We start from the raw sequence: 131,552 nt of genomic DNA on the forward strand, positions 1-131,552 counted from the left end.
TGCGAAAGAAGTGTCAATATGAATACGTACAGCAGCAATCATTCGCTCCGCTCCTCCGGGTGCAATTATTTGGCTTGTTTACCACCTCAATGTCGGTCACACACAGATCTACAGATTCACACTGAAGCCCAGACTCACACAGATACCCTTTAGACCCATACAGACGCACAAACTCACACAGACATCAATCGCCATACTCTGACCCGTAGGCTCACACGGAGATCCAGATTTTACACTAATACCCATAGACTCACAGATTCCCTTAAGGCTCACACAGACACCTCGTCAGATGGACGCCCGTAGACTCACATGGAGAGGCACAGATTCACACAGAGATCTATAGACTCAGATACCGACCCATAGACTCGCACAGAGACCCGTAGGCTCAGATGGAGAGCGATACGAAGGAGGAATCGTGACAGCGCGAGATTCACCACCTCGCCACTCCGGACGCAATCATCCGGCTCATCCACAACCTCGGTGTGAAATCCGGACTGTTGTGCTGCATCAAGATCAGAACGTGTGACGACGACGACGACGAAGGAGACCACGTCGCGTGTCGCAGCGTTGTGTGCCATTGTCACGTGCTGTGCACTTTGCAACGCATTCGCTCGGTGGGGCGATTCGTTCGCACATTTCTTCACGCAGCGCTTCTTCGTCCTCAACTCGAAGCAGGCGGATCGGTGCTCCACAGCAGGATGGCGAGGGCTGCGGCGGTGGCTGGGGGAGGGCCATTTATCCAGCAGTGGATTGAACATAGCAGTCCATGATGACGGCGACCATGATGGTGATGATGCTTCCTCTGAATTAAATTGAATTCCTCATTCTGTGCATTTGGTTACTGGGCATCTGTGCACTGATCGAGACAAAGAAAGCAACTCGACACAATCCCTGTCGACGACACCGTGTGGCTTACAAGAGTGAACAATAGGCGACGTTTCGGGTAACGGCCCTTCTTCGTGGCACAGAGAGAGAGCGAGAGAGAGAGGTCAGAGAGTGAGAGAGCACGCGCCAGCAGCGCCCTTCATCAAAATAAACTCAGCAAGCACCCAGGGACCACGTGTCCAGTCATGACACACTCGTACTAGTGACACGAGGATGTTTGTGTTACTTCAGCTTTTATTGTAGGAAATAAATGTAAGTAACGACTTCGGTAAAACATTGTACGGTAATGATTGTACAGAAATGCTTTAATCATTGTAATGTTTTTTTTTAATTAACATCGTCAAAACCATATAGAATTGTTCATAACCGTAATCAGATTACTGAAGCTCAATTTAGTGCCTTTCTATATAATTCCAGGTTTAGTTGGTAATCATAGCACACAACTCAGCATGTTCCAATTGGGTTGTTTATCCGAGTGATTCATCAAAAGTGTTTAATTCCAAACCATCGATGATGTTGATGTTGTGTGCGTGTGGAACGTCTTTAAGCACCGTCGTACTTAGCCAGACGTGCTAAGTGGAGGTACGCGCGGGGAAGGACAACAAACTAAACACAAAAAGCAGCTGTACAGACACGAGTTTTCAATCTAGATGATCATTGAAAAGTGCATAACTCCAGTGGCTTCATAACATCGGAAGGAAGAGCGTTCCAGACGGCCGCCAGAAGCGCACCTGAAAGCTCCGCGTGATGCGGCGGCCACCGCCTTTGTTCGATGGCAGCAGCCAAGAGCTGCATCGCAGTATTAACCAGGGCGGTCCGATGTATTCAGCCAAGAGCAGCTGCTGCTGCTGTTGCTGCGAGCATGACGGCCGGAGGAGTCCGCGTGACGATGATAATAGTCACGATTTACGTTTGATACACAGTACTCATTATGCCGGGGCATGTCAGGGCGCTTATATGAGCGACAAGCCACTTGCATCTCACGGGGGGCATTCCCAGTGGCAGCTGTCCCTGTGCGGCACGAGTGGTACTGATTACCCGGCCTGCGAGCGGGCATCAGTCTGCCAGCAGGGGAGGTGGCTGTGTGTGCTCCCGATCTGAGTAATTGCGTGATTCAAGGGCAAAGCGACGTATATTTCAACGATCAAAACACATCCTGCGCTTACGTGAAGACATCAGCAGTGGCCAACCATCAATCTGTCCGTGAGATGGAGTAGTGGAGTAGTGGCTCTCACACTGGACTATAAACGCGGTCACCTGAGTTCAATTCCTGGCCACAGTTCTCATGACCGGTGTGCGATGTTCAAACCCGTCCTGGGGCCATCTTCACCAATAGGCGCTGACCAGCGCGGTGAAGGATAGTAAAATAATTAAAAAAAGCATCCCCAACTTACGGAATGGTAAGACCTTCATCCAGCAGTGGATTCAAAGAAGGCTGCAATTCATCGTGTAATAATATGGTATGTGAATGGATCATGGGGTAAGTAATCAGATCGTTATTATTAAACGTGGTATTCGCACCGTTCTGATGACGTAAGGCTACCATGAAGAAAGGCGCCACGTTTCACAGACGGGCACGGCCTGCGGTGGGCGGTGTTGCAATGTGTAACCCCGATCGAGTAGGTTGCGGGTAACAAGTTTCAAATTTGGACCGCGACGCAGACACAATTGGTAACTCCTCTTGTCGAGTGACGTCATGGAAACTTTAATGTCCACCGGGTAACCCTTTCCTGTTCCGATGACGTACACGTACGTCATCGCATTTTCTTCCGATCCCGTTCCGCATCGAAACGGAATCGGAAAAAATAACTTTATCGGTACCTAGGCTCACACGAGGCCACGCGGGAGGGCGTGGCACAGGTTGGCGCCAGCTATCATACAGGGTGGTCTTGTCGCTACAGTCCTGTGCGGTGAGTACAACGTCTTTAATAAACAGCGGTGCTACTACGCCTCTGATTAAAATTAACGTTGAGCCGCTTGCGTGTTCCGAGATTCAGTGGTGAACGGGGGACACCCTCCCTGCGACTTACAGATGTCTCGGACACCCTCCCTGTCACTTACAGACGTCTCGGAATGGGAAAGGATTAAGATGCACCGCAGTATTAACCAAGGTGGGCCGATGGATTCAAACCGCGAACATCTGCATGTCACCCCACTACCACATGGGGATTACACATTACCTGTGAAACCTCAAGTAATCAGATGTGATTAGTAGTTTCTGAATGTCACCCTCTCAACAACACTGCCTCAAGATGTAAACACAGATCACCTTGAACAGTGAAACCAATACAACTCTGTCAATTAATATAAACACTCAAAAGCATTTGAACTGTACAGATACCAAACGTAATCAAGATATTCGACTGCCAACTGCAGGATGTGAAATTAAAGCTCAAAAAACTACATGTTGTGCGTTGATTACCGTTCACAAGAGTTCATTCAAAACTTTGTCAAAATATCGACGTGACTTTCGCGCTTTACCAGCTGAGGACTCCAACATAGAAACGATGGAGAGTACGGCGAAATCATTTTTGAAGCAGCGTTAACTAACGATATTTAAACTCGAGAGACATCTTCTGAACGTACGGTCCGGATGTTCTTCACGTGAAACGTTCGTCAATATTTCACTCGGCGAAACGTGAAATTTGCGGCGACCTCCGATGCGCCGCGCACGCTTCCACGGCCGGTTGACTTCCTCCGCCGCGTAGCGGACGGAGATATCCGAAGTTCGATGCGACATCTAAAATAATAAGTAGATGACCGTTGGAGAAAAAACAAAGTTTGAGGTTTGACACGGACAAACTTACGTGTTTGTTTTAATCGTTCGAGGCGAGCGGAAAATTGTCTCGGGTTTGCTGTTGCTTGTCGAGGCGTCTCTTACGAGTTGGCACATCCGAAAATAAAAAAAAGAACCTCAGACGGACGAACGACCGCTCGACTCGTCCAGCTTGATGCTCTGCCACACCAGGCGAGCGGTACAGTTGGGGCTCGTTTGAGAGAGGAAAGTTTCTTGTTTTGTTTGTCAAAGTATTTACAAGATACCGGCGGCGGTTCTCATTGCGGTGTCTCGAAAACGTGCCTCCTCTGAAGGTCGTAGAATTCCTCTCTCGTGGGGCTTCCTTTCCGCTCACCCTCACGTTAATCAGCCTTTCTTGTCCTGGATCACAAGTAAACAAACACAAGCAATGCACAACAACAAAAAACACGCGACATGTTTTGTGTACGTAATCTCCGCATGCATGTATTTGGCGATATTTGAAAGGTGATGCGCTGCTACGATTTCCAGAGTTTTGAGGTGACGGTTACAAATCTCTGATTATACTCATCATCATCATCCTCATCACATTTAACACGAAGGCATCCATGATCAATTTTTTTTACGTGACTGAAATATCAATAATGAATCATTATATAACACAGGACAGTGATATTTTTAAATGTACCTATTGTCAATGAGAAAATGTGTGCATTTGTGTCATTCCTTCACGTAAAGTCCTGGTCACAAAAGCAAAGTTTGTGGAGAAAAATAGCCATTTTCTATACTTTTGAGGCATAAGCAATTATAAAATAACACTTACTACCCAGGAACATAGTGAATTATCATCATTGTGACTCTGTGGTAGACAAATGGAATCTGACTGATCTGGCCCAGCTCTTGCTCCTCTCAGTTAGGGGGGGCCAGTGAAGCTGTCGTGTGAGGGGCCACCACAGCAGTGGTTCACCACTAAGGAGGAGAGTGGACTTGGGCACCAGGCCAGACCCCAGCACCCCCTAGCACCAGGCCAGACCCCAGTACCCCCTAGCACCAGGCCAGACCCCAGCACCCCCTAGCACCAGGCCAGACCCCAGCACCCCCTAGCACCAGGCCAGACTCCAGCACCCCCTAGCACCAGGCCAGACCCCAGCACCCCCTAGCACCACGCCAGACCCCAGCACCCCCTAGCACCAGGCCAGACCCCAGCACCCTCTAGCACCAGGCCAGACCCCAGCACCCTCTAGCACCAGGCCAGACCCCAGTACCCCCTAGCACCAGGCCAGACCCCAGTACCCCCTAGCACCAGGCCAGACCCCAGCACCCCCTAGCACCAGGCCAGACCCCAGCACCCCCTAGCACCAGGCCAGACTCCAGCATCCCCTAGCACCAGGCCAGACACCAGTACCCCCTAGCACCACGCCAGACCCCAGCACCCCCTAGCACCAGGCCAGACCCTAGCACCCTCTAGAACCAGGCCAGACCCCAGCATCCCCTAGCATCAGGCCAGACACCAGTACCCCCTAGCACCAGGCCAGACCCCAGCACCCTCTAGCACCAGGCCAGACCCCAGCATCCCCTAGCACCAGGCCAGACACCAGCACCCCCTAGCACCAGGCCAGACCCCAGCACCCCCTAGCACCAGGCCAGACCCCAGCACCCCCATAGCACCAGGCCAGACTCCAGTACCCCCTAGCACCAGGCCAGACTCCAGTACCCCCTAGCACCAGGCCAGACTCCAGTACCCCCTAGCACCAGGCCAGACCCCAGCACCCTCTAGCACCAGGCCAGACTCCAGTACCCCCTAGCACCAGGCCAGACCCCAGCACCCTCTAGCACCAGGCCAGACTCCAGTACCCCCTAGCACCAGGCCAGACCCCAGCACCCCCCAGCACCAGGCCAGACCCCAGCACCCCCTAGCACCAGGCCAGACCCCAGCACCCCCTTAGCACCAGGCCAGACTCCAGCACCCCCTAGCACCAGGCCAGATCCCAGCACCCCCTAGCACCAGGCCAGACCCCAGCACCCCCTTAGTACCAGGCCAGACACCAGCACCCCCTAGCACCAGGCCAGACCCCAGTACCCTCTAGCACCAGGCTCAGACCCCAGCACCCTCTAGCACCAGGCCAGACTCCAGTACCCCCTAGCACCAGGCCAGACCCCAGCACTCTCTAGCACCAGGCCAGACTCCAGTACCCCCTAGCACCAGGCCAGACCCCAGCACCCCCTAGCACCAGGCCAGACTCCAGTACCCTCTAGCACCAGGCCAGACCCCAGCACCCCCTAGCACCAGGCCAGACCCCAGCACCCCCTAGCACCAGGCCAGACCCCAGCACCCACTTAGCACCAGGCCAGACTCCAGCACCCCCTAGCACCAGGTCAGACTCCAGTACCCTCTAGCACCAGGCCAGACCCCAGCACCCCCTAGCACCAGGCCAGACTCCAGTACGCTCTAGCACCAGGCCAGACCCCAGTACCCCCTTAGCACCAGGCCAGACCCCAGTACCCTCTAGCACCAGGCCAGACCCCAGCACCCTCTTGCACCAGGCCAGACTCCAGTACCCCCTTAGCACCAGGCCAGACTCCAGTACCCCCTAGCACCAGGCCAGACCCCAGTACCCCCTAGCACCAGGCCAGACCCCAGCACCCTCTAGCACCAGGCCAGACCCCAGCACCCTCTAGCACCAGGCCAGACCCCAGCACCCCCTAGCACCAGGCCAGACTCCAGTTCCCCCTAGCACCAGGCCAGACCCCAGTACCCCCTAGCACCAGGCCAGACCCCAGCACCCCCTAGCACCAGGCCAGACCCCAGCATTCCCTAGCACCAGGCCAGACCCCAGCACCCCCTAGCACCAGGCCAGATCCCAGTACCCCCTAGCACCAGGCCAGACCCCAGTACCCCCTAGCACCAGGCCAGACCCCAGCACCCTCTAGCACCAGGCCAGACCCCAGCACCCTCTAGCACCAGGCCAGATCCCAGCACCCCCTAGCACCAGGCCAGACCCCAGCACCCCCTAGCACCAGGCCAGACCCCAGCACCCCCTAGCATCAGGCCAGACCCCAGCACCCCCTAGCATCAGGCCAGACCCCAGTACCCTCTAGCACCAGGCCAGATCCCAGCACCCCCTAGCACCAGGCCAGACCCCAGTACCCTCTAGCACCAGGCCAGACCCCAGCATCCCCTAGCACCAGGCCAGACCCCAGTACCCCCTAGCACCAGGCCAGACCCCAGCACCCTCTAGCACCAGGCCAGACCCCAGCACCCTCTAGCACCAGGCCAGATCCCAGCACCCCCTAGCACCAGGCCAGACCCCAGCACCCCCTAGCATCAGGCCAGACCCCAGCACCCCCTAGCACCAGGCCAGACCCCAGCACCCCCTAGCATCAGGCCAGACCCCAGCACCCCCTAGCATCAGGCCAGACCCCAGTACCCTCTAGCACCAGGCCAGACCCCAGCACCCTCTAGCACCAGGCCAGATCCCAGCACCCCCTAGCACCAGGCCAGACCCCAGTACCCTCTAGCACCAGGCCAGACCCCAGTACCCCCTAGCACCAGGCCAGACCCCAGCACCCCTCTTGTGTTATTGATGCCACAACACTCAGGGCAGAGGAGAGATAAGTTTTTTTTGCCGTTTTGTTTAAGGTAGGAGGTAAGCCATCACAAACATGTGGAATTGCCACTTAGTGTGTAACTAGCAGCTGTGGTTATTGTTTGTGTCATGGCTACATCTGTTCGGCTTAAATGGATTAGAGTAATTATGCTGTTGGCAATTCCTTAGTGAAACGTTACATAAACGTGGAAATTAAATGCAAAAATATTAATTATTGCAAGAAAAAAACCGTACGGCAGGTGTCTTGTTGAAAATTATGACAGGATTTTTTGTGTGTTTCGTTTAAATATCTGTGAATTGGAGAGCTATGCGGAGTATGCCCCGATAAGCGGCGTTTTATACCATCACAAAGCTCTACAGCGTTCTAACAAATTGCCAATTCGTGGTGAAGGCTTTCACCTCTTTGTTAATGTATTCAGTTAATGTCGCAGGCACAACTCGTCTCTGCAATAGTGGTGCAACGCCTTGCCAGAGAGCTCAGCCAACGTCGTCGGCCTTTAACGTTTCAAGCGCAAGTTCTGCAACAGAAATTTTAATCTTGATTTAAAGCTTTCGTGACTGCAGGAATACATTCTTTGGGTCTTTCGGTAAAGGCACGTAGATAGAAAAAAAAGAATTGTATTATTTGAAAAAAAATTCTATTTACGTGCCTTTACCAAAAGACCCAAAGAACAGAAAATGTATAAACTTATCCTCACGCAAAATGTTATTTGTGTCTCGCTTGTAAGAATAAGTCAGCTGCGGTTGCAATGATAATAATAATTCAGCACCAAATTTAAAAATAATTGCGACGACCCTTTCATGAATATCATTCCACAGGCGTTGTTGTGATGTTTTGTGACGAAACTTACATTTGATGATTTCGCCTTTTTTTCGATTCAGAAAATCAGCAAATCAGTCGTGCTGATTAAGCGTTTGCCATCGTATCTGTTAACGACGTCCGAGTTCGCCGAGATGAACGGAATTCCTCTCATTTCATTATTGTATGTTTACCAGGTAAGACCCACTGAGCTATGTAGCTCATTTATAGAGGCGACCTGCCTATCACGGACGATTAGCTCAACTAGAAGTGGCTTATCATTGACAGCAGCCAAACACTCTAAACGCGGCGTGAAGTTGATTATAAACGTGGAGGGGAAAACCGGAGGCCCCGTATAAGAATCCACGCGGCCACGGGGAGAGAGACACGCAGACTCCAAATATACAGCAGCAGCAGGCGTCTGATTCGGGATCGAACCCACGCTCTTTTGTATACCAGGTGAAGGAGTTAACATCTCCTAGCCACCGCGGCAACCCTCTTACCAATGTACTCCTCTCCATTCAAATTAAGCCGTTCCACGCGCCTGATGATTGTTAAACGCATCCCACGTGACACGCTAAGCAATTAACACTGTCAGCGTCACGTGGACAAAGATCCCCCGCATAGCCTTAACAGCCTGTTGTTGCAAGTGCTGTTAGCGAGCACCTACGGAACACGAGGGGGTGGGTGGCCAGCACCACTCCCGGCCGCCTTTGTCTCCCCAGTGACGATGTTTACACACCGCACCAGGTATACAGTTGAGGCTGAGTCAACGTAGGGGAGGCCCAGAATCGATTCAGATAATCGTCACTGGTGTTGGTCGTGAGCGGGAATAGAACTTGGGTCGCCGGGTTCGTAGCGCAGCGCGCTAACCGTTGCACTACCGCTCCCCGCTGAACACGTGTACACACACAACACGTGTACACACGCACGCAAGACACGTGTACACACACAACACGTGTACACACACAACACGTGTACACACGCACGCAAGACACGTGTACACACACAACACGTGTACACACACACACTCAACAACAACCGCCATTCGCCACTAAGTGGCGGTGACGTCACCACGACGCTCGTGCCAGGCCATGTGCACGTTGTGGCCACGTGAAGTGTCGAACGCCCGCTGGCAGGAGGTCACGGGGCAGACCCAGGTGGTGCCACGGGTCGACTGACTAAGATGAGTGGCTGATGCACCACATGTGCCCCCTACTGTGCCAACCTGCTGTGCTTTAGCCACCTGGCGCTCCGCTCGTTGTTGTGAGACTGCGCGAGTTGGCTTAAGCGCGTCACGTGGGACGCGTTGAACAATCATCGGGCGCGTGCAGCGTGGAGCGAGTTAATTTGTTATTCGAATAGGGTGGAAGTAAACTGGGAAAACGGAGAGACGCAGTGTCGTGGTGGTGGTAGTGGTGGTAGTGATCGTGGTGGTCGTGATGGAGGTAGTGGTCGTGGTGGTATTGGTGGTGGTGTTGGTGGTGGTAGTGGTGGTAGTGATCTTGGTGGTCGTGGTCGTGATGGAGGTAGTGGTCGTGATGGAGGTAGTGGTCGTGATGGAGGTAGTGGTGGTGGTGATGGTGTTGGTGGTGGTGATGGTGGTGGTGGTGTTGGTGGTGGTAGTGGTGGTAGTGATCGTGGTGGTCGTGGTCGTGATGGAGGTAGTGGTCGTGATGGAGGTAGTGGTCGTGGTGGTGTTAGCGGTGGTGATGGTGATGGTGGTGTTGGTGGTGGTGATGGGTGGGCCGTGGGGACTGTAGCCTCGACAAAGCCCCCTCGCACTTTCACTCTTCCTTCTCGCGTCGCCGCCAACGCCGTCCTCCGCTTTTACCCAACCCCGACCGCGTTTCATCCGCGCTCGCATCGCGCTCGGTCGCCTGCAGACATTGGCGCTGAGCAACAACAAAGAGGACGATGGCGAGACGAGGAATGCGGCGGGCTCTGACCTGCGGCTTGCCGGTCAGCACCGCTTTCCTGCTCTGCTCCACCTGACGGAAGCTGCTTTCGAGGCCCTTCATCTTCGTCTCCACGTGACGCACGTACACCAGGCCGCTCTGCGCCTTCTCGCTCAGCGCCTCCAGCGTCTGCGACATGTTGTGGACCTGCGTGCCCAGGAGGTCGGGGGGAGGTCGTTGGTGGCGGTGCCCTGGGGGGGCCTCGGGGGGGGGGGTTGGGGGTGCCCTGGGGGGGCCCTCGGGGGGGGGGAGGGGCCTCCGTCTCCGGCAAAATAGGCTAAACTAAAACCACCGAAACTATTCAACTCACAACATTTACAATTTCAGAACGACGTTTCGCAGGTAATTACCACCACCTTCATCAGGCCATCAATAATAGAGGTTTTTTTTTATTGGGTCAGATCGTGTGAATATAAATACAAACCGCCACTTCTTTCAAATGTTTCTTGCCGTTGGGTTTTCACACCTGATGATGACCGTTTGTGTTATGGTCGAAACGTCGTGAGAATTTTATTATATATATATTATTATTTAATTGTTTCCCTTCAACGTGACTTTACCGAAAGAGCTAAGAATATGAAATATAATATATATGTGTCGTTGAACCCGACACCACCCGACACGGCCAATTAGTAAAGTTTGTCACGTTAACAAAACGTGACAATTCGTTACGAGTACAGCAGCACAGCGGTTGTGTGTTGGAGAGTAAACCCACAACAACATTTACCATTCTAGTACCGTGACGTCTCGCCAGTAATTACAACAACCAGCATCAGCAGGCGACAGCCACAGTTGTCATTTTGCCAGACTTGAAAATGTCGTTGTGGTTTTACTCTCCAAAACACTACCGGTGTGTGCTGAACTAGTTACTAATTTTGTTTACGTGACAAACCTTTCCTAATTGGCTGTGTCGGGCGGTGGCGGGTTAACAACACATTTATATTTACACGATCGAAGCCAAAAGAACCTTCATTATGAATATTCTTGGTCGTGAAAGTCTACGTGTTAAAACGGCTTTGTAGTGTTCGTGATAACATAACAACCTGCACGGACACACACGGATATATGTTCAGTTGCATGTGTACATGCCTGGTTTCATGGTGCACACTTGTGTTAAAATACTCACACATTACTTCACCGGGAAAGACAAAAAAAACCCCACACACCAACATCGACCCCCAGTGGCAGGCGAATGACTACGTTCAGGCAGGTTCCACTTGGGGGGGGGGAGGTGTTCCCCTTGAATTGTTAGATTCCAGGAGAGCATTTAAATGGTTGCGATGGGACGTGATGGACGGGCACTCTCCGTTGGCCAGGCGTTTAGACAAGCACACGTGGGGCAGCCTGGAACCCAGCACCTTGGAGGCAGCGGTGGGGGTTGGTGGATCACACAGAGATGTCACGGAACTGCCTTCCCGTGGGCGCCGAGCAAGGAGCCCCTGCCCTGCATCGCCACAGAAGGCGGTAGAGCAAAAATGTGGACTCCCATCTGTTCCGTCTGTATGAGATCGAGTGTTTCCCCCTCGCATGCCTGGGGTTTTTCCCGGGTGCTCCGGTTTCCTGACACTTGTATGAACGGCTAACATTTGTGGCCAGGTCGCTTCTGAAAAATAAGCAAATATCTCAGTGGGTACCTGATAAGATAAAAACAAATGTTTTCGTTTTATTTGTGTATATTATTTGTGTATTTTATTTGTGTATATTGTTAAACAATTTGATCACCTTTCCAATACTTTGCACCACTGTCGTGTTTTTGTATCGGTTGTTGTTGTAACGTTCTAACCCACCCCTACTGGATATCTGTGAAAAAGAGCTTCATAGCTCTTCGGATTCCTCCAGTATCAATAAATATCACTGATTCTGACTCATTCATTCATTGGCCAATACCACCTTTATATATAGAGGACCGCAGAGCTTCGGGCCGCCTGGGCTGCCTTTCCGGTTTTCCCTGTGGGTTCCTCTCGTGCCTCTGAGATCGCTCTCCGCCTCTTGTCGAGAGTGAGCGGATTCGCTGCGCAGCGCATTGCGGGCTGAAATTACTACCGCGGCTGCTATTATTATTATTGTTAATCCTGCGTCAGAATTCATCAAATGTATAGAGATATTTAATTTAAACAGGAGAGAGTGCAAATGTGTGTTGAAGGTGAGAGAACAAAGATAAAGATCCCCCGTGTAGCCTTGACGGACTGTTGGGGCAAGTACTGTTAGCGAGCGGCACCTATGAAGGGCTAGGACGGTACACGAGGGGGTGGGTGGCCACCGTCGCGCCCGGCCGCCTTTGTCTCCCCAGTAGCGATGTTTACACACCGCACCAAGTACTCATTTGAGGCTGAGTCGACCAAGGGGAGGCCCAGAAACGGTTCAAATAATCGTCACTGGTGTTGACCATGAGCGGGAATCTAACTCGGGTAGCCAGGTTCGTAGCACGGCGTAGCGCTCACCGCTACACTACGGCTCTGCAGTGAGAGGTCACACACAGGAGAGAGAGTGAATGTGAGTTGAAGGTGAGAGGTCACACACAGGAGAGAGAGTGAATGTGAGTTGAAGGTGAGAGGTCACATACAGGAGAGAGTGTGAATGTGATTTGACGGTGAGAGGTCACACACAGGAGAGAGTGAATGTGAGCTGAAGGTGAGAGGTCACACAGGAGAGAGTGTGAATGTGAGTTGAAGGTGAGAGGTCACACACAGGAGAGAGAGTGAATGTGAGTTGTAGGTGAGAGGTCACACACAGGAGAGAGTGAATGTGAGTTGAAGGTGAGAGGTCACACACAGGAGAGAGAGTGAATGTGAGTTGAAGATGAGAGGTCACACACAGGAGAGAGAGTGAATGTGAGTTGTAGGTGAGAGGTCACACACAGGAGAGTGAATGTGAGTTGAAGGTGAGAGGTCACACACAGGAGAGAGTGAATGTGAGTTGAAGGTGAGAGGTCACATACAGGAGAGAGAGTGAATGTGAGTTGAAGGCGAGAGGTCACACACAGGAGAGAGTGAATGTGAGTTGAAGGTGAGAGGTCACACACAGGAGAGAGAGTGAATGTGAGTTGAAGGTGAGAGGTCACACACAGGAGAGAGAGTGAATGTGAGTTGAAGGTGAGAGGTCACACACAGGACAGAGAGTGAATGTGAGTTGAAGGTGAGAGGTCACACACAGGAGAGAGTGAATGTGAGTTGAAGGTGAGAGGTCACACACAGGAGAGAGAGTGAATGTGAGTTGAAGGTGAGAGGTCACACACAGGAGAGAGTGAATGTGAGTTGAAGGTGAGAGGTCACACACAGGAGAGAGAGTGAATGTGAGTTGAAGGTGAGAGGTCACACACAGGAGAGAGAGTGAATGTGAGTTGAAGGTGAGAGGTCACACACAGGAGAGTGAATGTGAGTTGAAGGTGAGAGGTCACACACAGGAGAGAGTGGATGTGAGTTGAAGGTGAGAGGTCACACACAGGAGAGAGTGTGAATGTGAGTTGAAGGTGAGAGGACACGCACACAATGATTTTAAAGCAAAGCCTCTTCTGATTCAGTTCAGGAAGCTGCGTCTGCGTTTCATTGCTCTCCGATGAGCAACAAAATCCATCCACAAAATGGGTATCTGTGCAGCGTGTGGAGGATCTGCCAGCCCGGAGCACTGCAAGGGGATTCATCAGGCGATCCAGAGCCGCGTAACGAGCTGGCGAGGTCACTGGAAATACCCCGCGATTTATTAACTCATTCACCTCCATTACAGAGGTGAGCTGCCTGCCCGTGCCACTGCAGCTGTCCACGCCTCCGCTGCTGCTGGGGCTAATGAGAAGCGTTGCTTCCTTCTGCTGCTGATGTGATGACGTTTAATCCAATGATGATTTGCTGCTTCGACGGCTGCTGATACCGCTGCTGATACCGCTGCTGCTACGGCGGATGGTAATGATGTTTACGCTGCTGCAGATGCTGATGTAGCTGCTGCTCATGCTGCCAATGATGCTGATGTATAGCTGCTGTAGTTGCTGCTCATGCTGGCAATGATGCTGATGTAGCTGCTGCTTCTGCAGCTGCTGCTGCAACTGTTGCTGCAGCTGCAGAAGCAGCTGCTGTAGCTGCTTCTGCCGCAGCTGCGGCTCATGTCCCTGCCGCCGCCGCCGCCGCCGCCGATTCACCTTGTCGAGGAGCTGTCTCAGCTGCCGCATGCGCGCGTCTCGCGAACACATCCGCAGCTGCGGCGCCACCACGGTGCAGATGCAGCGGCCCTCGGCGTCCTGGGCCGAGCTGTAGACCTGCCAGCCCTCGTCAGGGCCCGCGGCCACTGCCGGCACCTGCACCACGAAGACAAAGACGACCCCCCGCCCACCCACCCCACACACCGTCAAAAACCCCGCACGTCCGCGTAGCCTTAACAGACTGTTGGGGCGAGTGCTGTCGGCGAGTGCCACAGGTAGTAGCCGCCGCAGCCCGGTCGCCTTTGTCTCGCCAGTGGCGATGTTTACTCGACCTGTATCCGGTGCTCATTTTACAACTTAACCAGAACAAACGGCCAGGTGAGGCCCACGGAGCCTTGCGGCTCTTATTCAGAAGCCACCTGGCCACAAATGATAGCCCCGACGAAGTGGCTTGTCACGTGGACATTTATATCAAGCACATACTCTAAACGCGTGTTTTATAAATGTGAAAACACCGTAGAACCCGGAGAAAAATCCACGCAGCCACGGGGAGAGAGAGAGAGAGACATGCAAAACTCCAAATATACAGCAGACGTTAGGCTCGGGATCGAACCCACGACCTCCTGTAGAGCAGGCGAGGTAGTTAACATCTCCTAGCCACCGCGGCGCCTCTGAGTCGACACAAGGGAGACCCAGGACCGGATCAGATATTCGTCACTGATGTTGTCTGTGAATGAGAATCGAACTTGGTCTCGCTGGGTTCGTAGCGCAGTGCGCTAACCACCACACCACCGCTCACCACACACACACACAAAGGGTGTTCCACTCTTAAACGCCCCTTCTCAACAGCAGGCAGCTGCTACGTAGACACAATTCCTTGGCACAAATAAATGCATCACGTTACTCACTCACCTCTCAATGCAATCGTCAATAACACTGCCCTTAAATATAAAAAAACGCAATATATAATCGCCACATATACGTGCTATGAGGAATAGCCATTGTACAAAATGTCGCCTATTATACAGGGTGCTTCAAAGCATTTTTAACACTTTTGAGAATTTGCAACAATACCACGTGACATGTGCTGCTGCCTCCGGGCTCTGTAGACCACCTGGAGAAGATTCCAGGCACGCGTTGACAACGATGGCGAACAAGTGGAGACCCTTTAAACTTTGTTAAGCTATTAATATACATTTGTTATCATGTTACAGTGTATTGTCCATTCCTCTCCCATTAAAAACGCTAGTCTCATGTAAGTGTTAACATTTATTTGAAGCACCCTGTATATTGTTTTATTTTAAGGCCATATGCACTCTTAAATCTATATTGTAAACTATATTTTTTGAACTGCTATTTGTGTTTAGTTTGTTGTCCCCCCCCCCCAATTAGAGTGGTTGGCTACGTACGGTGCGAAAGAAGTTCAACACACGTACATACATACACACATACACGCGGTGGTATTGACGAAAATGTTGAGTTTTGTTTTGCTATTTGTGCTTGTTGCACCGCGGCCAATGCAGCAGCAGCAGCCAAAGCAGCCAAAGCAGCAGCAGCAGCAGCGGCAGCTCCATCACCAAGCCATATGTTGTTGTGATTCTTCTCAAATGCAATGCGTTTGTGTAAATACCGAGACACGCCATCTCGGCAGGAGAACGCTGCAGGCTGGACAACAAAGAGCCTCGTGACGTCTTGACGTGACGTCTCAACGTGACGTCTCTACGTGACGTCTCGACGTGACGTCTCGACGTCACGAGGTCGGGACGCCGCTCAGCCACATCGGGGACGGCGACTCCCGTGCACATCGCCCGCACGCCACGTGACCACCGCCGCGTTGTAGAACGCAACAGCGTGCACAGGGCTGGGAAGCATTGACTGGGGCCAGTCATACTTCACCCCCCACCTCGCACCCCACTAGATCTGAAGAGGAGGGGGGAGAGGAGCTTAGCTCCGTGTCTGTGGGTCTCTGCACGTGTCTGTGGGTCTCTGCACGTGTCTGTGGGTCTCTGAAAGTGTCTGGGTGTCTGTCCGTGTCCGTGGGTCTCTGTGCGTGTCTGTGGGTCTCTCTGTTCATCTAGGGGTCTATCTCTGAGTCAAATAAATATAAAATGAGTCATTGATTCCTTCTGGAACGCACTCACAGGGTTCAAAATGTTTACTCCCACCACGGCGTCCCGGGGCGTTCCGGCCAATTTCCACCAATGGGTGTACATGTATCCCTCGATTTACGAGAGGGATACGTTCTGTAACAAAGAAAAAACAACCCACGCGTAAAACGAAATGTCGTAAATCGGAACGGCTTTTCACATTAATTGAATGCAAACAAACCCCATTGTAGGAATGTGTTTCGGGCAGTCATTCGCACACAAATGATACTTCAAACGGTTGAGTGCTAATTAATTCAGAACAAATACATTTGACCCTTTTCGGGGGAATTCACCAAAAGATCGTGCTGCGTGTTGGGATGCCCCGGGGGGGGGGGTGGGGGGGTGACGTGGAGGCGTCGCTGCTGCCACTGCAGGTGACACCATGACGATGACACCGATTGATGACACTGTGACGATGAGACCGTGACGATGAGACCGTGACGATGACACCGTGACGATGACACCGTGACGATGCCACCGTGACGATGAGACCGTGACGATGAGACCGTGACGATGACACCGTGACGATGACACCGTGACGATGCCACCGTGACGATGACACCGTGACGATGACACCGTGACGATGACACCGTGACGATGAGACCGATTGATGACGCGGCCTCCTGGGCGGCTTCTCTGTCCGATGATCTCGCGGCGCGTGCCCTCGTGAAATTTCGTCCACATCGTTTGGGTCCAACTGCGTTCGTGAATCGAGGGGACACCTGCACAGCACAACCCTCTCCGCCGCATCCTCTTGACATGAGCCACAATTTCTCCAGCTCTTTGAGTCGCTTGGCCCCAAACAGCACACACTCTTGAGTTGGTGGTCGAGACAAGGCTGAGAGCTTCGAAGATACACGCCGGACCGTGGTGGCGGCGGGGGTTGGTGGATCGCTCACGGAATGTTGTGAAACTCCCCGTGAGGGGTCCAGGAGGTGGCATACCTTGGCGGATCAGGAGAAGGCGGTACAGAAAAACGCTCAATGTCATAATCCAAAACCCTCCGTGTGGGATCAGTGTTGCTGCTTCCTTGCACTCGTGGACTTTCCGCGGGATCCCCGGGTTCCTCCCACATGTATAAACGTTCATTGATTGACTGACAACATATTTATATACAGGGGACTGTAGAGCTTGGACAGTTGTTGGTAGCACCGGCTCACCGCCTGGCTGCTTTTCAGCTTCTCAGTGGTTGCTCAACGATTGTGAGATGCAATCGGCATGCCCAGCTACACATCATGAGAATGTGGTCACATGCCATGCAAAGGCATATGGGTGAGGAGTCGGTGCCCTCTTGCTGTGGGAGCAGCACGAAGACTGTCAGCTCTTCTCACCCGTCATGGATAGACACCGCCTCAAAACATGGGCCAGCGAATCATCACCTCTCTTACGCGGCTGGGACAGGTCCGCTGCAAGGCAACGACGCTAACCAGGGTCACAACCAGGGTCAAATTACAAAGATCCCCCGTGTAGCCTTGACAGACTGTTGGGGCAAGTGCTGTTAGCGAGCAGCACCTATGAAGGCCGGAATGGCACACGAGGAGGTGGGTGGCCAGCACCACGCACGGCCACCTTTGTCTCCCTAGTGGCGATGTTTTTACGCACCGCACCAGATACTCATCCGAGGTTGAGTAGACCTTGGGGAGGCCCAGGACCGGTTTAGATAAACGTCACTGGTGTTGACCGTGAGCGGGAATCGAACTCGGGTCGCCAGTTTCGCAGCACAAGGCGCTAACCGCTACACTACCGCTTCCTCAAATATACACACGCACGCACGCACACGGAGTGTTAACAACAATCAAAGGGCCCTGCAAATACAGACTAGATAATAATTTTTATTTTAATGATTACAGCTTCTTCATGTAAATCACACATCAAAACGTATCCCCTGCTTAGATCTCACAGGACGCGCGGGATTTGCGTGTTCCACCTCTCTGTGTGGCCTTACACTGACGAGTTCAAGGGTCACGTGGTCACAGCGATTGGACCTGGGATTTGGTGTGCGGGGCTCTCGTTTGTCGTGCCCCTCTCCTTTAACCCCTCAAAGACACCGGCCGCCCGCTCCGAATAAAGAACACAATAATAATAATAATTCACAACTCTAATAATAACTCAGAACCCTGAGTCGATCCACTGCCGGTTGAAGGCTACGCTCCACCGTGTTGATTTGCCGGGGGTTGCTTGACCATACTTCACCACGCTGGTCAGTCCGCATCGGTGAACAGGGGCCCGCCCAGGAGCGGGCCCCTGTTCACCGATGCCGGCCGGCTTCTCAGCGGCAGAGCGAGCGGCCCGCGCGCGGAAGGTTGCGAATTCACATTCCTGGTTGCGGGGTTGACTCACCTCATCACCTCTCCGGAGGTCGATAACATAGCTACCGCTTTGTGGGAAAGTCAAGATTATTTGTCCTGTGAGTAGACTCGCCCCCGCCAGAGGAATGCAGAATGTCCACCACTCGCTCAGCGGCTGTAAACGGGAGACAATGATCGGAGCAGGCGAAGCACTTTGACTTGTTGTTGACTCGCGCTAACCGCGAACAGCCATCGGACCTGGGCCACGAGCTTTCTCGGCGCAATGCACTCTCCGCTGGCGCCACTAAGCCTCCCATCGCGAGCCGTCCCCGCTCTGAGTGCAAGCGAACGGTGGCACGGACGAGGGGGCATCGATCGGTGCGAGGAGGACCGGCGGAGGAAGACGAAGCGCCCGTTACGCTAACGCGGCGTGACCGGCAGATTCGCCGTCCTCCGTGGTCGCAGTAAACATTGACCATGGGGCACACGGTGGACACGCTTTGCCGAGAGAGATAGAGGAGAGATAAACATTCGGCTCATCTCGCATCTCACCGTGGGTGCCAGAGGCACCTCTCCCGGCCTGCGCATCAGCTTATATTCCTCGGCCTCCAACCGAGCCGGGACTATTGCTTGATTCCCACTTTTACTCTCTTTGCTACTATTTTGTATTTCACCAAGTAAGGCCCCACTTTTTCAGAAGCGACCTGGCTATCATAAATTATAGCTCAACGAAGTGGCTTATCACGTGTTTTTTTCTTAGCAACCAAATACTCTAAACTCATGTAAATTATAAATGTGGAGGGAAAAACCGGAGGACAGAGAGAAAAATCCACACGACCACGGAAAGAGACATGAAAACTCCAAATATACAGCAGGTGTCAGGGTCGGGATAGAACCCACGACCTCCTGCATACCAGGCGAGGGAGTTAACATCTCGCGACCAGTACGGCAAGTAAATCAGAATATTACGCCGATTAATCGACAAGAAAATTATCAACTTATTTCTTTTCACCCACCATATATCCACCAGATTTGGCACCAGATTACTTTTTTTACTGTTCCATAGATTGAAACGCACCCAAAAAAAGGAAATAGATTTCAGGATGTGCCCAACCATCATCCAAAATGCTATTCGGGACCTGAAAGCCATCCCCGCAAGAACAGTACCAGAGACGCCTCGACAAATGGCAGGACCGCTTGGAATCGCTGCGGTCGATCAGGAGGAGACTACTTTGGAGGAGACACATTTGATTCGGTACGTCGTCCTTTGGTTTCGTCTCGATAAAAGTAGTCCAGGTACTTTTTGATCAACCCTCGTATGTTGGCGGCCGCTACACCCCGCCAACCGAAGGTGGGAAACCCCATACAAGCCACGCCCTGCCAACCGAAGGCGGGAAACCCCATACAAGCCACGCCCTACCAACCGAAGGTGGAAAACCCCATACAAGACACGCCCTGCCAACCGAAGGTGGGAAACCACATACAAGCCTCGCCCTGCCAACCGAAGGCGGGAAACCCCATACAAGCCACGCCCTACCAACCGAAGGTGGGAAACCACATACAAGCCACGCCCTGCCAACCGAAGGCGGGAAACCCCATACAAGCCACGCCCTGCCAACCGAAGGCGGGAAACCCCATACAAGCCACGCCCTGCCAACCGAAGGCGGGAAACCCCATACAAGCCACGCCCGGCGTGATGCCGGTGATGATGATAAGATAAAAACTAAGCTGAAAACTATTTTTTTATTTTACCAGGTACAGTTAGTCCCACTGAGCTACGTGGCTCGTTTTCAGATGCGACCTGCCCACAAATGATTGGTCAACGAAGTAGCTTATCACGTGGACATTCATATCAGCAAAATATTCTCAACGCGCATTGATTCTAAATCTGGAGCAAAAAACCGGAGGACCCGGAGAAAAATCCACACGACCACGGGGGGAGAGAGAGAGAGATATGCCAACTCCAAATAAACAACAAGTTCTCGACCAGATATGTTTCCTGTACACAGACACGGGCTTTATGCGTGCGTTGTCTGCGTCGGGAGTGGTGGCGCAGTGGTAACAGGTCATGGGTTCGATCCCTACCCTGACGCCTGCTATATTTTTGGAGTTTGCGTGTCTCTGTTCCGGTCATCGCGTGGATTTTCTCCGGGTCCTCTGTTTTTCCCCTCCACATCATGAATCAACATCACGCGCTTAGAGTACGTATGTGGCTGCTGTACATTTCCACGTGATGGGCCACTTCGTTGAGCTATCATTTGTGGCCGGGTCACTTCTGCAAAAGAGCCACATAGCTCAGCTGGCCTTCCCTGCATAACCATAAAATAAACGTGGTAAAAAATATATAGTGTATCCATAAGACGACCTTCGGTAAACTCCCCCGGGATGCGCTAGTCATTTTATCAACCCCCGGAGGGATGATGGGCCCAGTCAACCTCAAAGCGAGGACTTTACAACCTCGCGATCGCGTACCACTCACTCTGCCATTGAGCCACCGGACCCGCTTTGCCATGCGCGGTGTACAGGGAGGTCGGGCGGTGTATGAGACAATAATTATGCTCCGAGCACGCTCTCACCGAGATGGATGAATCTGCCAGATCTGGTCACTGCTGTTTAACCCCCATTGTGAGTGGAGCAGATGGTCACCCCAATCTGCTTAACTCCTGGAGCTGTCGCGCAGCGTGAAGTTAACCGCGTCCGGCACGCTGTCCATCACCGCGCAACGGCCTGCCACGCTCGCTTACCGGGCACGCGGAGGCGCGTTCAACGTCTTTACACGCGCGCGCACAAAGGCAAAGATCCCCCGTGTAGCCTACACAGGCTGCTGGGGCAGGTGCTGTTAGCGAGGGGCTGGTGTGGCCAGCACCATGCCCGGCCAACATTTGTTTGCCCCAATTCCGATGTCTGCACACTCATTTGGGGCTGCGTAGACCTAGGGGAGGGAGGCCCAGCATTGCTTCGGACGTTCCGTCACTGTTGGCCGCGAGCGGGAATCGAACTCATGTTGCCGAGTGCATAGTGCAGTGCGCTAACCGCTGCGCCACCACTCACCACGCAGACAAAAGCACGCATAAAGCACGTGTCTGCGTACAGGAGACAGATCCGGTAGGGCGGGTCTGCGGTCAGTGCAATGGAGAAGCTGTCCAGTCACCATCAGTGTCATCGTGAGGTCTCATTGTTCATCATTGGGGTGATGCGGTGGTGAGATGTTACCTCCCTCGCCTGAGATGTAGGAGGTCGTGGGGTTTATCCCGACCTTGACGACTTCATATTTGGAGTTGCCATGTCTCTCTTCGTGGTCGCGTGGATGTTATGTGCTACCCTAAACATTTAAAATCAACGTGCACTTAGAGCATTTGGCAACGATATAGTTCCACGTGATAAGCCCAATTCGCTGAGCGATCATTTGTGGCCAGGTCGCTTTTGAAAAAGAGCCGTATAGCTCAGTGGGCCTTACCTGGTAAAATACAAATAAAAATTAGTCTAGTTTTTGTTTATCATTGATACCCTAAGCCGCTCACAAGGTACATCTAGAACAGTGAGAGCAACGTCACAGGGTACATCTAGAACAGTCAGAGCAACGTCACAGGGTACATCTAGAACAGTCAGAGCAACGTCACATGGTACATCTAGAACAGTCAGAGCAACGTCACAGGGTACATCTAGAACAGTCAGAGCAACGTCACAGGGTACATCTAGAACAGTGAGAGCAACGTCACAGGGTACATCTAGAACAGTCAGAGCAACGTCACAGGGTACATCTAGAACAGTCAGAGCAACGTCACAGTGAACATCTAGAACAGTCAGAGCAACGTCACAGGGTACATCTAGAACAGTCAGAGCAACGTCACAGGGTACATCTAAAACAGTCAGAGCAACGTCACAGGGTACATCTAGAACAGTCAGAGCAACGTCACTGGGCACACCTAGAACAGTCAGAGCAACGTCACAGGGTACATCTAGAACAGTCAGAGCAACGTCACAGGGTACATCTAGAACAGTCAGAGCAACGTCACAGGGTACATCTAGAACAGTCAGAGCAACGTCACAGGGTATATCTAGAACAGTCAGAGCAACGTCACATGGTACATCTAGAACAGTCAGAGCAACGTCACAGGGTACATCTAGAACAGTCAGAGCAACGTCACAGTGTACATCTAGAACAGTCAGAGCAACGTCACAGGGTACATCTAGAACAGTCAGAGCAACGTCACAGGGTACATCTAGAACAGTCAGAACAACGTCACAGGGTACATCTAGAACAGTCAGAGCAATGTCACAGTGTACATCTAGAACAGTCAGAGCAACGTCACAGGGTACATCTAGAACAGTCAGAGCAACGTCACAGTGAACATCTAGAACAGTCAGAGCAACGTCACAGTGAACATCTAGAACAGTCAGAGCAACGTCACAGTGTACATCTAGAACAGTCAGAGCAACGTCACAGGGTACATCTAGAACAGTCAGAGCAACGTCACAGTGTACATCTAGAACAGTCAGAGCAACGTCACATGGTACATCTAGAACAGTCAGAGCAACGTCACAGTGTACATATAGAACAGTCAGAGCAACGTCACATGGTACATCTAGAACAGTCAGAGCAACGTCACAGTGAACATCTAAAACAGTCAGAGCAACGTCACAGGGTACATCTAGAACAGTCAGAGCAACGTCACAGTGTACATCTAGAACAGTCAGAGCAACGTCACAGGGTACATCTAGAACAGTCAGAACAACGTCACAGGGTACATCTAGAACAGTCAGAGCAATGTCACAGTGTACATCTAGAACAGTCAGAGCAACGTCACAGGGTACATCTAGAACAGTCAGAGCAACGTCACAGTGAACATCTAGAACAGTCAGAGCAACGTCACAGGGTACATCTAGAACAGTCAGAGCAACGTGACAGGGTACATCTAGAACAGTCAGAGCAACGTCACAGGGTACATCTAGAACAGTCAGAGCAACGTCACAGGGTACATCTAGAACAGTCAGAGCAACGTCACAGTGAACATCTAGAACAGTCAGAGCAACGTCACAGTGTACATCTAGAACAGTCAGAGTAACGTCACAGGGTACATCTAGAACAGTCAGAGCAACGTCACAGTGAACATCTAGAACAGTCAGAGCAACGTCACAGTGAAAATCTAGAACAGTCAGAGCAACGTCACATGGTACATCTAGAACAGTCAGAGCAACGTCACAGTGTACATCTAGAACAGTCAGAGCAACGTCACAGTGTACATCTAGAACAGTCAGAGCAACGTCACAGGGTACATCTAGAACAGTCAGAGCAACGTCACAGGGTACATCTAGAACAGTCAGAGCAACGTCACAGGGTACATCTAGAACAGTCAGAGCAACGTCACAGGGTACATCTAGAACAGTCAGAGCAACGTTACAGTGTACATCTAGAACAGTGAGAGCAACGTCACAGGGTACATCTAGAACAGTCAGAGCAACGTTACAGTGTACATCTAGAACAGTGAGAGCAACGTCACAGGGTACATCTAGAACATTCAGAGCAACGTCACAGGGTACATCTAGAACAGTCAGAGCAACGTCACAGGGTACATCTAGAACAGTCAGAGCAACGGTGTAAGTGCGAGCGGTAAAGGCGCAGTCCCTGCAATTGCCTGCTCACGCCACTGCCGGTTGAAGGGCCTCCGCTAGAGGGAGCTCTGGATAGCCCCTCTCTAGAGTGTATTTGGCCTACTCTTCCACGTTGACGAGATAGGTTGGAAGAAGTGGGTGCAACCACACTTCATCAACCAACCGTGGACACCCAGTTAAAGAGCTGATACCGGCAAAAAGGTCCCACAGCTATAACCGCTCAACTCGAACTATGAATACTTTGATAAGTGCATTGCCCTTGTACTGTTCGCCTGTGGGAATTCTCTGGTCTAACACTGGCGAGGCAAGAATGTGAAGAAGGCTGTCTCTGGTGTAGGCCAATCAGTTACAAAGCCATAAATTATTCACTGTGGAACAAAAACATTATTCACTGTGGAACAAAAACATATTATTCACTGTGGAACAAAAACAAATATTATTCACTGTGGAACAAAAACTTATATTTGTGTTAAATTTCGATTTAAAGCTTTCGTGACTGCAATGATTCATCTTCTTTGGTTCTTTCGGTAAAGTCACGTAGAATGAGAATAAAATAATAAATTGATAAAATAAAATAACACAATAATATTCTCACGACGTTTCGGCCACAACACAAGCGGCCTTCATCAGGTGAAGGGAGCGAGACTGTCTGGTAGGACAGCGCTGTGTTCTTATTATACGCCTGTTGGGGTATCACGGTGGCGAGGTGTTTACTACCTCGCCTGGTTTGCGTCTCTCTCTCTCCCTGTGGTCGCGTGGATTTTTCTCCGGGTCCTCTGGTGTTTCCCCTCCACACTCAGAATAAACGTGCGTTCAGAGTATTTGGCTCATTCACATTTCCACGTGATGAGCTCACTTCATTGGATTATCACTTGCCAAAAAGAGCAAGTGCATAGCTCAGTGAGCCTTACATGGTAAAATAAAAAAATACTCTAAAAGATAGTAAATTACATCCCTCGGGAGGGAAAAAACGGTCAGTGGCCAGACTCAGCCCATCATCATCACCAGCCGTCTCGGGTCGATAAAACGCGTTGAACTTCTTTCGCACCGTATTGGTTGCTTATATTAAGCAACTCGGCATGGGTTGTTTTTCCGAAGGTTTCATCTCAATTTAAAATTCCAAATTATTCACGCCGATGTACGCATATGTATGTTGAACTAATGTCGCACCGCATGTAGCCAACCGTGCTAATGGGAGGTGCAGGCAGGCAGGCGGGCGGGGGGTGGGGGGAACCCGACAACAAAACTAAACACAAAAAGGAGCTCTCAAGAAATTCGTTTCTCAATCGAGATGGGAACACTTTTGCGAGAAGCCAGCAGCTGGCGGCCGATGTGGGAATGTGGAATTTCCACCCGGCTGGCTTCAGGGCTGACGTTGCAAAATAAGAACCGGTCGATATTCGCTCGAGAAGACAAACACGCCGACGTCATTTGCGCTTAATTTATATTTTGACATTGAACATCACACAGAAGGAAGGCAGGACTCCCATTAGGCCCTGCGCGCGTGCCACGTGACCACCGCGTGCACCAGGCTCTCAGCCTTGTCTAGACCACCAGCCTCCCGACGCGGTGAACGCGCGAGCGTAACGATTGTTTAGTGCGCATTAGTTTACACACTGGTGGGGTTTGCCCTTCATTCACGGGGAGCGTGGGATTTGAATCATGGTGTATGTCGTATGAAGTCTGCCCACGTGTCTATCTGTGTGTGTGTGTGGCAACTCCACCCACTGTTTGTGCCATCCCCCCCTTCTCCTCCCCCCCCCCGTTGCGGGACCCTTTCTACAACGGGAGTCTTGCGACTCGACAAATGCTTTCCTGGATCATCGTCACCGGCCGTGATCGATCCGCTGCCGAGTGAGCGCGTCTCGTCAGCGGACGTGCCCTCCCACGCCTTTCATTCGGGAACAAACGCCTCTCAAGCGAATAACCGCATGGCTCGCGGCGAGCACAAACCTCGCGGCGTGCCCTTGCCTGTTGCCGCTGTGGCACACCGGGTTAGCGCGGTTGGCTACTACGTACGGCGCGAAAGAAGTTCAACATACGCACGTGCGTACTTCCGGCCGGAGCAGCAGGAGACGTATTTGTTTTTAAATCCCTAATCGCAACCAGACGTTACGTTTTCATTAAAAACCGAAGTGAACATGGCATTTATGTGAAACTAAAAAAATGGTAATTAAGGGCTGGTGAACATTCCAACGTGAGCGCACAGGACGCCCCATAAAGGTGATCACTGACACTGAGGGCGAACGGGAACGCTGGGCGCGATTTGACGCGCACGTGACACGTGTTCTCAACAAGTCGCCGATGACGCCGATAATCTCATCCTGGGGAGACGAGGGGCAGTGGTGGTGAAGGGCAAAGATAAAGGGCGCGACACTGCAGTTGCTCGCTCACGCCCACTGCCGGCAGAAGAGGTCTTCCACCGGAGCGAATTCTGCATTGGTGTTTGGCCTACTCTTCCCACGTCGACCGCGCTGTCTTGGAAGAGGTGGGCGTGCCCACACTTGACCCCGCCGCACGCTACCTGACGATCGACTTCACTGCCAGGGGGTGGAGGAGGAGAGGTGGAGGAGGAGAGGTGGAGGAGAGGTGGAGGCAAGGAGAAGAAGAGGAGGAGGAGAGGTGGAGGAGAGGAGGAGGAGAGGTGGAGGCGAGGTGGAGGGATCTGAAAATTGTCGTTTCAACTGTCGGGCCGGGAGGTGGTGGAGTCTAACCGACGGCCCCTGGATTGATGCGTTGGCCACTGTGCCACGGTAGCTCCTTCATGATGATGGTGGTGGTGGTGCTGAACATGATAATCGTGCTGCTGCTACTATTGTTGCTGCTCATGATACTAAAAGTAATGCTGCCGCTGAGGATGCTGTTGCAGTTGATGACGCAGCTGCTGATGAATATTATGCTGGTGCTTTGTTGCTGCTGATAGTTCTGCAGCTGATGATGCTACTGCTGACGATGATGATCATGTTGCTGATGATGATGGTACTGCAGCTGATTATGCTGCTGCTGATGATGATGAATATAAGTAATGTTGCTGCTGATGCTGTTGTTGGTGCTGCTTATGCTGCTCTGCTGATGGTGCTGCAGCTGTCAGTGCTACTGCTGATGGATATGCATATTTTGCCAAAGCTGTTGTTACCACTACTGCTGCTGCTGATGATGATTATAACGTTGCAGCTGATGCTGTTTTTACTGATGATGTTACTGCTGCTGATGATGCTACTGCCGCTGATGCTGCTGTTGATAATGATGATTTATAATAATGTTGTTGCTGTTACCGCTGTTGCTGATAATGCTACTGCAGCTGATGATGTTACTGCTGCTGATTATTATGTTTTTGCTGATGCTGCTGTTTTTGCTGATACTACTGCTGCTAATGATGATTATAATGATGTTGCTGATCCTGCTGTCTTTTCTGCTGCTGATAATGCTACATCTGCTCATGATGATGATTATGTTGTTGCTGATGCTGCTGTGTTGGCGGATGATGATGCGACTGCGGCTGATGATACTACCGCTGCTGCTGATGATGATTATGATGTCGTTTCTGCTGATGCTGCTGCTGTGGCTCAGACGGTGAAGCAATTTCAGCACACGTGCAATTCATATCTCGTAAAAAGGGACCCTTTCAGAGAGGGGGTAGGCTCTTGGCAAATTAAATGAAGGAAATTGAATTAAAGTTCAATCAATGCTATTTTGCACTGAAGCCCCGATACCATTTTAACGTAATTACGATTTTGGCATCGAAAAAATAAGATGGGAATATATGGTGTCGGTGTTTTCAGCCTCACGAGTTACACGAGGGAATATAAATCGGCGAGGTATACTGGAGCACGCGCCGGTCCATCGCCGGTCACGGTCTATCTACTGCTGGTCTATCCACTGATTAATCCACTAGCGACGGGTTCTACCCCGAGCTCGCTAGTGACGGGTTCTATCCCGAGCTCCCGAGCGACGGGTTCTATCCCGAGCACGCCAGTGACGGGTTCTATCCCGAGCTCGCAAGTGACGGGTTCTATCCCGAGCACGTTAGCGACGGGTTCTATCCCGAGCACGTTAGTGACGAGTTCTATCCCGAGCACACTAGCGACGGGTTCTATCCCGAGCACGCTAGCGACGGTTTCTATCCTGAGCACGTTAGTGACGAGTTCTATCCCGAGCACGCTAGCGACGGGTTCTATCCCGAGCACGCTAGCGACGGGTTCTATCCCGAGCACGCTAGCGACGGGTTCTATCCCGAGCACGCTAGCGACGGGTTCTATCCCGAGCTCGCTAGTGACGGGTTCTATCCCGAGCACGCTAGCGACGGGTTCTATCCCGAGCTCGCTAGTGACAGGTTCTATCCCGAGCACGTTAGCGACGGGTTCTATCCCGAGCACGTTAGTGACGAGTTCTATCCCGAGCACGCTAGTGACGGTTTCTATCCTGAGAACGCTAGCGACGAGTTCTATCCCGAGCACGCTAGCGACGGGTTCTATCCCGAGCACGCTAGCGACGGGTTCTATCCCGAGCACGCTAGCGACGGGTTCTATCCCGAGCACGCTAGCGACGGGTTCTATCCCGAGCTCCCGAGCGACGGGTTCTATCCCGAACACACTAGCGACGGGTTCTATCCCGAGCTCCCGAGCGACGGGTTCTATCCCGAGCACACTAGCGACGGGTTCTATCCCGAGCACGCTAGTGACGGGTTCTATCCCGAGCTCCCGAGCGACGGGTTCTATCCCAAACACACTAGCGACGGGTTCTATCCCGAGCTCCCGAGCGACGGGTTTTATCCCGAGCACACGAGCGACGGGTTCTATCCCGAGCACGCTAGCGACGGGTTCTATCCCGAACTCCCGAGCGACGGGTTCTATCCCGAACACACTAGCGACAGGTTCTATCCCGAGCTCCCGAGCGACGGGTTCTATCCCGAGCACACTAACGACGGGTTCTATCCCGAGCACGCTAGCGACGGGTTCTATCCCGAGCTCCCGCGCGACGGGTTCTATCCCGAACACACTAGCGACGGGTTCTATCCCAAGCACGCTAGTGACGGGTTCTATCCCGAGCTCGCTAGCGACGGGTTCTATCCCGAGCACGTTAGTGACGGGTTCTATCCCGAGCACGCTAGCGACGGGTTCTATCCCGAGCACACTAACGACGGGTTCTATCCCGAGCACGCTAGCGACGGGTTCTATCCCGAGCTCCCGCGCGACGGGTTCTATCCCGAACACACTAGCGACGGGTTCTATCCCAAGCACGCTAGTGACGGGTTCTATCCCGAGCTCCCGAGCGACGGGTTCTATCCCGAGCACGTTAGTGACGGGTTCTATCCCAAGCACGCTAGTGACGGGTTCTATCCCGAGCTCGCTAGCGACGGGTTCTATCCCGAGCACGCTAGCGACGGGTTCTATCCCGAGCACGCTAGCGACGGGTTCTATCCCGAGCACGCTAGCGACGGGTTCTATCCAGAGCTCGCTAGTGACGGGTTCTATCCCGAGCACGCTAGTGACGGGTTCTATCCCGAGCGACGGGTTCTATCCCGAGCACGCTAGTAACGGGTTCTATCCCGAGCACACTAGCAATGGGTTCTATCCCGAGCTCGCTAGCGATGGGTTCTATCCAGAGCCCACTAGCGACGGGTTCTATCCCGAGCACGCTAGCGACGGGTTCTTTCCCGAGCACGCTAGCGACGGGTTCTATCCCGAGCACGCTAGAGACGGGTTCTATCCCGAGCTCGATAGTGACGGGTTCTATCCCGAGCACGCTAGTGACGGGTTCTATCCCGAGCTCCCGAGCGACGGGTTCTATCCCGAGCACGCTAGTGACGGGTTCTATCCCGAGCACACTAGCGATGGGTTCTATCCCGAGCTCGCTAGCGATGGGTTCTATCCCGAGCCCGCTAGCGATGGGTTCTATCCCGAGCACGCTAGCGACGGGTTCTATCCCGAGCACGCTAGTGACGGGTTCTACCCCGAGCACGCTAGCGACGGGTTCTATCCCGAGCACGCTAGCGACGGGTTCTATCCCGAGCCCGCTAGTGACGGGTTCTATCCCGAGCCCGCTAGTGACGGGTTCTATCCCGAGCACGCTAGCGACGGGTTCTATCCCGAGCACACTAGTGATGGGTTCTATCCCGAGCACGCTAGCGACGGGTTCTATCCCGAGCCCGCTAGTGATGGGTTCTATCCCGAGCTCGCTAGTGACGGGTTCTATCCCGAGCACGCTAGCGACGGGTTCTATCCCGAGCACACTAGTGACGGGTTCTACCCCGAGCACGCTAGCGACGCTCGTCGTATTCCTCCAGGACGTATGAAGATTCCGATTCTGGTTTGCGACAGATTAAACTAGCTCCGCTGTGGGGGGGGGGGGGCCTCTTTTGTTGTGTGCTTTAGGGTCCGCGGTAAAATGATCCCCTCTCGTCTCACACTCAGCAGAAGCGTGAAGAGCGCGGGGGGCAGGAAGGTGCTTTGCCCCCCCCCACCCTGTGTTTTCAACAACGGCGTAAAAGAAAAATAAACAACTTACTTAAAACGCGGTTTAAATACATTTTTACGAAAAATGCTTTCGTTTATGTTCCAAGAGGAGCCACGCCAGATAGATAAGCCTCCTAGGTGCGACCGTGCAAAGAGACGAATCCAATACTGCCCCTCCTCCCCCCCCCCACTTGAGCGGTCGCCGCTGACCAACGTTGCCGCCCGGCCACCGTGTCCCGCCCATTGGGACCGCCCCGCGACCGCTCCCTGCAGGCCCCGTCCTCCTTGGCCGCCGATCTCTGGGTGTCACTGGGATGCTCGCCTCGAAAACCTCTCCCTCCTCCGCCCTGCACAAGTGCCTCCCCCATCTATTGCCGAGCTGCGGCGTGCACACGATCCTTAGGCACGTGTCGTGACGGGGTACTGCAGGGATCGCCGAGCTGCATTGGCTTCGGGTTGCCGAACGAATACATTGTGATAGAGTCGCGCTCGTTACACACACACACACACAGAGCGCGTGCCACAGGTGGACCACGATACCTCGCTGATCTCGTCAAGGGGCATAAAGCATCATCACGCAAACTCCTCCGGTGGTCATCCTCGCAGCAGCCACTTTTGGCTGGTCATCGAACAGGGACAGCCCTCTGCGTCGTGTGCCTTCAGATGCGCTTCTGCGGCCGTCTGGAACGCTCTTCCGACATTAGGAAGCCACTGGAGCTTGTACATTTTTTAATCTAGAGTAAAAACCCATTTGTTTAGAACTGCTTTTTGTATTTAGTTTGTTGTCCTTCCCAACGTACCTCTGATTTGCGCGGTTGGCTACTTACGGCGCGAAAGAGGTTCAAAATACAACATCCATCGCAACCTCCTCTGCCCAATTACAGCGACACCACTTTGTGGCGACGTTCTGCTCCTTGTTAAAGTGCGTGTCCCTTCCTGACACAATTGTGTCCTCTACCCACGCCAGAAGGCCACAACATGTTACACTCACAACATAAACAAACACATTCGCCAATAACACCGTGGACTTGAAATAAAAAAATATATATATCACAGGAGACGTTTCGGGTAATGGCCCTTCGGATGCCATCAAAAGGGTTTGCCACCTGTCGGAGTTTGACCCGATAGAGTCCCGGAATTGGCACCTTTGCGTCGGATGGCAGGATTTTATTTGTACCGAGATCTAGTACTGGTATCGTGCTGAGCTTTAATCCACTTATACTGCAGAGTTTTGATAGATGTTAACACACCGCACCGGGCACTCATTTGAGGCTGAGTCAACCCAGCGGATGCCCAGAACAGGTTTCAGATAATCGTCAACGGTGTTGGCCACGAGCGGGAATCGAACTCGGGTCGCCAGGTTCATCGCGCAGCGTAGCGCTCACCGCTACACTACCACTCACCACACACACACACAGCCACATATCAATTATTGAATCAATCGCAGCTCTTTTGTCAATCCACTGCTGGTTGAAGGCCTCGTCATTGCAGGTCGGCGAAGGAAGACGGTGGCCATTGGAATGCTGAACATCTGTGCAAAAAGAGCTTTATAGCTCATCGGATTCCTCCAGTGCAAATCATTATTCCTATTCCGACGGCTTTGGCTACTGTCACAATGCAGATCCTTAATTGGTCTCTCGGGATTCAACTGTGAGAGGCAGGAGTTGGCAAAAGCGGCGTTTAATAATAATCACAACAACACCATCGACGTGGAAGTGCTCAACTGTTTGAATGAGGAAGATAGCTCGTTTACGAGATCCTAACGGGTTGCCATCACTGGGGATTTATCGCAACGTGTGTTTCACTGTTACCGTACTCTCGATAATTTGTTTTAATAACTGTTTTGTTTTAATTACTCGCAGTTATGGGGGGGGGTTTGTTTGCGTCTTCTTTTTTATCGCGTCTGGTTAAAAGCCCTAACTCACAGGCGCATCCGCAAACGTGGATTGGCGGACACGCACTGAGACTCGTGATATCTGTTTTCTTACTGATGATGATCAATGAGTATTAGGCAACAGCTGCTGCTGTTATTGCTTTGCTGCTGCTCGTGAAAGTTGTTTTTCCTTCTGAGTGCTGCTACTGCTGCTGATTGTGCTGATTATCTTTGTCGAGGATTACAGGATTACAGTCTCACGCTGCAGATATTGCTGCTGATGCTGCTGCTGCTGCCGATGATGATATTGCCCCGGTGATATTCTCTTGTTGCCGCTGATGTTGATGGCGATAATTGCCATCGTATTTACTGCTGATGGTGATAATTAATTATTCTCGTGTTTCTGCTGTTTTCAGCCAATAATGATGTTGATGATGACAATAATGATGATGATGATGACAATAATGATGATGATGATGATAATAATGATGTTGATGATGACAATAATGATGATGACAATAATGATGATGATGACAATAATGATGACAATAATGATGATGATGCAGAATCCGTTGCTAATAATGAATGCACTGCTTCTGCGGATGATTAATAATAATAATGATGGTGACAAATGTAAATAAATAATGAAGTGCATAACACACACACACACACCCCTTGGTGAAATGGACAGTAATCCGCGGAGACAATAGCTGAATTAATTCTCCACCGAGGCTTGGGGGAGCACATAATGGCCTTGTCGGAGACACACAGCGCCAGCGCTGCGGAGGGTCCTGGGTTCAAATCCCGAGCTCTCATCTCAGATTCGTCCTAAGTCGCTGGCCCTCGTGGGAAAAGGGCTTAGCGCTCTGCACGCCGGGGGCAGGGAGAGGCAGAGGAGGGGAGTGACGGGGTGGGGAGGAGATGCGGGGGGTCACGTCGTGTCAGCGTTGGCCCGATTGCTGTTGAGGCTGCCGTGGGCGTGCCAGGTCGCGTCCGGATATTTTACTGTGAGAGCCGACACCGTGTCCGTGCAGAGCTCGCCGAGCTGCAGTGGCGTCCGGTTGCCGCACGACTCCGTTGTGAAGTCGCACTCATTGCACACACGAAGCGCTTGCCACAGATGAGTCACGACACCTCGCTGATCTCGTCAAGGAGCACAAACCATCATCACGCGAACTCCTCCGCTTGCTCATCCTCGCAGCGGCAGCAGCAGCAGCAGCGGCTTCTGACTGCTGCCATTCAACAAAGGCGGTGGTCACCGGCATCGCACGGCGCTTTCAGATGCGCTTCTGCGGCCGTCTGGAACGCTCTTCCCTTCCGATATTAGGAAGCCACTGTAGCTATGCACGTTTAAATCATCGTCTAGATTGACAAACTAATTTCTTTACAACTGCTTTAGCGCGGTTGGCTACGTACGGCGCGAAGGGAGTTCAACACGCATTTGACTCTTTACTTGTATTTATTAGTAACTTGCTTAACTTTTCTCTATCTTACTCTTGCATCCTTTATTTATTGTTGATGTAACTCGCCCACCCGGCTCCGCACTGAACATTTGTGAAAAAGAGCTTCATAGCTCATCAAATTCCTCCAGGAAAAATAAACATTCCGATTCTGATTTATCTGCGTGTATGGCCCCTAGACCGTGACTCCGTTGTGTATCGACCATAATGCACTCTGTTCAACCGGTAAAAACATTGAGGGGTTGTCGACAGACTGGCAGTGGCTTCACCTTCATAGAAAACGAATAAAACCACGAGGCGTGACCTTGAAAATACCAAACCTGAATGTTGAGTCGCAGCCAAACATTTATGCGGCAACTTACGCGTTCCCAACGAATGAGGCAGCGCATCCGTTGAGCGCGCATTGCAAAGCGACGTGCAGCTAACGCGGTTGTGCACGTGAGCGCGGTTGTCCATTAGAAAATAAAGGCATTTTAGTGTGATCATAAGACGTCCTTGGTCAATCGGAGAACTTATTTCTATGGAGTTACGGAACCACGAACGATGGTACAAAGGTCACAGCGCTGTTGTAACGGTTTGGAGCACGATATTACTGCACTAGGTAACTGGGTAATCCCACCCGTGTGCTTTGCGTGGAACGGGAAGCCTCGCAGGGGGAAGCGAAGTGAGAGAACTCTGTGGGCATCATTAACCCATCACAACAAGGCCATGCGAGCACTCAGATGAGTGGCTTTTGGCTAACCATCGAACAAAGACGGTCCCCACATTGCGCACTTTCAGATGCGCTTCTGCGGCCATCTGGAACGCTCTTCCTTCTGATGGGGCACCGATGTGGCAAGATGTTAACTACCTCGCCCGGTGTACAGGAGCTCGTGGGTTCGATCCCGACCCTGACAATGCCTGTATATTTGGAGTTTGCGTGTTCTCCCCGTGGTTTCGTGGATTTTTCTCTGGGTCCTCCGGTTTTCCCCTCCACATTTAGAAACAACGTCACGCGTTTAGAGTATTTGGCTGTTGTACATTTCCACGCGATAAGCCACTTCGTTGAGCTATCATTTGTGTCCAGGCCGCTTTTTTTTTATAAAGAGCTACATAGCTCAGTGGGGCCTTACCCGCTAAAGAAAAAAGTTAAAATAAATAAATCTCACGCCGATAACAACTGCGGCGGTGGCGATCGCCTCTCTCTCGCGAGCGCCGTAAAACCTCAAATCCTCCTATGAATATCTCCGGACGAAGCTGATCACACGACCTCTGCCGCGGTGTTGTCCCCGTCGAAGCGTCTCACCACACGCGCGTATCTCGGCGTGTCACCTCTGACCGAGGCTCGTGCGGGTCGCCTGATAATTGACGATTCTGTCGAGGGTTTTTTTTTTGTTTTGTTATAAAGCCAGCGGTTAAACATCATCCATTCGTAGGCTGCTCTTGAGACTGCGACATCACCGTTGGCCGGGGGTTCGTGAATAGATGACCCGACACTTTGATTCTATAGTGATGGCCGCGTGCAGTGTAGGCCTGTTTAACACGGAGGCTTTTACCAAGAGGTTATTTTGGGTTATGCGATCTAACCCCAAAAAAAAACCTCCATTATGGATAATATTGGTCGCAAAAGCCAAGTGCGTTTTTTTTTTTTACGATCAGAGGAAACAAGAAGATGCTCGCTGTAGTTGGCTCTTTGCTTCCTTCATCATTTCGTTTTTTTTAAATGCTTTGCCTTATGTAACCCCCCCCCCCCCCCTTTTTAAATGAAAGATTTCACAAAATATTTCACGCTCTGCTCTCCTTACCCCTTCCCTCTCTCTCTCTACCCCCTCTATCCCTACTCCATGTCTATGTTCCCCGTATGTTTTCTATGTAATATTTGTAATATTATTATTTTTACGACAAGTGCTGCATCTGCACCCAGCCCTTCTCGCAGTCCTACGGCCTCCGACGGGTAGCTCAGATCAGCACGCACAGAGCTCTCTACCGTCATCTGCCACCGAGCACACGGCCTCCTCCAGCGCCCACTGCTCCTTGAAGGCCGGCACGGCGTGGGTCAGCCGCGCGTGGCGGAACTCCAGCCCACACACCCTGGCTCCGACCAGAGCGCTGAAGATGCCCAGGCTGCTGGCTGGACGTTGCCCCTCCAGGGCCACCTTCCTCGCCCTATATATCTCTCTCTACCTCTCTCTCTCTCTCCATCTCTTTATATCGGCTCCGGCTGGAGCGTGTTACCAGATGGGGAGGATACTTCGCTTCACACCAGAAAATTGGAGAAACTCCGAATCAAGCGGATGAAGCTGATGTCGTTGCCAGCGTACCTCAAGAGATGCAGATATTCAAAGTGTGAGCCTGTTCGTCAGATTTGACTGTTTGGTAATGAGGTCACTCATCAGAATCGGGCAGGCATAACAAAAAGATAACAACCTTCGTCAATAATGCTGTGGCCTTAAAAGAATAAACATATATACATAATCGGAAACGTTTCAGGCAAATGCCCTTCTCAAGTGAACAGAGAGGCCTGAGAGATAAAGTTAGTGAGAGTTGGAGACTGAACTTGATGACAATTAAATTTCTAAAATGTTGACAAAATTTGCAACACCAAATAATTTGTTTGGCAGAATAACAGATCACGAAAGAGTTATATATTCTTGGGTCTTTCGGTAAAATCACGTAGATAGGTTCGAAGAAAATAACAAAAAATAACAAAAAAACTACCAAATTTTCCTGAAGACGACCCGTTGTGTTGCGATCGAAACGTCGTAGTTTTTTTTGTTATTTTCTTTGAACCTATCTACGTGACTTTACCGAAAGACCCAAGAATATGAATTCCTGCAGTCACGAAAGCTTTAAGTCAAGATTTTACGGAAGAGTTGTTGGCGTTTTGTTAGCGAGCACCTATTAGGACTGCCATGGGTGCACGAGAGGTTGGTACGGCCAGCGCCATACCTAGCCACCTTTGTCTCCCCAGTGCTGATGTTTGCACAATAAACCAGAACCTAGAGGAGGGCCAGGACCAATTCAAATATCACCCTGCGACTGATGTTAGCTGTGGCTGCGAATTGAACTCAGGTCACCGGATTTTTTGTGCTGTGCACTATGCCACTGCTCCTCCGATATGTACTTGTATATTGCATACCTCTAAATACATATACTATAAACACACATATAGACACAAAACAAACATAAATTCCCCCGTATAGCCTTAAAGTGCCGTTAGCGAGTAGCACCGATGAAGGACGGGACGGCACACGAGGGGGTGGGTGGCCAGCACCACGCCCGGTCGTCTTTGACTACCCAGTTGTAATGTTTATAAACCCCACCAGGTACTCATTTAAGGCTGAATCAACCTATGGGAGACTCAGGACCGAATCGGATATCGCTCACCAGTGATGTCAGACATTCCCGGGAAATTAACTGTGGCTCGCAGAGCCGCACGCTAACCGCTACACTGCCGCTCCCCATACCAACACACACATTCATTCACACAGACAAATATCCCCCATATAGGCACAACAGAATTTTGGGGCAAGTGCTGTTAGCGAGCACCTCTGAAGGCTGGTACAGAACACAAAGGGGTGGGTGGCCAGCACCACGCACGGCCGCAATTGTCTCTGAGTGGCGCTGTTAACACATCACAACCAGTTACTCATTTGCGGCTGAGTCGACCTAGGGAAGGCCCAGGACCGGTGCAGATATTCGTCACCGATGTTGGCCGTGTGCGGGAATCGAACTCGGGTCGCCGGGTTTATAGCACAGCACGCGAACCGCTACACCACCGCTACCCCCCCTCCTCCCCCACACGCGCACACACGCGCGCGCTGACCTGAATACACAAAACAAACGGCCTGCATTTCACATCGACATGTCATCCCTTAGCTTTTCGAGCACATTTCATTATTCCGTTGGGATTAATGAGTAATGATTCGTTTCCCGAGGCTTCCGCCACGATCACTCCCCCACCGTCGATTAGCACGGTTGGTTGGCTCCGTGCTGTGCGAAGTAAGTTCAGCATTGCGTACGTACGACGAACGACCGGTGAATTGAAGGGGTTTGGTTTAGTGCTGGGTCACGACGGGCCCCTCTCTGCTACACCCACAATCCTCCTCCTTTAAAAAATAAAAATCATTGACCCGTGGAGGCTGGACCGCTCCGGAGGTTCATAATGGCCGTGTCCGAGAAGCTGATGAGTCAACACAAACGAGTCCCTGATTTGAATGTGCATGGGTCCCACTGGTGAGTTTGCTGTTGTTGTTTGTTGGTGTACTTCCCAGCAAAGCCTCGCCGAATTTTAAGACTTTTATTTTTTGGGAGGTTCTTGCCAAGATGATCCCCCCCCCCCCCACCAGAGTCGGGTGGCGAAGTTGTTGCATTCAAAACCTGATCGAGGAAGTTTGCAGGTTAATTTTTGTTCACCGTTGGGGATGGTTGGCCAATGTCAGTTACATCGTGTTTAATTTAGGTCAGTTACATCGTGTTTAATTGAGGTCAGCATTTTGAGTGTGCGAATCCAGGGTTTTCAGCGACGTGCTGATAATGACCACAGTGATTATTTTGAGAAACAAAGAGCCAGCAGCGCTGATATCCCAGGGTTTATGTTCAAAGGTAGAAAAAATAACCCACGATTAAACCTAGAAACCCAACTCATTCGTCAATGTTGATACCTTAAAGAATATATATGAGCGAAAACATATATAAACATTTATTTTAGGAAGAAACCGGTTTCTTAGCTAGATGGTCTCAGCCTGGTAAGCACCAACAAAAGCGAACAGAAACACCGAATGACTCTCTACGCACAGTATTTGGGGTCTTCCAGCTAAACCGGGAAGATTCCAGCTCTCGTGGTCCTGCTTTGGGGTAATGTTGAATGGCAAGGGAACACCCCCTTTGTGTAGGGCACGTCAAAGGGTTGCACCACTTCGTTGTAGATACGAGGCCTAACGAAGGGGCCTAACAAAGAGGCTTAATAAGAGGCTAAGCAAGGGGCCTGGCACGGCGGTTCTCTGTCCGAATCATCGCAGGGTCAGCTATCAGGCTCGCAGCGAGCCCGCGGCTGAGAATTCTCAACAGAAATGACTTTGTCTCCGTGTTCGTGGTGATGATAATTAGAACACTACTGGAATATATTAAATTAAAAAGCGCTCAAGAAAGTCGTGAGGTTTATTTATTTTGGGTTATATCACGTAAATACAAATGTGTCGTTCAACCCGCCCCCCACCCGACTCAGCCAATTAGTAAGGTTTGTCACGTAAACGAAACGTGCCAATGTGTTACTAGTACAGCACACCGGTGTGTTGGAAAGTAAACCCACAACATTTACAATTCGAGTACCGTGACATTTCGCCGGTAATTACAACCAGCCTCATCAGGCGACAGCCACAGAGTTGTGGAGAAAGCCTCCTCCTGTGTCGGTCTTAAATAGAGGGATGCACGTGACGTCGTCACTCGTGAGCCAATCGGTCGCGAGAGTCTACGCGTGTCAAACGAGCAAATAAAGAGATTGAATTGAAGTGGCGAAGTGGGCTAAGAGGGGCCTGCGTCACGAGTGGTCACATCAAAGGCAATGAGCTGCCGCGGTTAGGATTCTGAGATTGAATTCTGGGTTTCAGCCGCTCGTACGTAAAGCGGGCTCTCCAGTGCCAGCTACAAAGCAAAACAATCATGTAACGCAACTTTAGGAAAGTCCCTAAATTCAACTTAGTTCTCCTCTGAGGGCGGAACAAATATGAATAACAACAGCCGCCATACCCCCACGACGTGGCAGTGACATCACCACAGCGCTTGTTGAAGGCCTGGTGCACTTTCAGGCGAGGTGACGGGACAGACCCAGGTGTTGTGGGTTGGCTGAGTTGACCGGCATATGCACCAGCTGTACTTTCCACTGTGACAACTCGCTGCGTTTTAGCAGCCCAGCGCTCCGCTCGTTGTTGTGAGCGTCGCTCATCTGCCCTCCGCTGTTGCTGGAGGGCGACTGCCTCCAACTGCCCAGCGGCGTCCTTCACGAAGGCTTCTCCACAGAGGCCGATCATGACCGCTGGTACTGGTCATCGGCAAGTCCACTCAGCTCCAAATCAGCACATCTCTGCTCTCGTCCATGCCACACCCGTTTAGCCCCTCTATCTGGCCAAACAGAATCTCCATGTATAAACGCACTGGTTCACTGACAGTTGGTGAACCAGTACACACACATCAAGAAGGAGCTGCCCTCTCGTGTTGAGTGAGAGAGGCTTATCTTGTTTTATATTTAATAGGGCGCCTTCACTCAAGGCGCTTGACGTCATGAAAAAAAACCCGTGACAGAATATAATGATTTAGATGGCGGGAGCGTGCAGGGATTGAGGAATGAGTGGCCACGATAGCACTTAGGGATCACGACATTGTAGGGGAGGGGTGGGAAGGGGTGGAGGGGCGAGGGGGGGAATGTGCGATGGAGAAGAGACGAGGCTTTGAGAGAGGAACGGAACGAGGTTGAGGAGGGGGACTGCTCAATGTACAGAGGCAGCCTGTAGGTAGTGTTGAGTCTGTGGGCAGTGTTGAGTTTATGGGAAGTGTTGAGTCTATGGGCAGTGTTGAGTCTATGAGCAGTGTTGAGTCTATGAGCAGTGTTGAGTTTATGGGAATTGTTGAGTCTATGGGCAGTGTTGAGTTTATGGGCAGTGTTGAGTCTATGGGCAGTGTTGAGTCTATGGGCAGTGTTGAGTTTATGAGAAGTGTTGAGTCTATGGGCAGTGTTGAGTCTATGGGCAGTGTTGAGTCTATGGACAGTATTGAGTCTATGGGTAGTGTTGAGTCTATGGGCAGTGTTGAGTCTATGGGCAGTGTTGAGTTTATGGGAAGTGTTGAGTCTATGGGAAGTATATTCTTGGTTCTTTCGGTAAAATCACGTAGAAGGGAAACAATAATTTTATTATTATTATTTTATTGTTTCCCTTCTACGTGACTTTACCGAAAGAACCAAGAATATGAATCCCCGCAGTCACGGAAGCTTTAAATCAAAATCTATGGGAAGTGTTGAGTCTATGGGCAGTGTTGAGTTTATGGGCAGTGTTGAGTCTATGGGCAGTGTTGAGTCTATGAGCAGTGTTGAGTTTATGGGCAGTGTTGAGTCTATGGACAGTGTTGAGTCTATGGGCAGTGTTGAGTCTATGGGCAGTGTTGAGTCTATGGGAAGTGTTGAGTCAGTGAGCAGTGTTAAGTCTATGGGCAGTGTTGAGTCTATGGTGCAGTGTTGAGTCTATGGGCAGTGTTGAGTCTATGGGCAGTGTTGAGTCTATGGGCAGTGTTGAGTCTATGAGCAGTGTTGAGTTTATGGGCAGTGTTGAGTCTATGGACAGTGTTGAGTCTATGGGTAGTGTTGAGTCTATGGGCAGTGTTGAGTCTATGGTGCAGTGTTGAGTCTATGGGCAGTGTTGAGTCGATCGGTGTTGCTGATCAATGTAGAGGGGAAGCTGATTCCAGTGAAGGGGTGCAAGGAGTGAGAAGGACAAGAAAGGGGATTGGGCACCAGGGAGAAGGAGGGACACAGAGGGAGAGTGGTTGGGAACGAAGAGGACCAGAGGAGGGGACATGGAAGGAGGTGAGAGAGGCGAGATGAGGTGGAGAAAGGCCACGGAGAGATTAAAAGTGACTCAGAAGTAGTTTCCTTGTGTAATTTTCACGACTCGAGGCTCCGCTGCCTGGAGTAGCACCGCAGGGAACGCTTGCAAACTCTGCGCCGTGACTCACACAACCATCCAGTTGGGTTCTAGATTTGAAGCTTTCGTGACTGCAAGGATCCATACTCTTTGGTTCTATTCGGTAAAGTCACGTAGGTAAAAAATAAAACAACAAAAAATCACGACGTTTCGGCCATAACACAAGTGGCCTTCATCAGGTGAAGGGACCGTACTGTCCAGAGGACAGCGTTGGAGTGAAGACAGTCAAGCCCAGGTCGCGTCCTTTTTTTTTTCCTCCCACACAGCTTAAAGGACGCGACCTGGGCTTGGCTGTCTTCACTCCAACGCTGTCCTCTGGACAGTACGGTCCCTTCACCTGATGAAGGCCACTTGTGTTGTGGCCGAAACGTCGTGATTTTTTGTTGTTTTATTTTTTTACCTACGTGACTTTACCGAATAGAACCAAAAAGTATGGATCCAGTTGGGTCATTGTAGCGAGTAAATCGTGATTCTAATTACATACCAAGAACCTGGTTTAACCATTCAGCAGTGATGTGACACGTGGCTGCTGTAAAATGTTGCTGTTTCTGGATGCAATATTCGTATTTTGCTGAAAAAAAAAACATTAAACCCTCGTATTTGTTTCAATTGCACGCTTTATAATGGCCCAAACATTACGCATGCATCTTTTTTTTTTTACAGTGACACATGAGCATGAACAACCCTAATGTGATTTTATTCCGCTAGGCGAAGCTATTACTCACAGTACATGCCCGTAATTGCTATAAGTGACTAATTCTGGGTTATGTGCGATATCATATGCCATGTACACGTACTGTATCTGGTTGTTTTTTTCAATCTGGTGACATGGGGTTACGCAGCGGTTAGCGCACTGCGAGCTACGAACCTGACAACCCAAGTTCGATTCCCGCTCAAGGCCAACATCAATGACGAATGTCTGAACTGCTACTGCGCTTCGCCTAGATCGGCTCAGCCTGAAATGAGTACCTGGTAAGGCGTGGGAGCATCAGTATCGGGGATACAAAGGCGGCCGAGAGAGGTACTGGTCACACCCACCCCCTCGTGTGCCCGATCGTCCTTGACAGGTGCTCGCTCACGGCACTTGCCACAAAAGTCTGTTAATGGCGGCGCGGGGGATGTTTGTCTTTGCTTGAAGTTGATTGGTGACATGGTGGACAGCACCCTACGCTACAAACCCAACATCCCGGGTTTGATTCTAAGCCCTGACTAAAACAAATTTTCTTCATTGACAACTCATTTATTGAGAACTGCTTTTTGTGTTTAGGTTGTTGCCCTTCCCCGGCACCTTCGATTAGCACGGCTGGCTACGTACGATACGAAAGAAGTTCAAGATACGTACACACAACAACGGTAGTCATATCCGAAGCAGTCCTGGGCCGCTTCCCGAAGTCAACTTAGCATTAAATGACTACCTGGTGAGGTGTGTAAACATCAGCACTGGAAACACCGAGGATCTTAAGGGCGCCACGGTGGCTAGGAGATGTTCACTACCTCGCCTGGTGTACAGGAGGTCGTGGGTTTGATCCCGACCCTTACGCCTGCTGTATATGTCGAGTTTGCGTGTCTCTCTCCCTGTGGTCGTGTGGATTTTTCTTTAAGTCCTCCGGTTTTCCCCTCCACATTATGAATCAACATCACGTGTTCAGAGTATTTGTCTGCAATACATTTCCACGTGATAAGCCACTTCGTTGAGCTGTCAATTGTGACCAGGTCGCTTCTGATATAGAGCTACAAAGCTCAGTGGGCCTTAACCTGGTAAAATAAAAATAATAGTTGAGTCATAGAAAGGTCTGACGCAGAAGATCCCTGGCTTCGATCTCTCCCGTGAAGTTCATGGGGGCCTCAAGCCCTCGACTGCATTCACCACACAAACCGCGGCAGTAGTAGCAGCGGCAGCAGCAGATGCGGTTATACTCGATGATGATGATGATGATGCACAGATTAAGACAATTTAAAAATCTTCGGCAGCGTGCGGAGACTGTGGTCACCACCCAGAAAGCAAAACCGTATAACACCGAACGACCCAGTGACCGATTACCAAACACGAACGAGACATGATGGACCACTTCGCCACTCCCGATGCCATCACCTGGCTCAAACCACCACCGCAATGTAAAATGACAGCTGCTGCTCTCCACCAACATCAGCCGCAACAAAGAAGGAGAACGAGGAGGAAGAAAACGAAGAGGAAGACGCTGGTGGGCAGTTCTGCGACAGACCGGGCTGCTACGATTGAATCAACTCGAATGGCTGGCGGAGACACCGCTTTTAAATCCCCCACTGTGCCAGCTTGCTGTGTTTTTCTGAGCCACCCCGACCCTCTGCTCAACGTCAGCGTCGCTGCTTCAGCCTCCCATTCCGTTGCTGGAGGGGCAGTGACTGCCAACTGCTCAGCAGCGGGTTTTTTTTGTGTGTGTCACAAGCTCCCTCAACAGATGCTGATCTTGGCTAACGCCGGCACCAGTCGTTGGCGAGTCCCTCTCAGCTGTCTAGTGCCACATCAGCCCGCGCGTCTTCTCGTTCCCACGCTGTGCTCATTTAACCCGCCTGCTTGCCAACTGTCATGAACGTGACGCGAAATAAATGCAGCCATTCTCGATCCACCAGTGGATGAGGGCCTCCCAATGGCATTTCAGTCGTGGGGTTTTTGTCTTGACATACTTGACCACAATGGTCAGTGGGGGTTCGTGAAAGGGAAGAAGACAAGAACCGCTCACCAGCGATGTCTATAATTGTAAACTATTACATTTAGAATCAACATGCGTTTAGATTATGTTGATTCGAACTCGGGTCGCCAAGCTCATAGCGCAATGCGTTAACCAACCCAATGTATCTGCGCCTAACCAGATGTTTCAAGGATCTGTGAGCTCCTCACACCTTGCATTGTGGGGTGAAGCCCACGATGGATCGCAGGCCAGACTCAGTGTTTGAAGCCGGCTAGAGCCGCTGTGGTGTTACACTTCCACTCGCTTCCTGTTCGGTTCAGGATTGATTGCAAGGTCCTGCTTCTGACTTGTAAAGCTCTACTTCCATAATAATTGTTTTAAATTTAGATCGCGTAAATATAAACGTGTTGTAAAACTGCCACCACCCGACACAAACAATAAGTAAGGTTTGTCACGTAAACAAAATGTGACAACTCGTTACTAGTTCAGCACACCGGTGTGTTCCAGAGAGAGAGTAAACCCACAATATTTTATGACATTTAACCGGTAAGAACAAACAGCCTTATCAGGCGACCGCCAGAGCTGTGGAGAAATCCTCCTCCTGTGTTGGCCTCTGCTTGACCGTGATCCCTCGTACCCAACAACAGGATCGTTCACCTCCTACGCCCCTAGTTTGACCTCTTAGGTCACAGCGAACCTCACTCGGTCTCCCAGTGGAGCATGCAAGTGGCAGAGCATTCACCTACAGAGCATTCACCTACAGAGCATTCACCTACAGAGCAATCACCTACAGAGCATTCACCTACAGAGCATTCACCTACAGAGCATTCACCTACAGAGCATTCACCTACAGAGCATTCACCTACAGAGCAATCACCTACAGAGCATTCACCTACAGAGCAATCACCTACAGAGCATTCACCTACAGAGCATTCACCTACAGAGCAATCACCTACAGAGCATTCACCTACAGAGCATTCACCTACAGAGCATTCACCTACAGAGCAATCACCTACAGAGCATTCACCTACAGAGCATTCACCTACAGAGCATTCACCTACAGAGCAATCACCTACAGAGCATTCACCTACAGAGCATTCACCTACAGAGCATTCACCTACAGAGCAATCACCTACAGAGCATTCACCTACAGAGCATTCACCTACAGAGCAATCACCTACAGAGCATTCACCTACAGAGCAATCACCTGCAGAGTATTCACCTACAGAGCATTCACCTACAGAGCAATCACCTACACAGCATTCACCTACAGAGCATTCACCTACAGAGCATTCACCTACAGAGCAATCACCTACAGAGCAATCACCTACAGAGCAATCACCTACAGAGCATTCACCTACAGAGCATTCACCTACAGAGCATTTACCTACAGAGCATTCACCTACAGAGCAATCACCTACAGAGCATTCACCTACAGAGCAATCACCTGCAGAGTATTCACCTACAGAGCATTCACCTACAGAGCAATCACCTACACAGCATTCACCTACAGAGCATTCACCTACAGAGCATTCACCTACAGAGCAATCACCTACAGAGCAATCACCTACAGAGCAATCACCTACAGAGCATTCACCTACAGAGCATTTACCTACAGAGCATTCACCTACAGAGTATTCACCTACAGAGCATTCGTCCCGGCGCTGCAGCATGAGCTGCCACAAATTAAAATAACTGTTATTCAATTAAAAGTGACAATGACATTCGTCACGTGCACAATATTTCACAGACATGAATGACCGTGTGGGGCCAAGCCGTGTGGTTGGGGCCTTTAGGTGTCTCTTAAAAGGTGGGGCACCACGTTAGCGAGATGTTAATTACTTCGCCTGGTATACAGGAGGTGGTGAGTTCGATCCCGACCCTGATGCCTGCATATTTGGAGTTTGCGTGCTCTCGCGCGGTCGCGTGGACTTTTCTCTGGGTCTTGCGGTTGTGCCCTCCACACTTATAATCACCGCGCGTTTAGAGTATTTGGCTGCTATAACCTTCCACGCGATAAGTCACTTCGTTGGGCTACCATTTGTGGCCAGGCCACTTTTGAAAAATGAGTTATATAGCTCAGTGGGCCTTTACCTGGTAAGATAAAACAAATTCTAGATTTGAAGCTTTCGTGACTGCAAGGATTCAGACTCTTTGGTTTTATTCGGTAAAGTCACGTAGGTAAAACAAATTAAAATAAATTGAAATAAAATAAAATAAACAATTAAAAACACGACGTTTCGGAGGCAAAGCAAGCTTCCGTCTTCAGGTGGGACCAGTCACAGCAAACCTCACCACTTGGTGCAGCGATTTTGCTGTGACTGGTCCCACCTGAAGACGGAAGCTTGCTTTGCCTCCGAAACGTCGTGTTTTTAATTGCTTCTTTTATTTTAATTTCAATTTATTTTAATTTGTTTTACCTACGTGACTTTACCGAATAAAACCAAAGAGTAAGAAAAAAACAGGACGCGGGTTTGAACCCTGCCGCTGTGAATGTGCATCAGCGCTACAGACGGAGGTGTTCCTCATTGCAGAGAGTAGGAGGTAGAGGAGGTTGCGCTGCTGCTGCTGCTGCTGTGGAGAGTTCCAACCGTGAGCCGTGGTGCGGGGGGCGGACAGCAGCGAGGAGAGAGATACGGGGCGGGGGGGGGAGGTGCTGGGAGTAGGGGCACAGTGGTGGTACAGGCAGCAGCAGCAGCAGGAGCTTTGTAAGGCCGGGCCCTACTGGCGAAGGGAAGCTAGTGGAGGGAGCGGCCACGCTCGCACGTCGCTCAGGGTCCGCGCGTCCTCTTCTCTGCGTCTCTATGCAGGGGGTTAGCTACCAAAGTAACGAGAAGGGCCAGTTCGTTTTTTCTCGAATTCGTAAAAAAAGAAATCCCCCACGATATATCCAAAAGGGCCGCAATGCACGTGGTGGATACGAGACGGTGGGCCCTTAATGCATAAATAATAAAAACGTGACGGAGCGCTTCCTTCAAGAGCTACGGTGCCGCTACGGAGAGGCGCGGGTTGTGACGACCCCTGGCCTGGACTCCCACTCTGTGGTGTGCATCGACCTTCATGCACTCCTCAACTCGGTCGAGCAACCAGTAAACATTGAGGGATCGTTTGTCGAGCCGCAGTGGTTTCAGTTTAAGAGCGAAGTAACTGAATCAGGAGGTGTGATCTTGAAAATGACAAACTTTGATTGTGAGTGACGCCACCGCAGGCACGAACTACCACGGGAAAAAAAACCTTTTGTACAAAGTGTTAATAGGTAGCAGCTATTTTTAAGCAACTGCAATTATTACTGCCAGCTTTAATTTGGATCATTTCATATTTTGTAAATTGTTGAACACGTAAGGAACGTTTAACGAGCAGTGAAAAGCACGGTGTGGTGTAATCTTCCCAAACGGACGCGTGAATCTTGTATCAGACGATGCGCATCGTGGTATCCATATCGTATCGTACTCATTACACGCAAAGTGTTTGCCACGAATGAACCACAATACCTCGCTTATCTCGTCAAGGAGCATAAACCATCATCACACAATCTCTGGTCATCCTCGCAGCAGCGGCTTTTGGCTAACCATCAAACAAAGAGGGTCACCGCATCGCGCGCTTTCAGATACGCTTCTGCGGCCGTCTGGAACGCTCTTCCTTCAGATATTTCGAAGCCACTGGAGCTATGCACTTTTAAATAATCTATATTGACAAACTAATTTCATTCAAACTGCTTTTTGTATTTAGTTTGTTGTCCTTCCCTCGCACCTACGATAACCACGTTTGCCTCCGTACGGTGGGAAAAAAAGTTCAACATATGTACGTACATACTTGGCAGTAACCATAAAGCTGCAGCAGGCAGCTCCTGTGGCCAAAGATCTCTGCGCTTCCCATAGAAAATCGAAGATTCCCGCGCAGAGCGGCAGGTCGGGCCACGCCAGTGTGAATCTTGTGTCGGGCATCACCGCAGGCAGGCCAGCGAGCGGTAACGCCGCGGAAAACCGATCCTTGGGGAGGGCTTCTGCCGCCGAGGCCGGCGCTGGCCACGGGCACATGGCCCGGACACCGCAGCTCCGTCCCCCCCCCCCGCCCGCGCTCTCCGCAATCGGCCCTCCGCTTGCGGTGTCGGGAGAGAGGACGGCGCTCTACGGCAGGGTGTTCACGTGACGCACACACAAGGCGCCAGGGCCAAGCGTTTCACTTTCGCTCCGGCTCATGTTGAGGACAAAGAGGGGGGCAAAATTTCACGCTATCATCACGCTATCATCACGCTATCATCACGCTGACTGCAGAGCGCTCCACCCGTGCTGAGGATAACCTGGATGAGTAGGTTACACCTTGGCCAATCGTTTGCAATGCACTGCAGGTAAACGATAGTTGTTCACACCAATTTTATGGCAACAACTCGCCTGGGCCCCGAGCGAGTGGCGCGATCACCTCTGGATAAAGATGACTGTGAAATCGCGCAAGAGCTGGAGGACATCCTTGTCGCACCCCAAGGTGAACAGGGAATACCTCTGGCTCATGACCTCACAGCTTTACCTAGGCCTGCCCATTAACATGAAAGTGTTTCATAGTTGTGAGCAGAGAGACAGGGAGCCCGGAAGCGTGGAATAGCCTCTTGATAGTAAAACGGAAGGATGGCACAGTGGTAACACTTATGACCCATCGCCACAACTGCCTGGGTTTGATTGACAACTGGGGCACCTTTCTCTGTAGACTTAGTTCTCCCCCTGTTCTGTGTGGGCTAACTCCAGGTTCTGCGGTTTCAGCTAATTAAAAAAAAACTACTTTTTACCTATCAGCAAAAATATTCAAAACGCATGTTTCTAAATGTGGAGGAAAAAACCGGACAACCCGGAGAAAAATCCACACAACCTTGGGAAGAGTGAGAGACGTGCAAACTCCAAATATACAGGCGTCAGGGTCAGGATCAAACCCGCAACCTCTTTCATAACAGGCGAGGTCGTTAACATCTCCAAGCCACCATGGTGCCCCTTCCATAACTAAAACACACCATAGAACGCTTCTGGTATTGGCCAAACATCCAATGCCGAAAATTGACATTCAGATTAGTCAATTGGGATTTTACATAGCAGCTACATCAGCCCCTGCTGAAAAAAAACCAAAAGCAAGGCAAGGCCCTCCTTGCAAAATAGTCTTGTGAATCAGTGAGGCTTTCTTGGGAGAACAAGCGGAACAGTAATGATACGTTTTGGATCAGATCCTGGATAACAATGAGTTTCGAGTTTCAAAGTCTCAAAGGTTGGAAGATTTACCCGGAAAGCCACCGTGACTTTCAGGAGTTTTTTGTTCAGCAGAGGAGCCTGCCAAGTGTTTGTGTGCAGTAGCGAGCAATGTTGCCGCATTATCCCAATTGAGCAATTGCGGGTAGATTCTCGACATATGAAACATATGTGCGTGGGTATGTTTTTTTCCCTTCCATCTATGGGAGAAAACCACAGAACCCAGAAGAAACAGATGCAGAACAGGAGGAGAATACACGACAATAAAGCATGCAAAAACACTCACTCGCTCGCTCACACATCCACACACACACACTTTGTAGAATATGGGAAAAAAACATATCAAATCCATGCAGAAAGCCACCCGTGTTTAGAATCGAACCCAGATACTTCTTGCAGTGTTACCATTGCACCATGCTGTCACCCAAAAAAATGCTCAGAATGTCTGCCAACTTAACCAGGGGGGGGGGGGCATTGATGGATCACTGGTCTTCACTAATTATGTTGATAATAATTGCGGTAGCTCAGTAGGTATATTTTGACGGTGTTAAGAATAATTCACAGACAGCTACCGTAGAGTAATGGTCAGCAGCACACTGGACTTACGGTTCAGAGGTCACCGGTTGAATCTCTCGGTGTGACAGTTCAAACAACGATACAAGTTTCTCAAATCCCACAGCCTGTCCACCAAACAGCAGAATGACGATTGTCAGACCGCACGCTGTGGGGTAAAATGTGGGTACTCTCCCACCTCTTACGACACGTCTGATCGCTGTGGAACAGTCGACCAAATACCACTCCAGAGCTCCGTCTAGTGGAGGACCTTCTGCCAGAAGTGAAATGAGGAAGCAAATCGCAGCGCTGCACCTTTACCTATTTGCCTGGGGCGCCGCGGTGGCTTGGATATGTTAACTCCCTCGCCTGGCATACAGGAGGCCCTGGGTTTGATCCTGAGCCTGAGGCCTGCTGTATATTTGGAGTTAGCATGTTCTCCCCGTGGTCACGTGGATATTTCCCCTACACATTTAGAATCAACGTGCGTTGTATAGATTTTTTTCCTGCTATAAATTTCCACAATCATAATCCACTTCATTGAGCTATAATTTGTGATGACCGGGCTGCTTCTGAAAAAGAGCTAAACAGCTCAGTCGGCCTTACCTGGTAAAACAAATATTTAATAGTTTAAGTTTAAGTTATGTGATGGTAGGTTATAGATGAGGTCCTTTTCCACTTTTGAAATATATTCATCCTTGCCTCGTGCCAGGTGGCTCTCTGGGCCCTGTGCGAAGGCTTCTCCCCTTACGCCTCCTGATTCTCAGGTGTGGTGGTGGTGGCTGTGCTCCCGACTACTCTCCCTCCCGGCTCTCCCATTAGCCGGAGACGTTTGGGGAGGGAGAGACCGGGGCCACTCACCTCCGCGCCAGCTTGAAGATAAACGATCAAATCCTGGCTTTAAAACTTTCAGAGCGCGAGCCGAGGAGCAAGCAGCACTTTTTCCGTTTTTAATGGGGTCCTAAGGTAGATACATCCCCCCCCCCCCACCGCAGTAAAATCACTGCACGTCAAGTTGTCAAGACCATGGGCCTGTATTTGCAGATTAATATATATATTTTTTATCCAGGAAGGTCTCTCGGAGTCCCACGACTCTTTTTCAGGAGGGTCCTGCCAAGTATTCACAGCTGGCGATCTTGCGTGCAATTGCAGTTGAGTAATTTTCAGGTAAACTTTGTTTTACGTTTGGCCAATACCAGTTGCATCGTACGTTTGACTCGTTAATCTATGGGAGCATCACCAGAGAACCTGGAGTAAACCTACGCGGAACAGGAGGGGGACATTACAAACTCCACTCACACATTCTCACACTCACACTCTGCATACCCAGGGGAGAATGTGCAACACTTCGCACAGAGATGAGCCCGGCTCGAGAATCAAACCCGGGTGCTACTGGCTGTGAGACACAAGCGTTACCACCGTGTGGAGCTGCCGCCACTGTGTACCTTGGATGCTACCCGGTCTAGTGGCACGTGTTCGGTGGGAGGCAGCCATGTACCGGCTGTGTGGATGCACCGTTGATAGAACGGCGTTGTTGGCCATTACTGAGCCGTGAGCCGCACATGAACCCAACCGCCTCTTTCCATTATTGCCCAAATGGATCTGGCCCATGTCTTCCAATCAGTGCAGCCTAATTGTTAACATCACGACCCACTCGGGCACAGAAGTCACCTAATAGGATGACTGCATCCCCAGGAGGCACTTTACCCAACACCTGGGGTCATAGAAGACATTTGGCCCATCAGCCTTGCCGGCATCCTTGCACCGATGAGAAGATGTATTGCGACCAGAGGCAACAACAACAACGCATATCCCGTAGCTCCTGTCTCATTAAGATTATTTAGATGATTTGGCTGCTAGAAATGTCCACGTTGATAACGCCACTTCGTTGAGTCTATCAGTTGTGGCCTTTCTGCTTCTGAAAGAGGGCTACGTGGCTCAGTGGGTCTTACCTGGTAAAATTAAAATAGTTGTAGCTTATCTTAGTTTGTACGTTATAGCTCTACGCTTTGCATGATTATCGTTCAGCTTCTCCGGTTTCCTCCCATAGATAAGATAACACATACAGTGTAACTGGTGCTGGCCAAACATCTCAATGCTGATAAATTACTTCCACATTAATCAATTGGGATTACGTAGCTACTGGCGTAATGTCGTCCCTCTCCCCACCTTGTTGCCAAAATTCTAGATTTGAAGCTTTCGTGACTGCAAGGATTCATACTCTTTAGTTTTTTTCTGTAAAGTCACGTAGGTAAAATTAAATAAATGAAAACAACTAAATTAAATCACGACGTTTCGGAGGCAACACAAGCTTCCATCTTCAGGTGGAAACCGTCACAGCAAAATTGCTGTATCAAGTGCCAAAACTTGGCATGACCCGCCTGAAAATGAGTCTTGAGATTCAATGACGTTGTTCTGGAGGGGGGGGGGGTCAACAAAGTGGACTCACAATAATAAAACGAGAAGAGAGCTCAAAACAGGCTGAGCTTCACGGCTTCCCAGACTTCACGCTCATGCTCTCTGTCCTCTCCGCACACACACGCACGCACACACGCACACACACACACCCACACAAAGACAAACATCCCCCGTACAGCACACACGAACACACACACACATGCACACACACACGCGCGCACCTCACGGACAGGCGATGACAAGACAGAGATTCCCCTATAGCCTTAAAATGCTGTAGGAGCAAGTGCTGTTACAGAGTAGCACCTATGAAGGCTGGCACGGCACACGAGAGGGGGGGGGGGGGTGGTAAGCACTACGCCCGACCGCCTTTGTCTCCCCAGTGGCGATGTTTACACACCGCACCAGGTACTCAATTGAGGCTGAGTCGACCTAGGGGAGGCCCGGGACCGGTTCAGATAATCGTCACCGGTGTTGGCCGTGAGCGGCAATCGAACTCGGGTTCGTAGCGCAGCGCCCTAACCGCTACACTACCGCTCCCCAACACACACACAGAGTCACAAACGCACTGATGCACACACATTAAAAAGACAAAGGTCCCCCTTGTAGCATAACTAGGCTTTGGGGCAAGTCCTGTTTGAGAACATCGAATAACATGGCACGCGAGGAGGTGGTTGGGACAACACCACGCCCGGCCGCCTTTGTTTCCCAAATGATATGCACACAAAGACAAAGATCCCCCATATAGCCTTAACAGACTGCAGGGGCAAGTGCTGTTAGCGAGCACCTATGAAGGCCGGAACGGTACACGAGGGAGTGGGTGGCCAGCACCACGCCCGACAGCCTTTGTCTCCCTAGTGCCAATTTTTACACACCGCACCAGGTACTCATTTGAGGCTGAGTCGACCTAGGGGAGGCCCGGGACGGGTTCAGATAATCGTCACTGGTGTTGGCCGTGAGCGGAAATCGAACCCGGGTCGCCAGGTTCATAGCGCAGCGCGCTAACCGCTACACTATCGCTCCCCACACACTGATGAATACACATGCACACTAATAGAAACGCACACATACTAAAATATTCGCACATTAATTCACAAACGCCCACAACAAATACAAACACACCAATTGAATAGACACACAAAGTAATGAACGCACATAGAAGGTTGAATATACAAAGATCCCCCGTATAGCCTTTAAAAGACTGTTGGGGAAAGTGCAAATGTTGATGCTTATGCCCCACATTAGGCATTCATTTACGACTGAGTCAACCTAGAGGAAGCCCAGGACTGGTTTAGATATTCGTGACTGATGATCATCGTGTGCGGGCATCGTATGCGTGTTGGTGGGTTTCGCAGCGCTGTGCGCTAACCACTGCCCCACCACTCCCTGGATTAACCCATACACACCGATGAACACACAATCGTAGACAAAGATCCCCCCGTGTAGCCTTAACAGACTGTTGGGGCAAGTGCTGTGTTGCGAGCACCTATGAAGCCCAGCACGGTACACGACGGGGTGGGATAGCCAGCACCACGCCCGACCGCCTTTGTCTTCCTAGTTGCGATGTTTACACAGCACAGCAGGTACTCATTTGAGGCTGAGTCGATCTAGGGGAGGCCCGAGACCGGTTCAAATAATCGTCACTGATGTTGGTGGCCGTGAGCGGGAATCGAACTCGGGTCGCCGGGTTTCGTAGGGCAGCATAGCGCTAACCACTACGCCACCGCTCCCCCACACAACTGCTTAACCCCCCCCACCCCCATTCACACACACGCATGGAAACACACACACACACAGGCAGACGTGAGTTGATGGTCAATGTACGGGCTGAATACTAATGCTCTGCTGAACAGCAAACACAAGACGGATAGTGGTAAATTAACAGCGCGGTGCTCAGAGCCTGCTGCCCTGAGAGTTCACGAGGCGTGGGCGGTGACACAGCAGATGACTCCGAACCCGTTACACGTGGCCCAGCACGCGGACGGTGGAGCGGTGCAGGGTGGTTGCCAGCCTTCATTCGTTGCGTGCTCGAAAAGCTCACCGCAGCCTTATCCAGACGACCAGCTCAAAGGAACTGCACGGAAGTGTGTTAACACACTTCTACGGGGAAGTTACCGTTGCAATTTTATCCTAAATGTGCACCCCAATCCTGCCCCCCCCCGCTTATGTGTATGTGCAAGATGCGCTTGTTTACGGCTCTCTCTCGGACCCCCTCCCCCCCAACTTTTTTTCCTATTTAAAGCTTCTGTTCATCCCTCCGACCCCCTCTCTCTCTCCCTCCTGGCCTCTCTGTCCCTCTTTCCTCCCTCCTTACCTCTTGGTGGCCTTGTATATGTATTTCTACTGACCGTGTACCTCGTATTTTTCACTCTGTCTATGCTGGGATGTGCAATCCAGAGGTTGAACACGAAATTTAACACTCTTCTGAAATTCGTGGTCCGCCAGGAAGTGTCTAACTGTGTTGTTGGCCTGACTGGATGTGCTTCACGTAATGTTTTTTTCAGGTTTGTTGAATTCTCGTCTCTCATCTTTTTGTTGTATTTACCTCCATGATTTGTTCTTGACACCTGATGAAGATCGCTCGCGTTATGATCGAAACGTCGTGATTGTTTTGTTTTAATATAATTTTATTGTATTTCTACATACGTGACTTTACCGAAAAAACCAATGAGTGAGGAACTGCACGGAGTCACCGTGCTGGCACCTGGACCACCGGCTTGGAAAAGAGTTGAGAGTGCGTGGCTAGCCCAACAGGGAGCAAGTGAGACAAAGGCCGCTCAGACGGGGATGGCCACGATCAGTTCTGTTGAGGTGGTGGTCTGAACAAGGCTGAGTGAGGGGTTTCGTGCACGCATTGCGAGACTGTTGGTAAATGGGTTTTGCTTTCTAGCCTGCACTCACGTGTCACCGCCAGATTTGAATTATCTATGGCAGCTGTTGTTTACAAGCACGCAGAGAATATTCATACGCGTCAATAACTTGCGTTGTTGTTGTTGTTGATTGTTCTTGTGCACCACTGCCAACGCACCACCCAGCTGCATCACCAAGACAATTAACATACAAAATGGGGTTGCCACCTTTTACGACTATAGACCAAACCGGGTCGTACTACTAGTTCTTTTCTTCTTTTTATAATCATCATCGAAACTGTGCAGTCTACTGTAATAGATTTCAACATAACACAGGCACCATATCTCGATACAAATCAATTCTCGCCCCGAACCCATCCCAACATAGAGCGATGCAAACTCCTGGAGAGTCCCGGACAAACCCGGATAGTTGGCAACTCTCACCACCTCGCATCAGCGTGTCCATTCATCAGCGTGTGTGTGTGTGGGTGCTCGCTAACAGCACTTGCCCCAACAGTCTGTCAAAGCTATACGGGGGATCTTGTGGAAGAGCGGTGGTGTAGCAATTAGCACGCTGCGCTACTGTGGTGCCACAGCCACGGAGCCACTCTGCCGGCGCTGCTACCCCCTCGCAACCCCCCACACGAACACACACACACACCCCCACGTAGGGCCTCGTGGGGGGGGGGGTCACTTGGTACCCAGGGTATTCACCCGAGAGCCCCCCCTCGTGGGGGATGTCTCACGGTTTCCCAGTGCCAAGAGTTTGGCCGACCCCCCCCCAGGCCGAATTGCACTGCGGCCCCGTGAATTAGCTTAAAATTGTATGGGCACGACGAGCAAACCGCAGTGAGAACACCCCCCGAGCCCAGGGGAATAGGGCCAAGGGAGAGCAAACCCCCCAGCGAGCAAGGCGGGGAGCACGAGGAGTAGGACGGGCACGTAGACAATGGGTGAGGAAGCAAAAGGAGCTGAGCAACAGCAGCATTAGGGGGCTCTCCACGGGGGGGGGGGCACGGGTAAGCGCCCGACTGGCTGGATGGATCACGAAGAATGCTGAGGCACGCAGGGAAGCGCCCCGATTGGCTGAGAGGGCAACTCAGCTTAGCCAGGGATCTCTTTGATGTGGGACGGCATAAAAGGGGGGAAGAGGACAACCGTAGCTCTCTGCTGCTCATGCGAGCGACGCAGTCAGACTTCCAGCCGCTCGAGCGTCCGAGAGACGCTGGCGAGCGCAGCTAGGACACGACCCAGGCAGAGGCCTCCTGGACCCTCATGCCTCCGACTCCCAGCACGTCCGTGAGAAACCCGGATTAGCGCGCGAATATTATCATCTGCACGATCGTCATTGTTCCCGGGGCGTACGCTTGCGTGCGAGCGAGGCTGCGCTGCGTAGTGACTCCTTTGGCCGCGCTATTTTTATCGCGAGCAGTAGGGAGCCACACAGGCAGGCACGCGCGTGCACGCAGCCACCGCAGCGTGAGCGGTGGGTTATTCATACGGCTATTTTTGGCGCGAGTCGGGGCAAGCAACCCGAACAGGCACGCGCGTGCACGCAGCCACCGCAGCAGGTACGGGTGGCTGCGCCTGCACGTGGTGAGCAGCAGGTGCGGTTGTGCGCGTGCACGCAGCCGCCGCAGCGTGAGTGGTGGTTTACGCGGGAGAGGGAGTCAGGATAACGCGAGGCGGTGGAGAGCCAGCCACGAGTCATGCCCCACAGAGAGGAGGCGGATACGGGGAGGCCGATCACTCGATCGGCGGCAGCCCGATGGGAAGGAGAAGAGGAGGAAGGGTGAGAGGAGGAGGGGAGCATCAGCCCCCACAGACTCCCCCCATGGCCCCCACACCGAGCACACACGCAGGGCCCTGGCGGGGGATTGCCTGGCACGACGAGTTTTAATCCAAGGGGTCCCTAGGAGGAGAGTCCCACGGTTTCCCGGTGCCAGGGGATTGGCCGACCCTCGCAGGGCAGGTCACATTGCGGTGCCCCTGAAAAAGGTTCACCAGGCCAGCCGCAATGAGTCATGCACGACATCGGGAGAAGCTGGGGTGGAATACGCGAGAAGGGCAGACCATGAGATCAGGGGATCGCAGCGCCGGAGACCCCTTCCCCCGACCCCCATACCGAATACACACTCGCAAGGTGCGTTATTCCGGATTAATAAGGGTTAGTAATGAATTAATGAGTACGGACGGACAAACAATGGGTCGCAGAAGCACCAGCCGCCATGCTCCATGTAAGGGAAAACAGGGGAAGAAATCGGGCTGTGATCACATGTAGGGGCACGATTGGCCACGCGGTACAACGCGACCCCGGGCTTTTGAAGTGATGGGGATAAAAGTGGAGCCTGAGGCCGTCCAAAAGAGACTCTCTACCAACCGCCAAGACCCACCCCCCCCGGCCGTCCAACCTTCTCGGGCCGCTCGCAGAATCCGTGTGACGCCAGCGAGTGCTGCTACGAGGCAGGGACAGGCAAAGTTCTCTCGTCCTCCCCTTCCCTCCGACTTTCACAGCGTCCGTGCGACACCGAGAGTACAGCTGCAGTGCTGTGTTAGCGATAGCTGCAGTGCTGTGTTAGCGATAGCTGCGGTGGTTGTGTTAGCGATAGCTGTAGTGCTGTGTTAGCGATAGCTGCGGTGGCTGTGTTAGCGATAGCTGTGTTAGCAATAACTGCAGTGCTGTGTTAGCGATAGCTGTGTTAGTGATAGCTACGGGGCTGTGTTAGCGATAGCTGTAGTGCTGTGTTAGCGATAGCTGCAGTGCTGTGTTAGCGATAGCTGTGGTGGCTGTGTTAGCGATAGCTGTGGTGGCTGTGTTAGCGATAGCTGTGGTGGCTGTGTTAGCGATAGCTACGGTGGCTGTGTTAGCGATAGCTGTAGTGCTGTGTTAGCGATAGCTGCGGTGGCTGTGTTAGCGATAGCTGTGTTAGCGATAGCTGCAGTGCTGTGTTAGCGATAGCTGTGTTAGCGATAGCTGTAGGGCTGTGTTAGCGATAGCTGTGTTAGCGATAGCTGTGGGGCTGTGTTAGCGATAGCTCTGGTGGCTGTTAGCGATAGCTGTAGTGGCTGTGTTAGCGATAGCTGCGGGACTGTGTTAGCGATAGCTGTAGTGCTGTGTTAGCGATAGCTGTAGTGCTGTGTTAGCGATAGCTGCGGGGCTCTGTTAGCGATAGCTGCGGGGCTGTGTTAGCGATAGCTGCGGGGCTGTGTTAGCGATAGCTGCAGTGCTGTGTTAGCGATAGCTGTGGTGGCTGTGTTAGCGATAGCTGCAGTGGCTATGTTAGCGATAGCTGTGGTGGCTGTGTTAGCGATAGCTGTGGTGGCTGTGTTAGCGATAGCTGCGGTGGCTGTGTTAGCGATAGCTGTGGTGGCTGTGTTAGCGATAGCTGCAGGGCTGTGTTAGCGATAGCTGTGTTAGCGATAGCTGCAGTGCTGTGTTAGCGATAGCTGTGGTGGCTGTGTTAGCGATAGCTGGGGGGCTTTGTTAGCAATAGCTGTGTTAGCGATAGCTGCGGGGCTGTGTTAGCGATAGCTGTGTTAGCGATAACTGTGTTAGTGATAGCTGCGGTGGCTGTGTTAGCGATAGCTGTGTTAGCGATAGCTGTAGTGCTGTGTTAGCGATAGTTGCGGTGCTGTGTTAGCGATAGCTGTGTTAGCGATAGTTGCAGTGCTGTGTTAGCGATAGCTGTGGGGCTGTGTTAGCGATAGCTGTGTTAGCGATAGCTGTGTTAGCGATAGCTGCGGTGCTGTGTTAGCGATTGCTGTGTTAGCGATAGCTGCAGTGCTGTGTTAGCGATAGCTGCGGGGCTGTGTTAGTGATAGCTGTGTTAGCGATAGCTGCGGTGGCTGTGTTAGCGATAGCTGTGGTGGCTGTGTTAGCGATAGCTGTGTTAGCGATAGCTGTGTTAGCAATAGCTGTGAGGCTGTGTTAGCGATAGCTGCGGTGGCTTTGTTAGCGATAGCTGCAGGGCTGTGTTAGCAATAGCTGCGGTGGCTGTGTTAGCGATAGCTGTGAGGCTGTGTTAGCGATAGCTGTGTTAGCGATAGCTGCGGTGCTGTGTTAGCGATAGCTGTATTAGCGATAGCTGCAGTGCTGTGTTAGCGATAGCTGCAGTGCTGTGTTAGCGATAGCTGCAGGGCTGTGTTAGCGATAGCTGTGGTGGCTGTGTTAGCGATAGCTGCGGGGCTATGTTAGCGATAGCTGCAGGGCTGTGTTAGCGATAGCTGTGTTAGCGATAGCTGTGTTAGCGATAGCTGTGTTAGTGATAGCTACAGGGCTGTGTTAGCGATAGCTGCGAGGCTGTGTTAGCGATAGCTGTGTTAGCAATAGCTGTAGTGCTGTGTTAGCGACAGCTGTAGTGCTGTGTTAGCGACAGCTGCAGGGCTGTGTTAGCGATAGCTGCGAGGCTGTGTTAGCGATAGCTGCGGGGCTGTGTTAGAGATAGCTGCGAGGCTGTGTTAGCGATAGCTGTGTTAGCGATAGCTGCGAGGCTGTGTTAGCGATAGCTGTGTTAGCGATAGCTGCGGGGCTGTGTTAGCGATAGCTGCGAGGCTGTGTTAGCAATAGCTGCGGTGGCTGTGTTAGCGATAGCTGTGGTGGCTGTGTTAGCGATAACTGCAGGGCTGTGTTAGCGATAGCTGTGGTGGCTGTGTTAGCGATAGCTGCGGGGTAACCGTGGTTTGTAGTGTGGTAGAGCTCCGTGTGGCTCCAGCAGCTCGATGATGTCCCTCGAGAGGGGGCGCTGGCGTGGGGGGCCCCGTCACTCGCTCGGCGGGGACCCAGCGGAATGGGCGGATGTGGCGCACCACACTACCAACCCCGGCCACCTGAGTTCGATTCCCGCTAATGGTCACTAACACCGGTGACGATTATCTGAACCGGTCATGGGCCTTCCCTAGGTCGACTCAGCCTTAAATGAGTACCTGGTGTGGTGTGTAAACATCGCCACTGGGGAGACAAAGGCGGCCTGGAGTGGTGCTGGCCACCCACCCCCTCGTGTGCCGTTCCGGCCTTCATTAGTGCTACTCGCTAACAGCACTTGCCCCAACAGTCTGCACAGGCTACACGGGGGATTTTTGTACATGAATGTGAATCAATACGTGTGTGGATGTGTGTGTAGAGGTGCTAACTACTCACTGCTCGGTAACCTGCATTGCCACTAGGTATCAAAGGGGCAGTGCAGCGTTACCTCTCTGTGTGAATTACGGTTGGGGTCAGACGAGGTGAAGTGGATCGTAGCCACAGTTTGGTAAGAACCAATCAGACATTTCCACGTGGGAGTGTGGGATTGGTTAGACCTGGCCACAAGCGGGGAGTTCTCTCCCCACACGAAGACCGAAGCCCGGGCTGAAGATAGCGAGGACCCTGGACCCGGCCTTCCAGCCCTTCTGAGGGCTAAGGCTCGGCGTATCCAGTGGTCAAGACCCGCGGGGCCAGCGGTGGGTCAGATAGCGGTAGACGTGTGAGTAAGTCCCGCCAAGACAGGAGGCTGTACCTCCTTAGGTTAGCAAGAGACCTGTGTGTAGGTCACGCTAAGTCCGGAGGCTGTACCTTAGTGTATCGGGTGAGGAGACCGTATACCCCTTTGTGTGTTAGGGACCGTGTCAGAGGAGAAAGACAATAAACAGTGTGTGCCTCATAAGAAGTTTATTCGTCATTATACAACACTACATGTGTATGCATCATTGCATGTGTGTGTGTGTACGTGCTGAATCGATCCGTGACCGGTATCTAACACGTGGGTTCCAACTGTGGATGGAGCCACACAGTTCATTCACGCTTGGGGCACAGTACAATCGCGATGCGTCGTACTCCCGCCTCCACGAGTACAGCACACGCGTGTACTGTACGCACACGCGTGTACTTTACGCACACGCGTGTACTGTATAAACACGTGTACTGTATAAACACATGTACTGTATACACACGCACGTGTGTACTGTATAAACACGTGTGTGTACTGTATGTACACATACGCGAGCCCATGCGTCATTGACCTACTCAGTGATTACCTGTCAGCACCGAGCCATGAACAGATGAGTCAAGGTTCGATTCCGGCTCTCAGGGGCTGCTCGCTCGCTAAGAATATCGCAACCGCCTTCACATATCTGTACCTCCACATATCTGTACCTCCACGTACACAACTTTTATACTGCACGTATTTATTGTTTTTACACATCCCATCAGCCACGCGGTCTTCTGTATAGTTCCAGCGGCACCCGTTGCGTGCAAAGCAAACCCTAGACCGGCTTTGACACGCAATGTCTCATCAGCAGTGAAGCTTTACGTGAACCAATGCTGGACTGCCAGATGTTTAGCAAGGAAATATCAACGTGGTGCTTGCATTGAGAACATTTGAAGCTGAATTACATTTTTGTATGAACCTGTAATTTAGTTATTGGGCCCTACGGGACGGTGAGCTCGGGATTTAGTCAATCACAAAATCACAAAGACAATGACCCCCACCCCCGTATAGCCTTTAACAGACTGTTGGGGGCAAGTGCTGTTAGGGAGCACCTATGAAGGCCGGCACGGCACACGATGGGGTTGGTGGCCAACAACCACGCCCGACCGCCTTTGTCTCCCCATTGCTGATCATAAACTGAATATTCATACTGGAGACATCCGATGAGTTATACAGCTCTCTTTTTCACAGAAGGGGAAGGGTACACACACACACAGCACTACGTAAAGGCTAAGCAGACCTGTGGTTAGGTATAGTAACACACACACATACAGGCTTCAGATATAATTATCGTCACGGCTGTTGAACGTGTGCCGGAATCGAACGCTGGTTGCCCGGGTTCGTTGCGCAGCGCGCTAACCACTTGACCCACCGCTCCCCACGCGAACACGTGCGCACTAAGCAGGCCACTTTTCGTCCGAAGCCCAAATGATTTGGTGATGCTGCTGCTGAATTGGCAGCGGTGCACATGCACAATGCATGCGCAACGTAACACAGCCACAATACATTCCTCAATAGCGACACTGAAAATATTGAATCGATCATCAAAACAATATGGAATTGATCCTCTCTATGTGCTTTGATAAAGGGTTATTGCCCGAAACATCACCCGTTACGGTTATTTTCCTTTGAAGGCCACAGTTATTGATACATGTGTTGGGTTTATACATAGCGGACGATGTAGATCAATACCAAGACAAAGATGCGCCGTATAGCCTTAAATTGTTGGAACAACTGCTGCAGCCTTTGAAGGTCGGCTGGGTAGCGAGCATCACGCCCGGCCACTTTTGCCTCGGTCATGCTCCCTCGTGGTTGAGACATCCACGACCGGTCCGGTCATTCGTTCCAGATGTTGGCCTGTGAGCGGGAATCGAAGTTTGCTCGGCCACATTCGTAGCGCGTTGACGCTAACCGATGCGCCACCGCTCCTCGCAGCAAGGTAATCAGTGCAAGATTTAACACTGCTGTGTGGGGTCGTCGCCGGTTATTATCCTTCGAATAGTGCTGGATACAGCCGCATTTGCCAATGTGATTTGTAACTGTGACCCTTACCTGTGTATCGAAAGTTCAGTGTCAATGTGGCATTGTTTTGAGGGACTGGTGCTGCGTCGCGTTATCTTGCTGTGGTCTGGGACTGTTTTGTTGTTTTTGATGCCTTGCCCCCCAAAGGTTGATCAATTGTACTTATATAATTAATGCACTTATAATAATTAATGTACTTATACAATTAATACATTTCTCTTTAGTGACTTGCTTTTACCCTTTTCTCTATTCTGTTGTTTTGTTTTTGTTGCAACTTTACTGATCCTCCCGTGCTGGACATGTGTGAGGACAAGCGCTTCACAGCTCCTCCTGCAGTCTAGATGAAGGTTCTGATTCTGAATCGACTAGTAACCCTGCATGTGAATGTGGAATGCCCAGCGCACTGGCTCGCTACTCATTTGAGCAGGAAATCACTGACTTACCCAAAGAAACACATGGAATTTGAAAATGAGTCTGCACCACGATACTCACTAAACCACGTGACAAAGTTCTTTCACACTTTAAGTAAACAAACATCTCCGCACTGCAGCGGGCAGCAACGTCCCGCTGCGAGAGGACCCCGGGCCCGGGGCCTGCCCGGGGCCTGCCCGGGGCCTGCCCGGGGCCTGCCCGGGGCCTGCCCGGGGCCTGCCCGGGGCCTGCCCGGCACACGCAGCTGCCGCTGGTGGTGGTGGCGGGGCGACGTCGCTCGGCTGGCCTGGGAACGCCCCCAGGAAGAGCTGGAGTCTGTGTATAGTGTAGTGTATAGTGTAGTGTATAGTGTAGTGTATAGTAGTGTATAGTGTAGTGTATAGTAGTGTATAGTGTAGTGTATAGTGTAGTGCATAGTGTAGTGTATAGTAGTGTAGAGTGTAGTGTATAGTAGTGTAGTGTATATAATAGTGTATAGTAGTGTATACTGTAGTGTATAGTGTAGTGTATAGTAGTGTATAGTGTAGTGTATAGTGCAGTGTATAGCGCAGTGTATAGTGTAGTGTATAGTGTAGTGTATACTTGTGTATAGTGTAGTGTATAGGGTAGTGTATAGTGTATAGTAGTGTATAATGTAGTGTATAGTAGTGTATAGTGTAGTGTATAATAGTGTATAGTGTAGTGTATAGTGTAGTGTATAGTAGTGTATAGTAGTGTATAGTGTAGTGTATAGTAGTGTATAGTGTATAGTAGTGTATAGTGTAGTGTATAGTGCAGTGTATAGTGCAGTGTATAGTGTAGTGTATAGTGTAGTGTATACTAGTGTATAGTGTAGTGTATAGGGTAGTGTATAGTGTATAGTAGTGTATAATGTAGTGTATAGTAGTGTATAGTAGTGTATACTGTAGTGTATAGTGTAGTGTATAGTAGTGTATAGTGTAGTGTATAGTGTAGAGTATAGTGTAGTGTATAGTGTAGTGTATAGTGTAGTGTATAGTGTAGTGTATATTAGTGTATAGTGTAGTGTATAGGATAATGTATAGTAGTGTATAGTGTAGTGTATAATGTAGTGTACAGTAGTGTATAGTGCAGTGTATAGTGTAGTAGTGTATAGTGCAGTCAATAGTGTAGTGTATGGTAGTGTATAGTGTAGTGTATAGTAGTGCATAGTGTAGTGTATAGTGTAGTGTATAGTAGTGTATAGTGTAGTGTATAGTGTAGTGTATAGTAGTTCATAGTGTAGTGTATAGTAGTGTATAGTGTAGTGTATAGTAGTGTATAGTGTAGTGTATAGTGTAGTGTATAGTAGTTTATAGTGTAGTGTATAGTGTAGTGTATAGTAGTGTATAGTGTAGTGTATAGTATAGTGTAGTGTATAGTAGTGTATAGTGTAGTGTATAGTAGTGTATAGTGTAGTGTATAGTGTAGTGTATAGTGTAGTGTATAGTAGTGTAATGTATATAATAGTGTATAGTAGTGTATAGTGTAGTGTATACTGTAGTGTATAGTAGTGTATAGTGCAGTGTATAGTGCTGTGTATAGTTTAGGGTATAGTAGTTTATAGTGTAGTGTATAGTGTAGTGTATAGGGTAGTGTATAGTGTATAGTATTGTATAATGTAGTGTATAGTAGTGTATAGTAGTGTATAGTGTAGTGTATAGTGTAGTGTATAGTGTAGTGTATAGTGTAGTGTATAGTGTAGTGTATAATAGTGTATAGTAGTTTATACTGTAGTGTATAGTGTAGTGTATAGTGTAGTGTATAGTAGTGTATAGTGTAGTGCATAGTGTAGTGTATAGTGTAGTGTATAGTAGTGTATAGTGTAGTGTATAGTGTAGTGTATAGTAGTTCATAGTGTAGTGTATAGTGTAGTGTATAGTGTATAGTAGTGTATAGTGTAGTGTATAGTAGTGTATAGTGTAGTGTATAGTGTAGAGTATAGTGTAGTGTATAGTAGTGTATAGTGTAGTGTATAGCGTAGTGTATAGTAGTGCATAGTGTAGTGTATAGTGTATTGTATAGTAGTGTATAGTATAGTGTAGTGTATAGTGTAGTGTATAATGTAGTGTATAGTGTAGTGTATAGTGTAGTGTATAGTAGTGTATAGTCGTGTAGAGTGTAGTGTATAGTAGTGTATAATGTAGTGTATAGTAGTGTATAGTGTAGTGTATAGTGTAGTGTATAGTGTAGTGTATAGTGTAGTGTATAGTAGTGTATAGTGTAGTGTATAGTAGTGTATAGTGTAGTGTATAGTAGTGTATAGTGTATAGTAGTGTATAGTGTAGTGTATAGTGCAGTGTATAGTGCAGTGTATAGTGTAGTGTATAGTGTAGTGTATACTAGTGTATAGTGTAGTGTATAGTGTAGTGTATAGGGTAGTGTATAGTGTATAGTAGTGTATAATGTAGTGTATAGTAGTGTATAGTAGTGTATACTGTAGTGTATAGCGTAGTGTATAGTAGTGCATCGTGTAGTGTATAGTAGTGTATAGTATAGTGTAGTGTATAGTGTAGTGTATAATGTAGTGTATAGTGTAGTGTATAGTAGTTCATAGTGTTGTGTATAGTGTAGTGTATAGTGTAGTGTATAGTAGTGTATAGTAGTGTAGAGTGTAGTGTATAGTAGTGTATAGTGTAGTGTATAGTGTAGCGTATAGTAGTGTATAGTGTAGTGTATAGGGTAGTGTATAGTGTAGTGTATAGTAGTGTATAGTGTAGTGTATAGTGTAGTGTATAGTAGTGCATAGTGTAGTGTATAGTAGTGAGTAGTGTATAGTAGTGTATAGTGTAGTGTATAGTGTAGTGTATAGTAGTGTAGTGTGTAGTAGTGTATAGTGTAGTGTATAGTAGTGTATAGTGTAGTGTATAGTGTAGTGTATAGTAGTGTAGTGTATAGTGTATAGTAGTGTATAGTAGTGTATAATGTAGTGTATAGTAGTGTATAGTGTAGTGTATAGTGTAGTGTAGTGTATAGTGTATTGTATAGTGTAGTGTATAGTAGTGTATAGTAGTGTATACTGTAGTGTATAGTGTCGTGTATAGTGTAGTGTATAGTGTAGTGCATAGTAGTGTATGGTGTCTTGAATAGTGTAGTGTATAATAGTGTATAGTGTAGTGTAGTGTATAGTGTAGTGTATAATGTAGTGTATAGTATAGTGTATAGTATAGTAGTCCATAGTGTAGTGTATAGTGTAGTGCATAGTAGTGCATAGTGTAGTGTATAGTGTAGTGTATAGTGTAGTGTATAGTGTAGTGTATAGTAGTGTATAGTGTAGTGTATAATGTAGTATATAGTAATGTATAGTGTAGTGTATAGTGTAGTAGTGTATAGTGCAGTCTATAGTAGTGTATAGTGTAGTGTATAGTGTAGTGCATAGTAGTGCATAGTGTAGTGTATAGTAGTGTATAGTGTAGTGTATAGTAGTGTAGTGTATAGTGTACTGTAGTGTATAGTAGTGCATAGTGTAGTGTATAGTAGTGTAGTGTATAGTAGTGTATATTTTAGTGTATAGTGTAGTGTATAGTGTAGTGTATAGTAGTGTATAGTGTAGCATATAGTAGTGTAGTGTATAGTAGTGTAGTGTATAGTGTAGTGTATAGTAGTGTAGTGTATAGTGTAGTGTATAGTAGTGTAGTGTATAGTGTAGTGTATAGTAGTGTATAGTGTAGTGTATAGTAGTGTATAGTGTAGTGTATAGTAGTGTATAGTGTAGTGTATAGTAGTATATAGTGTAGTGTATAGTAGTGTAGTGTATAGTGTAGTGTATAGTAGTGTATAGTGTAGTGTATAGTAGTGTATAGTGTAGTGTATAGTAGTGTATAGTGTAGTATATAGTGTAGTGTATAGTGTAGTGTATAGTGTAGTGTATAGTAGTGTATAGTGTAGTGTATAGTAGTGTATATTGTAGTGTATAGTAGTGTATAGTGTAGTGTATAGTGTAGTATATAGTGTAGTGTATAGTGTAGTGTATAGTGTAGTGTATAGTGTAGTGTAGAGCTCGAGTCTCTCGCTAGGGAAAGGGAGTTCTGGACCTGCACGACTCAGCATCTGCCACCGCGACCCGCACCAGGACAAGTGTACTGAGAAGCCAGCGAGCGAACAGCTGTGCTTGTTGAACTTCTTTCGCACCGTACGTAGCCAACCGCGCTAATTGGAGGTGCGGGCGAAAGACATTCAACAACCGAAACACAAAAACGCAGTTCTAGAGGAATGAGTTTTTCAATCTAAATACGTCGCTGCCTGTTGGAGAGAATTCTGTGAGCTGTTATGGAGCAGCTATGAAGGCTGGCACGGTACAAAAGGGCTCCCCCAGCCGCCTTTGTCTCCCCAGTAGTGATGTTTACACAATGCACCAGGTGCCCATTTAAGACAGTGCTGTCAGCGAGCACCTAGCAAGGTCGGGCCAGTACACGTGTGTGGACAGCACCACGCCTGACCGCCTTTGTATACCCTTTGGCACTCATTTGGGTCTGAGTCGACCTAGGGGAGGCCCGGGACCAGTTCAGATAATCGTCACTGGTGTTGGCCGTGAGCGGGAATCGAACCCGGGTCGCCGGGTTCATAGCGCAGCGCGCTAACCGCTACACTATCGCTCCCCACACACACTGACACACACACACTGACACACACACTGACACACACACACAACAACAACCGCCATTCGCCACTAAGTGGCGGTGACGTCACCACGACGCTTGTGCCAGGCCATGTGCACCTTGAGGCCACGTGAAGTGTCGAACGCCCGCAGGCAGGAGGTCACGGGGCAGACCCAGGTGCCACGGGTCGACTGACTGAGATGGCTGGCTGGTGCACTACCTGTACCCCCTACTGTGCCAACCTGCTGTGCTTTAGCCACACGGCGCTCCGCTCGTTGTTGTGAACGTCGCTCCTCCACCCTCCGTTGTTGTTGGAGGGCAACTGCCTCCAACTGCCCAATAGCGTCCTTCACGAGCCTCCTCCACAGAGGCCGATCTTGACACCGCTGTTACCAGTCATCGGCAAGTCCACTCAGCTCCACGTCCTCCTGTACCACATCACTCCATCTCTTCGCTAGTCCGTGCCGCGCCCGTTTAGCCCCCTCGATCCGGCCGAACAAAAGCTGTTTCGGTATGCGGTGGCTGGGCATGCGGGCTACATGACCCAGCCAACGCAGCTTTGCCTGCCGGAGGAGCTCACCGATGGGACCTTGCCCAGATCTTTCAAGGATTCGTGAGCTCCTCACACAATCCAGCCTGGTTAAACCCAGGATGGATCGTAGGCAGGCCAGCCTAAATGTTTCCAATCGGCGAAGATGCTCCATTAAAGGGGTCCACGTTTCGCAAGCGTAGAGAAGGGAGGGAATGACCGTGCCCGAGAAGACCTGAAGCTTAGTGCGGAGCGACAGACCAGGTAGCTTCCACACAGTGTTATGCAACCGATGAAAAGATATTGCCGCTCGACTGATTCGGAGTGAGACCTCTGCTGTTAAACTGGAGCCGGTCATAAGTACACTGCCCAGGTATGGGAAACTCTCCACTCTCTCCACAACTGCCCCATCACCAATTGGGAGTTGTGGGGGTGGAGTGTCCGATGGTACAAAATACCCAGGCATGTGCTTAGTTTTGGTGGGGCTGATGGTAAGGCCCCATCTCTTCTTGGCACACTCCAGTCTCAGCAGCAGCGCCTCCAACTCCTCCTCTGAATGAGCAGCTATTACCAAATCATCAGCATACATAACGTGGTTGAGCAATAGGGAGCCATCCCTTGACCGCACCCGGGAATCGATCAGCCTCTCATTATATCTGTACCAAATGGAGATTCCCCCGGTACAGCTATTGAAGGCTTCACGAACTACGTGGTCAAAATAGATGTTAAATAATGTGGGAGCCAGAGGACATCCCTGTCGCACCCCAAGGTGTACAGGGAATGGCTCTTACTGTGCGGTCCCCCTTCTTAAAGAGGGGGACCACCAGGGCATCCTTCCAATCCTGCGGAACCCGTCCAGTGGTCCAGACTGTTGTTATGATGTCATATAGGGCAGTCTGTGCACAAACGCCACCCTCCCTCAGCATTTCGCTTGGGAGATCATCTCTGCCTGCTGCCTTTCCTGGTCTCAGACTCCGGATTGCCTTCAGTACTTCCTCAACAGATGGTACTTCAGCCAGCCACTCACAGGGGGTGACTTCTTCCAATATTTGAGGCACCGCAGCCTCAGCAGGGTCATCCTCACTTAGTACCACGATGTTTTCCTGGCTGAGGGATTTTCCCTCCCCCAGGACCTCACAGAAATGCTCAGCAAATCTGCAAACCTGTTCCTGGGGGTCGGAGATTGGATCACCGTTTTTCCCCTAATGATGCTAATCGGTGTGGCGCTGCAGGTTACTTTTTTTGATGGAGGTAAATAGAGATTTGTGATCGCGGGCCAATGAGGTAGACTCCATCTCCTCAGCAACCCGCGACCACCACCCATCCTTGCAGCGCCTCACGGCTCTCCGAACCTCCGAGCGAAGGCTGCGGTAAGCCTCCTCATTCTCTGACGTGGGATTCTGTAGCCGATGATAGTGGGCTTGTCGCTTTTCCTCAACCATCCTGAACACCTCCTCTGTCAGCCAGGGTCTCTGGGGAGGTCTGGACCACGTACCCAAAGCAGCTATGAGTCACAGTATTAAACCTCGCCCATTTACCCTCGACATCAGGAGGAGTGGGGGACAATGCCAATCCCAGCCGCAAGCGATGATGAAATTCTCGCTTGCAACTTTCATCAGATAACTGAGACCAGGCCACTTTAGGTTGGAATGGGGTCCTGGGTGTACACCCACCACCGGAGTGGAAGAATGGCAGGCGCATCTTACAGATGACTAGTCGATGGTCAGAGGGCAGATCAGCTCCATGGTAGGTCCTGGTGTCAAGGACATGGGCTCGCATCCGCTGGTCCATCACTATGTAGTCCAGCAGATGTTCTTGCTTGGACCCGGCATGCATCCATGATGTTGTGTGGATGCGCCGATGCCGGAACAGCGTGTTGGTAATTACAAGCCCATGGGCTGCACAAAAATCTAGCAGCCTCCTACCGTTGTTATTGAGCTGATCTGGCCCATGCCCTCCAATCACTCCAGACCAGGTGCCAGCATCATGACCAACTCGGGCATTGAAGTCACCCAACATGATGACTCTATCCCGAGGTGCCACTTTAGCCACCACCTGTGACAGGAGGTCATAGAAGGCATCTGACTCATCGGTTTTGCCTGCATCCCTCCACGGATGTTCGTCTTCAGTGGGGGCATAAGTAACCACGACCACCACTCCTCGCCTCAGGTTTATGGGAAGGCGAGCCCAAAGTAGCCTGGGGCTTACAGCTTCCCACACCTCACCGCCACGCTCCCACTCCCCCTTCATTCTTTTGTTCAAAAGAAGAGCCACACCCTGTTTGCTTGGCAGTCTGCTGCCCTGAGTAGAGGACTGTCCACCCCTCATGGTGGCAGAAGCCAAAACCGGTCCACCGGACCTCCTGAATACCACAGAGATCCAGGCGGTACCAGTCCAGCTCCCGATAGAGGAGTGGCAGCCTCTCATCCGCAGTGAGTGTTCGAACATTCCATGTGGCCATCCGTAGTGGCTTTTCGTTGTTTCTGGAGGAGCCCCAAGGGTAGAGATTCAATCTCCTGGCTCCGCCAATTGGGGTTTGGCCAGGAGACGTCATAGACGCCTGTCCCTCCGGGGCCTCTGGCACAAGCTTATTAGTTACACATTTCAGTTTAACTCGTGGTTTAGTGGTAATTAATTGAAGGTGGAGGGGTTACCAGCCCCTCGCACCCGTCCAGAGCCCCCGTTTAGCCACTGTGGTGGACATAGACGCCATGAGGGGAGGAGCCAATTAGAAATGGCCCTCCCCCCACAGCACTGTCCACGACAGAGTTGCCCGTCCGGCACCACGAGGAGGTAGGGGGTTGTTTTGCCGGACACTGACACACACACACTGACACACTGACACACACACACTGACACACAACAACGACAACAACCGCCATTCGCCACTAAGTGGCGGTGACGTCACCACGACGCTTGTGCCAGGCCATGTGCACCTTGAGGCCACACACACACTGACACACACAGACACACACACTGACACGCACACACACACTGACACACACTGACATACACACTGACACACACTGACACACACACAGACACACACACTGACAACAACAACCGCCATTCGCCACTAAGTGGCGGTGACGTCACCACAACGCTTGTGCCAGGCCATGTGCACCTTGAGGCCACGTAAAGTGTCGAACGCCCGTGGGCAGGAGGTCACGGGGCAGACCCAAGTGCCACGGGTCGACTGACTAAGATGACTGAGATGACTGGCTGATGCACCACCTGTGCCCCCTACTGTGCCAACCTGCTGTGCTTTAGCCACCCGGCGCTTCGCTCGTTGTTGTGAGCGTCGTTCCTCCGTCCTCCGTTGTTGTTGGAGGGCAACTGCCTCCAACTGCCCAGTAGCGTCCTTCACGAGCCTCCTCCACAGAGGCCGATCTTGACACCGCTGGTACCAGTCATCGGCAAGTCCACTCAGCTCCACGTCCTCCTGTACCACATCACTCCATCTCTTCTCTAGCCCGTGCCGCGCCCGTTTAGCCCCCTCGATCCGGCCGAACAAAAGCTGTTTCGGCATGCGGTGGTTGGGCATGCGGGCTACATGACCCAGCCAACGCAGCCTTGCCTACCAGAGGAGCTCACCGATGGGACCTTGCCCAGATCTTTCAAAGATTTGTGAGCTCCTCACACCATCCAGCCTGGTTAAACCCAGGATGGATCGTAGGCAGGCTAGCCTAAATGTTTCTAACCGGCGAAGATGTTACATTAGGGGGGTCCACGTTTCACAAGCGTAGAGAAGGGAGGGAATGACCGTGGCCGAGAAGACCTGAAGCTTAGTGCGGAGTGACAGACCAGGTAGCTTCCACACAGCGTTACGCAACCGATGAAAAGATATTGCCGCTCGACTGATTCGGAGTGAGACCTCTGCTGTTAAACTGGAACCGGTCATAAGCACACTGCCCAGGTATGGGAAACTCTCCACTCTCTCCCCAACCGATTTTTGTCCGGCAAAACAACCCCCTAGCTCCTCGCGGTGCCGGACGGGCAACTCTGTGTCCACCATAGTGGCTAAACGGGGGCTCTGGACGGGTGCGAGGGGCTGGTAACCCCTCCACCTTCAATTAATTACAACTAAACTACGACTGAAACACGCTGACACACACACACTGACACACACAGACACACACGCACTGACACACACAGACAAACACTGACACACTGACACACACACTGACTGACACACAGACACACACACTGACAGACACACACACAGACACACACACTGACAAAAAAAGATCCCCCATATAGCCTTAACAGACTGTAGGGGCAAGTGCTGTTAGCGAGCACCTATGAAGGCCGGAACGGTACACGAGGGGGTGGGTGGCCAGCACCACGCCCGGCCGCCTTTGCCTCCCTAGTGGCGATGGCTACTACACACCGCACCAGGTACTCATTTGAGGCTGAGTCGACCTATGGGAGGCCCAGTACCGGTTTAAAAAATCGCACTCGTATCTGTCGTGAGCGAGCAGGAATCAAACTCGGGTCGCCAGGTTGGTAAGTAACGGCACTCGAACCACTCCGGCCACACGACAACACGACACAACAACACACAACAACACAACACGACACAACACAACAACACGACAAACAACACGACACACAACAACACAACACGACACACAACAACACGACACAACAACACCACGACACACAACACGACAACACCACACCACAACAACACAACAACACGACAACACAACAACACGACAACACAGAACCCGTGCGAACATTGATGCGCCCACATGCGCGTCGAACATTACAATCGACGCCCTCTGTACGGGACGTTCGCGTGTAGCGGGGTTCACGCACAGCGCAGCAACCACGCACACACACACACAGAGAGGAAGAGAGAGAGAGAGGAGAGAGACTCACCTGAGAGAAGCCGGGAGTAGGGAGCAGACACAGCACAGCCTGGAAGAGAGCGGCGAGCCGAGGGTCCATGCCTCTCTCTCTCTCTGTGTGTTGTGGTCTTTGCTGAAGTCAAGGTTCGACTTGAATGCGAGACGCTCCGGAGAGGAGGAAAATGAATGCGGCTCAGGGGGTTCTCGGTTGGTGATGACTGCTGTTATTTAACTTGCATGGTGCGCGTGTGTGCGTGGGTTGTAGCGTGCATGTGTTAACAGTGAGGTGTGGGTGGTGAGTGTACGAGTGTGGGTGGTGAGTGTATGAGTGTGTGTCTGTGGTGAGTGTGTGTGTAGTGAGTGTATCAGTGTGGGTGGTGTGTGTGGTGAGTGTGTGTGTGTAGTGAGTGTATCAGTGTGGGTGGTGTGTGTGTGTGTAGTGAGTGTATCAGTGTGGGTGGTGTGTGTGATGAGTGTGTGTGTGTGGTGAGTGTGTGTGTAGTGAGTGTATTAGTGTGTGTGTGGTGAGTGTGTGTGTAGTGAGTGTATACGTTGCTGTATTGTGATGTTTTTAAGAACCCTGGTTAGTTCCCACTGCCGTGTGTTGTGGTGTGCGTGAATGAGTTATGTACATTACATGCTTTGGAAATCGGACACAAATATAATATTGGGATAAAAAAAGAACACTTACATACAGAAACAAAAACGCACATACATATGGCTAAGTGAGCCTATTCTGCAAAAAGTAAATGTTAAAAAAACCTTTCAAAGACGAACAGAATCTGATGGAAACCATAAGATTACGAATTCATTATATATCGTAACTGAAACATGCCATCAGAACTGTGAGCATCGTCTTTCTCTCTCTCCCTTCAACAAAATCACACACACGTAGAGAACATCACAGACATCGCACGTGGAAGATATCGTTGCGTTAACGACGACACAATAAAATAGACGGCACCAGATGTCTCAAAGCAGAGATTGTGATAGACACACGGGCGGTGTCATAGATGAAAGCGACGATAGTGTGTGTGTGAGAGAGAAGAGGTATACGATGATGGTTCGAATGAATGTGAGAGGCGAGGCTAAGCCGAGCGCGTTCTAGGAGCTGGTTTCTTGGGTGCTGCACGCAGACAGACCGTGGTGGAAGGCAGTCTGTGTCTCCACCGAGGCTTAATACGATTGCTTGCGGCACAGCGAGAGAGAGAGGGTGAGAGAGAGAGAGGGGAGGGAGGGAGCGAGAGAGGGGGAGAGCGAGCAACACAATTTGTGTGCATGCCCTGTGATGTGAAAACTCTTTTATCTTACCACCGGAATCGAGAAGTTCTTGATTTCGGTGCCACCCGCACGTACGCGTCAACTCCCTACGAATATAATCGTGGCCTCGCCTGGTAAATATTAATAATACATCTAAAAAATAAAATATCTGAAATTAATTATTCGTTGTTGTTTAAAAAAAAACCGCATCGAAAGTTATTTAATGTCAACTGTTCAACGTTTCAATCGGGTCCCCTTTAGCCGAACGCAAGACGAGCTTTTACATTTCAATTGAGTGTGATCTCAAATATTTCTCAGAACTATGAAACGCGTAACATATTTTATTTGGGAGAGAGGGGAAGCAAACAATGGTTATACTCAGGGCAGACTTGGTCCCCAACGTAAGAAAGGTGGATTTTCCATCACTGGTTGGCTGAACATCGACAACAAAGAGGAGCAACCACTCCTATGATTTGTTTTCATGCGCACAGGGAGGAAGACACTGCGATTTTGACTTTGAGGAAAGGTGAATAGGGAATATTTCAGTTCACCGTGGACGAATCGCATCGACCCTGGTGGCACCACTTCGACTTTAAGTTCGAATTCTGAGCCTTCATGCGTTTCTGTTTCAAATAGTTCACCATGACCTCCACGAGACATTGGAGTGAGTCCTGGTTTTCGAGTGTGCATTCTCAGCCGCTCATAATGAAAGGCGGGTTCCCTGGTGTAGAGAGAGAGAGAGGGGGGCGATTGTCCCAGCCGGGATCATCAATGACCGCAGGATGAAAGCATCTCGCATTAAACAAGTGGTCAATCTTGCGTCAGTCAAGCCAAGCTGGAAGCATTGAACTCAACTGCTTTGACTGACACGGCATATTATATTAATTTATTTGCGTGGCCACGTGACGCAGTGGGTAACACAACTCGTGCCGCACAGCAAGAAGCCCCTGGGTTCGATTCCTGGCGTGGTGCCCCTTGTCTGCGTGGGGTCTGTATGTTCTCCCGCTGTTCAGCATTGGGTTTCCTCCACATTCGCCGTTTGCTTCTCGTAACTTACAACAACAAAAAACCCAATGGAATTGACCAAACATCTGAATTCCGGAAAATGTCCCGCAAATTACTCAATTGGCATCACGCACGGAGATCAGCATCCCTGCATAAACTTGGCAGGACCCTCTTGGAAAATACAATTGAGACTCACTGAGGCCTTCCTCGGTAAACAAGCTTGGCAATAAGTCAGAGACGACATCTTGTTGTGGGTGAGAGTGGCCTCCTGCTGTGAGACCCCGGGTTCAAGCCCGGGGCCCTTATAAATGTCGCATATATGCCCTGAGTTTGAAACCAGGTTAGGGCTTACGGTCATCACTTTAGCGTCTTTGACGGTCTCCGCCTGGTCACCGACGACTACACGAAATTATTGCATTTCATTCATCATTGTCCAGTGGCGAGGACTACATTTGATGACGATCTCAGCCGACGGGCTCGCTGTGACTCATTGCTTACGCAGCGCGAAGCAGCGCCCTCCAGCGTTGGATGAGCCCTAAACTGAAGTGACTCGTAAGTGGTTCTGGGACATCATCTTCTGGGGGGTGAGGGGAGTCGTTCCCTGACACTAACGCGAAGCTCTGCTACCTGGAAGGAGCTCGTTTCGGAGCGGGCGTCTGGACATGACTCGAATAGCCCACACGACCGCGGTGGGGGGGGGGGGGGGGATAGCGTGCCGAAATAGAATGTCCAAATATAAAATGTAAAAAGAAAAATTCGAAACAAGCTCGCAGCCTCCGTGGGCTGGAGAAATGAGCTGACAATTCGTGCTGAAGCAGAAAAATCCCTTGACCGCACGGTTAATTTCTCCCCCCTTCTCCTCCCTGCTCTCTGCTCCTTATGCATTTACAAATTAAAACGTCCTGGAAATGTGGCCAGCTTTTAATGAGATTGTAAGCCCGCTCGCAGAGACCACGGCGCAGGAATAACTTGGGCCTGGCAAATGGCATTACACCACCGTGGTGCATAATGACACGTGCGGACGCCTGCTGGATTGAGATATCGGCTTTCCGGAATGAGGGTTAGGGAACGCACTGCAATGGTAGCATTGTTTGAAATAAAGACATCCTTTTATTTGTGCTGTTTATAAGGGAATTCGATGCCAGAATTAGTTAACGCAGACTTGGAACAACAACAACAACAAATCGGTACATCAATTGAGACAACAAGCTTCTGAACCAGGGAGACTGGCGAACACTTTCACCAGGTGTCGCAGTGAAGCGGCGAGACACCTCGGTGAGAAGCACCACGTGGGTTCGACTCCGCACTCTGGTGGCATTTGCGTGCGGAGTTTGTTCTGCGCCTGTTCCGCACTTCATCGGGATTCTTCCCATGGCGAGTAAGAAACCACAGGATGATGTAACTGGTGTTGGCCAAATAATCCCGCCACCCCCACGTTCAAAAAAATTGTACCAGTCCGCTACTCAACTGTGAGTACACGCAGCAGAAACATCGACCCTTAGGTAGTACCCTGCTGAAAAAAAAAGCGTCCTCAAATTCAGTGAGGCTTTCACGGGTAAAGAAATACAATTATTATAATATTACATTGTAGATGTGCTGTTTGCCAGCGCTTACTATGTCTGCCACAGCACACGGAGGAGAGCTGTTGCTCAACCTTGCCTGGCCATCTTCCCCCGAGTGCTGAGATATATTTGCATCGCAACCAGGTAGTCATTTAAGGCTGAGTCAACCTAGGGGGAGGCCCAGAACCAGTTCAGATTATTCGTCACCAATGTGAGTGGGGATTGAACTCGGGTCACCGAGTTCATCGTGCAGTGCGCTGATCACTATACTACCGCTCCCCACAACAAACATATATACACGACAAAGACAAGACAAAGATCCCCCGTGTAGCCTTAACAGGCTTGTGGGGCAAGTGATGGTAGCGTGTATGAAGGCCGGCACGATACACGAGGGGGTGGGTGGCCAGCATCACGCCCGACCGCTTTTGTCTCCCCAGTGGCGATGCTTACAGACTGCACCAGGCACTCATTTGAGGCTGAGTCGACCTAGGGGAGGCCCGGGACCGGTTCAGATAATCGTCGCTGGTGTTGGCCGTGAGCGGGAATCGAACTCGGGTCACTGGGTTCAGACGAGTGCACTCTTTACGGTAGTACAACTCTCCACACATAATTACACACGGGACATTCTGCACAGTGTAACATTTTGTCTTACCATTACTGCAACCTATAATTAAACTCCTGTAATTAAAGAGTCATACTAAAAAAAAACACGGTACACACATTCACTTTGATGGTTTAACGAGTCAAGATGCTTCCTAAGTGATCAATTGGAAAGCCCCTGTCGTTAGGGTCAAATGCAGGCCAGAGCAATTACAATCATCTTATTTTTTTTTATTTAAAGCTTTCGTGACTGCAGTGATTCATATTCTTGGTTCTTCCGGTAAAGTCACGTTGAAGGGAAACAATACAATAATATATATAAAACAATAAAATCTCACGACGTTTCGACTGCAACACAAGCAGTCGAAGCTTGAGTTTTGTGTGTGTGTGTATATATATGCAGCGTCGTCATCCCATGCAAATTGCATCTCACAATCGCAGAGGAACCACAGATGAGCTGAAAGGCAGCAGCCGAGCTCTGAGTCGGCGCTACCAACAGTCGCCCGAGTTCTGCAGACCTCTATATATGAATATGTGTTCAGCCAATGAATGAGTGTTCATACACGTGGGAGGAAACCGGAGCACCCGGCGAACCCGCACAGGTGTTGCGAGGGGGGAAACACTCTATCCCACACAGAGGGGACAGATACGGCAATACCCCGGTTTACATCGGGGATGCGTTCCTGAAAGGTGCGACGACGTATATCGAAACGACGTGAATCAGAGCGATGTACAAGGTACGGTGGCGGAGGCGAAGGCTGAGAGGCGACGGATAACGAGGACGGACGATGCTGTCAGCGACGTGAGCGTGGTGTTGAGGCGACGCAAATCAGCGGCGGTGTTCATAACCAAGTGACGACGCATTTGCGAAACGACGAGTCGTGAATCGGGGCGTCACTGCTGAAGCACCGCCTCCTCCTCGGCACCCACGTGATCCACCAACCCTCGACGCCTGCGCCGTGCGGCATTGTGGGCCACGCGAGCAGCCACGGGGCCCCTCGTGCTGAGTGCTGAGCCCAGTGGCTGCGTGATGGGCCGACGGCCGCGTGTCAGCAGGCTCCTGGCGAGAAACTTGCTTCGTTTGTATCTCACGGCGCTGAAACAAAGCGATGCTTCCATCCTAGAAGGGGGTTTTTTTGGGGGGGGGCGGGGGGTAGGGGGTTATATCGTGTGAAATATAAATGTATAAATGTGTCGTTAAACCCGACACCACCCGACACAGCAAATTTAAAGAGCGAAACGGCAGGATTTCTCCACAAACGTGGCTGCCGCCTGGTGAAACGTCGCACTCAGGTTGTATATGTTGTGGCTTGGCTCTCCAACACACCGGTGTGCTGCTGTACTAGTAACGAATTGGCCACGTTCTGTTTACGTGACAACCCTTACTGATTGGCTGTGTCGGGTGGTGGCGGGTTGAACGACACATTTATATATTTCCGCGATCTAACTCCCCCCCCCCCACAAAAAATAAAAAAACGGTGTTATGGATGACATTGGTCGCGAAAGCCTCCTCCGTGTTAAACAAAGCAATGCTTCCCACGCGCCGCAGAAACCACAACACGGTTTGCATTGTGCGGCACGTAGCGAACATAAACCCTCCACAGCAGTTGCATCGTACACACGCACATTGACGCATGGAGACAAGGATCCCCTTCCTCGATTGCGTTAACAGACTGTTGGAGCAAGTGCTGCTAGCGAGTAGCACCTATGAAGGCCGGAGGGGCACACGAGGGGATGGGTGGCCACCACCACGCCCGGCCGCCTTTGTCTCCCCAGTGGCGTTCACACATCGCACCAGGTACTCATTTGAGGCTAAGTCTACCTAGGGTAGTCCCAGGAACGATTCAGATAATCGTCGCGGCTGTTGGCCTTGAGTGGGAATCGAACACACGTACGCCAACATACGTACAAATGGAATGGAAATGATGTCGTGCAAATGCAATGTGTTTTAAGATCACTGTTGCCACAACAACAGAGGAGCGACGCGTCCCGTCTCCCCCACGATGTTATCCCGGCTTTGCGTCAAGGGACGAAAGAATCCCTTCGAGTTCTCGCCAAGCGCGGCGACTCTTCGCGTCGCAGAATGGCTCAGCGAGCTCCGCATGTTACGGAGCTATCCCCGTGATCCCTTCCTGCGCCGAGTGACGATTGGTTTCACGCACAGAGTAACGGGCAGCAACTCTCACGCTCGCTCCACGTGCGTGAGGAATCATTGCTCGCCGCACGACAGCCAAAACCGATACGTTGATTCTCAGCGGTGGAATTTATTTTTCTCCGAATGAACTGCAAAATCCACATGTAGCGTGTCTGTGTGCGGTCATTGGCGGCTGTGCTGAGGCCATCAACTCGCCACAACCAGGATTTGAACTCTCGACCTTTTGATTGTGATCCCTGCGCTCTCTCTCTCTAGAAAGAGAACAGGCGTATTACATACGCAGCCCGAAAAACATCACTCCAGGCGATCGCATCGATATGGCCAGCTCACACTTAGCCATTAAAAGTTAATTAATGCGCATATTGTAATTAGAGATAATTAACTATAATTAATTACCCTTCGCATCTGTATAAGTACAAGCCAACATGAATTTGAGTTGCCAATTTAACGCAGGGAAATCGTGTGGATTCGGCACGGTGGTAATTAGTCCGTCTCTTGAAGGGTCGCCTGAACGAACATTTTGGGGGGGGGGGAAATCCCTTCGTGTCGCCTATTTCGCTTTGTGGAATCATTCGATGCGTGGATATCTACATGTGAAGAGCCCTCAATCGAAAAGGTTTGACCGAGCTACGCTTTCGTCTCCGCGTTCGTGAAGCTTTCCCGGTTCAGGCCAGGCGCACGTTCAGCGGACGCTTTGAGGTATCATCGACGGGTGGGGTAAGCCACTTGGATGTTCTGGGAAGATGAGGTTGCTTCCTTGCGATGGGTGAGACGCGTGCGCAGCTCCCCATTGAACAAAGACGGTCACCCCGTCGCGCGCACCCAGATGCGCTTCTGCAGAACGTCTGGAACGCTCTTCCGTTATTAGGAAGCCACTGGAGCTATGCACTTTTGAATCAAGTACATTGCCAACTCATTTCTTTAGAACTGCTTTTTTGCGTTTCGTTTGCTGTCCTTTCCCCGATCCTCCAATTAGCACGGTTGGCTATGTACGGTGTGAAAGAAGTTCAACATACATAAATACCATCACCACCTCATCATGATCGCAATTACCACCTCATTATCAAGCCACTGGAGCAATGCACTTTTAAGTCTGGATTGAAAACTAATTTCTTTCGAACTGCTTTTTTGTGTTTAGTTTTCCTTCCCGCACCTCCGATAAGCACAGTTGGCTTCGTGCGAAAGAAGTTCCACATACCGTACATGCATACAGGAAGAGGGAAGGACACCCAGACGGGCATTCAATTGGCACCCAGAGGTCGGTGACCAAGGGGAAGGATCGTAATGACCTCTTGACCTCGGTATGGATATACTTGTAGTGCGCTTTCTCAATCCACTGCTGGATGAGGACCTCCCCATGCCGTGCTGGTCGCGGGTACTCGTACAATGATCTGAATCGGAGCACGGTCACCACGTTAGCAACGGCGACTCGTTCCTCTCTCCGCTTCTACTTGACCATACTTCACCACACTGGTCAGTGCGAGCGAGATGGTGGAGGAAGGTGGCGCGAGGCGTTGGAGCATGGAAGCTCAGTACAACAAATTAACTTTGCTGTACTGCCCTCTGCTGTCCGCCACGTAGCCCCACAGCCTATAGCACCTTGTGCTGGGCAAGGCGGTCACCCATCCAGGCATTATCCAGGCTCAACCCTGGCTTAGCTTCCGATATGCGAGTGCCTTGCCCAGGCTTGCAATCGATCGTGACACATCTACAGGAATGTATTAACTCTTCTTACAAGTGCACCTTGTGCTTGCATGCTTTATTTATATTAATTTATTAACACTATTTATATGTGACTTTGCTGAACTTTGGCCTGTTTTACTCTTGTATTACGTTTTTGTTGTTGTTGATGTAGCTCGCTGACCGGCCCCCTAACCGGACATGCACGTGTGTATGCTGAACTTCTTTCGCACCGTACGTCGCCAACCGTGATCGTCGGACATCTGTGAAGAAGGGCTACACAGCTCGATGGGATTCATCCACGATCCAAGGAGATCCCGATCGTGATTTTGCCATGGGCCTTATTACGCAGGGCCAGATTGAAACGACTTGCAGAGGGGGCTCCTGTCAGCTCGAATTCGCCGCGATAATTAATTATCGTATTACAAAACACATCGTTCGAGATGAAACGCGCTTGCAATGCGAGGCACATCGGTCCGCCACGTGCGCTTTTTTAATGGGAACCGTGAAGAGTCATTTGCACGGAGGCCGCTTTTGTGTTTAAGAATGCGTCCAAATGTTTTGGACGCAAAACAGGTCAGCGATGAATTGGATGCATGCACATATCAGCGTTGTGCGAAATGCATTACGCGAATTTAAAACGTGGCAAATTAATAACTGAAAATTGAGTTTACACTTCGCGAGTAATATTATTTCGCGGCTACGGTCGCGTAATCACCGCACTAAAAACGTTTAAACACCGCGGTATATAACGCGAGGGTGGCTGCCGGACTTGCAATCCGGAGGTGTAAATGGGTATAGTCGATGGGCGGGTCACGTGTGGTGGGGCAAAGTGTGGGGACGCCCACCTCTTCAAAAATACCCTCCGAGACCTTGCTCTAGTGGAGGCCCGTCTAACAACGGTGGCGTGACCAAGCAATTGCAGGGCTGCACCTTTGCCTATACAATAGTGCTGTACAACTTTCTCAATGCTGCACGTTATCACCATCGGGAATATTCCATTGCATTCCAGCACCGACGTTTTGAATTCGTGGCGCGGTTCAACAGGGGCAACCATGTGGAAGGCTCGGTTTAAACATTATTTCTGGAACGCCCACACAGTGTGATCAATTAATTAATGCCTCCACATTGTAATCATGACAGCAATTCCAACCTGTAGAGAGACAACAATTCTGGAGCCAGAGGAAGGCAGCCGCGCGATGAGCCGGTGCCAACAATTGTCCAGGCTCTGCGGTCCTCTACATGTTAAGGTGTTATCAGCCAATTAAAGAGTGGTTACATGCTAAACTATAAATATTTTTTTTATACCAGGCAAGGCCCACTGAACTATATAGCTCTTTTTCAGAAGCGACCTGGCCACAAACGATAGCTCAACGAAGTGGCTTATCAAGTGGAAATGTATAGCCGACAAATATTATAAAAAGCACGTCTCTCAATGTGGAGGGTAAAAACCAGAGTACCCGGAGAAAAATCCACGCGACCACGGGGAGGGGAACACGCAAACTCCAATATACAGCAGGCGTCAGGGTCGGGATCTAACCCACGACCTCCTGTATACCAGGCGAGGTAATTAACATCTCTCCACCGTGTTTAATCATAATGATAGACGTCTTAGCCCTTCTTCAAGATTGCTCACAACCCCACTGTGCTCCCAGCACAACGCAATGCAGCCGCCACACAGCTCTAAAGCCCCAGAAACCACTGTGAGTTCACTCCTCACTGCTCCATGATTTTCTTTTATTTTATTAAATGAATTACAAACACATCTCCACGCACTTATTGCACATGTCAGGTTTTAATTAATGCCACGTAACGTGAGTGAAACGGGCCCAGAATGCCACTTGTGGAAATCAAATTACGCTTCAATTAGCTTGTCATAAAATATAATTGTGCACAAAGTTGACATTGAACTCGTTAATATTCTCTCCCACGGAATCAACATGGAGCATATTGCCTTGGTTAAGTGGGCCATCCAGTTTTCCCAAGTGTTACACACCTCCAACGCACGAATGTTCACTTCGTTCTATGACTCAATAAGGTTAATTAAATACTATGGAAGATTTGAATCCCGTAAAATACGCAAACATTTTCGTAATATAATCACGCACACGCGCTTCTGCGTGCAATGTGCGTTCCTATCCGACGGGGCAAACCACGGGCACATAGACGGAGCTGTTCGGTGGCTAGGAGATGTTAACTACCTCGCCTAGTATAGAGGAAGTAGTGGGTTCCATCCCGACACTGACTCCTGTATATTTGGAGATTGCGTGTCTCTCTCCCTGTGGTCGCGTGGATTTTTCTCTGGGTCCTCCGGTTATTCCCTGCACATTTAAAATCAACGTCACGCGTTTAGAGTAATTGGCTGCTGCTATACATTTCTAAATGATGAGCCACTTCGTTGAGCTATCATTTGTAGCCAGGTAGCTTCCGAAAAAGAGCTATACAGCTCATTGGGCCTTACCCGGTAAAATAAAGCATTGTATTTATTTCATGATGTGTGTGTGTGTAGATGGAGGTATGTGGGTGTGTGTGTGTAGATGGAGGTGTGTGTGTGTAGATGGAGGTGTGTGTGTGTGTGTAGATGGAGGTGTGTGTGTGTGTGTAGATGGAGGTGTGTGTAGATGGAGGTGTGTGGATGTGTGTGTGTAGATGGAGGTGTGTGGGTGTGTGTGTGTAGATGGAGGTGTGTGGGTGTGTGTAGATGGAGGTATGTGGGTGTGTGTGTGTGTAGATGGAGGTGTGTGTGTCCGGCAAAACAACCCCCTACCTCCTCGCGGTGCCGGACGGGCAACTCTGTCGTGGACAGTGCTGTGGGGGGAGATCCAATTTTGATTGGCTCCTCCCCTCATGGCATATGTGTCCACCACAGGGGCTAAACGGGGGCTCTGGACGGGTGCGAGGGGCTGGTAACCCCTCCACCTTCAATTAATTACCACGAAACCACGAGTTAAACTGAAATATGTAACTAATAAGCTTGTGCCGGAGGCCCCGGGGGGCCAGGCGTCTATGGCGTCTCCTGGCCAAACCCCAATTGGCGGAGCCAGGAGATTGAATACCTACCCTCGGGGCTACTCCAAAAACAACGAAAAGCCACTACGGGTGGCCACGTGGAATGTTCGAACGCTCACTGCGGAGGAGAGGCTGCCACTCCTCTGTCGGGAGCTGGACCGGTACCGCCTGGATCTATGCGGCATTCAGGAGGTCCGGTGGACCGGCTCTGGCTCCTGCCACCATGAGGGGTGGACAGTCCTCTACTCGGGGCAGCAGACTGCCAAACAACAGGGAGTGGCTCTTCTTTTGAACAAAAGAATGAAGGGGGTGTGGGAGCGTGGCGGTGAGGTGTGGGAAGCTGTAAGCCCCAGGCTACTTTGGGCTCGCCTTCCCATCAACCGGAGGCGAGGAATGGTGGTCGTGGTTACTTATGCCCCCACCGAAGATGAACATCCGTGGAGGGATGCAGGCAAAGCCGATGAGTCAGATGCCTTCTATGACCTCCTGTCACAGGTGCTGGCTAAAGTGGCCCCTCAGGATAGAGTCATCATGTTGGGTGACTTCAATGCCCGAGTTGGTCATGATACTGGTACCTGGTCTGGAGTGATTGGAGGGCATGGGCCAGATCAGCTCAATAACAACGGTAGGAGGCTGCTAGATTTTTGTGCAGCCCATGGGCTTGTAATTACCAACACGCTGTTCCGGCATCGGCGCATCCACACAACATCATGGATGCATGCCGGGTCCAAGTAAGAACATCTGCTGGACTACATAGTGACGGACCAGCGGATGCGAGCCCATGTCCTTGACACCAGGACCTACCGTGGAGCTGATCTGCCCTCTGACCATCGACTAGTCATCTGTAAGATGCGCCTGCCATTCTTCCACTCCGGTGGTGGGTGTACACCCAGGACCCCATTCCGACCTAAAGTGGCCTGGTCTCAGTTATCTGATGAAAGTTGCAAGCGAGAATTTCATCATCGCTTGCGGCTGGGATTGGCATCGTCCCCGACTCCTCCTGATGTCGAGGGTAAATGGGCGAGGTTGAGGACTGTGACTCATGCAGCTGCAATGGCTGCTTTGGGTACGCGGTCCAGACCTCCCCAGAGACCCTGGCTGACAGAGGAGGTGTTCAGGATGGTTGAGAAAAAGCGACAGGCCCACTGCCATCGGCTACAGAATCCCACGTCAGAGAATGAGGAGGCTTACCGCAGCCTTCGCTCGGAGGTTCGGAGAGCCGTGAGGCGCTGCAAGGATGGGTGGTGGTCGCGGGTTGCTGAGGAGATGGAATCTGCCTCAGTGGCCCGTGATCACAAATCTCTATTTAACTCCATCAAAAAAGTAACCTGCAGCGCCACACCAATTACCATCATTAGGGGAAAAAACGGTGATCCAATCTCCGACCCCCAGGAACAGGTTTGCAGATTTGCTGAGCATTTCTGTGAGGTCCTGGGGGAGGGAAAATCCCTCAGCCAGGAAAACATCGTGGCACAAAGTGAGGATGACCCTGCTGAGGCTGCGGTGCCTCAAATATTGGAAGAAGTCACCCCCTGTGAGTGGCTGGCTGAGGTGCCATCTGTTGAGGAAGTACTGAAGGGATCCGGAGTCTGAGACCAGGAAAGGCAGCGGGCAGAGATGATCTCCCAAGCGAAATGCTGAGGGAGGGTGGCGTTTGTGCACAGACTGCCATATATGACATCATAACAACAGTCTGGACCACTGGACGGGTTCCGCAGGATTGGAAGGATGCCCTGGTGGTCCACCTTTTTAAGAAGGGGGACCGCACAGACTGTAACAACTACAGGGGCATCTCACTCCTCAGTGTGCCGGGAAAGGTCCTGGCAAGGATTATTCAGCATCGCCTTGCCAGGCACGCTGAGGAGAGGCTTGCGGAGCCCCAATGCGGTTTCAGGATAGGGCGGTCCTGCACAGATGCCATATTTTCTGTCCGTCTGCTACAGCAGAGGTGTAGGGAATTCCAACAAGACCTACATCTCTGCTTTATTGACCTGGTCAAGGCCTATGATACCATCAGTAGGCCTGGGCTCTGGGTCGTTCTTCGTGCTTTTGGAGTACCTGACCCTCTGCTCACGATCATTAAGGACCTTCATGATTAATCTTCTTTGGTTCTTTCGGTAAAGTCACGTAGAATGATAATAAAATAATAAATTGATAAAATAAAATAACACAATAATATTCTCACGACGTTTCATGATGGTGAGCGGGCCCGGGTAAAACTACGTGGCCGGGAGTCAGAGCCATTCCCTGTACACCTTGGGGTGCGACAGGGATGTCCTCTGGCTCCCACATTATTTAACATCTATTTTGACCTTGTAGTTCGTGAACCCTTCAATAGCTGTACCGGGGGAATCTCCATATGGTACAGATATAATGGGAGGCTGATCGATGCCCGGGTGCGGTCAAGGGATGGCACCCTATTGCTCAACCACGTTATGTATGCTGATGATTTGGTAATAGCTGATCAGTCAGAGGAGGAGTTGGAGACGCTGCTGCTGAGACTGAGCGTGCCACTAAGAGGTGGGGCCTTACCATCAGCCCCACCAAAACTAAGCACCTGCCTGGGTATTTTGTACCATCGGACACTCCACCCCCACAACTCCCGATCGGTGATGGGGCAGTTGTGGAGAGAGTGGAGAGTTTCCCATACCTGGGCAGTGGGCTTATGACTGACTCCAGTTTAACAGCAGAGGTCTCACTCCGAATCAGTCGAGCGGCAATATCTTTTCATCGGTTGCGTAACGCTGTGTGGAAGCTACCTGGTCTGTCGCTCCGCACTAAGCTTCAAGTCTTCTCGGCAACGGTCATTCCCTCCCTTCTCTACGCTTGCGAAACGTGGACCCCCCTAATGGAACATCTTCGCCGGTTAGAAACATTTAGGCTGGCCTGCCTACAATCCATCCTGGGTTTAACCAGACTGGATTGTGTGAGGAGCTCACAAATCCTTGAAAGATCTGGGCAAGGTCCCATCAGTGAGCTCCTCCGGCGGGCAAGGCTGTGATGGCTGGGTCATGTAGCCCGCATGCCCAGCCACCGCATGCCGAAACAGCTTTTGTTCGGCCGGATTGAGGGGGCAAAGCGGGCGCGGCACGGGCTCGAGAAGAGATGGAGTGATGTGGTACAAGAGGACGTGGAGCTGAGTGGACTTGCCGATGACTGGTACCAGCAGTGTCAAGATCGGCCTCTGTGGAGGAGGCTCGTGAAGGATGCTACTGGGCAGTTGGAGGTAGTCGCCCTCCAACAACAACGGAGGGCGGAGGAGCGATGCTCACAACAACGAGCGGAGCGCCGGGTGGCTAAAGCACAGCAGGTTGGCACAGTAGGGGGCACAGGTGGTGCATCAGCCAGTCATCTCAGTCAGTCGACCTGTGGCACCTGGGTCTGCCCCGTGACCTCCTGCCAGCGGGCGTTCGACACTTCACGTGGCCACAGGGTGCACATGGCCTGGCACAAGCGTCGTGGTGACGTCACCGCCACTTATTGGCGAATGGCGGTTGTTGTGTGTGTGTGTAGATGGAGGTGTGTGGGTGTGTGTGTGTAGATGGAGGTCTGTGTGTGTAGATGGAGGTGTGTATGTGTGTGTAGATGGAGGTGTGTGTGTGTGTAGATGGAGGTGTGTGTGTGTGTGTGTGTAGATGGAGTTCGGCTCCAGCTTAACAGCAGAGGTCTCACTCCGAATCAGTCGAGCGGCAATATCTTTTCATCAGTTGCGTAACGCTGTGTGGAAGCTACCTGGTCCTTCGCTCCGCACTAAGCTTCAGGTCTTCTCGGCCACGGTCATTCCCTTCCTTCTCTACGTTTGCGAAACTTGGACCCCCCTAATGGAACATCTTCGCCAGTTAGAAACATTTAGGCCGGCCTGCCTACGATCCATCCTGGGTTTAACCAGGCTGGATTGTGTGAGGAGCTCACAAATCCATGAAAGATATGGGCACGGTCCCATCGGTGAGCTCCTCCGGCAGGCAAGGCTGCGTTGGCTGGGTCATGTAGCCCGCATGCCCAGCCACCGCATGCCGAAACAGCTTTTGCTCGGCCGGATCGAGGGGGCTAAACGGGCGCGGCACGGGCTAGAGAAGAGATGGAGTGATGTGGTACAGGAGGACGTGGAGCTGAGTGGACTTGCCGATGACTGGTACCAGCGGTGTCAAGATCGGCCTCTGTGGAGCAGGCTCGTGAAGGAAGCTACTGGGCAGTTGGAGGCAGTCGCCCTCCAACAACAACGGAGGGCGGAGGAGCGACGCTCACAACAATGAGCGGAGCGCCGGGTGGCTAGTTGATGCATCGGCCAATCATCTCAGTCAGTCGACCCGTGGCACCTGGGTCTGCCCCGTGACCTTCTGCCAGCGGGCGTTCGACACTTCACGTGGCCTCAAGGTGCACATGGCCTGGCACAAGCGTCGTGGTGACGTCACCGCCACTTAGTGGCTAATGATGGCTGTTGTTGTTGTAGATGGAGGTGTGTGGGTGTGTGTAGATCGAGGTGTGCTGGCTGGGTCGGTGTGTGTGTGTGTGTAGATGGAGGTGTACTGGCTGAGTCGGTGTGTGTGTGTGTGTAGATGGAGGTGTACTGGCTGAGTCGGTGTGTGTGTGTGTAGATGGAGGTGTATTGACTGAGTCGGTGTGTGTGTGTGTGTAGATGGCGGTGTACTGGCTGAGTCGGTGTGTGTGTGTGTAGATGGAGGTGTACTGGCTGAGTCGGTGTGTGTGTGTGTAGATGGAGGTGTGCTGGCTGAGTCGGTGTGTGTGTAGATGGAGGTGTGCTGGCTGAGTCGGTGTGTGTGTGTAGATGGAGGTGTGCTGGCTGAGTCGGTGTGTGTGTGTGTAGATGGAGGTGTGCTGGCTGAGTCGGTGTGTGTGTGTAGATGGAGGTGTGCTGGCTGAGTCGGTGTGTGTGTGTGTAGATGGAGGTGTACTGGCTGAGTCGGTGTGTGTGTGTGTAGATGGAGGTGTACTGGCTGAGTCGGTGTGTGTAGATGGAGGTGTGCTGGCTGAGTCGGTGTGTGTGTGTGTAGATGGAGGTGTGCTGGCTGAGTCGGTGTGTGTGGGTCCTCTGGTTTTCTCCTCCACATTCAGAATCAACGTGCGTGTAGAGGTGCTATAAATGTCCACGTGACAAGCCATTTCGTTGAGCTATCATTTGTGGCCCGGTCGCTTCTGAGAAAGAGCTGTATACCATAGCTCAGTGGGCCTTAGCTGGTAAAATAAAAATAGTTTATGGTCAAGTTTAAGTTTTAGGTGAGCTCACGTGCAGGAGTGCGATGGACGGTGCCAGCGCTGAACTGGAAAAAGAATGGGGACAGGGTAGGTGGGAAGGCCTTCATCCATCAGTGGATAGACAATAGCTCACGGCAATTTGGTTGAAATATGCTTTGTATAATATTTGAAAAAAACGGAAAACATCTCTGGTTCATCGAACATATTCGAGGAAGTAAGTAAGGTTTTTTAGTTTCCTTCTAAATAGGACAATCTCAGCGATCAGGGGCAGTTCTTCAGGCAGGGAGCGCCCAAAATCCGAGGGCCTTGGACCAAAAAGCCTGGGCTCCAGACGTTTTGCCGAAAGCGTGGCTGACACAGGAGCACTCTGTGTGTTCGCACGGATGTTGTATATTGAACTTATTTCGCACCGTACGTATTCGACCGCGATAATCGGAGGTGCGGGGGAAGGACAACAAACTAAAAAGAGTGATATAGAAATGCATTGTCTAGATTTAAGAGTGCAGAGTGGCTTCCTAATTTCGGAAGGAAGAGCGTTTCAGACAGCCGCAGGAACTCAAACTCCTAGAACAGGGATTATAAAAGCTGGAATTTATCCGACAAACGAATTGCGGGATACTGTACATGCGTTTCCCCCATCCACGAGGAGGATCTCAGTAACGTCCCTGACCACCACCATCAATAGTGGCAAGATGTCACCTCGCTTGTTTGGTATATAGGAGATCGTGGGTTCGATCCTAAGAGGGCCGATCCGCTGACATAGTTTTGTGAACATATGGACACTGACATTGTAATATTTTGACGTGGCGAAACAAACTCTTGCATTTATTCCTCTTATTGTTGTTGTTATCCGCAATGCGCCGCGATGCACAGCTGTCAACCCACACGGTATATCCCGTATTCTTGTACAGGGACATTGCGTTTTCAGATCAATGCGGCGAACAGACATTTCAATATTGGCAAAAAAAAATTGTGTCTATTTGTTTGTGTTCCTCCCTTGTGATGGGACTTTGTAGAATTAACTTTGAGATTTATAAGGGCACGGGGTGACCAATAAGGTCTGATTGGTCTGTAATAATTTAAGCAGCACTGATAAGGGGTTGAGAGGTATGCGCAATGGCACGTAATTGATTAATAAAAACATATAATTGCATTGAATGGTCATAAGTTCTGTTCCGTAACACAAGGCAACCTAGCAGATGTTTTATTTAGTTTTAATCAGGACTCACCTCTGATTCGTAATTCATTATTCGCGACAGATCTGGCGAGTGAAACGAGCGTCGTCACGCCCTCTTCCGCCCGATGAGCACGGCCGGCCACGTACGGCGCGAACGAACTTTCAAGACGCAACTGAATAACATTGCCACGTGGTGAACAGACGCGCCGACTTACGCCTGCTTCAGCAGTGATCCTGCCGAGCGATCCGCACCCACGTGAACAATCTGGCGCTGACGTTTCGTTGTTCGGTTACAGCCAGCAAGCCTCAGCCAGTCGCTCGGTGGAGGGAGGAGAGTGCACGACGGACCCTTCGCTCACGCGATCCGTTGCAAAATTTGATCCCTGAAACGTGGGATATTGATGGTGAAAGCCCGTTTCGTGTTAAAACTCACTGTGCTGACGAGGCTGTGAAAGTCGAAACCGAGCTAGGATTCGTCTGCTGTAATACAACTTCTGCTGGAAACAAAACGCCAAGTGTGGAGATGAGGACTTTCACTTACTGGAGACTTAAATCAGAATCTGGAGGCATCCGACGAGCTATGACTCTCGTTCTTCCGGAAGTCCAGTAAGGGGCGGGCCAGAAAGTTCTAACAACAAACAACACGAAAGCACGATAGGAGTGCAAAGTATACGACAGGCAAACAAATCACTTAAAATGTCGTGGCATTTCAAAAAGGCCTCATCAAACGCAATTCAGAAAATACCAAAACCAATCCGGATCACCCGAACATATCAGTGGGAAGGGCGTACAAGCGGAGGGCGTGGGGACCACGTAGGGAGAGGAAACATTGACGAGGCAGAGCCAAGGACAATCGAGTCTACCCTCCACCCCAACGCCAACCACCTCGGCCACAACCACAATCCCCGCCCAGCGCATCGACCACGGCGCTGTCGCGAGGTTGTTTTGCGGACTGCGCCTATCCCCGGCGGGAATGTTCCGGGCAACTCGAGCTCCGACGTTCGAAATTCACGGCGGGGTCAACAGAGTAACCCGTGTATCCAATTAGAAGGGTTTAAATATTAATTCTGGCACACCCCCCCTCCCCCGCCCAAGGGACCTCCAATGGATTAATACTCGCACAGCGTTAGTCTACCCTTATTCATTCTCCTACCTGCGTTAGTCTACCCTTCTTCATTCTCCTACCTGCGTTAGTCTTCCCTTATTCATTCTCCTATCTGCGTTAGTCTTACCTTCTTCATTCTCCTACCTGCGTTAGTCTTCCCTTATTCATTCTCCTACCTGCGTTAGTCTTCCCTTCTTCATTCTCTCACATCGTTAGTCTTCCCTTCTTCATTCTCCTACCTGAGTTAGTCTTCCCTTCTTCATTCTCCTACCTGCGTCAGTCTACCCTTCTTCATTCTCCTACCTGTGTTAGTCTACCCTTATTCATTCTCCTACCTGCGCTAGTCTTCCCTTCTTCATTCTCCCACCTGCGTTAGTCTACCCTTCTTCATTCTCTCACCTGCGTTAGTCTTCCCTTCTTCATTCTCTCACCTGTGTTAGTCTTCTCTTCTTCATTCTCCCACCTGCGTTAGTCTTCTCTTCTTCATTCTCCTACCTGCGTTAGTCTACCCTTCTTCATTCTCTCACCTGTGTTAGTCTACCCTTCTTCATTCTCCTACCTGTGTTAGTCTTCCCTTCTTCATTCTCTCACCTGTGTTAGTCTTCCCTTCTTCATTCTCCTACCTGCGTTAGTCTTCCCTTCTTCATTCTCCCACCTGCGTTAGTCTACCCTTCTTCATTCTCTCACCTGCGTTAGTCTACCCTTCTTCATTCTCTCACCTGCGTTAGTCTACCCTTCTTCATTCTCCCACCTGCGTTAGTCTTACCTTCTTCATTCTCTCACATCGTTAGTCTTCCCTTCTTCATTCTCCTACCTGAGTTAGTCTTCCCTTCTTCATTCTCCTACCTGCGTCAGTCTACCCTTCTTCATTCTCCTACCTGTGTTAGTCTATCCTTATTCATTCTCCTACCTGCGCTAGTCTTCCCTTCTTCATTCTCCCACCTGCGTTAGTCTACCCTTCTTCATTCTCTCACCTGCGTTAGTCTACCCTTCTTCATTCTCTCACCTGTGTTAGTCTTCCCTTCTTCATTCTCCTACCTGCGTTAGTCTTCCCTTCTTCATTCTCCCACCTGCGTTAGTCTACCCTTCTTCATTCTCTCACCTGCGTTAGTCTTCCCTTCTTCATTCTCCTACCTGTGTTAGTCTTCCCTTCTTCATTCTCCCACCTGCGTTAGTCTTCCCTTCTTCATTCTCCCACCTGTGTTAGTCTACCCTTATTCATTCTCCTACCTGCGTTAGTCTTCCCTTCTTCATTCTCCCACCTGTGTTAGTCTTCCCTTATTCATTCTCCTACCTGTGTTAGTCTTCCCTTCTTCATTCTCCTACCTGCGTTAGTCTACCCTTCTTCATTCTCCTACCTGTGTTAGTCTTCCCTTCTTCATTCTCCCACCTGCGTTAGTCTTCCCTTCTTCATTCTCCCACCTGTGTTAGTCTTCCCTTCTTCATTCTCCTACCTGCGTTAGTCTACCCTTATTCATTCTCTCACCTGCGTTAGTCTACCCTTATTCATTCTCCTACCTGCGTTAGTCTTACCTTCTTCATACTCTCACCTGCGTTAGTCTTCCCTTATTCATTCTCCTACCTGCGTTAGTCGTACCTTCTTCATTCTCCTACCTGCGTTAGTCTACCCTTATTCATTCTCCTACCTGCGTTAGTCTTACCTTCTTCATTCTCCTACCTGAGTTAGTCTTCCCTTATTCATTCTCCTACCTGCGTTAGTCTTACCTTCTTCATACTCTCACCTGCGTTAGTCTTCCCTTCTTCATTCTCCTACCTGCGTTAGTCTTCCCTTATTCATTCTCCCACCTGCGTCCCTTCTTCACGACTGCCCACAGCCACGCCTGCATAAGCCATACAGCTCTACCACCCCACAACTGTCGGTCCACTATTGACAACTCCAGGCTCTTTAAGTAACGTTTTCATGAATTACATGAACATTAAAACGACAAAGATGCCCCCGTATAGCCTGTGACAGACTGTTGGGGCAAGTGCTGTCATCGAGCACATACGAAGGCCGGCACGGCACACAAGGTGGCCAGCACCACACTCCATGACTTAAAGCATTCGTGACTGCAGGAAGTCATATTCTTTGGGTCTTTCGGTAAGGTCACGTAGATAGGTTCGAAGAAAATAACAAAAAAAATAACAAAAAGCTACGACGAAAGAAGTTCGACATACATACGCACACCGCGTGGCAACTTAACTTGTTAGGCTGCGTCAGCCGGCGGGGGGCATGAACGACACACATTTTGTCAGAGCATGACGTGGCTTAACACAACAACAACAACAACCACCACCAATTGCGAATCGTGAAACCTGCCGCGAGGTCGTACGACGAGTCGAGTCAACATGGCAGATCATTAATTTTGACGAAACGCAACCACTCGAGACTGATTGCTTTTGAAAATCACACACACACACACAATCAACAACAACAACCGCCATTCGTCACTAAGTGGCGGTGACGTCACCACGACGTTTGTGCCGGGCCATGTGCACCTTGAGGCCACGTGAAGTGTCGAACGCCCGCTGGCAGGAGGTCACGGTGCAGACCCAGGTGCCACGGGTCGACTGACTGAGATGACTGGCTGATGCACCACCTGTGCCCCCTACTGTGCCAACCTGCTGTGCTTTAGCCACCTGGCGCTCCACTCGTTGTTGTGAGCGTCGCTCCTCCGCCCTCCGTTGTTGTTGGAGGGCGACTGCCTCCAACTGCCCAGCAGCGTCCTTCATGAGCCTCCTCCACAGAGGCCGATCTTGACACCGCTGGTACCAGTCATCGGCAAGTCCACTCAGCTCCACGTCCACCTGTGCCACATCACTCCATCTTTTCTCTAGCCCGTGCCGCGCCTGTTTAGCCCCCTCGATCCGGCCGAACAGAAGCCGTTTCGGCATGCGGTGGCTGGGCATGCGGTCTACATGACCCAGCCAACGCAGCCTTGCCTCCCAGAGGAGCTCACCAATGGGACCTTGCCTAGATCTTTCAAGAATTTGTGAGCTCCTCACACAATCCAGCCTGGTTAAACCCAGGATGGATCGCAGGCAGACTAGCCTAAATGTTTTTAACCGGCGAAGATGTTCCATTATGGGGGTCCACGTTTCGCAAGCGTAGAGAAGGGAGGGAATGACCGTGGCCGAGAAGACCTGAAGCTTGGTGCGGAGCGACAGACCAGGTAGCTTCCACACAGCGTTACGCAACCGATGAAAAGATATTGCCGCTCGACTGATTCGGAGTGAGACCTCTGCTGTTAAACTGGAGCCGGTCATAAGCACACTGCCCAGGTATGGGAAACTCTCCACTCTCTTCACAACTGCCCCATCACTGATTGGGAGTTGTGGGGGTGGAGTGTCCGATGGTAAAAAATACCCAGGCAGGTGCTTAGTTTTGGTGGGGCTGATGTTAAGGCCCCATCTCTTAGTGGCACGCTTCAGTCTCAGCAGCAGGGTCTCCAACTCCTCCTCTGAATGAGCAGCTATTACCAAATCATCGGCATACATATCGTGGTTGAGCAATAGGGAGCCATCCCTTGACCGCACCCGGGCATCGATCAGCCTCCCATTATATCTGTACCAAATGGAGATTCCCTCGGTACAGCTATTGAAGGCTTCACGACCTACGTGGTCAAAATAGATGTTAAATAATGTGGGAGCCAGAGGACATCCCTGTTGCACCCCAAGGTGTACAGGGAATGGCTCTGACTCCCGGCCACGTAGTTTTACCCGGGCCCGCTCACCATCATGAAGGTCCTTAATGATCGTGAGCAGAGGGTCAGGTACTCCAAAAGCACGAAGAACAACCCAGAGCCCAGGCCTACTGATGGTATCATAGGCCTTGACCAGGTCAATAAAGCAGAGATATAAGTCTTGCTGGAATTCCTTACACCGCTGCTGTAGCAGACGGACAGAAAATATGGCATCCGTGCAGGACCGCCCTTTCCTGAAACCGCATTGGGGCTCCGCAAGCCTCTCCTCAGCGTGCCTGGCAAGGCGATGTTGAATAATCCTTGCCAGGACCTTTCCCGGCACACTGAGGAGTGAGATGCCCCTGTAGTTGTTACAGTCTGCGGTCCCCCTTCTTAAAGAGGGGGACCACCAGGGCATCCTTCTAATCCTGCGGAACCCGTCCAGTGGTCCAGACTGTTGTTATGATGTCATATAGGGCAGTCTGTGCACAAACGCCACCCTCCCTCAGCATTTCGCTTGGGAGATCATCTCTGCCCGCTGCCTTTCCTGGTCTCAGACTCCGGATCGCTTTCAGTACTTCCTCAACAGATGGAACCTCACCTAGCCACTCACAGGGGGTGACTTCTTCCAATATTTGAGGCACCGCAGCCTCAGCAGGGTCATCCCCACTTTGTGCCACGATGTTTTCCTGGCTGAGGGATTTCCCCTCCCCCAGGACCTCACAGAAATGCTCAGCACATCCGCACACACACACAAACACACACTCACCAACACACGCACACAAAAGCGACGCTCACCGACGACACTGAGTGTCCGGTGCCGCGCGTCCGCTCGAAGGCCCTGGCTGGGGGCTGCCACGTGGCGCGACCTCGACCGTCGAGAGGGGGGCCAGGAGACAACCCCCACCCCCCCGGGCCCTGCCCGCAGGGACGCGAGATCCGTGCCACGGGCGGGACGCTCCGAGGCCTCGCCAGCAATGTTGCTGACAACAACAACAACAGTAGCGGCGATCTTTCCTCGTTGTGTTTTTTTTGTAATCCTTGCTCCTCGCGTAGACTTCAATATCCTTCGAGACTTCAATCACCTCTACAGCCGCCTGCGAGGCTCATATTTGCGAGTACAGACACGATGTTTTATTTAAAGTAACAAAAATAAATAAGAAATACGTGTAATATTAAATTACTCGCAAGAACATGCAAAGTGTGATACGCTGAATGTACTTTGTTTGTACACGCCAAGTCACTCTGAACCTACCCGTACAGAGATCGGGGGGGGGGGGGGGGTGGGGGTTGAAGATGTTTCGTTTTGCGAGTCGGGTGGAATATTTCAAACCGATGGGGATTTCGTTAACAAAGAGAAAACTATGCCCCTTGGTGCGCGTTTCTGTTATAATTTAAAGCGTGCCTGCGTGTATATATATGCACATACATCCAAGTCCTGCTACAGCGAGCCACGGGATTTCTCGGGGGGGATTTCCAAAGCGTGTTAAATACCCTCTGACATCAATTAGAAGTCGTCAATATTTGTCGAGCCCATCTTGGGCGGTGCTTGTGCTGTTCGGAGCACTTGACTGACAAGCGAAAGGTCGCGAGTTCATATTTGGGCAAGAACAATCCCAACCTCCCCCCCACTTCATCGCCCATGCGAGGTTAATAACGTTAGGTACCGCTTTGTGGACGGAAATGGATAGGTAGGTGAAATTTGCACCCACAGCTTCGTTGCAGCAAAGTGGGAGTTGAAGGCCACCCCATGCTCGTTGGGGTGATGTGATTTTGTCGACGTAACTATGTAACGCCGCAAGATGCAGGAGCAGCTACACACACGACAAAGACAAGGCAAAGATCCCCACTATAAACTCAACAGACGTTAGAGAGGAGCGCCTATTAAGGCCGGCACGGCATACGGGAGGGTGGATGGCCAGCACCACGCCCGAACGCCTTTGTCTCCCCAGTGGCGATGTTTACACACCGCACCATGTACTCTTTTGAGGCTGAGTCGACCTAGGGGAGGCCCAGGACCGGTTCAGATAATCGTGACTGGTTTCTGCCGCCGTGAGCGAGATTCGAATCCGGGTACTTGGGTCCGTGGCACGGCGCGGTAACCGCTACACTACCGCTACCCACAATTACACACACACAGCCACACTCAAGACCAACACACAACAACAACAACAACCGCCATTCGCCACTAAGTGGCGGTGACGTCACCACGACGCTTGTGCCAGGCTATGTGCACCCTGAGGCCACGTGAAGTGTCGAACGCCCGCTGGCAGGAGGTCACGGGGCAGACCCAGGTGCCACGGGTCGACTGACTGAGATGACTGGCTGATGCACCACCTGTGCCTCCTACTGTGCCAACCTGCTGTGCTTTAGCCACCCGGCGCTCCGCTCGCTGTTGTGAGCGTCGCTCCTCCGCCCTCTGTTGTTGTTGGAGGGCGACTGCCTCCAACTGCCCAGTAGCATCCTTCACGAGCCTCCTCCACAGAGGCCGATCTTGACACCGCTGGTACCAGTCATCGGCAAGTCCACTCAGCTCCACGTCCTCCTGTACCACATCACTCCATCTCCTCTCTAGCCCGCGCCGCGCCCGCCCAGCCCCCTCAATCCGGCCAAACAAAAGCTGCTTCGGCATGCGGTGGCTGGGCATGCGGGCTACATGACCCAGCCATCGCAGCCTTGCCTGCCGGAGGAGCTCACCGATGGGACCCCGCCCAGATCTCCCAAGGACCTGTGAGCTCCTCACACAATCCAGTCTGGCCAAACCCAGGATGGATCGCAGGCAGGCCAGCCCAAATGTTTCCAACCGGCGAAGACGTTCCACTAGGGGGGCCCACGTTTCGCAAGCGTAGAGAAGGGAGGGAATGACCGTGGCCGAGAAGACCTGAAGCTTAGTGCGGAGCGACAGACCAGGTAGCTTCCACACAGCGTTACGCAACCGATGAAAATATATTGCCGCTCGACTGATTCGGAGTGAGACCTCTGCTGTTAAACTGGAGCCAGTCATAAGCACACTGCCCAGGTATGGGAAACTCTCCACTCTCTCCACAACTGCCCCATCACCGATTGGGAGTTGTGGGGGTGGAGTGTCCGATGGTACAAAACACCCAGGCAGGTGCTTAGTTTTGGTGGGGCTGATGGTAAGGCCCCACCTCTTAGTGGCACGCTCCAGTCTCAGCAGCAGCGTCTCCAACTCCTCCTCTGACTGAGCAGCTATTACCAAATCATCGGCATACATAACGTGGTTGAGCAATAGGGAGCCATCCCTTGACCGCACCCGGGCATCGATCAGCCTCCCATTATATCTGTACCATATGGAGATTCCCCCGGTACAGCTATTGAAGGCTTCACGAACTACGTGGTCAAAATAGATGTTAAATAATGTGGGAGCCAGAGGACATCCCTGTCGCACCCCAAGGTGTACAGGGAATGGCTCTGACTCCCGGCCACGTAGTTTTACCCGGGCCCGCTCACCATCATGAAGGTCCTTAATGATCGTGAGCAGAGGATCAGGTACTCCAAAAGCACGAAGAACGACCCAGAGCCCAGGCCTACTGATGGTATCATAGGCCTTGACCAGGTCAATAAAGCAGAGATGTAGGTCTTGTCAAGACCAACACACACGCACATACCCAGATACACGCGCGCGCAAGCACAAATAAATGTCAATGCCTCTTCTTTATTTACTCTCATTTAGCGGTGCAATGCCGGGCGCGGGGGCTGTCTGGTTATTTACAGACGCCTATGGGGGCTTCGTAACCCCCCCCCCCCCCGCGTTTCAACGAGCGAAAGACCTGCCCCCTCTTCTCCACCCCTCCCCTCCATCCCTCCCCTCCACCCCTCCCCTCCATCCCTCCCCTCCATCCCTCCCCTCCATCCCTCCCCTCCCCTCCACCCCTCCCCTCCATCCCTCCCCTCCACCCCTCCCCTCCACCCCTCCCCTCCATCCCTCCCCTCCCCTCCACCCCTCCCCTCCATCCCTCCCCTCCACCCCTCCCCTCCACCCCTCCCCTCCACCCCTCCCCTCCATCCCTCCCCTCCACCCCTCCCCTCCATCCCTCCCCTCCACCCCTCCCCTCCATCCCTCCCCTCCATCCCTCCCCTCCACCCCTCCCCTCCACCCCTCCCCTCCATCCCTCCCCTCCATCCCTCCCCTCCATCCCTCCCCTCCTCTCCATCCCTGCCCGCCCTCTTCCTCTCGCCGGTGCTCAATAATAACTCCTAAAGGTTCCACAAATGTCAACGCGGCAAAACAAAACAAAAGCATCGTCAGTGTTTTTCCTCTTCACCGGCAGCCGTTGTCATCACCGCCGTCACTCGTCAACAATTTGGCCAAAAATTGCTCGCAGAATCCCAACGCGCCAAGCGCACGCCACTTAATTGCACCGAATGACCGGGGCCCTGTAATTATCGTGGCCGAGAAATCAACAGAATTCGATTCGCTCGTTACCGAACGATCTATTTCACTTTGTTCGTCAATTATCGGTGGACGTGTTTGGTTTTTCAGGATGCCGCAGCCGCTGCTGCCGCTGCCGTCACAGTGGACTTGCCTGTGTCAGACGGAAGCTCGGTTCCATTCGCTCGACCTCCCGGAGTGGCAGTCGAAACGACAGTGCACCTCTTCCTAATTCCCCCTCCCACCCCACCTCCCGCCCGCCTCTGCCCACCCAGCAGTATGATTGGGTATCACCACGGTCAAGTGGCGAGATGTTAATGGGCACCCCTGTGGCAAGATGTTAATTACCTCGCCTGGTATGCAGGAGGATGTGGGTTCGATCCCAACCCTGACGCCTGCTGTATATTTGAAGTTTGCGTGTCTCTCTCCCCGTGGTCTCGTCGATTTTTCTCCGGGTCCTTCGGTATTTTGGTCCACATTAAGAATCAACGTAAATGTGTACATGATAAGCCACTTTGTTGAGTTATCATTTGTGGCCAGGTCGTTCCTGAATAAGAGCTGTATCGCTCAGTGGACCTTATATGGTAAAAGTTTATTTGTGGTTTTTAGTTTACTTGACTGCCTCTCGCCTAGCTGAGTGGCACTTGGTCAGAGGGCGAGTTTCATTCCCGGTCTTTGGACAACCCTGCCAATAGTAATCATTACCATTATCTGTTTAGGCAGTTGATAAAAAGAATATCACTTTGTGGAAAGTCAACAGCGGTCATTCTAAAGTAAAATTGATTGGATCCTGCTTTGGCAATGTGGAATTGACACTTTTGGTGTCGGCATGGTGCTGTTAGACTTGAGCACCACTCCGCGTTTCTTAAATTGCACCTTCGATGAGCACGGTTGGCTACGTACGGTGCGAAAGAAGTTCAACATAGTAATACGTTTTTACCCTTTTATCTGGCACCAAAACTGACACCTTTATACAAGAAATCATATTTGTAATAACCACAACACAAGCAGTCAAAATGCAAACAAAAAGAGACAACTCTGATAATGATATTGGCACTGTCCTTGAAATTGATTGGTCCACACCCGAGAAGGCTTTTCTTAGAGCTTAGTCTCCACTGGTGTTGGACCAGATGACGCCAAAGTTCAACATACATACCAATCGGGGGGTGATGGTTTGGCCTTTGACTTGACATTACTCTAACCGCAGCCGGTGCCACTCCTGGAGTCGCCTCAACAGGCGAGGAAACGTCCCTCGGTGGAACTTCCTCCGGTCAGTAGAGCCTCGCATCGCGTCAGGAAACGTCCGTGGACGATGACGCCATAGAACTATTTTTGAGTCACTTCATTCGAGCGCTCTGTCACCCAGCACGAGAGGTTGTTCGCTCCTTCTCGCTCCGCGAGGTGTGATTCTCCCCGCGTCAATTATCCTATGTCCTTAGATATTTCAACTATTGTACAATTAGGCTCATTATAATTATTGTGTGTTGCTGCTTCTGCTTCTGCTGCGTTGGAAGTGGGGCACAGGCGTAGGGAACACCAACAAATTCAACACATGTGCAAACGCTGTCTTGAATATAAATATATTATCAGGAAAGTTTTAGGCAATGGATCTTCGTCATAGCCTTTGTTCGAAATGCTGCCAGTTCATTTGTTTTTGCTTTTAAGGCCAGTGGTGTTGTTGGCTTGTTGGTAGAGATGCTCTCGTATGATCGGGTCAAACATTCGGAGCGAAATTACGCTGACGTTTTCATGCCCTGCATTATTTTGCCACCGGGGATACAAAACCCCAACATTTAAATGCATCATCAAAATTGTCAGCGTGCGTAATTAAGCGACAAAGCAAATTCCAGACATCAAGATCCATTGATGGTGCGTCAATGATCTCGCACATTTATAAATGACAGTGGTCAGACCTGGGCTCGGCTGAGCAACTGCATTCGTGAACCGTGACTGTGACCATCGACTCGGCATGCTTGTGAAGCAAGTTTAATCGAAGTCTCGGGCGGATGATTTTCCGGACCATCTCCCAGGTGATCTCAGAGTAGAGCGAGTTTAACGCCACTGACGCGGTCATTAGTGCCCTCAAAACTTTAAACCACCCCGACCACCATCCGATCATGCAATATTTCATATTTCGCTTCTGACCTGCACACACACATATTTTCTTCCGCTGTTGTTGTTGTTGTAAAATTTCAGCTGATGCGGATGCCGAATTTGACTTTAGGGCTGCGTAAAAAAAAACAACGAGAGCTTGGCATGCCATGAATTTTAAATTTCTCGCACACCACAGACCCCAGGCGCCTCCCACGGGTGGAGGAGGCGGGGGGAGGGGGCTCCGTGACATCTCTGCGGCGCGATTCCACCGACACGTTGTCAAAGCCTCCCGCTCCTTCGTGTCCCCGAGCGGTGACGAAGGCATTGGCGCCGAAAAGGCTTTGGCTGTCGCACCGTCAATTAGCGACGGTGCCAAGGCCGTTGTGCTGGGGTAGGCGATGGAGGCTGCTCCTCGTAGGGAGTCGCCCGTTTGATCGTTTCGATGGCACGAAGTCATCGCCACGCGGGAGAGAGAGAGCGGGCGAGCGCGTTCTCTCAAATCTGACACGGCCCTAAATTGTTATCAGTATTAGTATGATGGTAATGGTTATAACGGCAGAAACAAAATGACAAAATTGCATTTATTTTATTTTGTCCTTTGCACGCGCGTGCTCCGACAACAGATGAAATCAGGGCCGCTATCTGTCTGATTTATGGCTCTTATTATCGCACGTGGGCCTTGGTGGGAAGAGGCAATGAATTGATTTTAATACACCGGCGTTTGGGCGGGAGGGGGGGATGTATATAGGTTATACGTCATGCGCATGATTGATTGATGTCCTTTGTTTTGCACGGATAGACCTGACCGAGATTCATCGCCTCATTCGCAAGGGAGAACTGCAGTTGTGCATTATTTCACGATGGTGGTATTATTACATACCATAAATAAATAACCCCACCCTCCCTCCTCACCTCTCTGTAAATCCACTGCTGGATGAACGCTTCCCCACGTCATGTCGGCCGCGAGGGTTCTATTGGCCATGCTTCATCACACTGCTCGGTGAGGGTGGGTGAAAGTAGGAGAAACCAGGAATAAGTTTAGAAATCACTCGTCACTGATATTAGCCTTGGCCGGGAATCAAACTCAGCTTGACAAAAGTGTGCTAACAAATGGACCGCTTCTAAACCCATTGCAATATCCATAATTTATAATAACTTTATATTGGCTGAGGAAAGGCTTAACGAGAGTTTGATTTAAAGCTTTCGTGACTGCAGGGATTCATATTCTTGGTTCTTTCGGTAAAGTCACGTAGAAGGGAAACAACAAAAACATAAAATAACAAAATTCTCACGACGTTTCGACTGCAACACAAGCAATCATCATCAGGCGTGAAAACCACAACAAGAAAATTTGAAAAATTTGAAAAAAAAATAACCGCCACTTTTTTCAAATTTTCTTGTGGTGGTTTTCACACCTGATGATGATTGCTTGTGTTGCAGTCGAAACGTCGTGAGAATTTTGTTGTTTTATATTTTTGTTATTTTGTTGTTTCCCTTCTACGTGACTTTACCGAAATAACCAAGAATATACTTAACGAGTCGTTATTTTCTTCTGCAGGGTCGTTTTTTTTCTTCCCTTCCCTGATGTATTTTTTTAAGGCGTCAGGAAGAGTGGAGAGATATCACAGCCCGAGGAGTTCAGCGCTGAAGACCGCCGTCTGAGACAGGGGAGTAATGACCGTGTCAATGCACGGGCCACAGAGCCGGAGTTTGCCAAAGAAACTTCGAAGTAAAGTCTTGGCCCTTGATTGCGAGTGAATGTTGGAGGATGATAGGAAATGCACAGCAGGATTGGGGCGAGCAACTTGGATGTCTAGAACGTTGCTTAGGCCACGTGGCTCAGCGCTCGGAGCAGCGGGCCACTTCTCTGATCATTGGGCACACGTGGTGACCCAACTCTCACGTGACACCGTTGTTTGAAAATTCGATTTCTATTTGCCTAATTGCTGTAATTTACGTTTTAATTTGTTTTCGAATTTTTATATCATTTTGGTGATTGGGGGGGGGGTCACTCTTACAAAGCAGACTTTTATTTTCCGGTTGGTCTTTTTAAATGGTATTTGTTCACCAAATACTTGGCACTTGCAGGAGTGGCCGTGTGGAGATGTAATCAGCAGGGGAGGGGGTGGGTGGGTGGGAGGCACCTGAGCAGCACCCCCAGGGTTTAATAATTTTCTTTGTGCGGCGTTTTCCCAGAACCAGACAATCAGTCACCAACTCCCCCGCACGCGAGAAACGATTCCTCCTAGCGCCGCACGCGCTCGTGAGAAAACACCCCGAAGCATAAACACAAAGATCCCCCGTGTAGCCTGTGACAGACTGTTGGGGCAAGTGCTGTTAGCGAGTAGCACCTATGAAGGCCGACACGGCACACGAGAGGGTGAGTGGCCAGCACCACGCCCTCGAGCCGCCTTTGTCTCCCCGCAAGTGCTGATATTTGCGCACAATATCAGTTACTCGTTGAAGGTCTGAATCGACGTAGGGGAGGCCTAGGACCGGTTTAAATATTCGCCACTGTTGTTGGCTGTGAACGAGAATAGCACATGGGTCGCTGGGTTCACAGCGCGTATCCAGCGCTTGCCCACACTCACGCGCTCTCCCTCCCCCCTCTCTCTCTCGCCGCGTATTGAATGAAGGACGGAGCGCCTGAGATTGTCGCGTGCAAATGTCACGCAGTCGAGAGCGACGAAACGGCTTCAGACACGGCCCTGTCGCGGCGAGGCAGACCGCCCGGGCATCGTTGGGGTTGGGTGGGGTGGGGGTTGTTCGTGATGCCGCGGGGGAAAAAAAAAGTTGTCCCATCAAGAGGTGACCTCTCGTGACCTTCCTGTCAACCCACGCCCGTGTGGGCTCTATCGCTCATTAGCGTCCTTATGATTGTGTCACAATTACGCCTTTGATTACACGACGAAGCTGACGCGCAGGCATCTACATTCGAGATACAAAATAAACTAGAACCATTGTCTCAGATGAGGATATTACTCCTGCCCGCGTGCGTGGCTTTTGGAGTTTTAGTTTAATGGTTAGCGGTTAGCGCATTGCGCTACGAACCCGGTGACCCGAGTTCGATTCCCGCTCACGGGATAGAAGCGGCGAATATCTGAACTGGCACTGGGGGCCTCCCCTAGGTGGACTCAGCCTCAAATGAATGCCGGGAAGACAAAGGCGGCCGAGCGTGGCGTTCGCCACCAACGCCCTCTGATGTTTATTTACTGATTTATTTTTGGCACGGGTAAAACCCGCTGGGTAATGATTGCCTATTTCTATGGTGCACTGATCACACAATAGACACGTGGTCACAGCTACACACGTGAAAGTAAACTCAAATGCCGTGCCGGCCTTCCGACCAACACAGGCGACGATTACCTGAATCGTTCCTGGCCCTACCTTAGGTCGACTCAGCCTAAAATGAGTACCTCGTGCAATGTGTGTACAACGCCACTGGGGAGACAAAGGCGGCCGCGCGCGGTGCTGTCCACCCCAACGTGTGCCTCTCATAGGCGCTCGCTGACAGAACTTGCCCCAACAGTCAGTTAAGGCTATCCTGGTGATCTTTGTCTCTGGCGGCTGTGTGTGCCAAGAAAGCTTTTGGCAAAGATGATCCAACATCGCTGCGGACAGCCGTGCCACGCAAACTGGCTCAGCTCCAATAGTGGGTTCAAGTTATGGGCGGTCCTCTACAACTGATTATATATTTTCCCGTCTTAATCTATCTGCTATGGTGGAGGTGTTGGGGAGGCTGGGTGGGTGGTGGTCGTGGTGGTGTGTGTGGTGTGTGTGTATGGTGTGTGTGGTGTGTGTGTGGTGTGTGTATGTAGTGTGTGTGTGTGGTGTGTGTGTAGTGTGTGTGGTGTGTGCGTAGTGTGTGTGTATGTGGTGTGTGTGTGGTGTGTGTGGTGTGTGTCTGCTTTATTGACCAGGTCCAAGATTCTGTGATACCAACGAGAGGCCAGCGGCAGCTCTACGTTGATGTTGTTGTTGATGTTGTTGTTGTCTTGCCTCCAGAGTGCCTGCCCCCTCCCCCTCTCCATCCTCCCAACAGCTCGCAATCATCAAGGAGCTTCGCGGTGATGGGCCCGGCCCGGCAGCGACTTCATGGAAAGTGATGCTGTGGTGGAGCCACCTGTTAGCCATTGTCACGTGGTTCTGTTGTTGGTGCTGCACGCTCAGACACAGCCCAGGGACGCGTCGACAAGTGGCTCGCGTGCATGTGTCCATGTACGTACGTATGCATGTTGAACTTCTTTCGCACCGTACGTAGTCAACCGTGGCCAATCGGAGGCTTCTTCTCCTCTGTCGGCGCGTGCGCTCACGAACAGCGACGTGCCCACGACAACCGCACCGCACTCGAGCTCGTTTGTAAGTGGACGTGTGCATGAACGCACGCACGCACGCACGCACGGACGGACGCACGGCATCGTGCATTGTTGCACGTGGAGGAAGGCACGTCTCGCAAGCGTCGTCAAATATTTACCACGCGCAGCCCGGTCGACCATTCCGCTGCTGGATGAGAGGGCTTCCACCCAGGCGTGTGCTGGCCGGGCGTGTCTGTGTGTCAGTAGGGGGCACAGGTGGTGCATCGGCCAGCCATCTCAGTCAGTCGACCCGTGGCACCTGCTGGGTCTGCCCCGTGACCTCCTGCCAGCGGACGTTCGACGCTTCACGTGGCCCCAGCGTGCACATAGCCTGGCACAAGCGCCGTGGTGACGTCACCGCTACTTAGTGGCGAATGGCGGTTGTTGTTGTGTCAGTGTCGATGGGCGGTCTACTGGCTGTGTGTGTGGGGGGCGCCGCGGTGGCTAGGAGATGTTAACTCCCTCGCCTGGTATGCAGGAGGTCGTAGGTTCGAGCCCCAGCCTGACGCCTGCTGCTGCTGCTGTATATTTGGAGTTTGCGTGTCTCTCTCTCCCCGTGGTCGCGTGGATTTTTCTCCGGGTCCTCCGGTTTTCCCCTCCACGTTTAGAATCAACGTCACGCGTTTAGGGTATGTGCCTGCTATACACGTGATAATCCACTTATAATAAATGTCACACGTTTAGGGCATGTGCCTGCTATACACGTGATAAGCCACTTAGAATCAACGTAACGCCGCGTTTAAGGTATGTGCCTGCTATACACGTGATAAGCCACTTAGAATCAATGTCACGTGATAAGCCACTTCGTTGAGCGATCATTTGTATCCAGGTCGCTTCCGAAAAAGAGCTACACCATACCTGGTAAAATAAAGCATTGTTTTTATTTCATGGTGTTTGTGTGCAGATGGAGGTGTGCTGGCTGGGTTTGGTGTGTGTGTAGATGGAGGTGTGTGTGTGTGTGTGTAGATGGAGGTGTGTGTGTGTAGATAAAAGTGTGTGTGGATGGAGGTGTGTGGGTGTGCGTGTGTGGATGGAGGTGTGTGGGTGTGTGTGTGTAGATGGAGGTGTGTGTGTGTAGATGGAGGTGTGTGTGTGTGTAGATGGAGGTGTGTGGATGTGTGTTTGTAGATGGTGTGTGGGTGTGTGTGTGTAGATGGAGGTGTGTGGGTATGTGTGTGGATGGAGGTGTGTGTGTATATGGAGGTGTGTGTGTGTGTGTGGATGGAGGTGTGTGTGTAGATGGAGGTGTGTGTGTGTGTGGATGGAGGTGTGCTGGCTGGATTTGTGTTCGTTTACCCAAGTGGTCAGGTCGGTCCGCACGCCCGTGTGCAGTGTAATCACGGCTTACGTGCAAATGTAACCCACGCAGAATAACAACATTGTGGGATTAAAATGTTAACTTCTGTAACACAGTGCGCCAAGTCTCCGGCAAGAGGCAGACGTGACATCTGTTGTCTAATCCTCTTTGAGGCAACTTGGTAAAAGTAAATAATTTGGAACAAACACGCACTACTCACATTGCCTTGCCTCAACGGTGCCAGCGAATTACTTATAAAGGGGTCTGTGTCGCGGATTAAAACCTTCATTGGTGGACCTGAGCCAGCAAAAAAAACCTCCGCATTACTGCGACAAGGGACGTTCTGTCCAGAGTTGACTTATCAAGAGGTGACCTCTCGTGACCTTGATGTTGATGAGGAATCCTGCACAGGGATTTGAACTCTGAGCCAACTTCCGGGCGTGCTCTGAGAACTCTGACAAGAGGAGGTGTCACCGGAAGGAAAAAAAAACCTGCCATTTAAATATTTGCTCCCGCCATGATAACGTGGAATTTCCACCGACTGCTTTCAGAGCCCTTCAACAGTGGCTGAAGCGTCACTCCCTCCCGCCCCCGCGGTCGCTTCCAAGCACGGAGGCACCGTGACCTGACTTTGATTTGACTCGCAGACGGAACGCAGCAAGGGAGAAAGAGAGAGAGAGACGAGCAGATCCTGGACGGGTCTGGAATGGGCATGAACAATTCATAAAGGCTGTGCCACTGTCAGCCGCGTCTGTCATTCGTGAGGATGAATGGGTCATCCTATCCTCAGAGGGCCTCGTGCATGAGCAGGCTGTGTCGAATGAATCAACCGATTTCACTCAAATCAATCAATGCATCATTAAAGCGGTCCGTCGTAGCAGATGCATAAATGGAAAATAAATGAATTCAGCATGAACATCTCCGGACGGTGCGCGGAGGCTGTGATCACCACCCCGAACAGAACCGTGGATCCATGAACGCCTCGCCTCGTGTGCAGGAGGTCGTGAGTTTCCATCCAGATCCTGACGCCTGCTGTATATTCGGAGTTTGTGTGTTTCTTTCTCTCACCCCGTGGTCGCGTGGATTTTTCTCCGGGTTCTCCGGTTTTTTTTACCCCTAAACATTTAGAATCAACGTTCACGCGCTCAGAGTACTTGGCAACTATAAATGTCCACGTGATAAGCCCACTTCGTTGAACTATCATTTGTGATAGCCAGGTTGCTTCTGACAAATAGCTACAATCTAGCTCAGTGGGCCTTAGCTGGTAAATAAAATAGTAAAACATTGTTGTGAAAATTTTTAACTATTGTATGCGATGCCCTGGCTCTCCAGGAGAAGGCGGTGCAGTGAGTGGACGCATCTCCATCTCTTTCCATCTGTAAAGGCATCGAGCGTTTCCACCTCGTGTGCGTGTTTTATTTTTTCCCCAGGTACTCCGGTTTCTCCCCACTTGTATAATAAACACAAACTCAGCATCGATTGGCTGACACAATTCCTGAATTTTGATTTAAAGATTTCGTGACTGCAGGAATTCATATTCTTGGTTCTTTCGGTAAAGTCACCACGTAGAAGGTAAACAATAAAATAATAAAAATATAAAACAATAAAATTGTCACGACGTTTCTACTGCAACACAAGCAATCATCATCAGGTGTGAAAACCACAGATTTCGACTGGGAACACAAGCTATCACCTGATGATGATTGCTTGTGTTGCAGTCGAAACGTCGTGACAATTGTATTGTTTTATATTTGTATTATTTTATTGTTTCCCTTCTGCGTGGTGACTATACCGAAAGAACCAAGAATACACTTCCTGAAGTAAAAAGTCAGCGCAGAACCCTCCTGGGTCCTGCAACTCAGTGCTGCTTTCCTGGATAAATATGTACGTTAGTATTAAATATCTTGTCGTTCACCAGTATTGATGAAAGCAAAGCTTGACTCTGCCGATGAAACACTGTATGTATCTTGAACTTCTTTCGCACTGTACGCAGCCAACCGTGATAATCGGAGATGTTGGAACCCGCCCAGAGTTTGCTTGTTGCTTGAATCGATGCTGCTGATATAGGCACTCTCAGAAGGCTGCGGGGCCGATAGAATGTCCACTCGATGTGGAGAGAGTGATACGTGAAGACGGCGTATTGTCTGCTTATATCTTCAGAAGGATGGGTGATTAGAAATGATTGGGGTATCTCTAAATGGATCGTCCTGTATATGTATTAGCATACACGTGTGTGTGTGTATATATACTACGGTGCCTAAATCCACTGTCAGACCTGTCGCTGAGAGGGATCTTGCTCTGCAGGATAATGGATTATCCCACAAATCACATGACCTTCAGCAAGTGACCTCATCAGCAAGGAGCAAGTTACGAGACTACATCTGCAGGTGTCTCGGCAATTTTCATGTATGTATGTCATTCGTCTGAGCCACCGTGTTGTGGCAAATGACCACATCACCTGCACTGCTCCCGAGTCTCGTTAAGATCCTCAGAAGCGAAGCCGAGGTTAAGCCTGGATACTCCTGGATGGGCTAGGCATTGTGGGCAGTAGAGGGCGGTGCATCGATATCCAATGTTCCGTCCTCCCTCTCTACCTTCACCGACCCCCACAAACTCCACATTACTGTGGCGAGAGACATTCCGTCGATAGTTGACTTCTCACAAAGCGTTACTCTTTTTATTGGACCCAGCATGACGGTAGGTTGAGTGGACACCCCCGGACAGGGAATTGAACTGAGCTGAGCATACTCTTGGCAAAGTTCCACCCGAATTGCCATTATCTGTTGTACAGAGAGGCTGGCTCCCACCGTGGGAATGTGGGAATCTCTACGACTGCTTTCGATGGCTGTCAACAGCGGTTGAGCCATCGTGTTGCTGACAATTCCACATTCTCATGGTGGGAGCCAGGCTATCGGCACAGGGTGGTGAAGTACGGTCTGAATATCCCTCACGACATGGGAAGGCCCTCATCCAGCAGTGGATTGACAAAAAACGGGCTGTACTTATACAGCCTGTCTGGTGGAGTACAAAGGGTGGATCATGCCTTATGTGTGTGCCAACCGTGTGACGTGACTAATTTAGAAAAACATAGATATTTTTCTCTTCAAATATATCGAGTGCAATAACTTTTATAAACCACCTAAAGCCCTCTCAGCAAGCGCAAGCCACGTCCTCCCGTTTCAGATCGCCACAAGGGAAATAAAGGATGAAACTTTGTCTTGATGTCAACCAGTCTACTGGTCAGCTCTGTTATACGCTGGGCATAATCGAGTGGACTGCACATAACAAGTTTGACTTTCTGCACAGCCTGCAAAAAGGCACGCCGTTGGAATGAGCTCAACGGACGGAGCGCCTGCGTGCACGAGTGTGTGTGTGTGTGTGCACGCCGGGCGTTTTTTCTGCCCATTGACCCAATGAAAACGCCGAGGAACATTACTTGGACGGAGCGCGCCAACGTGATGTGGCCGACAAAGTCACAATCGAGCCTCGGTCATTTGACGCTTTTCTCAGTAAGTTCGTGGGCTGTGTTTGCTGTTTGAGAATGAAACGTTGCCGCATTTGCAATGCGTATCAGTCATTTCACTCTAATCTTTATCCCGACTCGGCTTTCGGCGTCACGCATTGCAAAATGACCCACACACACACACGAATATCACAGAGCCCCCTCTGAGGGATCTGCAAGTGACCTCTGTTCTGAGCACGCCAGAGGGCTGCACTTGTATGAGAGTAATTGTCATCGCATGAAAGTCAAACCAATATGTTTCATTGACCGAGCTGGAATTTCGACAAATTGCAGAGGCAAACCTAACGCGATGTTTTTGTTGTTGTGCAGTTATTGTTGACCGGGCTGAGACCATCAACTCACTGTGAGGAACCCGCTTTAATCACGGGCAGCGGCTTCATTATTTTATTGGGTGCAATTGTGAACAATGGCCATATCAGACGTTAGTGCATCCAATCGGCATCGTCACTGGTTCACGGCAGCTCAAAGGCTGAGTCCTTTAAGGGTTGGATTCGATCGGAGGACCGCAGCGGTGCCGGCTCGGTGCTCTGACCTCTGAACCACGCGGCTGCCTCGATGTTCCGCAATTTAAACCACCGTCGCTTTCCGGTGGAGACCTCCGCCGCCGTCCCTTGGTGCGTGGCGATCTCCACTGCTGCCCTTTGGGACTCCCCTCCCTCCTCTCTGACCACCCGAGGCTTTCCCTGGGACTCATCGGCGCTGCCACTGGCTGCCTCTCCCTGGAGCCTCGTTGATCGAGTGGGCCCTGGTTTCTCTGTACTCCTGGGCCTGGTCTTGTTGGCCCTGGGCCGCGCTCTGACATTTCGGTCTCTCTCCTCTGTCTCTCCTCCATCTCCTCTCTCCCACGCGTCCACGCTTTCCTCCATGTGAATATAAATCGCAGACCATGGGTCACACAGTGACGCCACTTCCCGCTGCGATGATTCGCCGGCAGCATTCCAGATCGTCGCCACGAGGCTACTCCCGAGGCCTTCCGGAATCAGAATCCATATTCACACTGGAGGGATCCGATTATCATTACGGCTCTTTTTCACAGATGTCCAGCGATTGACACAGATGTCCAGTAGTGGCTCATTCACCAACCTCCACATAGAAAAAAAATATATGCGCTGCTCCACACCATACAAAACTATCGCTAGAATCAGCGTGGCTTTAGGTCTTCACTCATGGCACAGTTTCCGCGTCCTTCTCGGTATCTCAACATCTGGTTTACGTTTCCCCCGTGGCCACCCCACCTCTGGGTGCCAGACTGGGACGAGAAGTGGGCCCAGGCGTTTGTGAACGCGCCGGGTCCCAAGTTGCCGTGCGGATCTCATTGGGCACATTGGGGGGGGGGGCTGGCTGGGTCCAACAAACGCAAAATGGGTGGCCGGTGAGGAAGAATGTTTGGGGCTACAAAATGCATGATGGGGACTTAATGCCAATTCAGCAATGAAGCGTACACATTAGAAGTAATAAAATATCTTAATAACCAAAAAAATACTCTGATTTTATTTGCAATTTTCCCACATAGAGTGGCCCACCGGCCCTGAGAATGGACCGACCCCACCGGGAATGTGCCCTGCGGACTGCTGCCCGGTGGTGAGTCTGGGCCTGGCGTCCCACCAATCGCGACCTCCTCCTAGTCACACGTACAATGGGGTTTTCTTGGGTGAGCAGGGTGTCAGAGCGGTGGTTTAACTCTTGACTTGGACCTCACAGCAACAAGAGCCTGGGTTCGGTTCCTGATTCAGGCGCCTTCCTGCGTGGAGTTTGTGTGTTCTCCTCCCCGTTCCGCATGGGTTAATTCCGGGTTAACTCCAAGTTTCCTTCCAAAGCAAAAAAAACAACCCACACAATGTAACTGGTATTGGAAAACCTCCTAATGCTGACAAATTACCTGAAAGTTACTCAATTGGAATTCCACAGCAGCAGCAGCAGCAGGATCGACCCCAGACCGCAAAACCTTCGCAGGCACCCTCCTGGTAAAGAGACCTAGCGAGGCTCTTCTGGGTAGTACGCGCGTAGTCGTAACAACAACAACGAATACATTCTAGCCACGTTCCGTTGTGATCCTGATAGCTGCTTACTGCGCGTTATCTTGCTGTGGTCTGGCTCAGTTTTGTCGTTGCTTTTGCTGCCTTGCCCAAGCTTGATGAATCGTACTTGAGTAATAAATGTATGCGTAGTTTATTTATATTTGTAGTGACTTCATTACCATGTTGTCTCTCTTTGACACTGCTATTGTTTGTTGTATTGTATGTTGTTTTGTTTGTTGATTTGTTGTATTGTTTGTTGTATTGTTCGTTGTATTGTTTGTTGTAGTGTTTCTTGTATTGTTCGTTGTATTGTTTGTTGTAGTGTCTGTTGTATTGTTTGTTGTTGTATTGTTTGTTGTATTATTTGTTGTAGTGTTTGTTGTATTGTTTGTTGTAGTGTTTGTTGTATTGTTTGTTGTAGTGTTTGTTGTTGTATTGTTTGTTGATGTTGTTGTAACTTTGCGGACCCCGTGCCCATACTGGACATCTAAAGAGCTTCATAGCTCATCGGATTCCTACTCCTGCAGTCTTAAACAAAGATCCATCCTGCCATGAATTTCCATAATTCTCCCCCACTCATACGCGACGGCCGAGAAGCGCGGTGTTTGTTGTTGTTGTTCTGGGTGTGTTTGCGCAGGGTGCGCGTGTGTATACAAAACGCGGGATGGCATCACGGAACGGCTGCCGCTGTGTTGTGCCGGCGACGACTCCCGTCGGCTCCTTGTCCGCATCGCGTTGCACGATAGCTCCTCCGTCCCCGAGTGCGTGGCCATCTGTCTCACTGACAAGGCCCATCTGCACAACCCATCTACACCCCTGGTATATACACACGCGCGCACACACACAGACACAGTGCCTTGTTTTGGTCTACGAGCATTGTCAAGCTTGCCCGCACGTGGCCAGGTGGCGGGCTAGCATAGCGAAGGATTTGCCAGCGCGCGTTTCAGGGCCTTGTCCGCCCGTGGTGTCGGTTAGGCTCCACTCTCCCTCGGGGTGGGTAAAATGACTACCAACTTTGTGAGGGAAATGAACAGTGGTTGGTCCTGTGGGAGAGTCTCGCCTCCCGTCTTGAGGACGTGGAATTTCCACATTATTGTCACCAATGGTGACATTGGAGCAGAGAGGCAGAGGGACATTGTTAAAGTCATTGCATCATCATCGTTATGAGCCATGGCCAATCCACTGCTGGATGATGGCCTCCCCAAGCCGGCACCATCTCCCACAATGCAGCAGGGCAACAATCCACCCAGCACCTTCACAATACATCTCATTGCTCCATCTCCTCCATCGATGTATCTCTCAGATGCGTTCCATTCCTGGGCTGCCGCTGCATTTCTCTCCTTGACCACTCACCGCCTTCCCTTCTAGTTTTGTTGTGTTGCTCAGTGGAGGAAATTCCTCATTGCTATAGCACAGCACATCCCTTCAAAGGATAAACAATTTGAACTTCCAATAATATGTCAATGATGGTAGTGTTTATGACCAGGATGAGATACTGGTATGATGGCAGTAGTGATAATGCATTTTTTATGATGATGATGTTGATGTATGAGACACTGATCATGATAACAGTGATTACGATCGTGATGAGGATTATCATGTTGACGAATGACAATAATGATGATGATGAGTAATGTCGTGGCTTGACAATTGCGAGATGCGAGCTCTACCTGCAGTGCCACCTGCTGCATCAGAGACCCAAAACAAGACTTTTTAATGGCAGAGCGACGATAAAACGGGCATCATTCAACGTCGGGTCGAGCCGACGCCGGGCGGAGGTCGAGGGCGGTTTGCAATTTGGAGGCGTGGGGCGTTTGAGGGACGTTACAGTACCCGACGAGGACTTCGGTGAGAAAAACAAAGGGACTCTCAAAGTCACCGTGACGGCGCCGCAGGACGCGGCGCGGTGGGGGTGCGGCTCGGAGGCGCGATCCTCCGGTGACGATCGGAGTGTCGCGTCCAGGATGGAGCGCTGGTGAAACCCTTGAACACGAGCGGAAAGCATTCCAGTGAACAGCGGTGGTGTCACGTGAGCAGAGGTAGTGTCGTGTGAGCAGCGGTGGTGTCACGTGAACAGAGGTGGTGTCACGTGAACAGAGGTAGTGTCACGTGAGCAGAGGTAGTGTCACGTGAACAGAGGTGGTGTCACGTGAGCAGAGGTAGTGTCACGTGAACAGAGGTAGTGTCGTGTGAGCAGCGGTAGTGTCACGTGAACAGAGGTAGTGTCACGTGAACAGAGGTGGTGTCACGTGAGCAGAGGTAGTGTCACGAGAACAGAGGTAGTGTGACGTGAAACAGAGGTAGTGCCACGTGAACAGAGCTAGTGTCGTGTGAACAAAGATAATGTCACGTGAACAGAGGTAGTGTCATCATGTGCACATAAAGTTAATGATGGAATTTGATTCCACAACGTGTTGTAATGCAGTCTATTGGTGACTGGGCCGAGGTCATCAACTGGCTACACTGAGCACTCTGCTTCAATCGTGGATGGAAGGGTGAAGCTTTTACATTTGAACCCAGAACCTCCCTCAACGATGCCACCACCGTGTCTGCGACATAGCCATTACGAGCCCCTGACTGACACAGAGAGAGAGAGAGATGTCAATCCCCAAGGCGTCAACGCGACATTTAGGAGGGCTTGTTCATCTTCTCAGACGTGGCCATTATGAGCCCACATGGAGAGAGGACTGGACACTAAGACCCAGGGATTCTAACCCAGCAATTCAACACTGTAGTCGCAGCGTCTCCTACACAACCGCTATGAGCACCCTGAGAGAGAGCGAGAGAGAGGAAGAGCGAGAGAGACACGCCACGTCCCCAGGGCTTGATCACAGAATGTCTGCAGCACCACGTCAGTGTCGATGGCACATCGATACGCTAACAAATATTCCCACTGTGCAATGCGCCTGCAACATCTTAGAATGTAACTTTCAATATGCGTTCATTTTACTGTAGTCCATAATAAATGTTTTTTTGGGTTAGATTGCGTGAGTATAAATGTGTCGTAACCTTCCACCACCCGACACAGCCAGGAAGGTTTGTCACATAAACAACGCGCCGATTAGATTACTACTTCAGCTCCACCGGTGTGTTGGAGAGTAAATCCACAACATTTACGACTTAAGTGCCGTGACGTTTCGCTGGTAATTCCATCAACCAGAATAGTGGAGCAATTCGCCTGGTTCCGATCTTTAATAGAACAGCAGCAGGACGACGTCATCGCTGAACCCGTCAGGTGCAGAGATCAGAGGCGGGGGAGTGGGAGGGAAGGGGGGTTATTGTAATAATATAATAGATTACTAATCACTTAATTAGCAATGCGTTTCCTCTAAGTAATTGTAAGATGTCTTCTTCTTCTTCCACGCGTTTGTCCCAATCGTGCGGGGTGTTCCGCCGTCCTTGCGAACCTTCACCCCCAGCCATCGGCCCGCCACGTGCAGACCGCACCACACCGCCACACTTCACACTCACGCGAATTAACCCCCTGAAAACCTTCACGGTGAATAATATTGGTCGCGGAAGCACACTGCGCGTCAAACTTAGCCGTGGTTATTTTCTGGTCATCCAAGTGCGCGTCTTCTTTGGTTCTTTCGGTAAAGTCACGTAGAATTATTGTGTTATTTTATTTTATCAATTTATTATTTTATTCTCATTCTACGTGACTTTACCGAAAGAACCAAAGAAGATGAATCATTGCAGTCACGAAAGCTTTAAATCGAAATTTCAGTGCGCGTCTGTTGCTCGATAGCTGCTGTTGAGACAACTATTCATCTCCCGGACTCCAACTCGTGTTATATCCACACTCTCTCTCTCTTTCTTTGCGCCCTCTCGATGTATGAGCAATGCAGGAGGGCAATGACCCAAAACGTCAGCCTATTATTTATTGTTCGCGTCGCGGGCCACACACGCGCACATCACGCGGTGTTATTGAAGGATCTGTCGAGTTTGTCTGTGTTTGTTTAATCGCTGAAAATCTCCACCAGTCACCGAACCGGTTACGTTTTGACGCGTTTCGGACACTAATTTATCAGCGGAAGCTGGGGGGGGGCGAGTCTAAAACTCCCACGCACTCCGGGTTGTTTGCATCACACTTATCCCGTACTCGGAGGCCTTTGTAACACCTCTGCCCCTGGGAGAGCCAATGCTGCCAAATAATTAGTTATCGATCGCTGATGGGAAGCGCAGGCAGCGTCCACGGAGGAATGGACTGAACTTACAAACAAAATCACGCACGCAAATTGGAAGCCGCATGACGTTTTGCCCCAGAGGAAACGGACACAATCCTGGCCGGGTGGCGCTGCGGTGATAAAAATCACTTGGCCCTCAACCAGAGATCTCCCAGTTAAAATCCTGGTTAGGGTTCGACTCAGCCCATCACCATCATCATCATCAGCACCACCATCATCCGTCAATCGATCATCGTCATCGTCAATAATTTATCTGGGGTCGTGCATGCGCGTTGTGTGCATGTGTGCGTGTTCATGCTCAACGTGTTTATGTGGAACTTCTTTGGCACCCTACGTAGCCAAGAGACTTCCGCTGTCTGGAGGAAGTTCCACGGGGTTTACGTTACCACGTTTCTTTCGCTGTGTTTAGTTTGTTGTTCTTCCCCTCCCGGCCCCCCGCGTCGCACCTCCGATTGGCACGGCCGACTACGTACGGTGGTGCGAAAGACGTTCAACATAGAGCACACACGAACACACGTACACCGCTCTCCACAACTCCTATCGCGGCACAAGCCGATATGATGGGCGCTGGGCATAACAGGTTGCCATTTATTTGTGAGAGAATAAATAAATAAACACCGCGGTTCAATCGTTCCGATGGCTGAGTACTGGCAGAATGTGTGAGTGGATATGTGAAGCAGTCAAAGGCACTGTTTGTTTGGGGGGAGCTCTTTGTTGCGAGTGACCTCTCGTCTGCACCCTTAATTCAGTGCAGGCGAAGTCTCGCAGGACTTTCATATTCGCCCGGAATGTTTTTTGGGTTGAGCATTCTCAACGTGCGCGCAGATATTTGCAAATCGGCGTGCGTATAAGTGGGCACAACAGGCATCCAAGCAAACGCAGATAAACATACAGATTCACAAACATGCATACACTTACATATGCACGCAAACACACACACACACAGGCAGATATACACACACACACAAAGACAACGATTCACCACATAGCCTTGGACAGACTGTTTAGGCAAGTGCTGTTAGCGAGCACCTATTAAGGCTGGCATGGCGCACGAGGGGGTGGTGTGGTCAGAACCACGCCCGACCGCCTTTGTATCCCAAGTGCTGATGTCCACACGCCACACCAGGTACTCGTTTGAGGCTGAGTCGACGTAGCAGAGGCCCAGGACCGGTTCAGATAATCGTCACTGGTGTTGGCCGTGAGCGGGAATCGAACCGAGGTCGCCAGGTTCTTAGCGCCGCACGCTACCTGCTACACCACCGCTCCCCACAAACATGAAGTCAGATACACATACAAAGATGAAGATCCACCGTATAGCCTTGAATAGAATGTTGAGGCAAGTGCTGTTAGCGAGCACCTATGAAGGCTGGCACGGCGCACGAGGGGTGGTGTGGTCAGAACCACGCCCGGCCGCCTTTGTCTCCCAAGTGCTGATCTTCACACACCACACCAGGTACTCGTTTAAGGCTGAGTTGACCCAGGGGTCAAGATCCAGGAACCGTTCAAATATTTTTCTCCACTGATGTTAGCCGTGGCAAGGGAATCTAACTCAGGTGGCGCAGCACATCAATCACTCGCCAATGCTTGCCCGCTCTCTCTCTCTCTCCTATCAATCATCCACATCCCAGTGTTCATGATTGTTTTATTACCATGGTAATTACACTTTGCAAAAGAGCGTGAGAAATTGGAACATGGACACAACATGGGATATTTTTTTTTATTAAATGTTAAATTTTACTTTACATTAGCAGCATACAAGGTTGAAGGTATTTCTTATATTCAAGATAATGTCGCCGATCCAGCGAATTTAATAAAATATATCCTGTAAAAGGTTAAACGCCCTTTTGTGAATTGCAAAATAAAGGATAATATTGAGTTGGTGTTTCCATGCGTAACATTTAAAATATATAAATATTTTACATTCCAAAAAGTTAGAGTCATTTCCCGCTCAAATTAGCATTGATGCTCTGCTCCTGTTTGCAGCCCTGAGCCAGTGGTGGGAAGTCCACATTCGTCTGACGGGGACAAGTATATCTATAAGTGGGGTGCCACGGTGGCATCTGGTATGAGGTTGTGGGTTCGATCCCGACCGAGGGGGCCGTCCATAAATGACGTCACGCACCTGGGGAGGGGGGGGGGGGTCAGACATTGTGACGATGTGTGACGAGGGGGGGGGGTTGAGAAATGTGACGTCACATCAAAATGCGCAACTTTAAATAAATATAGAATTATATTCTTGGTTCTTTCGGTAAAGTCACATGGAAGGGAAACAATAAAATAATCCAAATATAAAACAATACGACGTTTCGACTGCATCACCATCATCAGATGATTTCTTGTGTTGCAGTCGAAACGTCGTGAGAATTTTATTGTTTTATATTTTTATTATTTTATTGTTTCCCTTCTACGTGACTTTACCGAAAGAGCCAGGAATATGAATCACTGCAGTCACGAAAGCTTTAAATCAAAAATTAAATATAGAATTGTTATAACAACGCTAATTGTTGTAACAACACTCCTACAACATCAGAGTGCAGCGCCACATTAAATACGCACTACAATGACAATAGTTTAAAGCGATTTGAAGCATGTTTTATTTTCAAAATGGAAATATGGTTTGGGGGGGGGGGGTAGAGCTTTGTGACGTCATATTTGAAGGGGGGGGTCTGACTTTTTGTGACGCCGTGTGACGAGAGGGGGGGGGTCAAAAATTGTCCAAAATCGCGTGACGTCATTTATGGACGCCCCCCAGGTTTGCGGTGTCTCTCTCCCCGTGGTCACGTGGATTTATCTCCAGTTGTTCTCTCCACATTTAGAATGAACGTCACCACGCGTTTAGAGTTTTTGACCGCTGTACATTTCCACACGATAAGCCACTTCATTGGGGCTATCATTTGTGGCCAGGTCGCTTCTGTAACAGAGCAATATCAGCTCAGTGGGGCCTTCCATAGTAGAACAGGTGAGTTTAATAATCACTGTTAACTGTTGTAAATATGCTTTTTCCAAAAAATTATATTAAGAATAATTCCGCCAATTTTTTTAAAACAAGTTTAATCAAATATTCTTAGCTCTTTCGGTAAAGTCACGTTGAAGGGAAACAATAAAATAATAAAATATATATAAGACAATAAAAATTATCACGACGTTTCGACCATAACACAAGCGGTCGTCATCAGGTGTGTCGGTTTGCATCAATTTATTTAGTTAAAAACGATGTATTTATTTATTTATTTAAAAAACGTCAGCGCCACGCGCAGCGATTTGGCAGTTTATTTAGAAGGACTAGTCTATCTATGTTCTGAAAAGAGGAGGGGGGAGACGAAAAATTAATGTATGCTGTCTGAAAGCCACTGTAAGCGTGAACAATCAATTAAGACCTGAAATGGTTAATCAAATCTTTCCAATGATTGCTAAGCCAGAATTCATCTTCTCGGTTGAAATTGTCTCTGTGCTTGTATATATAAAGTTTAATCAAGATTTCGATTTAAAGCTTTCGTGACTTCAAGGATTCATCTTCTTTGGTTCTTTCGGTAAAGTCACGTAGAATGAGAATAAAATAATAAATTGATAAAATAAAATAACACAATAATATTCTCACGACGTTTCGGCCACAACACAAGCGGCCTTCATCAGGTGAAGGGGACGAGACTGTCTGAAGGACAGCTCCAGGAGGACAGCTCCAGACAGTCTCGTCCCCTTCACCTGATGAAGGCCGCTTGTGTTGTGGCCGAAACGTCGTGAGAATATTATTGTGTTATTTTATTTTATCAATTTATTATTTTATTCTCATTCTACGTGACTTTACCGAAAGAACCAAAGAAGGTTTAATCAAGATGTAGCGCGGGGGCACGGGAAGGGTGAGTCACCCGGACCCCCCCTGCCTGCCTCCTGCCTCGCCACACAAAAGGCAGCTAGGGAAGTCATAAATGTCATAAACAAAAAACCCCAGTGTCAAGGCGGGGGAGGGGCTAATGAGTTTCTGCGGTAAATCCCAAAACTGACATCAAGAGGAAAATAGCATGACAGTCAACGCGTGCACCGGACAAACGGCAGGGGTCACGGATCTGCCCGGACGGCGAGAAGCGGCCAGGGGCGGTTGGTCACTGCGGACTGGCCGGGGTTTTAAAATACAACAGAAAAGTTCGAAGTAGCTAAATCTTCAACCTCAGTTCTGAGAGTTTTGGGATTGAGCCAGCCAGCTGACAAGCAGCGCACAGCAGGAGCGCTCCTGGAGGAAGGGCTGGAGGCACCAAGCGAGCATCTCGCAAGCCAGCGGCTACTCACAGGGCTAACGACTAAAACACGAGCGCGCGGACTCGGGAGCCGAGCAACACTCCAGCAAGGGTCGAGTCTACAAGGATCAACCGTGCCTCGTGCCAGAGGAGACAACGCGCAGCGGCCCAGCGGACGAGCTGCGAGCGCTGTCTCACGACGACGGGATCATTGCGCTGCAAGCATCGTGCCGACTCAACAAGCACCCCAGCAGTGGAGAGAGCCTGGCGCAGCCAAGAGAGAGCGTGTGTGTTCGACACACACACACATACACAACGAGAGCGTGTGTGTTCGACACACACACACAACGCTCCCCAGCTGAGGGAACCGAGGTATTCTCGATACAAGGAATACCTCATCTCGGATTCCGCTAACTCAAGAGTTGGCAACAAAACAACACACACACGCATAACGTGCATATCAGGACTAATAAGATTGCTCCAAAAGTGATCTTCGTGCTTCGAAAAGGGTGTCCATCCCAAGGTGGTGCGTTTACTATGAGCTGATCGTGAAAAGAATTGTTCTGTCCATTGAGTTGCATGTGTAGTGTTTATAATGACGAATAAACTTCTTATGAGGCACACTCTGTTTATTGTAATTCTTCTTTTACAGAGTCCTTAACACACAGAGGCGTATACGGTCCCCTCACCCGATACCCTAAGAAGGTACGGCCTCCGGACATAGCGTGACCTACACACAGGTCTCTTGCTAACCTAAGGAGGTACAGCCTCCTGTCTTGGCGGGACTTACTCTCGAGTCTACCGCTATCCTAGAGTCCTCCGGCTGGGACCTAGGGGAGGCTATCGGACCCACCGCTGGCCTGGTGGGTCTTGACCACTGGGTACGCCGAGCCTTAGCCCTCAGAAGGGCTGGAAGGCTGGGTCCAGGGTCCTGTCTATCTTCAGCCCGGCTTCGGTCTTCGCGTAGGGAGAGAACTCCCCGCACTCTGCACGCTCACCCTTCTTATACCCGTTTGTGGTCAGGTCTAACCAATCCCACATTCCCACGTGGAACTGTCTGATTGGTTCTTACCAACTGTGGCTACGATCCACTTTACCTCATCTGACCCCAACCGTTATTCACACAGAGAGGTAACGCTGCACTGCCCCTTTGATACCTAGTGGCAATGCAGGTTACTGAATAGTGAGTAGTTAGCACCTCTACATCACCCCCTCCTTCGGAAGCTCTAGCCGTCCCGGCTGCAACAATGCGAAACCCCGAAAAACCCCAACAACGCAAGAAATGTGAGTGTGCCTCGCGAACAAAACAGAACAAGAGAAACCTATAATAATACCCCCCCCCTAATAACACAACATATGTACAGGGCAAAAAATAGGCATGACACAGAACACACAAAGACGTGACAGAGCAGGCTACGTGTGTTGCAAACCGATTTGGAACCGGGAACGTGTCAGCAAGCAAGGTGAACATTACAAAAACCGGCGAGATTTAGTGCACGTGTATTTCGCGGGGCCATCGTAGGGGACGGCCAGCTTCTTCGGCGGCAAAGGAGATGCAGGAAGATTAACAAGAGCGTCAGGTGGGTCCAGAGGCATCTCCGCGGGGACTCCTGACGACCCATGGTCCATCGAGGCCAAATGTGGCCTGCTCGGCTCTGTCACTCCCGTGTCATCTGCAGGAGGAACGACACGTCTGCGCCATAGGTTAGGTACCAACGGGGCAACATCTGGCGCATCAGACGCGTCGCACGCTCGGCCACCATGTTGTGTGTGTGTCGCAGGGGTGCGCGGCGCGACGAATGGTTTTAACCGAGAAGGGTGGACGAACCAGCGACGCCGTCTCCAGCGAATTTCAACGAATTGGGGACGCAGGACCTCAACCACTTCCACCGGACCCCGCCATGGCCTGAGGAGTTTTTGCCGATGTGGACACCGGCACCTGGGGGCAGTGAAGCCATGCCCTCTCTCCCGGTGCCCACCGATGTGTGGACGTCCGAGGATCATGCAGTCTCAAATTCGCTCGCTGGCGGGAAGCCGAATTTTCAATGGCAGCCTCCCGTGCCTCGGCCAACTTATGGAGGTTAAATCACAAGTGGTCAACGAGCTTGGATTTCTGCGGTGGCTGTTCTATCTCCAGCTGAACATCGGAGGGAGGAAAGGCATCTCTGCCGTACATTAAAAAGAATGGGGAAAGTCCCGTTGCCGCGTGAGGTGTCATGCGGTATGCGGCGAGGACCCCCGGAACCTGCAAGTCCCAATTGAGTTGGGATTCATCGACCTGATGGCATAACATAGCAGTGAGAGTTCTATGCAAGCGCTCCACCATGCCGTCGGTTTGGGGATGGTAGGGTGAAGTGCGCACTTTCTTTGTGCCCAACAGGCGGCACACATCGTTCAACAGGACTCCTGAAAAATGTATTCCCTGATCGGTCAGCAACCGTTCTGATGCGCCCTTGTCCAGGACATAGCCCTGAACAAAGGCGTCCATGACAGCCGCTGCCGACTGGTTGGGGAGGCTCCAGGCCATAGGCCAACGCGTGAACTACTCTACCCCAACCAGAAGGTACTTATTACCACGTGGCGTAGTAGGAAAAGGGCCCAAAATATCGAGAACCACCAACTCGTTTATACGAGACACCGAAATGGGTTGCAGGGGCGGGCATGTGGTTTTAGCCGGCGGTTTACGTTGCGCGCAATGGGTGCACCCCAGTAGAATGTCAGTTACATTGCGCAGCATGCCCGGCCAGAAGAATTGCAACCGCAACAACTCAATAGTTTTATGAACACCCAGGTGTAACAAGCGCTCGTGCGCTGCCCATACGGCTTTTCATCGCAAGGTGGAGGGCACGACGATTTTATGTTGACACGAGTCAGCATCCCAATGCATCAGCAAGCCGTGCTTCATAACAAATGAATTGAATTTCCCTTGACGTGGAGCCGCATTATTTGCGTGATGACGCAACCGCAACAATGGCATGTCGTCGCTCTGGTGCCAACCCCATTCGGTCAACGTCAGCCCCAGCAAGTCGTCACTGGCCATTGGATCTTCATGATCCGACATCAGCGCTGAGGCGACGGGAAGCGCGGCGGACACCGTTGCGAGAGGCGCGACCTGTGCAGGCAGTGGCGGCTTACAACGGCCATAGCCCAAAAAGCATGCACATTTTTGAGCTGGCGGGAGGCGAGACAACGCATCGGCATTCGTCTGTTGTGCACCCTTACAGTAAGTAACATTGAAATCATAGACCTGAAGGACTTCGAGCCACCGAGAAAGCTGGCAGGACAGTTGGTCAACCCGCAGAGCGTACTGTAATGCCGAATGATCAGATCGCACGGTAAAATGCTGACCATGCAGGTACGGCCTGTATTGCTGAATGAAAAACACAATGGCCAGCAGCTCACGTCGGGTGACACAGTATCTTTGTTCAACAGGAGACAAAACTCTGCTACCATAGGCAACGATCCTTTCAATGCCATCTACCTTTTGGGACAGAACACCGCCAATCCCCGTATTGCTAGCATCGGTGTCCAACACGGATGGTACGGAAAAGTCGGGGTATGCAAGGGACGGTGCCATCACGAGTGCGTTCCGCAAGGAGTCGAATGCGGCCTGTTCCGCGTTCCCCCAATGAAACATCACCCCTTTGGATGTAAGGGCATGAAGTGGTTTGGCAATCGTCGCGAAAGTCAGCAACAAAACGGCGGTAATATGACGCAAAACCAATAAAACTGCGAACATCGCCCGCAGATGTAGGGGTCGACCACTGGCGAACGCATTTGTTTTTTTAGGTTCGGTAGCAATTCCCGAGCGGCTGACTATGTGGCCCAAATAGCGCACAGACTCACGCAGAAGGTGACACTTCTGCGGCTTGAATTTTAAGTTAGCGGCCCGCATTTTCAAGAAGACAGCACTCAATCGCTCAATGTGTTCGCCGAACACGCGGCTAAAGACGATGACGTCGTCAATATAAATGAGACATGAGTCCCACTGGAGCCCAGTGAGGACCAGCTTCATGAGCCTCTGGAACATCACTGGGGCCGAGTGGAGACCCATGGGCAATCTATTAAACTAAAAAAGGCCCTGTGGTGTCCGAAAAGCAGTCTTAGGTTTTGACGCCTTGTCGAGGGGGAGTTGCCAAAACCCCGACAGAAGGTCCAAAGTGAAAAAATAGTGCGCCCCTGCCAGGGCATCCAATGACTCGTCCATACGAGGGAGAGGGTAGGCATCAGCTACCGAGATTTTATTTAGGCGCCGAAAATCAACGCAAAAATGAAGACTGCCATCGTGCTTTTTGACCAGCACTATTGGAGCACCCCAGGGACTAGTGGAAGGAGAAATGATATCGGCCTCCAGCATGTCATCCACAGCCGATTTCATATGCTGCTTCTCCGCCGGGCTAAGCCGAAATGGGTTTTGTCGAATAGCGGCAGCGCCACCAGTATCAATGTGGTGACGCAGCAGCTTGGTGCAGCCAATACCAAATTTAGATTTACTGAATATATCAGAAAATTCTCGCAGAAGAGCGCACAATTAAATTCGCTGTGGACCGGACAGAATGCCTGTGTCTGTGCAGAGCGCGTCCAACCATGCCTCATCTGATTTGGAAGGAGGTGGAACATGTGGCCTGTCAAGCACATGTTCCACGACCCCAGTCCCCAGGGGTGCCGAGGTCGCGTGAGCGAGCACAGTTCCTTGCGGAATGATGGTTGTAGATAATCCGACATTCAAAACCTGCAAGAACGGCTCCCTGTCAGCTGCTACGAAGATCTGTGCAGCCACTAAATCCAACTCTTTAACAGCTGTGCTCGAAGGTCCCAGCAAAACACCATGTACCGAGGCGTCCGGGGCTAGCGGTTTCTTTAGTCGCAAGGGCACGAGCATTTGTTTCCCTGGCGGAATACCGATTGTGCTGGCGACGAACGCCTGCACAGAGGCATTTGCCGTGCGCAGATGTATGGGCGTGGGCAAGAACGTCATCTGTCGACCCGACGGGAGTTCGATGCAGCCTTGATCTACAAGGATCTTAATAGGCATTTTCGCGAGAAAGTCATTGCCTAATAAACACGGCACGGCAATGGAGGAAGAGACCAAAATAGGACCCACCAATTTAATGTCACAAATCGAAATTTGCACACGAATTTGCCCAATAATGCCCAGCGAACTTCCATTAGCGGCGAAACACGGGATAGAAACACGTTCCAAGGGGCGGCATCGCACGGGCAGTATATTATGAATCAAATCCAAAATTATCGTAGCCGACGCACCAGTATCAACCAACACACGGAATTCCACACCCTCAATTGAGCCGAAAACCACGGAGGAACCTACTGTTGCCACAACTATCCTATGGGCCAATTCAGACCACTGCCTAGGTTGGAGAGGCCATGAAGAATCGCCGGAACACCGCGCATCACACGCCGAATCGCGAGCATTTCTTATGGTGCGTTGCGGTGCGTATGGTGTGAATGAGGGTCGAGCGTGAGAGGCGTCACGACTTGCCTGATTGTGCCGCGATGCCGTGGGCATCCTATTGTCCTGGCCTCGGGATCCGGAGGAGCATCGTCGAGGCGCTGCGTGGAGGAGGCCGTCCCCGCTGCTGGTTGTCACGGCGACCAGCGTAGTCGGACGATCGCCGGCCCGTTGACTTGGTCGCCGGTTGGTGGAGAATTCGTCGTCCCTGCTTGCAGGCACCGATGTTGAAGCCGATGCGGCGATGGTCGAATCCGTGTGGAGCAATATATACGCGTGGATGCTCCGAGCGGCTCGTAGCGAGCACATACTCTCCTCGTCCAACGCTTGAATGACGATGCGCAGCTCGCGCGCCAGTTCCAGCATCTTCTGGAGGACGATAGCATCGATGGCTTCATCATCCATGCGGGGGTAACCCGCACTTGCCATCGCGAGTAGAGTGGTCCGGAACGCTAGTGGAGACTCTTTAGGGTGGCGTCGCTTATCATAAAACCGACTGCGGACGTCGAACGGAGGCCCGTAGACGTCGGACATCCGTCGGAAGGCCGATTGTAGAGTCGCCCTTTGTTGCCTGAGGATGGTGAGGAGCGCGGCGAGAGCGTCGTCGTCCAGGGTGGCCGGTAGCGCTCGAAGCGCTTGTGCGTCCGACCAGCCCACCATTTCTTGGTGGCTCAGGAAGCGACGCTGGAATGCCGCCCAGTTGCCCCTTTAGACGCGAATTCACGAAAGATGGGCAGGCGCTGTTGGAGGGCGGACGTCGTTTCTTCCTCAGCCTGCACAGTCTCGAGCCGGAAATTGGTGATCGCCTGGCCGATAGCGTCTACTGTACTCTGTCGGTACTGTCATGATGCGGCGTCGGCTGAGTAGCGTGAGTTAACAGCATCGCGCGCTGATGATGCTGCGGGGTGCGATTGGCTCCCAGCATTCTCAGAATGCCCTTGGCTTCCACTTCCGGCGGGACCACGTAATTCCTCGGTGGGAAAATCAAAATGTCCGTCTTGGCCGATGGCGGGAACATCCGCCGGCGGCTGATCCGATCCGCCCGCGACCTCCGAGTTGATCTTGTCAAGGATGGAGGCCGCAGCATGTAGAAGTTTGGCGAGACAGCTGTGTGCTGCCCGGAGTCCGTCCCCCATGGCAGGAGGAGCGACCGGCTGCTGAACCGGTGGTTGGGCGGCTGGCAATGCGCCGGCATTTTCAGCGAAGTTGGCGGTTCCCACAGGTTATTTAGGGTTTTCTCCATGCTGACCTCGCACGTGGGCTGAATTTCTCGTTTCCATTTTTCAACCACTTCTGACTCCAGTTGTAGTGTTTATAATGACGAATAAACTTCTTATGAGGCACACTCTGTTTATTGTAATTCTTCTCTTACAGAGTCCTTAACACACAGAGGGGTATACGGTCCCCTCACCCGATACCCTAAGAAGGGACCTACACACAGGTCCCTTGCTAACCTAAGGAGGTACAGCCTCCTGTCTTGGCGGGACTTATTCACACGTCTACCGCTATCCTAGAGTCCTCCGGCTGGGACCTAGGGGAGGCTATCTGACCCACCACTGGCCTGGTGGGTCTTGACCACTGGATATGCCGAGCCTTAGCCCTCAGAAGGGCTGGAAGGCCGGGTCCAGGGTCCTGTCTATCTTCAGCCCGGCTTCGGTCTTCGCGTAGGGAGAGAACTCCCCATGCTCTGTGCGCTCACCCTTCTTATACCCGTTTGTGGTCAGGTCTAACCAATCCCACATTCCCACGTGGAACTGTCTGATTGGTTCTTACCAAACTGTGGCTACGATCCACTTCACCTCATCTGACCCCAACCGTTATTCACACAGAGAGGTAACGCTGCACTGTCCCTTTGATACCTAGTGGCAATGCAGGTTACTGAACAGTGAGTAGTTAGCACCTCTACATCTGCATACGGTCGCTTAGATATTTTAGTCATTCGTTAATTGCATAACCTTACCAATTAATTCATTGATGACATACTCAACATTTATAAGCATAGATGTTACGAATCTTCACACTCACAGGAATAATATTTTATAAAAAAAATTATTTTGATCACAGACTCTTGCCCGCGAATTCATTGATGTCCCATTAGCCAATTGATTAGCATCTGTTAGCTAAACATACACTTGCACATATACTATTGTTGTGGGAAACTTCTTAATTACATAATCTTACCTATTAATTCATTGATGTCTACTTTTGCCTTGGGCACATGTTTCTTAATCACTGTTCGTATGAATATTGTCATTTATTTTTAAGGACTTTTCCTATCGCCGTGTAAGGTCACGCTACTCTGAGGAATTAGTCGATTGTTCTGTTGTTCAGTTTTAACAAGCGTAACCATTGAGGGCTAATTGTACGGATTAGTTAATAGGACATCTCCAGGAGTACTGTGTTGACAATTCTGAGCATAAGTGTTCGCATATTGGAGTGTTTTTAGATATTAAAGTTGCTTAACACAGAAGTGTCTGCGTGGTTCCTTCCTAAGTTCATGCATAATAATCTTATTTATAAGAACTGTATCCTGCAGTGAAATCTGAATTTTGAGACCTGACATACATACACTAAAACATAGCTAGTAAAAGTTAAAGCGAGAATCATTATATTATCACGATTGGTAAAACAACCCTAGACAACGAAGCCGAGCTTAATTAGCATAATCGCATACATGACATAACTTCACAAAATTACAGTTTTCATTGTATTATCACGATTGATAATACACCCCCAGGCAACGAAGCCGGGTATAATTAGCATAATACAATTAATTTGCATAATTGCATACATTAGCATAAATTCGTACCGGTACATATTTAACATTTTTTTTATTCAATTCAAAACACGATATATACAGCTTAACCTCCCCACAAAGTGACGCTCATTTAATTGACCCACAGAGGGATGCGTGGACTCAGTCGACCTCCAACCAGGTTATTTGAACCCACGACCTTTCCGCCTGAGAGCGGCTCGCTCTGCCAGCGAGCCACAGCAGGCGACGTGAACGCGGCTGTCTGCCCGCAGAACCGCCCCCATGTCGCCCATTGTGTCCTGGCGGAACGCTGCAGGCAGTGGGAGCTGAACGCACGTTGTGTGTGCGTGTGTGCGTGCTCGCACGCCATGGACGTCGCATTACTTTCGCGCAGAATCTGAGCCGCTCGGCGTTTATACCGACGACAGCCTTAGCCCACATTAACGTCGTTACACAACATTCGGGTTTTTTTTTACAATTTGATTGCAAATTCGCGTGGACATACGCAGTTGGCAGGAAATATAATAAGTTGCCTGTTTCATCTGGGGAGGGTAATTTATGCGAAGCTGAATAATGCATACATGGAGTATTTTCCTGATGGTGTTGTTTTGCTTGTAAGGAGATGTTAGCTCATTTATGAAAACCCGAGTAGATTTTAAACGTGATTATAGACGTCAGCTGTATGACAAAGCAGCATAAACAATGTTCCAGATAAAAATTGTAATTTAAAGTCGGTGTCCCAACAAACATAAAGGCACGCACATACACGCAATGTCACACGCACATACACACAATCTCACACACACGCACATACACGCAATGTCACACACATATACACACAATCTCACGCACACGCACATACACGCAATCTCACACGCACATACACACAATCACACGCACATACACGCAATGTCACACACACATACACACAATCTCACACACACATACACACAATCTCACACACATACACACAATCTCACACGCACATACACACAATCTCACACACAATCTCACACACACATATACACGCAATCTCACACGCACATGCACACAATCTCACACATACACACAATCTCACACGCATATACACAATCTCACACGCACATACACACAATCTCACACGCACACACATACACACAATCTCACACACATATACACACAATCTCACACACACATACACACAATCTCACACATATACACACAATCTCACACACACGTACACAATCTCATATGCACATACACAATCTCACACACACATACACACAATCTCACACGCACATACACACAATCTCACACGCACATACGCACAATCTCACACACACATATACACATAATCTCACACACACGCACACACAATCTCACACGCACATACACACAATCTCACACTCACATACGCACAATCTCACACACATACACACAATCTCACACACACATACACACAATCTCACACACATATACACACAATCTCACACGCACATACACACAATCTCACACGCACATACACACAATCTCACACGAACATATAC

The 131,552-nt window shown here is 50.6% G+C and overlaps 1 protein-coding gene across 1 annotated transcript; it reads right to left on the bottom strand.

Annotated features, from left to right (window-relative positions):
- Window positions 1-1,101: 1,101 nt before the first annotated feature.
- Window positions 1,102-74,462, bottom strand: LOC116953263 (noelin-like). The gene is made up of 4 exons (XM_032973321.2): window positions 73,284-74,462; window positions 14,135-14,290; window positions 9,997-10,152; window positions 1,102-4,042 (listed from the first exon to the last, which is right to left on the bottom strand). The coding sequence occupies exons 1-4, from the start codon at window positions 73,350-73,352 to the stop codon at window positions 4,028-4,030; spliced, it is 396 nt and encodes a 131-aa protein (XP_032829212.1). The 5' UTR covers window positions 73,353-74,462; the 3' UTR covers window positions 1,102-4,027.
- Window positions 74,463-131,552: the final 57,090 nt, after the last annotated feature.

Source organism: Petromyzon marinus, chromosome 50 (genome assembly GCF_048934315.1).
Source record: "Petromyzon marinus isolate PM22_M1 ecotype Great Lakes invasive population chromosome 50, UKy_Petmar_22M1.pri1.0, whole genome shotgun sequence".
NCBI classification, from domain to species: Eukaryota; Metazoa; Chordata; class Hyperoartia; order Petromyzontiformes; family Petromyzontidae; genus Petromyzon; species Petromyzon marinus.

Bases quoted from the DNA above. Each gene is read 5' to 3' on its own strand.
- LOC116953263 (XM_032973321.2), bottom strand. From the start codon at position 73,352: ATGGACCCTCGGCTCGCCGCTCTCTTCCAGGCTGTGCTGTGTCTGCTC. The intron at 14,291-73,283 runs GTGAGTCTCTCT...TTCGTGGTGCAG, and splicing joins CTACTCCCGGCTTCTCTCAG to GTGCCGGCAGTGGCCGCGGG. The intron at 10,153-14,134 runs GTGAATCGGCGG...CTGGGCACGCAG, and splicing joins TGAGACAGCTCCTCGACAAG to GTCCACAACATGTCGCAGAC.